General features: G+C 53.8%; 1 protein-coding gene across 2 annotated transcripts; it reads right to left on the bottom strand.

The window, feature by feature from the left end:
* Positions 1-33209: 33209 nt before the first annotated feature.
* Positions 33210-135999, bottom strand: RXRA (retinoid X receptor alpha). 2 transcript variants are annotated; one of them, XM_021543580.4, is made up of 10 exons: positions 135628-135999; positions 68540-68805; positions 63524-63674; positions 62667-62846; positions 52893-53062; positions 48601-48730; positions 45249-45381; positions 43546-43637; positions 41899-42004; positions 33210-38648 (listed from the first exon to the last, which is right to left on the bottom strand). In XM_021543580.4, exons 1-10 carry the CDS (start codon positions 135653-135655, stop codon positions 38501-38503), a joined length of 1404 nt encoding a protein of 467 aa, XP_021399255.3. In that variant the 5' UTR covers positions 135656-135999; the 3' UTR covers positions 33210-38500. The 2 variants fall into 2 exon arrangements, with proteins under 2 accessions (XP_021399255.3, XP_077644037.1); XM_077787911.2 differs by lacking the exon at positions 135628-135999 and adding an exon at positions 68928-69190.
* Between the last annotated feature and the right edge of the window lie 5702 nt (positions 136000-141701).

Here is a 141701-nt window from a genome sequence, read left to right as displayed (position 1 = left end):
CTTCTGCTCGAGAGGAAAAACAATCTGATGGCTTTTAGCAGCCCTACAAAGCCTGAACACCTTGAGACAGCCCCAGCAGATCTTCCCAGACAGTTTTTCTCTCCAAGCCAAACTCTTCAGTGTCCTTTTCTCATTAAGGATCATCTGTTGGATCACTCTGAGGGAGCAGTGGGATGTTCAGAGCTGCCACTGACATCTCACACCAGCCACTGCCAGTGATGCTGTCGTGCTCCAAGGGAAGGAAACAGAGCTGGGAATGCAGATTGATGGTTTATTTATGCAGAAAAACCTCCTATTTTAAAAATCTGGGGCAGTACTTTGGTGGTGTCCGAACAAGGAAGGGCAGAGGGCACTTCCCAGCTTTTATAACCAGCTGGAAGTTTGAACACTGGCTGGTTTTCCCATTCCCAGAGATGCAGTCAAGGTTACCATGCCTTTATGTCATTAGAACCTGGGTGAATTTTTGGGTTTGGCCAGAGAAAGACAATTTCCCAGTGGAAGTGCTGCCCCTTTTCTGAGCTCTGTGTTTGGTTCAGCTGCCTGAAACTCGGGATACTGAAATTTAAGGATCATCAGGCTCCTCCAGCTGGGCCTCATCTCCAATATCTCACCCAGAGAAAAGTCCAAGGTGTTTAAAAGCAAGATCTTATGCTAAATTTATAGAGATACAGATTTTACCGTATCTAAAACTAACCAGGGAGCAAATGTTTGATCTGGGTTCAGCCTTTCCCCCACTTTATTGGAAGACAGTCACATTTGGGGCTCTGCAGTCTGGATCTAATACACAGCACAGCATTAATAGATGTTGGAAAGGGTTGCTACAAGCTATTACTGAGGCAAAATAAAAGAAATCAGATGTTTATGTACAATTATGCTTTTGTACAGAGCCGTGGCCTGGTGACAGCAGAGACAGTAAAAAGGAGAAGTGCCTTTTTGCATTTGGGGACGTCGAGATGGATGGATAAGGACAAGGAGAGAAGGCACCAGGGGCTCAGGTTTCCCTCACATCCCTCTGGCAGAGCAGTGCAGGGAACAAACAAATCCCAAACCTGCTGACTCTGCCTCAGGGGAGGCAAAAGGGGTTTTGCTGTGGTGCCTCTGCTGAGTGTCCAGTCAGGAGTGGAAGTGCAACCCCACCCACGGTGACATCCGTGTCCCACCCATGGCACGGGCAGCAGCCCCTGCTCTGCTCCCTGTTGGCTGCAGCAGCAATAAATCCATTTTCAGACACTTTGCTGCATCAGCCTCTGGCTCTGTAGCCCACCCTGCAGCCGTGGAGATCTCCAGCAAAGCTGAGGAGCTTCATCTCCACCTTGGCCCTGGGGCTGCAACTTTTTCTGTGGCCAAATTTCCTGGAGCAGCCCCATCCAAACCCACTCACAGGGGTTCCCCAGGCAGTTGTGGTGCTGAGCCACATCCCATCAGGGTGCTGGCCATTCCCAGTGTCCCTCATGGCACCCAAATTTAGGGACAGAGCCATCTGTGGCCCTTGGGAGCAAGACTTTTGTGCCACTGGGCAGAAAGGGAGAAGTGATCAGCAGAAGGGGACATGCCACCAGCAGAAAGGGACAATCCACCAGAAGAAAGGGACATGCCACCAGCAGAAAGGGACAAGGAACCAGAAGAAAGGGACATGCCACCAGCAGAAAGGGACAAGCCACCAGCAGAAAGGGACAAGCCACCAGCAGAAGGGGACAAGACACCAACAGAAACAGACATGCCACCACCAGAAAGGGACAAGGAGCCAGCAGAAAGCGACGTTCCACCAGCAGAAGGGGACATGCCACCAGCAGAAGGGGACATGCCACCAGCAGAAAGGGATGTTTCATGGCCTGCAGTTGCCCTCCCTACAGTCCGAGCTGTAAAAAAACCCTGCCAGCATCCCCGGGACAGTTCCATCCACGCAATCTGTGGGAGGATAAAGGCAGGCAGAGGGAGAAGGGGGGAGAGATAAACAATTTCCTACACAGTTGTGGCTCAAGCCTGTCTTACAAGAAACACATGGTCCCTGACACAATATTTAGCTCTCCTGTAACATGGTCCATTTGGAGGCTGGTGGCTGTGTGGAGAGCTGTAGTAAAACATTCCTCGCTGGTAACACACACAGAAAAAACCAACCTCAGGAGGAACGGTTGGGGTTAACTCCATAAAGGCTGGAGAAGGGATGGCAGGGATGTTCCTCTGCAGCAGGCATGTGCCTCAGCATCTCCTCAGCATGAGGAAAACCCAACTCCGTTGGTTTGAAAAGCTTGTCCTGATGGGTGGTGGCTCCTTGGCTTTGCCCCATTAGACCCACAAGAAAGGAGTTTTTGGGGCTGGAATTTTTCCTTCCCTGCGCTGTTCTCTGCTCAGAAAACAGTCCCGGGGAGGATCGCTGTGTTAGGCCAAAAAATTAAAAAAAGAAGCCCTTTTTTATTATTATTTTTATTCAACTTTTGTGCTCATTAGCTCAGGAACTTACAGTTGGAGTTGTCACTGGGCTCCTCCTGCCAACATCTTGCAGGGCTTCACGGGAGTTACATCATTTGGCCTCGGAGGAGCAGCTAAGTGGAAACACATTTGGGTTCACTCGTGTTGCTCCAGCTCCTTTTCCCTCCCTGCCTGGATTCCCAGGGCAGAGCAGGAGGTCAGGCAGCTCTCAGTGCCCACAGAGCCCAGGGACCCTTTGGGATACCCATCCCATGGGCATGGTGCTCCCCAAAACCATCCCAAATCCTCCTGCAATTGGGCCAGGTCTGCTGCAGCTGGGTGAAAGCGTGCAAAGCCAGGTGTTTAACTCACCATGGCTCATCCCTTGTGCTTCCTTAGGTTTTCCCTCAGATTTCTCCTGGAGTTGTGTCCTTCCCCTCCCAGCTCGCTCCAGCGTGCCCCCATGGCCAGCACTCCCTGCCCTTCCCACCCCTCCTCTTTCTGCTCTGCAGAGCAGGCTTTGCTTTGCCCAGACATTTTTATTGAGGGATTAAAAACACTCCAACACCAGCCCACTCCTGGCATTACCAAGGGCAGATCAGATCCCGCAGCAGGAAATTCGCTGGTGATGTAGCCTGAATTTTCTCCTGATCGTGGCAGGACTGTGTGGTGACAATTGTACCTAAATGGCTTCATTTGCTCCTCAATTCATCCACTAACAAAATTCCAAGGGCGGCTGACACCCAGCCTCGCCCACCACAGCTCTGGATGTTGTGTGGTGCTGGCGCTTTTCTAACCTCAAAGCCAAGGAGGAAGGGGATGATAAAGCAAAATGAAGGTCCCAGTTGCAGGCTGGAATGGATTTTTAATTTGCTGCAGCCTGTGGGCTGGCAGCCACTCGTGCTCTACTGTGCCCAGAGAAGGGGACCTGGGGACTTGCCGGGAGCCAGAGAGGGTTTGGAACTTCCCCCCACCAGTTTTGCACATCAGTGCAATCCCAGCTGCCCCTCTCCCTCGTGCCCCAACGAGCTGCTGAGGAACAGCTCATTATTTATAAAAATAAAGCCAAGAAGCTGTCCCAGCAGAGGCCACTCCAGTGAGCTCCCTGCCACCCAGGCCATCAGCTCTTAGAAAGGAGCTGCTTTGGAGCAGATCTCACCAACACACCCAGCCCCTCTCGCTGCATCTGCTTCACACCCCGGCACCCACAGCAGCCTTTCCTCTGGGCTGGCTTGGAATTAAATTGATGGCCATGGCTCATTTTTCCTCCCGTCCGTTGATGTTTAGTCATGAGGAAGCAATTCCCTGGGAGTGCCCTGAGCGTGTCCTGCTCCTGTGTGGGTTTGTCCTGCAGGATGTGGCACAGGGCTGCCTGCGCTGACTCACGGAGCTGCAGGAGAGGCGCTGACCCTTGGCAGGAGCTGCAGAGTTCCGTGAACACCCCGAGGTCACATCCCACACCACCTCGACCCTATCCCTCCCCTGTGACAGCCTGGGGACAAGCAGAGAGATGGGAAACACCTTCCTCGTGTTGTCACGAGTGGCAACGACTCCCAAGGCTCCGGCGACACCCAGGAGCGCCCTGAGCATCCCCGGGCGCGGCTCCGGGAGCTCGGGAATAGGCAGCCGTGAGCATCATCTAGTGATGGGGTTCAGGGCCCGGGGCTGTCCCCTCCGCGGGGACCCCACCCTGACCCTGACCCTGACCCAAAAACCCGGCTGTGCTCGGTTCGGTACCCCCGAGCCGCGTTCGGGTCCCGTGGTGGGCTGGGGACCGCTCTGCCGGGTGCTGTGCGTGGTATTCCACCCCCAGGAGGGATGGGAGGAGTGCTGGTGATGCCTTGGGGAGGCTGACCTAAAGCAGAGACCAGACTGAGCTAAAGAATAAAGTAGGGATTTATCAATAGGCATCAATAACCCAAAATGGCCAAAAAATGCACAACCACTCACAGGATCTCTCACTTTAATAAGTTCTGCTCCATTTGCACATTGGAGTTCATTGTCCCATTCCAGCTTTAGCCCAGGCAGTCCCATCCTGCTTGTTTTTCTCTCTCCAGCCCACGGTGTTTGTGCTCCTGGGCTGAGATTTGGATCATTTGTCCTTGGTCCCCAGCTAGAGAAAGAATTGTTTTGTCTCCCTGCTCTGTGCAGAGAGCTCAGCATCCCCTCACATGAAGCCCAGACCCACAGACCAAAACAGCTCAGAATCTGAAAAATATAAAAGCTAAACCCTGAGGCATCACTAGCAGCAGGGAAATTAGGGAATCCTATCCCTGGGTGGTCCAAGCCCTCCAGATCAGCACTGCAGCTCTTCATCCATCCCTTCCCACTCCCTCACTTCAGCCTCTGGCACAGCCCATCCCAGGAGCTCATCCCAGGAGCTCATCCCAGGAGCTCATCCCAGGAGCTCATCCCAGGAGCTCATCCCAGGAGCTCATCCCAGGAGCTCATCCCAGGAGCTCATCCCGGGAGCTCATCCCAGGGCTTCCAGAACCCTTTTTTGCAGCAGAGGATGGGGAACTCTGCAGGGTGCTGGAAATCCCTGCCCTGGAAATACAGAGGAGGGAGATGGCAGCAAGATCCTGCCTGGGCCTGTCAGGGGACACGATGGCATTTCCTCTAGGAAGGGTCTTGGTGTCACATTTTCTTAATGATCCATTTTCCACCACCATTTAAATGTACAGAAATCTCAGGTTTTTTTGTTGGGTTTTGTTTTTTTTTAACAGTATTCATTTGAATCTTGTGAAAGTATGAGCTAAGAGAGTGGCAGGATTCAGAAACTGGAAAAGCCAAGTCTGAGTTGTGCTGCAGATACTGAATTTTAGGGATGAGAGGGAAAAGCACAATTCCACTCCATGAAAATTTTCAAGGTACTGAGGGAAAATGTGACTTGTTACACAATGAAAGTAAGATGTTTAGAAGTCAGGGGTTTACCTAAAAAATCAACCCTGCCTGGGACAGGGATTTTTGGTCCTGGGGCTTCCCGAGGCACAATTTTGTAGAACCACATTTTGAGCAATACAGAGACACCAAAACCTGCTTTTCTCCCTCTTAAGGAGCAGCATTGTCAGTTTATTTTATTTTAAACTCATGGCTTTCAAGAAAAACCTCCTGCCTTCTGCTACCACCCTGGAATCAGAAATTATGCATTTCACTAACAAAGCCTTGTTTGACAGGCTCTGAACTCCTAATACAAAATATTCACCACATTCTGGGTTTTTTTTTCCCAATTCCAGCTGAGGACATGCCACACACCTTGTCCCACATACTAAAGCACACCAGGGGACAGGCAGGCAATTTGTGGATCGTGGCTATAGCACGGATCACTGGAGTTCAAATAACAGGAAGCATTTGGGAAGGGATTTTCAGTCTCACTCTGCAGGGTTTAGGTGGATCTGTTGTTCCTGAAGACAGGGATGAGACTCAACAGGAGCAGAAACACCGAGCAGCAGAATGCAGACACCCAGATGGGCTTAAGGTCTCATTTAACCTGGATTTCCTGGGCGAGGTTTGGTTGTGTCACTCAGTCCTTCTACTGAACACTGACCCATTTTTAGGGTGCATTTGATGCCCTCAGCTTCTCCCTCTGTGAGAGGCGAGGGCTTTGCAAGGACATCTGCCAAATCCAAGGATTTCTGCTTCCCAGGTGGTTTGGGGACAGAGGGGCTGAGGAACGGCTCTGTTCAAACCTGGGAAGGTGAGGGGAATGTGCCAGGGAGGCTCCCCCAGAGCAGGGCTGCTGCCCACTCCCCAAATCCTGAGCTGTGCTCCCTGCCAGCCCAGCTCCATCTCTCCCTTTTTTCAAGGAATACACAGCCTGTTCCCAGACTGGGCTGAGGACCAGTTTTCCCTGTATCCAGAGGCCCGCTGGCCCTTTCCTAGGTGAGCTCAGCAAGCACAAATGTCCTCCCTAAACAACACCAGAGAGGAGACAGCTGGATCCGAGCGCGCCCCTTCTGCTGCACGCTCCCTTTCCAGTGAGTCATAAAAGTTCCTTGGCAGCTGCCTGTGAGTCTCTAACTGGGATCAGGTTAGGGGCAGAACGGAGAGCTGAGGGTGGAAAATATGTGTTGAATTTACTCCTCTGTCCCACTGCTGATCCCAGGGCTTGGGAACGCTCCTGCTGGAGCCTTGTGCCACACGCCAGCTCTGCTCTGAGCTCTCTGGGCTTGTTGTCCCTCCATTTCCCTGTGTTCCATCCTCTCCTTTGTGTCCTTCTGCATTCCCACCTGGAATGCGAGGCTGCAGCCTCCAGGCACCCAGCACAACTCACATTGTCCAGGCCACACAAAAAGCCTGAGGACTGAGGCTTTTCCATCTTTTTTTTTTTTTTTTTTTTTTGGTCTAAGCAGCATCAACAAGCAAAAATTCCCATTCCCTGCCTGCAGCACCTTCCTGTCTCTCTCTCTAGGAGCTCTGAGTGGCGCAAAGTGTGGTAACACCCCCCAGACCTGTGTCAGCCTGGCTGGGTGTTGGACCAGGGGATGCTCCCACTGTGTCCTGACACTCACCTGCTCCGTGGTTATGGAAATGGGAGCTGGATGTGCACATCCCAGTGGGAAACACTCAGGGGAAAACGCTCCCAGTCCTCTCCAAGATTTGTTTCTCCTCTCCAGGATTTGTTTTTCCCCTCCAGGATTTGTTTTACCTCAGCAGAAGTGGCCTGGAGGAAGCAGTGTGTGGAGGCACAGCTTGGATGAGGTTCCAGCCCAGTGCTCGCCCCAAACACCCACAGCGAAGGGAGGAAGGATCAGCACAAAGCTCTGGGAAAGAGATTCCCAGGAAATGGAGGTCCTGAAATCCTGGAGGAAATGGAGTTTTTGGCACAGGGCAGAGCCGTGCTGTTTCATAGACCCGTGTTTGGTTGGGAGGAAGAAAAGCCCCTCTAAGGAGCCTCTGCTCTCGAGGCAGAAAGCAGCACCCTGGTTTGAGCAGAGCCTGGAATAAGGAGGGAAAACCTCCCAAAAACATGAGGAGAAGCTGCCAGATCCCTCGTCAGGACATCTGAGCCCTCAGTGCCAGCAGCAGCACTGCTGTCCGTGTTTGCCTCCCATCCCACTCCCAAACACGAACCAGGATAAAAGAAAGCACCCAGAGCCACCAGGCAGATCCTCCCCAGGCCTGCAGCCAAAAAAGCTGCTGGTTCTTCTTTTCCCAGCCATTTCTCTGCCTGAAGTGGACACTGAGAAAGGAAAAAGTGAGACATGAGCAGAGAGTGCTGGGCCTGCAGATGTCTGGGGCCTTCCTGCCAAAATCCCTGCTCGCTCCTTCCCCTGCATCCCAGCTTGAGGAAATCTTCCAGGGGCTCCTCGGGGTGTGAGGTCACATTTTCTGCTTTTTTCTGCTGCAAGTGGGGAAGTGGCCAAGGCCAGGTTGGACAGAGCTTGGAGCAAGCTGGGATAATGAAGATGAACCTGCCCGTGGAGTGGGATGAGCTATAAGATCCCTCCCAGTCCAAACCAGTGTGGGATTCTGTGCTGTGTCCATATAAATCCCATTTCTGTGGCCGTGGCTACAGGAGGAGCAGGAAAAGCTGATCCCAGCAGGGAGGATCCCTGTGGATGCTCCCTCTGGGGGATGTTTGCAGAGCTGATCCCACGTCTGCAGTCTCAGCTCCTGAGTGTTATTTTTGCAAGCATCCTCCTCCTGGAGTGTGAAGAGATCACCAGAGGAACTCTGCCCTCACTCAGCTCACGCTTCTCCTGAAGAAAATAAGTTTGGCTCCCCACCAAAAAGCTGTACATTAAAAAAAAAAAAAAAAACAAACTCATATTTTAAAGTTACATTTTTCACTGATTTTTGGCATTCAGCTGAAAACTTCAAATCAAAAATATCCCTGCAGAAATCCTGCAGTCGATATTTTGATATTTTGACAGAAAAGTTGGCGCTGCTAAAATTTCTCGTGGAAATAAAAAAAAAAAAAAAAAGAAAATATTGAAGAGCCATCCCAGCAGTGATGCTGATTCTGCAGCACCACAAGAGGCTCACAGGGCTTGATCAGCTCAGGATTTCTTTGGAATGAGAGATTTTCCCCTTCCAAGAAGAAGGACTGAAACAAAAGCAGGGAGGAGCTGTGACTCCCGAATTTTAGGACACTTTCTCTAACAGATGAGAATTTCCCCTGGGAAATTCCCAGTGGGAAGTCACTGCTGGGGTGGGATGTTGAGTAATGGGGACCACTGGGTTGATTTCAGATTTTCTCAGCAATTTTGCGAGCCCTAAATTCCTAAAATTACCTTTCCTACCCCAAAACAGCCCAAAGATGAGCCAGCCCTGCCACCACTCTGTCAGGAGCCACAAGAGGGCATTAGATTTGTGGTTTTTCCCTATCCAAAGAAATCCAAGATATTTCCTCGATCCTACTCCATTTCCCAGTGTCCAGGTAGGACTGTGGGAATATTTAGCGAATCCTAAAGCCTTTAGTAAATCCTAAATCTTAATAAGGCAGCTTGGCTTCCTTTTCATTCCTGCAATTTGGCTTTTTGTTGCCTCTGTGGAATAAGAGGAAAGGCAGGGAGTGGGAAAAGCAGAGCATTTTGAAAATAACCAAAAAAACCCACAAATAAACACAAGCCAGAACATTTCCAGTGCCTGCAGGAATTGAATGGACATGAAATAAATGGAATAAATATTAAATAAACTTTTGAAGATGGTGAAGGAAGCAGGTTTAGGGGGCTTGCTGGGATTCCTCCTGAGCCTGGATTTTATGGAAGTATTTCCCACCCCGACAGCAGCCGTGCTCAGGCCTGTCTGGTGTCACTCCAAAGTGTCCCCCTGTCCTCACCTGAAGTCATTCCTCCAGTGAAATAACATTTACAGGAGCAGGACACATCCTGGGAGTACCCAGCAATGTCAAGGGACATTTTTCAACCCTGAAGTGCCCTCAGGCCTCAACCCCTTAATGAAGAAATCATTCAAAGCATCTGAAAGCCATCAGGCTGCAAAAAACTCAGCAGAGGCCCCAGAGTTGAAGTTTTTCAGTAATATCAGCCCTGAAACAGGTAAAGAAATCAATGCAGACCCAGGTGGGTGAACATGAACCTGCCAGGCTGGCTCTTAGAAGAGGAAAGTGCTGTTCAAAATGTCACAGCTGCTCTGAGCAGCCACAAAGAAGGGAGAACATTTGGTCTGCAAGGACCTAAAAAAAAAAAATAAAAAAATTCAAAACTTGAAGCAATTTAAAGAAGATTGATTGCCTTTTTGTTCTGTGCTCTCCTGGGCTGCCTGACACATTTGGGATTCCAGGGAGATATGTGAGCCAGAGAGAAACTTCTCAGTCCAGGAGGGAAATGCAGATGGAGTCAGCCCTGATTTTGCTTTCCCAGCTAAAACTGTGTCCCAGGGAAGTTGGCACCAAATCCAAGGCAGAGCTGGCCTGGATTTGGCTCGTGGTGACAGACACAGCCCTGACCTGGTGTCCCCATGTGAGCCAAATCCCTCCTGGACTGGGGAAGCTCAGGAGATGAGCATCGTTCCACTGAGCAATCCTCTTCATCCTCAGCTCCTGCAGGAGGAACATGAGCCCTGAGGGCAGGAGGAACATCAGCCCCTGGAAGGAGGAAGATTAACCCCTGGAAGGTGGAACATCAGCCCAAGGAAGGAGGAACATCAGCCCTGAGGGCAGGAGGAACATCTGTCCAAGGAAGGAGCAGCAGCAGCCCCAGGAAGGAGGAACATCAACCCCTGGAAGGTGGAATATCAACCCCAGGAAGGGAAAGAGGAACATGAGCCCCAGGAAGGTGGAACATCCGCTGAGGGAACTTACCCAGGATGGAAAATAAACCCCAGCACATCCCATCAGGGAGGGGACATCCCTGCCCAGCATCTCCCCCTGATTCTTTCCTTTCTCAAAGCTCATCCCTTAAAACACGTTAAGCACTGGCACCCCTGGTGTCTTCTGTGCTCCTCTCCTCGCTAATATGATTTATTTTGCAGGCCAGCTAATAAGGCCGTTAATTCTCTGGCTCCTGCTGTGACCAGTTTAATGGAACATGACAAGAAAACAGCGTTTCTTTCGTGGGAGTAATTATTGGCTGACTTTAAGTCTTTACCTACAGCAATAGCTGTGAGAATAGTCCCATTAAAGGCAGGTGGAGACAATAAATCCTTGGAAATTGCAAGTGTTTTTTAAGCTGAAAGACAGCAGAAATGACCAGAGCTGGGACAGTCACCTTAGTGCAGATGAAATATTTTCCTGAGGGCAGAGAGCTGCCCTGGCTGTGGCAGAGGATCCATCCTGTGCCAAAGGAGGGCATCAAGGATCATGCATTTATTCAAAATTTTCAAGGAGGAGCTTGCTTGTGGGATGCAATTGGGGAAGAAAAAGGAAAAAAAAAAAAAAAAAAAAGATCTTTAATGGAAAAATAAACAGGGGGAGAACAGGGAAGGACAGTTAGGATGGAGGAGGTGTGAGAGCCATGGGCAGACTCAGCCCTGACCTCGAGGCTGCCTCAGACAAATGATTGAGTCTGATGAATTTCCCTCTGCTTTCCCTGCAGGCCAGAGCTGGAAAATCCTCATCAGGCAGCTGAGTGGATGCAGGCTTGCTGTCGGGGCTCTGGTCCCACTGGTTTATTGTGGTGGGGTTGCTGCCATTGCTAGGAGACGCCGTGTTGCTGTTGGCACCGGGGGATGGATGCTGGCTGTGCTGGAGCCCACATGTGCAGGGGAGGAGACTCAGCAGCTCTGGATCCCGACTCTCTCAGGCTGCCTTGAAAATGCTGGAGAGGAACATTCCCTTCTGCTGACACACGGCCACGGCAGCTCCTGACAGACACCCACGGGGCTCCCAGATCCGTGGGGCAGAGCCCTGGAGGGACTGTCCCACCCCTGGAAGTGTTCAAAGCCACGTTGGATGGGATTTTGTACAACCTGGTCTAGTGGAAGGTGGCCCTGCCCATTAGAACGAGATCTTTAAGGTCCCTTCCAACCTAAATCCCCCCACACACAGCTGCAAAATCTCATCACAGCCCCTTTCCAGTGCTTAAAAAACCCGGGGATTTCCTTTTTTCCCTGGGGATCTTGCACTAAATATTGTCTGAACATCCCTGGATCAGCTACTCTGGGTGCCCAGAATGAACACAGGTTTTGCCATCATTGTTGGTTGTTTGCATAATGTCCCACTGTTGGTCGTTTCCTGCAGCTCCTGGCACCCAAAATTGTGAGGTCCAAGGCCTTGCATGGGTGAAAAAGCCCCCCCTGAGGAGCCACGTCCCCAGTGTCCCCAAGGACAGGAGCCAGGGCCAGCCCAGGGCTGGGCTGCAGCTCTGGAAGCGTGGAGGAGTTCAGGAGTTCAGCCCTGGCTGTGAAACAGCTCCAAGCTGCAAAATCAGCTTGGAAAAGCCACATCCCAACCCCTGGCTGCTCTTGAAAGTCAAAATCCCGAGAGCAGATAAAAACCTCAGATCCAACCGTTCTCCTGGAGAATTTGCACCGAATTCAGCTCTGAGCTGACCCAGCACCCCACAACTCCCACCTCCCCTGTTTTAGTGATATTTTGCTCCCAAAATCCAGGAGCTGCAGGGATATTTATTATCACACACTGACCCGAAGCCCAGGCCTTTGTATCCCACCTCCCTGCTTTGCTCCCCAGTTTTCCACAGCTCCTGGCAGCCTTTGGAGACATGGAGCAGCTACAAAGGTCACTGCAGGTGCACAACACCCTGGTCACTGCCTGTGTTGTGCCTTTCCTCTTGTCCCTGTCCTTAAAAAGCCCTGGGATGTCTCTAATCAGCCCCTCGTGTGTCAGCTGGATCCCTGGAGAGTAAGAAATCTGGCATTGCAGCTTGCACAGATGTCCTAAAAGGAGGAAGGAAAAACTGTTCCTCAAAAGTGGCCCTTTGTGGGACAGAAATCCCAGTTTGTCCTGGTTTGTGGGGGTGCTCTGGCACGGCTCGTGGGGGCACTGGATGATGCCTGGCTGCATTTTGGGATGCAGTTCCCTCTGCTCTGGGCACGTGGGACCTGCTCTGCTCCCCGGGGCTCTTTCCAGGTCGTGTTGAGCAGCTGAGAAGTGACAAAGAGCACAAGGGTTACAAACCCCCTCTCCCTAATTCCCTACATCTGCCGTGTTCAGGCCATCCCCGAATTCCTGCAAACCCAGTGCCGAGGCTGCCCCTTGCCTGCAGGGCTGCCAAACCTCCTCCCAAACCTCTGCCACCTCCTGCCAGAGCTGGCTGAGGCCCAGAGGCCGCAGGGGAAGAGTTTTGAAGGAATTCCAGGCAGAAGAAGAGCTGGAGAAAGGCGGGAGCATCCCCAGAGCATCCTGGCAGTGCCAAGAGCGCCAGCAGCGATGCCACACACGCAGCCCTGCTCCGGGGCTGGGCATGGGGATGCTCACACGTGGCCTCAAGCTGCCATCTAGTGTTTTCCACACGGATCCTGCTGCCAGAGCCAGGGAAAAGCAGCCCGGAGCTGGGTTTGGCTGCAGCTGCACCAGGACCCCGAGAGCAGCAGGGCAGGAGGGGGGTGCTGGCTCCCAGCTCCAGGGATTGCAGCCGTCGGGGTTATGGAATGGTCCAGATTGGATTTTAGCTCTGCTGGGTTAGTGGCATGTTCCGAGGGAACAGAGCATCCAGAGCTTTAAAGTGTTTATAAAAATCTGCACTTTAAAAAACAGCAAGATTAAGGCAATCCAAACAAAAAAGGCCGAGCTGGGATGGTGTCACATAAACAGGGAAGGGGTGGCCACAGGGCTTGTTGGGAGGCAGATGGAGCTGCTAAAGACAACAGCGAGGTCATTTCTTTTGTTTAGAAAAGAAAATAACTCTGAGAAAGAAATGTGCTAATTCCACATTTGAGAGTTCCTTTTTGAATTTGAGAATTTTCAAATTCAGTTGTCAAATTGAAAAACCCGAAAATTTCGAGGATTTTCAAATGCAAATTCAAAGAGAAATTTGAATTGAATTTGAAATTCGATTCAGTTTGAAATTTCAACTTTCACATTTTTTAATTCCTTTTGAGAATTCCAGGGTTTGGCCACAGAGCAGGTGCAGGTGACACCTCGGGATGCATCCCCCATGTCCTGCTGGAGCTGGGAGAAAGGGCACTGGAGGCACCGGGCAGAGGGGCCACCCCCAGCCCAGGTGGCACCAAATGTCCTGCCTGGTCTTGGGGACAAGCTGTGGCCACCTTCAGCCCCATCTGGGCTTCACCAGCAGCTCTGGGCTCAGCCTTGCCCTTCTCTGAGCTTCCTTTTGTTAAATTAAATCTCCTCTCCAAACGAAGGCAAATTTGACATCAGGTGCTGAATTGCCCCGGCCCTTTGGTGCTGAATTGCCCCTGGTGCTCAGCAGCCCCAGTGGTTTGTTTGTTTTGCACACCAGGGGCTGAAATCCAAGCCCTTCCCACCCACCAGAAGCTCCATTCGTCCCCTGCTCATTCCCTCTCAGCTCAATCCCTTCCAGAATCCAGAATTTTGAGACTCCCTGATTAGCATCACGAAGAGGGAGTTGATTGGACTGTAATATTAGTGTCTTTTTTGGTTTTTGGGGTTGTTTTTTTCCCCCAGCTCTTTGTTTGAGAGATGGAACTACTCGTGGAGCACACTCTGGGGCTGGCGTGGGCAGAGGCTGCCAGGTGAGGCTGGCACAGATCTTTTGGGGTGGGATGCTTTGCCTGTGCTGTCCACCCTGGAACGATGTGGGATCCCTCTGTGGGCTCCCTGCACTCGGTGGGGACAGAAATGTCACAGCAGCCACCTCTGTGTCACCAAATGAAGGTGGAGAGTTAAAAAATGCGGGAAGAAATGATGATAGCTTTATTAAAACTATACTATATTACACTGATATACTATTTAAAGAGAGATTATTTTATTTTAAGTACTTTTTACCTATTTAACAAATTGGTGACTTTCTGCTGAGCCCGAGCCACAGCTGGATCCCATTGGTCACTGACCCCAAAAATCCTTCACCAGAATCCAACCCAGCCATCATTGCAGGTGAACAATCCCCACACCACATTCCACATGGGGAAACAAAGGAGCAGAGAGAAAGATTGTTTTCTCTTCTCTGTGTGATTTTCCTGAGAGGCAGAATTGTGTCTGTCTGTCCAGAGGATGGGAATGTCACAAACATTCATGTCACCAGGACATGGATGGGCTTGGAGCAACCTGGTGCTGAAGAGCATCGGTGTTGCATGAAAATCAGATTATTTACTTATTATCATTATCATTTCCAGCTCTCACTTCAACCTCCCATTGCCCTCGTGAGAGTTCCCTGCAGGAGCCAGCATGTGTGATGGGAATCTCCTCCCATCCCACCAGCCCCTCCAGGCCTCGTGGCTCTCTGGGCCATGACCTCGGTGTTCAAGGCTGATCCCACGTTTTCCCAAATGAATGAAGATGCATTTTCCACATTTTCCCAGGTGTTGGGAGAGTCCAGCAGGTCCAGCCTTGTGGGGCTGCTGGAGCAGCAGCTCAGGATAACCCTTCACCAGGCAGAAAGGTTTGAATTTGGGGGATATTTCTATTTGAGGCCTCTCCACTGAATTTTTTGGTTCATCCTGCTCCCCAGCGAGGTGCAGCACCACCTTCCACTAAACCAGGTTGTTCCAAACCCCATCCCACCTGGGCTGAACAATTCCAGGGATGAGGCAGCCACTGCTGGTGGATGCACAGCATCACCCACTCAAAGCCCAAACTCTCAGGGAGGTTCTTTGCACAAATAAAAATAAAAATATAAAGAAGGGACTTGCTCAAATTAAATGGCTCATCTCACTGTGACAAACTCGACTGCAAGAACCACGTGAGTTCAGCAAAAAAAAAAAAAAAATCTGCTCCCTGCACAACACAAACACAACCAACCCCTGGAGCAGATGGCAGCAGCTGTCTGGGAAAATTGGGAAAATTGGTACTAATTGGTGCTTTGCTGGAGAATTCACAGCCTCAGCTCCAGGCAGCTCCTGGAGCAGGGAGAGCTCCCAGGAACGAGGGGATCAGCTCTGCTTTGGGCTTGGGGAAGGAAAAGAGGCTGGGGGGATGATTTGAACCCTAAATGTGGCGATGATTTGAACCCCAAGAGTGGCAATGATTTGAACCCTAAAAGTGGCGATGATTTGAACCCCAAGAGTGGCAATGATTTGAACCCTAAAAGTGGCGATGATTTGAACCCCAAGAGTGGCAATGATTTGAACCCTAAAAGTGGCGATGATTTGAACCCTAAATGTGGCAATGATTTGAACCCCAAGAGTGGCAATGATTTGAACCCTAAAAGTGGCAATGATTTGAACCCCAAGAGTGGCAATGATTTGAACCCTAAAATTGGCAATGATTTGAACCCTAAATGTGGCAATGATTTGAACCCTAAATGTGGCAATGATTTGAACCCCAAGAGTGGCAATGATTTGAACCCCAAGAATGGCAATGATTTGAGCCCCAAGAGTGGCAATGATTTGAACCCTAAAATTGGCAATGATTTGAACCCCAAGAGTGGCAATGCCAAGGCACAAGGAGGTGGCAGAGCCTGCGGTGACCCAACGGTGCCATCACCACCCAGGCGCCTCTCGGTGGCAAGATTTGAGAAATTTGACTCCAGTGACATTTGGAACCACGTTTTTTCTGGCAAATATTGGACAAAATCAAACCTTTCCTCTCCTGCTGGCCCCAGCTGGAGAATGGAGACAGCCTCTGTGAATTCCCAGGGAATGGGCACGGCACAAAGGCTGGCAGAGTCCAAGGAGCTCTGAGGCACATGGTTTCATGTGCAGATCGTCTTTAAACAGGATTAAAAGGTGTGGGAACCCCAGGCTTGCTCTGGGGTCCCAGGTGCTGGTGAAATTTTTCCTCTAACTCGTGTTTCTAAAGAAAAACTGTGCAGGCTCTTGCTGTTTGTCTCAAGGCAGTTTATTGTGAGTTATCTAAAAGATTTTCTTCTCAGGCTGTGGCTGTTTGATCAGTGGCCCGGGCAGAGGCACACACACACCCTGACATCCTCTTTGTTTGCTGTTTTTTTTTCTTTCCCCTCGCCCAGGGCTGTTGCTATTTCTTATATTATATATTAGGTATTACATGTTTATAGTTTTCCCCCAATACCTACTACCTATATTACCAAGTGCTTTTCTACTCTAAACCAATCTGTGAGTGCCAACATCACCAAGAACATGGAGGCAAGGAAGAAGAAAGAAGAAGAACAGGATCAGCCCACTTTCCTCCATCTTAAAACCTCTGACCGCCATGTACAAAGTGAAAACCCCCCTGTACAAGTGTTAAAATCCCCCTGTACAATACTAAAAAAAATAACCCCTCTGTTTTGTAACTACTTTTACCATATTATCTAACCCTTTGTGATTGCTTGTTCCACCTCCAAAGTTGGTAACTCATTCCATGGCTCAAACTCAAAATCACAGCTGTTTGCAGCTGCCTGCCAGGGTCTAAAATGCTTCTGACCAAGGCCTGGAACCTCTAACAATGTCTCAGGGACATTTGGAGTTCCCACAAAAAGGCATTTCCACAGTTCCTCTCTGTTTCACAGGGAGTATCAGTCCCACCAGGCTGGGAATGCCGCAGCAGAGCCGTGCCTGAGCTCTGCTCCTCCTGCAAAATCCCCTGGCACCCCTGGGAGCCCAAACCTGCCCTTCCCAAACCTTCACTCAGCTCCCAACAGCCAGAGATCTCTGCCCAGTTTGTGCCATTATCCCCCAGCCCAGACTGGGGTGGGAAGGGAGGTGACATTCCCAGCTCCTGCCACTCTCCAGGCTGAGCCAGGAGCTGAGAGCTGGAAAACCTGGGGAGCTCCAGCCTCTCCAGCAGCACTTCCACGCTCGAGTGGAGTCACTGGAGCTCAGGAGAGGGAGATATTACAGCCTAATGCAAACAGCACTGAGGAGACCGAACATAATTAAAGCCCTAACGACAAATGTTGGACTTGGGTTTAAGCTGCCAAAAAAAATCTCCTCCCTAACATCCCTGCAGAGGGATAAAACGCTGAGCAAACCTGGGGGAAAGAGGGAGAAGATGATGCTTTTCATTTCCTAGACTGATTTATGCTCTCCAAACAGCATCACATGCTGTCGCTGACAATTTCATGCTGAGTTACTCCTGCTGCCTCCCCGCCAGGGCGATGCCTGCAGATGGGAAGGAGATTTGGTGTGCCTGCAAAAGAAGAGAGGGAATATTTCTAGTTGACAGCTTGTTTGCTTTGGTCAATGCATGGAAGGGTTTGAGTTCATTATTTCATGTCTAGGCTCGGTGCCCAGCCACCAAAGGCAGAGCTGGAGATGGGGAGTTAGACAGAAATCCAAATGCTTCTCCTAAATTTGCCCGAGCAAGTGAGCAGGATGTGCCTGGGGACATGGAAATGAGTTAATTGCTGTAATCCGAGTCCTGGAGAACATTTTGATTCGGTTGCAAAGGGGGATTCAGTGCTTGAAAGCACTTCTGGAGCCAGAAACCTTGAGCTGGAGCACCCGTGGGGCTGAGCCCCGAGGGAGGAGGTTCAGGAGGGAGAGGATGAGGAGGAGGCAGGGGAGCAGCACTGGGCATGGGGCTGATGGGCACCTCCAGCTCCCAGCCCTGCCCGGGCTGCTCTGCGTGCTCAGGGAGCCCCACCTGCCTCCAGGTGATTTAGGATGAATTTTGGCTCCAGCCAGGGAGCTGCGAGAGCACAGGGGAAGAGCCTGCATCAAGAACAGCGCTGAAGGAATAACATTTTCTTCACGTGGTGATTCAGAAAGCAAAGCTGGGGGTTGGAGGGGGTTGGAGGGGTTGGGGACCCTGCTGGGACTCAGGTGCCTCAATAAAATTGCAGTGCTGTCTGTGTGACACAAAGGGTGCTCGGACAGGAGAATCCCTTGCAAGGAGGGGCTGGAGAACATCTGAATTCTCATTTGCACTCCTGCCTCCCCCTGGGGGCCTGCAAAGAGCCAGCAAAGCCTTGCAGGATGCTGAGAGCAGCCTGGGCAGGGCGCTTGGGGCGCATTGTCCAAAGGCCTGACCTGCATCCCCACACACACGTCAGGGGATGCTCTCTGCTGTCACCACTGAAAAGTCTCGTGGCAGGTTCAGGACATCGCTCCTGGGCAGTGTAAACAGCTTGGAAAGGGCAGGGCAGGGCAAACACACATTCCCAGGAGAGCTGGGCTGGGAGTGATGCGTGGAGTGAATGCAGAAATGGGGAGCTCACGGAGCACTGTCCCCTCAGCAGGACACAGCAGGGAAAGAGCCGCAGGATTCCAGAAGTTTGATCCCAGTGACACTTGGAACCACGTCTGCTCTGGCAAATATTGGACAAATTCAAACCTTTCCTCTCCTGCTTGCCCCAGCTGGAGAATGGAGACAGCCTCTGTGAATTCCATGGGTGCCCAGGGAATGGGCGTTGTAAATGTAATTTAACCCAATGGGAAGAAATGCTGATGTCTGATTCAATTCAGAAGGCTGAATGATTTCTTTATTATAACTATGCTAAAATACATTAATATACTATAGAAAGGGAGATACTAAAACTACAAAGCTACTTCTTCTAACTATATCTTTACCTAACTCAACTCATGACCCTCTCTCTGTCCAGCCCCAGGTGGGTTGGATTGGCCACCAGGCTCAAACAATCCTCACCAGAATCCAACCCAGCACTCACCCCAGGGAAACAATTCTCCAAACACATTCTACGTGGGAAAAACAAGGAGCAGAAATAGAAATTGTTTTCTCTTTCATTTCTCTCCGTGCACCTCTGTGAAAAATCCTGAGAGGGAGAGAAATGTGCTGCCACAAATGGGCACAGCACAAAGACTGGCAGAGTTCACGCAGCTCTGAGGCACAGGGTGGGATTTTGGGGTGTCCCTTCCAACTCAGGATATTCCCTGACTCTTTGGTTGAGCCTAGAGGAGCCCTCAGCACACGTTCATGTCCCAGATCACCTTTAAACAGGATTAAAAGGCATTTCCAAAGTTCCTCTCTGTTTCTGTGATCATGCTCCAGGGACAGCTCACGGCCTGGCCCCTGCTGAGCTGAGCTCTCCTCCTGCTTCTCCGGGCTCTGAGCTTCCACCACGATCACACCGAGCTGGGCTCATCCTCCTCCTCCTCCTCCTCCTCTGCAGGAGCTCTGATCCTTGGCTCCCCACCCAGGGGTGCTCCTCACACCCCTGTCTCCCTCCCCGAGGTTTTTGTGTCTGCCTTTGCTCAAAGGCACAGCTGTCCGCCCTGCTGCTTTGGCTTTCCAGGAACATTGGTGGCTTTGGTGTTTCCAGCAGGTATGGGAATCAGCTCTTGGCAAACCCTTCCTGGGCTGGCCCCCTCTGGATTCCCCAAATCTCCCCAGCCTGCCCGGTGTGAGGCAGACAGGTTCTCTGGAGCTTGCCTGGACACGGGAATTCTCTGGCTGCTCAGCTGGGATCGACATCTCCTGCTCATCCCATTCACCAGCTCCCAAAATTTAATGGGCCCTGCTCAGTATGAGCAAGAAGAGCCCAGCCTGGGATGTGTCTGAGCTGGGAGAAATCCATCCCGGTGCTGTCTGTGAGGGTTTTGGGACTCGTGGCAGACGCAGACAGCAGCAGGACAGAGGAGGAGATCATTTGGAGGGATCCAGGAGGCATTTCCCCTCTCCCACGGGATCAGCAGGACCTAACCAAGCCCAGGAAAGCAATAAAAAACAAATCCATCTGGACAACACCCTTCTTCTGATTCAGAAAGGGAAATAAAATGCCAGAAAAGGAGCTTTTTCTCTATCTTTTTTTTTCATTTTTGAGCAGCCAGTAGGGCCTTCATATTTTCCCACTGACATCATCCAGCATGGTTTGAATCTACAGTGACTGGTAAAGCCTCAAAGGCATAATTGCAGTTGTCTTAGGAAAGTGAAATCATCTGGTGCTCCCAAGATCCCCTCCCCCTTTGCTTTTTTCCTCTTCTTTTCTTCCCCCCTCCCCCCTTTTAATGTTTCTCGCTCAGCTTCCAGATGTTTCCTGAGGAAAAAAAGAAGGAGAACAAGAGGCAAAGCGAGGCTTGGAGCAGGATGCTGGAGTGGAAGAGGCCACGTGGCAGTGGGAGCCTCCCAGCCAGAGGAGGGGAGCGCTGGGAGGGGCAGCCCGAGGCTGCTGGGACACGGAGATCTGGCAGGACACTTGTCCCCATCCCATCCTAACTCCATCCCCATCCCACCCCACCCCATCCCATCCCATCCCCATCCCACCCCATCCCATCCCATCCCATCCCACCCCATCCCATCCCACCCCATCCCATCCCATCCCCATCCCACCCCATCCCACTCCATCCCATCCCACCCCATCCCATCCCATCCCATCCCACCCCATCCCAAGCCCAGCAGGAGCTGTCCCAGCCCCTCCATGGCCCGGGAAGGAGCAGAGCGAGGCGCTGAGCACCAGCACCGGCCCTGGGCACAGCAGCTTCCACAGCTGGGGAGATTCCAGAGCCAGGAAGGAGCTTCAGCAACCCCGCGGGATGGGGGATGGGGGATGAGGGATGGGGAAATGAGAAATGGGAGATGGGGAATGGGGGATGAGGGGTGGGGGAAATGTGGGATGAAGGATTGAGGAATGGGGGAATGAGGGATGGAGGATGTGAGATAGAGGATGCAGGATGGGGGAATGGGGGAAATGCGGGATGAAGGACTGAGGAATGGGGGAATGAGGGATGGGGGAAAGAGAGATGGGGGATGTGGGAATGTAGGATGGGGGAATGGGGAATGGGGAAAATGCGGGATGAAGGATTGAGGGATGGGGGAATGAGGGAATGAAGGACGGGGGATGGGGGATGTGGGATGGGAGATGCGGGATATGGGATGAGGATGCGGGATTTGAGCTGGGGGATGCAGGGTGCAGAATTTGGGATTTGAGCTGGGGAATGCAGATTCAAGGTGCAGATTTGAGCTGGGGATTCGGGATTTGGGATGTGAGCTGGGGATGCGGGATTTGGGATGTGAGCTGGGGATGCGGGATGCAGGATTCGAGCTGGGGATGCGGGATTTGGGATGTGAGCTGGGGATGCGGGATGCAGGATTCGAGCTGGGGATGCGGGATTTGGGATGTGAGCTGGGGATGCGGGATTTGGGATGTGAGCTGGGGATGCGGGATGCAGGACGCGGTGCCAGGGCGGTACCCAGGCCGGCCGTTGCCATGGAGACGCGGGGGATGCGCGGGGTTCGGGCGCCACCCGGTGGCGGCGCGGGGACATCGCAGCCCCCAAAATCCCGAACGCCCCGGGGATGGATCCGGGACGAGGGAACCCCAAAAAAACCCGAGAGAACCCCACAAAATCCCCAGGGAACCCCACAGAATCCCGAGGGAACCCCAGGGAGTCCCAAGGGAACCCCATAAAACCCCCAGAGAATCCCATAAAAACCCCAGGGAATCCCAAGGGAACCCCTCAAAAACCCCGAGGGAACCCCTCAAAACCCCGAGGGATCCCCAGAATGCCAGAACTGAGGGAATTCTTTCCTGTTCCTGACCTTGCTGAAGCCAGGGGGAATGTGCAGTGCCAGATTTAAAATCCTCCTCCCTGACCTGATCCTGCTGTCAGGTTAGCAAGCCACAGCCTTCCCCCCAGCCCCCCAAATCTGCTTCAATAGGGGTAAGCTGGGACTTGTTGTCTCTAGGAAGGGAATTTTGAGATACAGAACAAGATCTATCACAAGTTTTTATTTTTGAGGTATTTCTTGAAAAAAATTTACATAAAGGGTGACTTGGTGAATGATAAGACACTTGCCATGTAAAAGCAGCTATAGTAGTTTGGAATTTATAAGATACTACTCAAAATATTAATTTTAAACAGCTGAAACAATTTTTTTTTCAGGATCTCAATTCAACACATCATTTATGAGCTTTATTAATAATTTCAGCAATTAATTCAAAATGACTAGAGGTAATTTTTAGAGAAAAGGTAAAAATAACTATTCTAAAATGTGCAAAGGATCTTCCCACTGGGTGATCACTGGGAACTTCTTGAGGCTTCCTGAGAAACCTGTCCACCCCACTGCCTTCTGGTCCTGCTTTCTAACGCTGGTTTCCATCAGCTTATCCCTCTCAGATCATGCAAATCCCGTGAATGCAGCGGGCCCAGGAAGGTTCCCAAGTGGATGTGCTGGATTTTCCTTTCAGGCTGGATTTTTCCCATGGGAAAAAGGCAAATTATTCAGCACGGAACCCCTGCACACACTCCTGGCACAAGGGCACTGGAAGCAAAAACGTGGGAGAGGGGCTCTCTGCAACAGCAGCTCCAAAATGAAATCCCTCGGCAGAGCAGAGAGGATTTGGGTGTTCAGAGATTCTGCAGGCAAAAACCCACAGCTGGAATTGTAAAATCCACCAGTGGGAAAGAACCGGGTGGGTGTGTATTACCAGGAAACTTTGGAGCTCTCAAGCAGAAGCCAACCTGCAGGCACAGCAGGGGGGTTGTGTGTTTTGATAAAATAAAGTGGAATATCCTGAGTGACGCAGCTAAAAAAGAGCCAAGAGACAGAACCACGGATTAGGACGCTGCTCCTGTACCATGGATTGTCCAGAGCAGGAAAAATGGGGATTTACACACCTGGGAGGGAAAAAAATGAGAGCAGAAAAAATTCTGGAGCTGAAGAGTTGGGTTTGGAGAGGAGGAGAGGGGCTGTGGGAAAAGAGGGAAACATCCTGGGGTCGGTGAGGGGCTGGAGATGAGGGGAAGGGCAGGGGAGGAGGGGGAGGACAGGGGAGGAGCAAGAGAGCCGGGAGCAGCTCAGGTGTGGGACAAACCCAGCCCCAGCACTGCTCTGGGCTGCCCTTCGCTCCCTCCGGCCCGGGACGGGGGATGTGGCCCTGCCACCCCCAGGGGACACGGCCCTGCCACCCCCAGGGGACGTGGCCCTGCCACCCCCAGGGGACACGGCCCTGCCACCCCCAGGGGACACGGCCCTGCCACCCCCAGCACTGTCCCCTGTGCTCAGCTCCAGCCCCAAAGCCCCGGTGCTGGTTTCTGCTCACACGGGAGGTGAACTCTCCTCTCTCCGCCCTGTCCCCCCTCAGCCCTTCGGGTGTGCTGGCTGTCCCCAGGGATGGAGCTCTGCCCCGCTGGGACCCCCTGCCCTGCCCAGCCCTGGGATCTGTCCAGACACCGCCGGCAGGTCCCGGGCCGTGGGGAGTCTCAGGGCAAGAGCTCCCAGTGCTGACAGACAGCCCCAGCCAGCAGGGAGGGGAGGAGAGCACCCTGACTCCCTCTTCTGCAGGGACTTGGGGCTCAAAATTCCCTTTTCTGCAGGGACTTGGTGCTCAAAATTCCCTCTTCTGCAGGGACTTGGTGCTCAAAATTCCCTCTTCTGCAGGGATTTGGTGCTCAAAATTCCCTCTTCTGCAGGAACTTGGTGCTCAAAATTCCCTCTTCTGCAGGGATTTGGTGCTCAAAATTCCCTTTTCTGCAGGGATTTGGTGCTCAAAATTCCATTTTCTGCAGGAACTTGGTGCTCAGAATTCCCTCTTCTGCAGGGATTTGAGCCCCAGAGGGGAGCCTGAGGATGCCTCAGGACACGCTGGATTTGTTCTGCACCATGCTGCAGTTTGTCCTGGGTCCCAGCACGAAGCTCTGGGGTCTCTCAGTGCTGCCTGTGCACCAAAAAGCTCCTCGCAGGCTCGTGGCCTCACTTTTCCCCACCAAAAAGAAAACCCACCAAAAGGGAAACCTTCCCCTGCCCTTGGGGAAAAGGAAACTCACCCAAAAATGAACGATAACCCCCCCCTGGGAACAACTCACCCAGCCACCGTGCACGAAGAGAGACAAAAAATACTCAATTCAGAGCACGTGCCAAAAATCCCTATTTCCAGCAGCAGGCAGCACCCAGTGCCCATTAGCCAAGAGTTGTTGAGTTAATTAGAAATGTATATTTGATACCAGCACGCCGCTAGGGTTTAATAATTGATTTGTAATTTATTTGCCCATTAATCCTTCCTCTTTCAGAGCCAAGGCAGGAGCTGGGCTCGTCCATCATCCCAGGCAGCAGCAGAGCAGCCCCTGCTCCCCCCGAGCTGTGGGGGTGACAGGCTGCAGCCTCGTGCAGGCTGCAATTAATTCCTGACTTCAGAAGCTTTTTTAGGAGCTGCAGGTGCCTCCAGAGGAAGATTAACAAAGGGTTCCTCTCCCACGGACTGGGGCCGCGTGTCAGCACCAGCCAGGCTCCAGGAATTATTGATTCCCTTTCCATAAGGTTTGCATTTCCAAGGTAAGTGATTTGGCTCTTGCAGGCAGCGGGTCCCAGGGCTCCATCCATCAGCGGGGCAGGTTCAGCTTTAAACACAGCCTGCAACACTTTCCCTCGCTGCCACCACTTCTCGTGGCAGGGACGAGGGTTTCCAAGTGCCCATTCCCAGTTTATCACAGGGAAAACAGAATTACAATCCCCGAGACCCCCACTCCTTTCTCCCGTCACGGCATCAGGGCTTCGTTCCTCTCTGCTCATCGCTTTCCCTTGCCGTGGGTTTTCTGAAATTTCAGGGTTGGATCTGAAAATATCTGTGTATTCCAAAGCCCCCCCAGGGGAAAACAGTGTTTTCCAGGTGCCTGGAATGCCCCGAGGTCCTGGAAACCAGGGACAGCCTGGGTGGAGCAGAGGACAAGCAGGGAAAATCCCAGCAGGGCAGGAAAGGGCCCCGACAACAACAGCTGGCAAGCAGGGAAATATTTTGAATAGCCAAGAAGAACATTTCACAGAGGTGAAAATCCCATTTTTAATCAAGAAAATACAGCCCACGCTCTGGCTAGGAAGGAGAGCCCTGTGCCTGCCCAGGGCTGGCTCCCCTCTCCTCTCAGCAATCCTCATCCTCCTCCACTTTTGGAAACCTCTGGCTGTCAGAACATGCCCTGGTGGAGGAATAAGGATGGGAAAAGTGGCTTGGGATGGGGCAGGAGTGCCAGCTCCCCACAAGGCAAAAGCCTGCAGGAAGGTTGGGAGGCCCAGGGATGATTTTGGCAGGAGGGAGGCCACCGAGCAAGCCAATCTTCATGTGTGAAATCCCACACGGAGCTGCTGCTGTAAATAAGGTTGATGGATTGATTGCCATAAATCATAACCCTGCTGACAGCCCCGAGCTCTCACAAGCAGCAGGGATGCTCGTGGGGCTGGTTCAGGTCCCTTGGCAGAGGCAGGAGGGACATTACTCATTCCTTGTCTTTCCTGGAGCCACCTCCTCCCTCCCCCACAGGAAGAGAAGGATGGGTTGAATCTCTTCCTCACGGGGGTCCCCAGATTGGCAGGATCAAGTCCTGGAAGTCCCAGGGAAAGTGATGCTTTCAGCAGGGTTACAGCAAAAATAAAAAGAAAAGAAAATCCAAATCCTCTTCCTTTGAGGTTAAACCCCGTATTGACACAGAGCTCTGGGGCAGAGCAGAGGGGACACAGCTCTCGCCTCAGCCTGGTTTGCCCCAGCCTCGGGCATCCCTTCTGGTCCAGAATAGAAGCCATGGGGCAGGATCAGGGCAGGATCAGCCCAGGATAAGGATCAGCTCAGGATCAGGGCAGGATCAGGGCAGGATCAGGGCAGGATCAGCCCAGGATCAGGATCAGCTCAGGATCAGGGCAGGATCAGGGCAGGATCAGGGCAGGATCAACTCAGGATCATCCCAGGATCAGCTCAGGATCAGGGCAGGATCAGGGCAGGATCAGGATCAGGGCAGAATCAGCCTAGGATCAGCCTAGGATGAGGGCAGGATCAGCCCAGGATCAGCTCAGGATCAGGATCAGGGTAGGATCAGCTCAGGATCAGCTCAGGATCAGGATCAGCTCAGGATCAGGATCAGCCCAGGATCAGCTCAGGATCAGTTCAGGATCAGCTCAGGATGAGCCCAGGATCAGCTCAGGATCAGCTCAGGATCAGGATCAGCTCAGGATGAGTCCAGGATCAGCTCAGGATCAGGATCAGCTCAGGATCAGCTCAGGATCAGGATCAGCTCAGGATCAGGATCAGCCCAGGATCAGCTCAGGATCAGTTCAGGATCAGCTCAGGATGAGCCCAGGATCAGCTCAGGATCAGGATCAGCTCAGGATCAGCTCAGGATCGGCCCAGGATCAGCTCAGGATCAGCCCAGGATCAGGATCATCCCAGGATCAGCCCACACCTGCCTGGAATGACCCTCCTGGAGCACAGAGCCCACCCGGAGCCCTGCCCAGAACCTGCCTTAGTGTGATGACCCAGGCCAGCACAAAAGCACCTGGATCCTTTGTCTGACCTGCCTGTCCCCTCCCTGCCTCCAGCAGCATTCCTGATCCACATCCCTGGGAAAAAGGAGAGTTTTCCCTGGATAAAATCCCTCAGCAAAACCCCAGTGACAGCAGCATCCAGCACCAGAGCCTGCAGCTTGCCCCTCTCCTTCAAAACCTTTCCCACAACCACACTTCCCATAAAGTTCACAACGTTCTGGGCATAAATCCTTCCCTTCCATTGCTGCTGGAAGTTTGCTACCGGCTATATATTTTTAGATTTTAAAAATGTCACCCTCAAGTGCTCCGAGCGCACGTAAGTACCGTAAGGAACAAACCCAGACAGACTTGCTGTCAATAACCCAGCCTCAGATGGACTCCCTGCAGCCCTGGCACAGTAAATTACAGCCTTTCCCCCCTCTCCAAACGATGCCTGGCTGCTTATTATTGGCTTTCATCTTTATTGCCTCGGCAGGTGGAATGGCTGGAGTGACAACAGCAAATAGCCAGCCACAAATCCTGGCTCAGGGAGCCCCCAGAGCCCTGCAGGGGTGCTGGGGTGGGCTGGCCACACGATTCCAAACAATCCCAGGGCAATTCCTAAAGCCCAGAGTGAGGATGCCCCGGGCAGCTGGCCCTAACTCAGCCTCTCACTTACCCCAGTGCAGATTTCTCTTCTCTTGGAGCATCCTGTGTCAGAGCTGGATGCACAAATGGCTCTGGAATTGGAGAATATTTCCTGGGGCTGATCCTCTCGCTGCCACAAGCTGGTGCCCAGGTGTCTCTGATGTCCCCAGAGCAGTCTGATTTGTGCCTGGAGACGTGGGGCTGTGTCACATCAGAGTTTAAACCGGCTGCGCTGAGCTCTTGTGGCCCCAAAACTCACGGGGGGCACTTCCATGGGCTGGAAGGACCCTCCTGTCAATGATCCCCTTGCAGGGGGGTCAGCCAGGGAGCTGGGAAGGCACAGGAGAGGTGGGAACCCCCAGCAGGGGAAGGTGATTTAGGGGCAGGAAAGAAAGAAGGAAATTTCTCAGCACACGACTCAGACACCCAGAAAATGCAGCCCAAACTCTCAGCAGGAAGGAGAGCCCTGTGCCTGCCCAGGGCTGGCTCCCCTCTCCTCTCAGCAATCCTCATCCTCCTCCACTTTTGGAAACCTCTGGCTGTCAGAACATGCCCTGGTGGAGGAATAAGGATGGGAAAAGCGGCTTGGGATGGGGCAGGAGTGGCAATCCCTCTCCACCACAACCAGGATGAGCGGAAAGCAGCTCCCCGAGAGGGCAGGGAGGAGCTGGGAGCCCCAGGATGGAATTCCAGCCTGCAAAGCTCCCCAGCAGCAAAGCAGGAGCACCCCCAGAGAGTCACAGGATCCCCCAGGCTGGAAAAGAACTTTGAGATCACCGAGTCCGACCCTTCCCAGTCTGCTCCTGGCTCGGTGGGCAGGAAATTCCCCCTCCAGCCCTCGGCTCTCCAGCGAGCTCACACAAGGATGGGGCTGCTCTTCTTACAGGCAGGAGGCTTTTATGTTGTAAATTAAAAGATCCAGACAAAATGAACCCTGAGAGCTGAGTCCCCGGGAATCACAATGACTCAAACACCAGAAAATAAATTCAATGCCTTGGCTGCTTTAATCATCAGGCTTTTCTACCTTTACCATCACCCCAGCAAACACTTGTGTCTTCATTTAGTGCTCTCCAGCCTAATACCCACCACAAAAGAAATCCAGCAGAAAGCCTGGCTGATAATTTCAGCGAATTTCCATTTGACCCTCCCCTTGGGTTTTGGGGCGAGCGTGGAGCGAATGAGCTTTAAAAGCATCTTTTCATTCGGCAGAGGCTCGCCGAGCCAAGAATCATACCTCACTCTGTCAGAAGAAAAACAAGATGTGGGCTCAGAGCAATCGAGCAGCGCTGGAGCCCGGGATGGAAAATTTTACCCCCAAAGCCAAACAAGGTTCCACTGCCAGCGTTGTAAGGCAGAGAGATGCAAAATTTCCGTGGCTGATATTTCTCGCCCGTGCCTCGGGATCTGGGGCTCCTTGGAAATGAAAGAGCTTCGGTTTAGGGGATGCTTGAAATGAGAATTTGGTAACCCTGGGTCAGGCTGCGAGGGAAGAGCGGGCACGGGCATCCCGGGGAGGGGAAATGACTTAAAATGGGTTAAAAATCAATGTTTGGGCTGTTAGTTTGTGCAACTCGCCTCAGCAGGAAATTTCAGAGTCAGGGCAGGAATTTTAGGGTCAGGACAGGAATTCCAGAGCCGGGGCAAGGAGGAGGAAAGGAGCTGGAAGTGATTGAGAGCAAAGCATCTTTTAGGGGCAGAAAACTGCTCAGAAGGACCCGATTTGGGGCACGGTGGAGTGAGAGAGGCAGAGCTTCACTTCCTCATCCCCGCTGCCTCGCAGGGTCAGGTCAAAAGAGAATAAACAAACAGACAAAAAATCCTTAAAACCCCCCAAAACAAACCTCACAATTATATATATATATATATTATTTTTGCCTACAGATTGTTTCATTCCAGCCTCAGGGCTGCTCTGGGCAGGGAGCTGGGTAGGGGGAGAGGGAATTGGGAATAAGAGTGGGATCTCGGGAAGGAAAGTGGGATTTCAGGAAAAGGAGTGGGATTTCGGGAAAAGGAGGGGGATCCCAGGAAAAGGAGGGGGGTCCCGGGAAAAAGGAGTGGGATCTCAGAAAAGGAGTGGGATCCCGGGAAAAGGAGTGGGATCCCGGGAAAAGGAGGGGGGATCCCGGGAAAAGGAGTGGGATCCCGGGAAAAAGGAGTGGGATCTCAGAAAAGGAGGGGGATCCCGGGAAAAGGAGGGGGGATCCCGGGAAAAGGAGGGGGGATCCCCGGAAAAGGAGTGGGATTACAGGAAAAGGAGGGGGATCCCGGGAAAAGGAGGGGGATCCCGGGAAAAGGAGTGGGATTTCGGGAAAAAGGAGGGGGATCCCGGCCGTGAAGGGCATCCCGGGCCGGGCTGGCCGCGGTCGGGAGGTGGCAGCAGCACTTTGCTCTTTCTTTGCTCTTTCTTTGCTCTTTCTTTGCTCTTTCTTTGCTCTTTCTTTGCTCTTTGCTCTTCGCTCTTTGCTCCTTGCCCGGACGGGCCAGGCCGGCCCCCGGGGTCTCCCCAAAATCCCGGCGGGCTCCCCAAAATCCCGGCGGGCTCATCCCCTCCCCGGGAGCCTCTTGGCCCTGCTGAGCTCAGGCACTTCCCAGCCGCAATTCCCACCTGGAAGCGCAATTCCCACCCCGGCCCGGGCGGCGGGGGATGGAGAGGGAAGCGCTGGGGAATGGCAGAGCATCAGCTGAGCTGCGGGATTTGCTTTGGAGCAAATGAACCTGAAATCCAGCTCTGAGATCTCCCGGTGCTCCCAAATCCTCCATTCCCACCAGGCTGGGCTGGGCGTCCCTCTGGCTCGCTGGTGGCGTGGGGACATCCATGGAAATGTCACTCGGGGATGCCGCAGAAGGACGAGGTGGCCCCGAGAGGACCCCGAGCCCACCCCGGGGCCGGCCGGGGTGAACAGGCTGCTCGGGAGAGGTCGGGAGGAGAAAACCAACCTGCTTTTCTGCGGCAATTATCAAGTGACAAATTGCCGGTGAAAGAGCTCATCTGTCTGGGCAGGTTTGGAGTCCCCTCCTGGCCAAAAAGCCGAGGCACGGAGAGGGATCGCAGCCCTTGTTTTAAGGATTTTCCAAACACTCTGCTCCATCTCTGTCAGCACTGGGGATGCTCAGAAATTAAATCCGATTCATTTCCGAGCACCGCCAGCTCAGCATCTCCCACTCTCCCCGGAACACAGGGAATGGCTTTTCCCAGGGGAAGCTGGAGTGCCCTGCGATCCCAAGTCTCCAAGAGCTCAGGATTTAAGGAATCGCGGTGTTCCTGCTAAAGGAGAGCCCCGGAGTCTCCGGGTGCCGGCGCTGAGCTCCGATGTCTCCACGCTGCTCCCAGGGCAAGGGCGAACCCCAGCCCGGAGACTCAACAACAGCCCGGTGAGAGGTTTAATTGCATTACAATCATCTGCCGGTATCAGGGAAATCGGGAGGAGAGTCAAAACAGGCACTTGGATCTCTGTAGAAGCTGGAAAAACAACAGCGACTTGGCCGAGGTGCAAACCTCCTCCTTCTCCTCCTCGAGGGAGGGCAGAAGAGCAGAGCCCTTCCCAGGTTTGGGGCTCTGGGAGTGCTCCCCAAGCAGAGAACACGGCAGGAACCAAACACAAGATTAAAAAAAAAAAAAAAAAAAAAAAAAAAAAAAAAAAAAAAACCAACCAAACAAAAAAGAAACAAAAATTTAAAAAAAAAAACAAAAACCCAAAACAAAAACAAACAAAAAACAAAACACACCCCCACCCAAAAAACCAAACAAAAAAACCCACAAAAAAAAGCAAAACCAACCAAACAAACAAAAAAACCCCAAAAAAACCCCAAAAATCAGTGGCCAGCTTTCTTTTCTGTTTTGAGCATAGTTAAAAATAGAAGGAAAAAGAAAAGAAAAGACTTTCAGAGGGAGATGCGGTGTCCCGAGCAGAGGGCAGCAGTGACCCGGGCAGCGCACGGAGCATCCCGGCGCTGCCCCGCGCATCCCGCCCGCTCCACCCGGGAGAAGGGGCCGAGCCCTGGTCGGGAGGTCAATATTGGTCAATATTTACTCTGCAAACACCGAGGTTAACGAGGCACACAAGCCGCTGCGCAGCTGGGGTGGGAGCGTGGCCGGCCGGGCGCTGCCGCCTCCCTGGGGGCTCCCGAAGCGGGGCACGGAGTGGGAATGGGCAAAATTGGGGAAAAAACCCCTGTGCACCTTCCCCTGCCCTCCACAAACCTCCTGCCGGTGCTCCCTGAGTGACAAAACCTCGTTTTTCCCAAATGAGAAAAGACACATCGGCGCTAACGCAGCTGAAATTCTGATTTTCCATCTATTTTCCACCTCCATCCGCCGGAGGATTTATCCCGGCTGGAAACACGAGAAGAGCGAGTTCCATCTCATTTACACCTGGAAATAAATCCAGGTTAAGGCTCCTGGTGCACCACCCTCTGCTCTCCTGCTCCGGGGACTACCCCAGGAGGGATTTGGGCTACCAAACATCGCCATCATCCCGTGCTGGAAGTGCCCCCGGATTTTGGAACCCTGGATGCTGAGAATTTGAAACTTTCTGTGCTGAAGGGCACAGACCCACAGGAGAACTCTGCATTGACCTGAGGCCACAGAACAGGCTTTGAAAAATGATTAATAGCAGTGGGATTAGGGGTGTGGAGCTGGTTAGAAGTAACATCACAGAGTGGAAAACTTAAGAGTTTGGGGTTTTAGAATATAGAAATAAATATGAAGCAAGATGGAGGATTTAGGGTGGAGGCAGGTTATTCTTCACCTTTTTCTTCCTTCTTTTTCCTTCTTCTTCACCTTCTTCCTTCTTCACCTTCTTCACCTTCTTCTTCCTTCTTCACCTTCTTTTTCCTTCTTCCTTCTTCACCTTCTTCTTCTTCACTTTCTTCTTCTTCTTCACCTTCTTCCTTCTTCACCTTCTTCTTCACTTTCTTCTTCTTCTTCACCTTCTTCTTCTTCCTTCTTCACCTTCTTCTTCCTCCTTCTCCATGGGTTTGGGTGATTTGTGACTGGACAGAAAAATCCACATTGCGGCCTTGGGGGGTCGGTTATTGGGTTACAAGGGAAAATAATCCAGGTGTCCTTTCTTAATGGGATAGTTTAGTTTTAAAAGATTTTCTAACAAGAGTTAATTAGCCATTCTGTGCCCTGCTAATGAAAACGCTGCCGAGCTCATGGTTTGAGGCTGTGACACGGATAAGGAATAACCAACACCTGAGTCTGAACATGGAATTCCCTCTCAATCCCGACCTCTTGTTCTCCTGTTTTAATTTCTGTATTGAAGTTCTCACCTGTGAGTCAACAAAGACAAAAGCCTGGGTTGCTTTAGCCAGGTCTGCAGGCTGTGGTACCACCTCTAGCTGACACAAGCCCTGACAGTCCTTTTTCAACTTGGTTAATTAGAAGACCTTTTTTCCAGAAAGTTTTGATAATGTTACCTCAGTTACATTCTTCCATTACACTAAAACAGTTAAACAAGTTAAGATGTTGGCTCAGTAAAGAAATAAATGCCACCTCTATTATAATCAGTAATTCAGCTGAACAGTTGATTTGATGGTTTGAGCTTTGCACCTTGGCTGAAGGAACTCTGTGAAGTAGTTTTGTTCTCAAAGTAATGAGTGTAGTTTCAGTAGCAATACCCTGTATACCTCAGAGTGTGCAGAAAATAGTAGTTAAATCAATGTTTAGCATTTCAAATGGTTTAACAGAACGGGGGAACTGTTGGAGAGGATAGATAAATATAATTATTCATAAATAATACAGCCAGGATGAGGACACTCCTCTCTGCTGGCTGGACAACGCCCCTCGGATGGGCCCAGGGGTGAAGTGGACTGTTCACCTCACCCCGAGAAATTGGGATTCCCTCGGAGCCGGGGGTGGCCTTGGTGCCAGCCGGGGGCACAGATGCCATCGCTGGGCACCCCCGAGCCACAAAGGGAGGGGAGATCCCACGTGGGAAATACCTGGAAAAGGGAAGGAGTCCCTGGGAGAGCTGGGGCTGCTCGTCCTGCAGCCAGCCCGGCTTTCCTTGGATCTGCAGTGCCCCCCCAGTGAACAACTCGAGACACACCAATAAGAACAAACGAGGACTTGCACTGGGTTATATTTTAAAATGCTCATATATTTTCTTTTTTTTTTTTCTCCTTTTTTCTTTTTCTCTTTTTTTTTTTCTTCTCATTTTTATCCTTCTCATTTTTTTCCCCCCACGATGCTAATACAATTGTTCTCAAAATACTGGCGTTTCCAGCAGCAGTTCTTTCTTTTTTTTTTTTTTTAATTTTTTTTTTTTTTAACCTTTTTTTTTTGTCGTTTTTGAAGTGAATAATAATAATATACGGTAGTGATTTCACAGTAAAACAGACCTGCAGGAACGCCAGAGATACGTGACAAAAAGACACCCCCAGACCAGCCCTCCCCTCCCTCCCACCCCCCTCCCATCCCCAAAAAGATTTTGGAAGTGGGGGGGAAAAAAAAAATAAAAAGTTCATTCAAAAAAATTATTTCAAAAGAGATTTCATATAAAGCCTTTAAAACATGGTCAGAAGTTTCTCCCTCTTCTCCAGATCCCTGTGGCTGAACACTTACAGAGAGAAAGAGAGAAAAAATAGAGAGAGTTTATAACAATCTCTGTAGAAGAAACAAAACAATCCAGGAAAGAAAATATCCAAGGATATGGTAAGGGATAAAATTACATTTGTACAAAAATAGATTTTTAACTTTATTGATGCTTTAGATATTTTTTTTCCTTATCTCTTTTTTTTTTTTGTCATTCTAAATTTTAATGTCTTTTTTTTTTTTTTATTCTATGTATCCCATAGCCAAGGCATCCATCACTAAGTATTGGGAATTGCTAAAGCTATTCTTTACTCCAAACCACCTGCTTAAAAGAGAGAAAAACAAAAGAAAAGAAGAAAAAAGAAAAGAAGAAAAACAAAAGAAAAGAAGAAAAAGGAAACAAAAAGAAGAAAAACAAAACAAAAAGGCATCTTAAAATAGATGCAGTTCCTTTGTCTCGAGGAATAAAAATCCAGATTTGGCATCTGCCAATTCGGAAAGGGATTCAGATACAATGGGAGCAAAAATAAAAAGCGAGGAGAGGGAAAAAACAAAACCAAAACAAAACCAAAAAAAACAAAAAACCAGGAAAAATAAGCGACTTAAACCACAAAAAGCCAGGAAAAGTCTGTAATTGCTACAGTTCTCTAAGTGTATATGTGAGTGGGGTATTTATCATACAGTGTCGATATCTACAGCACACACACGGACACACAGACACCCCGAGCCAGCCCCTGTGGGGTCAGCACAGCCCCAGCCCTGGTTTTGGGGTCAGCACAGCCCCAGCCCCTGTGGGGTCAGCACAGCCCCAGCCCCTGTGGGGTCAGCACAGCCCCAGCCCTGTGGGGTCAGCACAGCCCCAGCCCTGGTTTTGGGGTCAGCACAGCCCCAGCCCTGGTTTTGGGGTCAGCACAGCCCCAGCCCTGGTTTTGGGGTCAGCCATCCTGCTTTTGGGACCTTCAACCTAGCCAGCTTTTGGGATCAGCAGCCAATCCTGTTTTTGGGATCAGCCTGCTTTTGGGGTCAGCAGCTCAATCTGCTTTTGGGACCATCAACCCAGTCTGGTTTTGGGGCTATCAACCTAGCCACCTTTTGGGATCAGCAGCCAATTCTGATTTTGAGACCAGCAGCCCATCCTGTTTTTGGGACCAGCACCCCATCCTGCTTTTGGGACCAGCAGCCCATCCTGCTTTTGGGGTCAGCCTGCTTTTGGGATCAGCAGCCCAATCTGCCTTTTGGATCACCAGCCCATCCTGTTTTTGGGATCAGCCTGCTTTTGGGACCATCAACCCATCCTGCTTTTGGGGTCAGTCTGCTTTTGGGGCCATCAACCCCCTTCTGTTTTTGGGACCAGCACCCCATCCTGCTTTTGGGACCATCAACCCATCCTGCTTTTGGGATCAGCAGCCCAATCTGTTTTTGGGGTCAGCAGCCCATCCTGCTTTTGGGGTCAGCAGCCCATCCTGCTTTTGGGGTCAGCCTGCTTTTGGGATCAGCAGCCCAATCTGCCTTTTGGATCACCAGCCCATCCTGTTTTTGGGACCATCAGCCCATCCTGTTTTTGGGGCCATCAACCCCATCCTGGTTTTGGGACCATCAACCCCATCCTGGTTTTGGGACCATCAACCCCATCCTGCTTTTGGGACCATTAGCCCATCCTGGTTTTGGGACCATCAGCCCATCCTGGTTTTGGGACCATCAGCCCACCCTGGTTTTGGGGTCAGCAGCCCAGCCCTTCCCACACCCCCTGCCCCAAAGGGCCCCAGGGGCGCTCCTGGATGGTTCCAGTGCCAAGGGAAGCTGGGCATGGCCTGGAGGGGCTTGGGGCGGGTGGGACGTGCAGCAGCTGGCTGAGAGGCTGATGTTGGTGCAATCTTTAAAAATTAAAGATTGTCCCACCAACAAGGAGGAGTTAAAATAAGCATCACAAAGCAGATTTTTGCAAGAGTACCGAGAGCTGGTGGAGTCCACATCCCAGCCTCTCTAGGGAATCCTGTGCTTTTTGTTTTCCCTCAGCCACCTCAGCTCTCCTCACTCAGCCTTATCATGATGAGGACAACAACAACAACAAATAAAAGCCCGAAGTGAAAAGAATACAAAGGAAAGACTGGAACTCATGCAAAGCTCGTTGCTTTAAGGCTGTTCCCAACACACAAAAGCTTCTCCTTCCCCCGGGAAGGGCTGGGGTGAGGATGGAGGGGCTGGGCCGGGCTTTGGGGGATCAGGGAATCCCAACTCCCTTTCACCAGCTGAGAAGTGAAATCCCCAGGACAAGGCTCAGCTTTTCCCAAAATCCTCTCCTCCACGGGCATGGATTGAGGCTGTGCTGCTCCAGCAGGGAAACTGAGGCACAGGGATGATACTGAGCTGGAACTTGGGGCCTGCAAAGCCTCCCCCTTGTCAGATGCTAATGGGAATGGGATGGGATGGGATGGGATGGGATGGGATGGGATGGGATGGGATGGGATGGGATGGGATGGGATGGGATGGGATGGGATGGGATGGGATGGGGAGGAGGTTTGGATGGAAATGGGATGAGAAGGTTTGAGATGGGATAAGGAGATTGGGATGGGATGGGATGGGGACAGATGGGAGGAAAGGGGATGGAAGATGATGGAACGTGACAGAATGGAAAGGGATGGGATGGAATAGGATGGGACAGGACAGGATGGGGCGAGATGAGAAGATTTGGGATGGGATGGGACAGGATCTCCCACCGTGCCACCCTGCAGCCACCACAGCACCCAAGAGCCTCTCCCCAGCCCTCCCCCAGGAAAAAGCAGCTCCACCCACCAGAGACCAGCAGGTTTATCCCAGTGCAACATCCACCAACTTCCCCAAAACCTTTCCTCGTGCCAAGCAAGTGCCAGGCTCCTTTCTGCCAGGGCCTGGGGGCTGCCCAGGGGCTGGGTGGGCTCGGGGCTCTGCCACCTCCCTGCACCCCGCCGGGGCTGCGCCAGCCTCCCGCTGGCAGGGAACAGCCTGCTCGTGTTTGCTGGCACCCTCGCCAGATTTCATTCCTCCTGCCTCGTTTTCTTGGCAAATTCTTGCAGGGTGAAGCTGTTTAATAATATTTTCAGTGGCTTGCAGGCTGCTGGGGAAACAGAGCCAAGGCGCTCTGCCTGCCTCTGCCGATTCGCCACGTCGGGCCAGCCCCAGGGGGAGCTGCCACCTGAAATCCTGAGTGGGTTTTGAATTTTGGAGCTGCAGGGGATGGAGCTGGGCACTGCAGCTGCCAGCTGGGACCACAACAGGCAGGGGGCAACGGTGTCCCCTCCAAAACAGAGCTGGGAGTGAGGTGGTGGGTGCTGCTCCATCCCCTCCAGGAACAAAGGAGGAGTTTTCAACCAGCTGCAAACCATGGGGAGCAACAAGAGGATCTTGGGGACCCTCATCCTCTGCTTTTTAAAGCACAGAGAATGTGGAAATGCTGGGGAAGTCCTTGGCCACAGGCACCTCCTTCTCAGGGGAAAACCCTTCCCAAAATCCCTCATCATTCCCTCTGCTTTGTTTTTTCTCCAACTCGTGGAGACACCTGATGAGGAGGAGGTGAAGGGGGGAGATCTCTCCCTCGCTGACCTCTGGCCACACACTCCCAGGGGAATCCCATCCCGTGGGGTTGGGGGGACACATTCCTGTCCCCAAAACCCTGCCCAGCTCCCCACTGTCACACCAAGACTCAAGGAAAGGGTTGTGCAAAAGCCAAGGTGCTTTCGGTGCTCTCAGAATCCCGGAGAGGACACGGAGGATGGTGCTGCCACATCCCCCACGGGGGAGATCCAGGGCAGGGGGAGCCCTGTTCTTGCTTCACCACTAATTAACAGCTGCAATTAAGCAGCATGGCCGAACACTCCCACTAAACTGTTGCCTTGCAGTGTTTTGCAGGGCTGAAAGAACAGGAGCAGCCTCCTGGGTGAGCCAAAACCCTGAAACACTGGAGTGGGGTCACAGCAGGATGCTGGGGCAGCACTGGGGTGACACTGGGATGAACTGGGGTGGCACTGGGATGAACTGGGGCAGCACTGGGATGAACTGGGATGCCTGCTGAGGGCAGCAAGCCCCCAGGAGCTGGGGAAGGGCCACGGGGAGTCCCTGGCAGCCTTAAAGCAAGCGTTGCAGCTGGCTCACTCCGCACCTCTGGGGAGAGCAGCGATGCCCTGGCACCCTCCGGGGTGGCCAAAGGGCATTCCCTGCACCAGGGCTGTGTTTTGGGATTCAGCTCAATCCCAAATCCTCAGGAAGAGGAAGGAGAAAGCTCTGTGCAGCCACGGGTGACTCATTCAGGGGGCACCGCCTCTCCCTCCGCAAAGTAACTACCGAGACTACTAAGAATAGTTAAAAACCAAAAATAGAATTTTTTTTTCTTTTTTTTTTCTTTTTTTTTTTTTTTTTGTCTTCTTCTTCTCTTTTTTCCAAAAACTCCATCCTCTGAAAATAGCCCAGCTGCAATCTGGCAGAGTCCAACCACTCCCCCTCAGGCTCGTCCAAACCCCACTGCCCCGAGGGGCTGGCACCGTCCTTGTCCCCAGGGGAGTTGGGGAGGGGGTTGGTGACACCAGCCCGTGGTGGCTCATCCCAAACCTCATGGCACGGCGAGGGGGTTGGCAAAGCTCTCTCCGCTCCCACTTCTCTACGGGCAGCACGGGGAAGCAGCGAGCAGGTCTGGAGACGCAGCAGTGACAGCGAACGGACAGGGGGGCGGGCGACGAGGGGCCGGGGGTCCCCCGGAGCAGACGAGGGACACGGGCTGGGGGGCCGAGGAAAGCAGAAAAAAGGGCCCCGAGGGAGCCCGGCCGGGCGAGGGACTGACCCAGCAGAGGTCTCTAAGTCATTTGGTGCGGCGCTTCCAGCATCTCCATCAAGAAGGTGTCGATGGGCGTGTCGCCTATTAGCTTGAAGAAGAAGAGGTGCTCCAGGCATTTGAGGCCGATGGATCGCAGGGCTGGGAGGCGGAGCAGGAGCTTGGCAAACCTGGGGGAAAGGAGACACGGCACGGTCAGGCATCCCCAAGCACAGCCTTGCTTCTGTCCCGGTCCCCTCCTCAAGTTTGGAGTCGGAGTTCTTGCTGCCAAATGATGGGGATGCACCCAGAGCTGTGCGGGGAAATGTCAGGAATTCTGGCCCAGCCTCGGGGAGATTCACAACAAACACGTGCTGGGAACGGAGCTGAGATATGAAACAAGAAAGGAAAGGACAGCTCTGAAGCAGAGGGGCACCCCAAGGTGCTCCTGGGGTCCCTGCACTGCAGCCATCCAGAGGAGGCACCCCGGGATCAGCCTTGGCACTGGCAGCGCTGCAAGCAGCATCAGCAGCTCAAGTTTTGGTCAGGGAAATGGGCTGGAGGAGATGCCCAGTGGGGTGAGCTGGCACCTGGCTGGGTGATGCCCCTTTTCCTGCAGGCTCTGGCACTCCTGAGCAGCCCCAGCAGCCCTCACTGGGCTTGGAGCATCCCCAGCTGAGCCCTGGGGCTGCTGGCCAGGCAGGGTGACACCAGGGGCCCAGCCAGGGCTGAGGATCCTTGTATGCAACCATTCAGAGGAGGCACCCCGGGATCAGCCTTGGCACTGGCAGTGCTGCAAGCAACATCAGCAGCTCGGGTTTTGGTCAGGGAAAAGGGCAAAAAGCTGGGAAGGGGCTGGAGGAGATGTCCAGGGGGGTGAGCTGGCACTTGGCTGGGTGATGCCCCTTTTCCTGCAGGCTCTGGGCACTCCTGAGCAGCCCCAGCAGGTGCTCCCCTTTTCCCAGGAGCAGAACCAGGGGTTCTCCCCTTTTCCCAGGGCTCTGAGGAGGGCAAACAAAACCAAAAAACCCTTTCCCCACACCCTGCCCTGCCTGGAGCAGATGGTTTCAGGTCACAGCAGGGCTGGGGAGAGCTGGCAGCAGTGAGCCATCCTCAGCAGGGAAAAGCTGCTGGGTGTGGGGCTCAGAGGGTGACAAGAAACTCTGGGGCCAGGAGAAAGCCACCAGCTCCTGCAAGAGAGCTTTGGAGCACCCCAGGTGCCACTGGATGTCACCTCCTTGTGTGAGTGCTCCCAGGCCAGGGAAAAAGCCCTTTAATGGCCACAGCAGAGCCATCAGCTTTTCCTGCTGCAAAATCAGGGCTTGAACAGCAGCAAAGGGCCAGGGAGAATGGGACCTTGCAGAAAACACACACGGAGACATGCACAAGCTCACAGATATTCTATATGCATGCACAGTTCCCTCTCCCTATTTTTTTTTTTTTTTTTTTTTTTTTTTTTCTGCTGAGCTGGCGAGAACGGTGGGAGCAGAGCCAGGAAAAACAAATCAGTCCTACCATCCCATTCAGGAAGTTTCACTTTAAACCAAACCAGATGATGGCTCCAGCCCTGGGATATGTTTAACTGTGAGATAACCAGCCCAGAGCACAACGTGCCAGGGCAGGGAGGGGAGAGAAGAGCCCTGATTCCTGATTCCCTGAGGCTGCTGGGTGTCACGTAGGCAACCCAGCCCCCCCTGGGGCAGGGGGAGCAGAGCTGGGTTTTTCCTGGAAATGCCTCTCTGTGCAGAAAATTTCCCTTTTGGTGTTTACAGGGTGCTCCCAAGCTGCTGCTGGGTGGGGATTTGGGGCACCTGCAAAAGTGGGGATTCCAGAAATCCCACAGCACGGAGCAGGGGAAGGTCCCAGACGTGGCTCAACCACAGAGAGAACTTGTTTGCAGCCCCAGGAAGATGCCCAGAGTTTCAGAGAACTTTGGGGAGCTCTTGTGCAAGCCCAGCCCATGGGTTCATCCTCTTGAGGCACCTCCTGGGATGGTGCCACCACTGAGGGATGCAGGGCACAGGCACAGCGCTCAGGACATCCCTGAACCCCTCAGGTCTGCACCAAGGATGGGTGTGAACACCACACAAGAAAGTTCCCAGCCCAAGGTCACTCCAAGGCAGTGAGAGATTAAATTGCAGAGCCCCTGGTGCAGCTTCTGGGCTGCACACACTCCCTGTGAGCACTGAGGCAGAGCCCTGGGGAGCTGCTGGCTCAGTGGCTGTGCTGCCAGGCGTGGTGGCTTGGTGGGGGTTTGGGGAGTGGGGCTGTCCCTGTGCCACCCCCTGTGTGTGCCAGGGCTGCAGATCCTGCACAGTGTGCAAAGCAAGAGCTCGCCCCAGCGAGGGAATCATCCAGAAGAGCTGCTGGCCATGATTCCCAAGGCAGCTCTCCTGGTGCCAGAACAGCTCTTCTGCAACACCACAACTGCCAAAGTCCAGGGTCTGGCTCTGGGTTTGCTCCAGAAATGCAATTTAATGAAGCTTTCTGGAAGAGGAGAAGTGACAGCCCTGCTCCTTGCCCTGTGCTCATCCCTCCACCCCCCAGCTCACCACAAACCAAGCACACCCCATGGCACCCTCATCCCCACTCTGCCTGCCTCAAACCAACCAGCAATCCCTTCACAACACACCTTTCTTCATCTGCCAGCACTCTGGCACCCAAAACGGGGGGAAAACCAACTCCAGCATCACTTCTGAGGGAGGGCATGCTCTGCCCACTGCTCTCACTGCTGTGAAAGCATCCTTTTCATTTAACCATCCACACGGGGCTAGGAATGCAGGTGAGATGCAAATCCCTGGGCTGTTTTTCCCCAACTTTCATGCACCAGTAGCAGCTTCCAGTGCTTTGCTTGCTTTCTCAAGAAGCTGTCAGGAACTGAACTGGCAGTTGCCAGCTCCAGGCTGTAACTGGGAAAATGCGCCCACTCAGCTCCAGAGCTGTCCAGGAACACATTCCTAATCCCCCCTCCCATTCCCAGCTGGATTGGGGGAGGCAGGGAGGGGAGAAAAAGAGCATCAATTGAGGCTTTCACTTCCCAGCAATGATGCTCATCTGCCACTGAAAATTAACTCCATGTGAGTCCTATTTTTGCTGCGGTTTCGCTGGCCGTGGTTTCCAAAAGGGAAATGATACCCCCTTCCCTTCCCTTCCCACATGTGCTCATCCCACTGCTGGGGCTGGGGGAGCTGGGGGTGGCTCCTCAGCTCTGCCCACCTTGCTGGATTTCCTGGCAAGGGAATAAAGAGCTCTGTGCACTGCACGGGGGAGGATTTTTAGGGATGCTGGCAGCTGGGGTGGGTAGAAATGAGGGGTTTGTCCATAAGGGAATCGCTGGGAACAGAGAGCCCAGAGCAGAGAGGGGACCCTGGGGGCTGCAGCACCCATTGCGGGGGGTTTGCAGGGGGGGAAGGTGCAAGAGGAGGGGCACAGGGAGCTCACCTGCCGGGCTGGTCGGGGTATTTGTGTTTGCAGTAAGCCTCTAGTGATGCATACACCTTCTCCCGCAGTGCCTCCACCTCTGCTGGGTTCGACAGCCCCTTGGAGTCTGAAAGGCAACCCAAAAACCATCAGCCAAACACAGGAAGCCCTCTGTGCACTCCCCTCCATCTCTTCCAGACCCACCAAAGCGTGGCTGCAGGCTCAGAGCTCCAGGGATTTGGGGAGCACTCAAGAGGTTTACCCCACAATTACAGATTTTTCCTCAACCTCACACCCCAGCCCCAAATGTTTTGGCTCATTCCAGTGGTCCCAGACCCTCATTTCAAAGGGTTTTATTCCCCCTCCAGCACTGTGGTGGGGCTGAAGGAGAAGCCCCTGCTCTGGCACAGCCCCCGGGACAGGACACAGCGAGGATCTGTTTTTAGCAGGGTGAAAGGGACAGTGCAGAAATCGATATCCCCAAGCACATGTGCCACGGGAACCTCTCCACATTCCCCTTCTTTGACCATATACAGCTAATCCCAAATTACAGACAATAAATTACTGCTGATTACAAGGAGGTGGGGGGGCGCGACTAAAAAAAAACCACCAAACTGGTCAAGAAGAAAAACAAACCCAAAAAAAATGTAATAAACACTGCTGGAACAGCCTGGCCTGGCTTTGGTGGGAAAATCCAGGCAAGGAGCTGTGCTTGGGCACAAACTGTGCTCTGGGAGGGCAGGGTGGTGCTGGATGGGGAGGTTTGTCCTTGGCTGCCATCTGGCTCTGCTCTGATCCGCTCTGAAATGCAGAGATCCCCCCAGAGAGCTGTGCAGGTATGTGCAGGCTTGGCTCCTGCTGCACAGGGATTTGCTCCCTGGATTGTTGGAGAAAAACCCTGGCACTGAAATTTCTTCTTCCCTTGGGCAGCTGGGGCTGAGACGGAAAAGGGAACAGCATGACCAGAGTCTGTGGAACTGTGGTCAAAAATGGAGGGTTTGGTGTATTTTATGAGCACATTTCATGTCTTTCAGCCTCTCCAGGTCTGCAAAGGGCTTTTCCTGAAATGCAGGTAATAAAAGCCCATGGATGGCGAGGTTGGGAAGCAGAGACAATTATCTCCATGCTCTGGTGTTGCTCTAATCCATATTTTTCTCTTCAACAACATCCAGATCCCACTTTGTTCCAATTCAGGGACAATTCCCTCAAGCACCTGAACTTTCTTTTCACAGTCACTCTGAAAGGGGGAGATCTGACAGGACAGGGATGGCTGGAAATTGAACAAGAGTAGGCTTAGACTGGATTTTGGGAAGAAATCCTTCCCTGTGAGGATGCTTCAACCCTGGCAGCAGGGTGCCCAGAGAAGCTGTGGCTGTCCCTGGATCCCTGGAAATGTCCAAGGCCAGGCTGGACGGGGCTTGGAGCAACCTGGGACAGTGCAAAATCCCTGCCTATGGCAGGAGCTTTGGAACAAGATGAACTTTAAGATCCTTCCCAAACCAAACCAACTTTCACCCCTGCCTCCCTTCCTGCCCTATGGCATCTGGGTGCCCTCTGCTATTTCCAATAAAAAATATAAAAAGCAGGGGCTTTTTGGGGGAAGAAAAGGAGCCAAAAAGGACGGAAGAGCAGGCAAGAGGGGCCAGGAGAGCAGAGCCAGGCACGGACCGGGGTTGAAGAGGACGATGGCTCGCAGGCAGCCCAGCTCTGTCTTGTCCATCAGCATGTCCCTCATTTTGGACACCAGTTCTGTCAGTACTCTGCAAAAGGACAGAGAAAGCACAGAGTCAGCATGAAAGGAAATAAAACAAAAGGGAATGAAAAGCCCCAGGTGTCAGAGGCAGAGAGAGAAGCTCCGGTCACGTTTAACGAACTCGGGGATGGTGCTGGCCTAGACCAGCTGAGGATGTGGCCTCATTTTCCTCCTCCATCAAAAATAGCTCATTAGGAACATCAATAGTTCCTGTGAGATACAACAGGGACCATAAAAACCGCCTTCATCCATTCACCGAGAGGCTCTGGCACCTGAGAAAGCTGCCTAAAAATAAAAAATAACAATAAAAACCCACCCCAACAGGTATCTAAAAGTAATTTCCTCTGCCGGTAATTTTTATTGCTCCCTTTGCTCTTACTGAAGGTGTCGGTCTTGAAGTATTTTCCACTGATTGCCCAGTTTTTCATGTTAGATCCTGCAGCAAAGTCATGATCTTGCACTTATGACCTCACAGGAACAAATGATGTCACCCAGGTCCGAAGAACAATTTCCTCACCGAGCAGAGCAGCAAAGGTGATTTGGTTTCAACTCAAGATGAGTCTCAGGGAGAGAAATCAACATTTCAGCAGCGTCTGGAGTCATGCTGTGGGTCAAAAACCCTGCAAGTCTGGCTTTAAAACACTTTCCCAAAGGCTGGGATTAAAGAGCCCTCAGGACACGCCTGTGGAACCTGCTGAGCATCACCAGGGCCTTCTCATTGTGCAAATTGTTGGAATCTGAGGTATTGATGATTCCCAGATTGTAAAAGTCTCTGTCTGTCAGCCCCGCTGCCAAAGCAGAAGCCATAATTGGTCTGTGCTGGTTTCCAGGTTGTTTATTCTGTTTATCTCTCACATGTTCTGCTGCCCTGCCCAGCTCTGTCCTGCAGGGCAGCGTGTGGGGTTCTGCCCTCAGTGGGATGTGACAAACATTAAATACCAGAAACTCCCTGGGCTGCATTTACAAGAACGTGCCAATATCTGTCACCTACGTTGGACAGTGTGTCCCCAGCCTGAACCAACAGAAAAATGCCAACACCACAGTGAGACATGGAGGGCATGAAGAAGGAGAAAAAGGACAAGGCACACCCAATTTCCTCCATCTTGTCCCCTTTGGACCCCTCATCTAGAATCCTAAAATTTTACTTTTGCACCTGTGCCACACTTAATTATTACTGATATCAAACACTCAGAGCTTGTAATTCATGCTGTAAGATTGAAAACTCTTTTCCATGGACAGAGATCACAGCCAGTGTCTCTGGGGGCTCTGTCCAAGGGGGTTCCTGACCCCTGCCAGGGTCCCAGGGCAGCCAGAGGGAAGCCCTGGATTCCCACAGCAAATCAAATCACGGCTTGGTCCAATTAAAGATGAAAAGGAACAAAGGAGTGGCCTCCTCGTAACGTTAGAAGGCATCTGGAGCCCATGAAAGGGGCTTTGATTTGCACTGGGCAGCCTCCTCCCTGTTTGGGGCCGTTGGTTTGTCGGTAGGTTTGAGAGGAGGGGTTTTTTCATGGGATGGACCCCCCCAGCAGGGAGGGAGGCAGTTTGGGGTGCAGCCAGGGCTGGGGGTGTCCGGGCACGGTGGTGGACAGGAGCCCAGCCCTCCATCCCTGCCCACCTGTCGAAGATGGCCCCGACGCCGGCGCTGTGGGCGCTGTTCCGGTGCACGTGCAGCCCCGTGGCCAGCAGGATCCCGTCCTTCACGGCTATGGAGCGGTGGGAGAAGGAGGCAATTAGGAGCTCGTTCCACCCTGGGGAGGAGAAAACCAGCGAGGCTGCAGGTTAGGGCCATGGGATCCTCGGGGGGTTTGGGATTCGGTGAGGTCGCCTGTCTAACAGCAGGAGGAAAGCGCCTTTGGTGCAGGAACGTGGCTGGATGTGGGAAGGGAAGGGAAGGGGGAGCCAGCTTTTTCTTGGATGTCAGGGAAGGAAAAAAACCATCAGGAACCCAGTGCACTAAAAATAAAGCTAATAAGGGGAGCAGTTTCCTCTATAAACCGTGCAGACACTGAGCAAACAGCTCTGCCTGAAGCTCCCAGTGGGTGTGGAGCCCCCTCTGCCCTCAGCCTCCCAGCAGCTCCAGCCCTATCAGCACTTGCTATCAGCTCATCAGGCTCCTCCTCAGGCCACAGAAGTTCACCAGCCCTGAGCCCTGAAAAAAGCACCACGAAATCTCTGGCTTTATTTGTGGGTTTGCTGCTCCTGCCATGAAAGCACTGGGAGGGATTGGGGCTGTTCTCTGCACAGTCCCACGTCTGTGACTGCTTCCACAGCTGCTTGGAAAACAGGTTTTAGTCTTATCAGCTGGACAGGCTGCTTTGGGATGTGGGAATGACATCCTCTGAGCCCAGACCGACAGGGAAGGAAAGGGAGATGTGACCTCCACACCTTGCAGCTCCCCTTCCCAATCCAACACCTCTTCAGTTCCTAAATCCATCACAGGCTGAGCTCCAAAATTCCTGAAACAAAGCTCCAACAAGATGAAATGCTGGCAAGCTTGAAGGGTGGAAATCTGAGTGACTTCCAGCCAGGAGCAGCATCTTCACTAAGACAAGAGGGGGTCTTCGGCAACACCCTTGGCCTGAACATGTTCTGGAGTCCTGGTCCAGAAACCTCAGGATATTTGGATTTAGGTTTTTGGTTTGTTTTTTTTTTTTTTCCAGGCTGGAAAAGCAACACAACAATATCCCTCACCTCTCCTGTCACAAGAGCACATCTCACTGCCTGGAATAAACACAAGGCCCATGTGTGCTGTATTTACCTTCTGCTGCAGCCCTGGGCTGTGCCATCAGAAATGTTGACAAGGAATAAAGTTCACTCTTTCCTAAGTGGCCACAGGATGTTTCCACCCCAGCCACGGGAACATTTCTTTGGCTATTTACTGGGTGAGGCCTGGCACTTTCACAGGGATTGCGACACTGTGAAACCTGAGGGGGATGGAGGAGAAGGAGCCTGCAGAAAAACCCTGCTCCCAGGAGGAAGAGGAACTCCCAGGAGGCAGATCCATGGGAATTTGTCACACAGCCCCACAGAAGCTCCTGGAACCAGAGCTGGCTTTCCACACCCACTCCAAACTGGGCTTATTCCAGTGCAGGAGTGCTGGATTCATCAGCATCCTTCCTCTGGATTATTCCCACGTAGAGCTGGGATGTTTCAGCTGAAAAGGGGAAAATTTTCCTACCTTGGCTTTCACCAGAGTATCCCCAAAGAGCTGCCAAGACAGAGGCAGGCAGGAAAAACTCACTATAACCACAGGCAGCAAATTGGAATTAGAGAGCAACCAAGTCTCCCCTGAGAGTTCTGCATTTCAGCCCAAGCTCTGGAGTGGCAGAGCAGAATTCTGTGACTCCTTTCTCACCTAACAGGGTGGCTGCAGCCTCCAGGGCTGCTCTGGCTCCTCTGGCATGGGGAAGGCACTCTGGCAGAGCAGTGCCCATCCTGTCAATCCACCTCCCTGCCAAGTTTCCCCACCAGCCCTACAAAGCCAGCTGCAGCTGCAGGGATGTAACGCTCAGCATCCTTTGCCAGGCTGGGAAAACATCAGGTTATTCCTGTCTCAGCTTGGAAACAAGAGAACCAGTGGAAAACACGCCTAAAAAGTCAGGTTTCCTTCCCTTCCAAACAGCTCAGAGAGGGAGTGTTTTTAAATGATTCAGGATTTAAGCAGAGCTGCTGCCAGCCCATCCAGCACTGCTCCTCCAGAGCTGTGTGCTCCACTTGTTTTGCCTCCCAGGATGCCTGACTGAGGCTCTTAGCTGGATTTTAGTGCTTCAATATTTCATGGGCAGCTGTTCTCAGCAGGCCACTCAATAATACATCCAGCTACTGGTTAGAAGACCTGGGGAAGGTTATCTGAGGCTCTGGCAGAGCTGTCTGGAGCATAAAGCTCCAGGGAGCTGCTCAGCAGTCTCAGGGGTTGAGCCACCACGAAATTTGGGATGTGATGGGGCTGGCAGCCCCTCTCCTGCTGTGTGGAGTGAGTCACAAACAGAGAACACAGGTCAGGAGTTCTCCAGCTCCACTTTTAATCAGCTGCTTGCTAAAGAGAGAGGAAAATCTGAACTGCCATGGTGGGTTTGGGTTCCAATTCCCAAGAGCTTTGTCTGAGTTCAGCTCTTTGCAGAAAGCCCTCAAAGATCCCAGGGAAGCAGAGAAGCTTCCCTGCTCATCCCCTCTCACAAGAGGCTCCAGAAATCCTCTTCAAATCCACACTTGGGATGTTCCACAGGGCCCAGAGCCAGCTCTGCCAAAATCCATGGAGCTTGGTGACACCTTCACCTACGGGCTGCAGGACCTGAACAAAAGTGAATTTGGGGGAAATAAAAGGAACTTTAAAAGTACCAAGGACTTCAAAGTCCCTGGCTTACAAAGAACTCCATGTCTCCAACACATCCTTCCCGAGCTCTGCTCCTGGTTTCTTGCCCTCCACAAGCTTTGTACAGCAGCAGGAGCTTGAATCCACTCGACAGGGTGAATTCCTACAGCCAACTGCTTCCACCTCCCAAATCCTGCTCCTGCAGCCCCCCTCCTGCACAAGGAAATTTAAAATAAGCCCTGAGAGTTCTATTTTCATCTTGGTGGGTGGGAGAAGAAGTGAGATGTACTTTTCTCTCCTTTCTGGTTTTAATTATGATCAAACATTTCAGTTTGACGAAATTTCACGGGGGCTTGAGCCTGCTTGGTCTTTCAAGGCTCAATTTGGGAGGAAGGCAGAGTTTAACTCCTTTGGTTTAAGTCACCCAGCACCCATCTCTGAGTTCCTCATGGACCAGAGATGAAGCTGGGCCATTTTGGATCCAATTCACCAACACATCCCATGGAAGGCTTTCAAAATCCTACTTAAAAACCAAATGATCAGAGCCTATCAAGAATCAATCAAAGATTTTCAAGCTGCCAGGACCTAAATCTGAGGGTCCAGCCCGTCCCAGGGGACATTCAGCACTGCCCACGTGGGGACAGATGTCACTCACCTGCTCTGAGCAAGATGACCTGGTCATCCAGGGGCAGCTCGGAGAAGTGGGGGATCCTCTTGGCCCACTCCACCAGGGTGAAGAGCTGTTTGTCTGCTGCCTGGCAGATGTTTGTCACCGGGTCATTGGGCTGCCAAAAAAAATAAAATAAAGATGGAAATGCTTGGAAAAGGCAAAGTGAGGAAAAGAGAGGCTGGAGGAGCAGCCTGCCTGCCATCCCCGAGGTGGGTGCTGTCACCCACAGGCACTGGAAGTGATTTGGCTGCTCCACCACAAGGGTTGTAATAGTTTTTAGCAAGCCCCAACATGGGGATTGGGAGTGCTGAGACTTCATATCCATCACCCTGACTGATGAATCCAAGCAGCTCCAGCCTGGGGAAGGGCAAACTCCAGCATCTCTCAGCTTCATAAACCAGCACCAGAGGGGGCATTACAGAAAGAAAAGAGAAAACCCCTTTCCTTTGAAATATTATCCAGTAACAAAAACCATCTGCTCTCAAGGAGGACAGTCAGCCTAAACACAGCAAATCCCTGTTTAAAGGAACTGCTCCCAGCTCAAGTGGATTTGTGATTAGGAACTGGAAGAGCCTGTTTAACCCTGGGGAAGGCTGAGCTCGCTGATCCACGTGTGTCTGTAGGGTTTACCTCTCTGGACAGGGATCTATGAACCCTTCCCATCTCCCACTGTAATCCCTGCTGATATCCAGCAGCTTGCATTGTACAATTAGCTTCTCTCCATGCCCTTAAATGAGCAGTTTCCAAACTGCAGAAGTGTTTTCCTCAGCCCTGGCTCGCAGGGGGAAGGGCAGACACCAGTGTCCAGGCTGGGCAGGGCAGGACCACATCACCAAGTCACCCCTCAGAGCCCTGCCCAGCACCCTGGCAGCAAACCCAACAGCTCTGTGCCTCGGTGGCCAACATCTCCCATCCTCCAGGATTAAAATAGCCAGGATTTGGCAAGCTCGGGGCACCTGCCTTGGAAGTATTTCCACCTGTCGCGTGCAGAGATGGATGGGCACAGGCTGGCACAGGGATGTGCCCCCCTCGTCCCACCCCACTCCAGCAGCTCCCCCAGGGCATTCTCACTGCCAGGGAGCTGGGGCTCTTCCCTGAGGAGGGAGAGGTGAGAAGAGCCTGGGTTTTTCCTGGGAGAAGGAGATACGATGGGATTTCCCCGGGACAAGGGGAAAAGCCAGAAGTGCCTGGGAGGAGGAGCTTTGCAGGGTTCAGGGTTTCACTGGGAATGTTGGTATTCAGAGGCAGGAAGGGAGAGAAGGGACACCAGAGGTGTCATCCCTGACTGCTCGGCCAGCTGGAGAATCCTGGCATCCAGGTGAGGTGGGATGGGGATCGTGGACTGTGCTCCAGCAGAACACAACCCTTCCAGCAACAAGTGACTGCAGAGCCCCACAGAAGGGATAATTTAGGTAAATTAGATGTTTTTGCCAAGGCTTTCATCAGGGCAGGCTCCAGGTGCCCCAGCCCTGGCTGTCCCTCCGTGGGCAGCACAAGCTGTCCCCAAACTCTGGTGCTCCAAAGCTTCATCCTCGGCTTCAGTTCCACCTCAGATGGCAATTCCTGGAACCACCACGGCTCTTCCTGGCAGAACCTGATCACTGGAGCCTGAGAAGCAGCTAAAAGTGTCCAGAGGGCCCTGCCTGGCTCCAGGAGGGGAATGGCAGTGCTGGAAAGCCTCCCTGTGCACAGAAAGCAAATCCCCTCCTGCAGCAAATAGCAAGGGCACGGTGCCGGGGTGTGACAGAGCCAAAGGGCACCTGATCCTCCTGGAAAACTGCAGCTTGGAGGCACCTTCCAGAAAATGGTGACTTGAAACCAGGCCTTCAAAGGCCAGTTAAAACCTAATGGGGAGGAGAGCTCTCAGTTACAGGCTTTGCCTTCTGGCCAGGAGCCCATCCCAGGCCGTGCTTGCAGGGCAGGAGCCCAAATTCCCAAGGCATGGGGCAGAGGCAAAGCCACCCCCTGGGACAGGGACGTGGCACAAGGGGACAGCCACAGACACGAGAGCAGGACAAGGGGGAATGGATCTGAACTAAAAGAGAGTGGGGTTAGAGCAGATATTAGGGAAAAATTCTTCCCTGGGAGGGTGGGGAGGCCCTGGCACAGCGTGTCCAGAGAAGCTGTGGCTGCTCCATCCCTGAAGGAGTTAAAGGCCAGGCTGGATGCAGCCTGGAGAAGCTGGGAGAGTGGAAGGTGCTTTTAAGATGATTTTAAGGTTTTAAGATGATTTTAAGGTCCATTCTAACCCATTCTGTGTGGGAGACAAGGGTGCTAATCCCTAAATCACCCTGCCATCCCCATCCCAGCCTGGCACAGCCAGCTGGAAATGTCCCTGCAGGTGACCAGCCTGAGGTGCAGAGGCAGAAATCAAAGCACCCAACACACGAGGCCAACAGCAAACAGCTCATGTTCTCCCTGTGTTTATCAGGGCCTCGATTTGTCTGCCTTTCCATCACCTGGGCTCTGGGGAAGGGCAGCAGCTCCTCTGTCTTCCCTCTCCTCATCCCGTGGTGGCCTCGTCACCGGGAGCTGCTGATCTCATCCATCTGCTAAACCTGCTACAAATGTCACCTCGTGCTTGACAATAATAGGGCATTGCAACAAGCCTCCTGCTTCTATTTAGATGCAGCACACATCCTTGCTCGCAGAAATGCGTGTTGAATTATGCAGGAACCGGCTTTCAATTTGAGGAGCCGCGGTGCCAGACGAAGCCATTTATTTCAGCTCCCTCTCTGGGGTTTGTTTTCAAGTCAGCACAAGGCTGGTTCCAGCTCCCCCTGAAGGATTTTAGATCCTGAGAGCAGTCAGAGCCTCTCTGAGCTCCTCACTAATAACTCCTCCAAAAAAAAAAGCTCTTTAGTGGGGATGGGATCCTCCTTGTAAATGCAGGTGAAGGTTTCCACCTGATTCTCTGCCTGATCCTGGAGAGTTTCACTGAGGGATTGGCTCTGTCCATAACATGAAGCCTTGAATATACAAAAGCCAACTAAGGAATGCTAGAAAAAGCTGTCTTGCAAAAAGAGCATCCCCAAAAAGCCAATTAGACATGTCCTGACTGCCAGATTCCTCACAGAATTCTGCTGGAAGTGACCCTAAAGATGCTCTATTTCCAACCCCCTGCCATGGGGAAGGGATTTCTCACTCAAACCCTCCAAGCCTCATATAAAGAGATAAAAGTATTGTTGGAACAGAGAATAAACACTGCAGAGTCCCTGCACTTGCTCAGAATAGCTGCATTTCATCAGCTCAGCCACCCAGCAGGAATTGCACAGGGATATTTCAGTGCATAAACCTTCTCTCTGGGCTCAGCCAGCCCAAGTGTTGGCAGAGTTCAACCTCTGAGTCCCTCGAAGGACTTTGTGGCCACCAGCAGAGGCTCCCCACTGCAGCCTCAGCTGCTGTTTCCCAGAGGAATTTCTCTGTTCCCACTGCTTTCATGGGAAAAGGGGCTATGGAGGAGTGGGGACTGCCCCCTAAACACTGCCTGGGCTGCAGAGGGTCTGTCCTGGAAATGGAATTTCAGAGGAGGGTTTGGCCCTCACATTAGGAGGCTGCTGCTTTGCAGGGAGATTTCTCCATTTCGATAAGGGATTATCATAGGAAAGGGCCCCTTTCCCTTCCCCTCACTCTCCATAGAATCCCAGACTGGTCTGGGTTGGAAGGGACCTCAAGATCATCTCATTGCAGCCCCCTGCCATGGGCAGGGACACCTTCCACCAGCCCAGGCTGCTCCTGTCCCATCTCCCTGTCCCACAACATCCTGGTCCAGCCCAGATACCCCAAGCAGGCTGGGTTATAATGCCAGTTTCTAACTGGGAAAAGAACTTGAAAGCCAACTCATAGGCAAATTTCTCTAGCTTTTCACTCCTCAGAGCCAAGCAGTGCATAATTCTGCACCTGAGAAGTCACACCTTCATTCTCCAGCTCTTATCTCTCTGCACTTCAGCCACACAGGTCTGTTTATTGCCTGGACTGGACTCTGAGCTCTTCAGAGCAGAGTGCCTTCCTGCCTTTTAGTACTGAGGGCTGTAATTTCCAATAAAACCTTCTCTGCGAGCCCTTTTAATTACTCCTTACCACCTCCCACTTCCCTGTGGCTGTGGGACAGCAGACACCCAACGTTGCTGGCTCTGCTCTCCTGCTGCTGAGCTGACTCACAGAGCCTACAGCAGAGCCAAGAATTGCATTTTTTTTTTTTTTTGTTTTCCCCACACAGGACAACCCCTGTCTGTCCTCATGGCCACTCCTGATGTCCCAAAGGCTCAGTGCCTCACCGAGCTGGGGGTCAGGCCCATGTTTGCCTCGATGTAGGTCTCTGTCTTTGGCTCCACGGCGAGCTCAGCCTCCAGGATCTTCTCCACGGGCATGTCCTCGTTGGCGCTGCTCGTGGACTCCACCTCGTTCTCGTTGCGGTCCTTCCCCCGCTGCCTCTCCTCCTGCACGGCTGCGAGGGACACACAGGGACAGTGGCAGAGTGTGACAGATGAACAGTGGGGACAGTGGCAGAGTGTGACAGATCAACAGCGTGACTGTCATAGGTAAGTGACACAGACTCTAGGTCAGAAGGCTGGAAGCCCCCAGTTTGTTGGAACCCCTTCTTTTATACACTCAGCTGGGCCTGAATGGTCATTTAATCAACACATTTCACATGACTGGCTAATTAAGGAGACACCACTCAGTAAACATGAGGAAAACAACTTATTACAAACCTCACCTGCAGATTGTTTACCATTTGTTTATCATTCTTTCTCTCTGCCTCCCTGAAACTTCCCAGAGCAATTCATAGGAAAGCTTATCTGGCTTTCTCACTCTCTGACCAGACTGTCATCTCCACAGTGTGATGGCTGACTCTCACAATTAAAAGGCAAATATGTACATATTTTAAGAGAAGTTTTATAGGTTTACAGTTATGTTTTACCCCCCTTGTGTTGTTATCAGGGGGTGGCCCGGGTTTGGGACATTTGGGAGAGCTGGCAACAGCTGACCTCCAATCAATACTGAAGGAAGTGATCTCCAGCACTGGACAGTGAAGAAGGAGCCAATGGACAGAATTTTGGAGGAGCTAAAGGGTCAAAAGGCCAAACTTCCACTGCGTGGATGAGTACATGGTGGGAAAAATCCTCTGCTCCTGGTGCCATATTTTATCTATTCAGTCTGCTGCATTTTTGATAAGGTTTTAATAAACCTTTTAAAGTTTTTGGGAGTAGTGTTTCTCACAGTGTCACCCCCAGGCCCCACCGGTGGCCACAAACCCCAAAGCATCCTGCAGGATCACCCCACTCTGATGCCTGCTCCCACTGTGGCCAGACTGGGATATCCCATGGAATGTGAGATTTGGGGAAGGCAGGGAGCAGCCTCAGCCTGGGAAATCAGCTCTGATCCCTTCTCTGCAGAGGGACAGATCCTGGAAATAAAAATAAATGATGGAAAGCAGCACAAAGGATGGACACTTCGAGTCACTGCAGGAGAGGGAACGAGGTGAAGGGACAGAATCAGGGAATCCTAAAGGAAACAGGTCAGTTTAAAGCAGAAATCCCAAGTTCAGCCACCTCTGAGGCTGGCAGTGCTGGATTTCCCTGGAGGCCACACTGTGCCCCTCTCCAGCTCCCGTGGGACAGCAGCTCCATGCAAACCTCCAAACCTCAGGGCAAGCCCCAGACAGACAGGAGAGACCTGTCCCAAATCCTGTGGGGTGGGAATGATCTAGCCAGCAGCCTGTCACATGCTGATGAATTCTCTCCCAGCAGCTCAGAGATGAGAAACACTTACTAGACGCTAACAACATTATTATTGTTATTATTAATGACCTCCCTTGGAAACCTGCACACGCTTTTCCTACACCTGGAAGGCAGCTTTGTGCAATTACAGTGGGAACTCTCTCCATCACCTTGTCACAGACCCTAAATCCCACACTTTTCTGTTTCCCACTGCACATTTTAGCCCACTCTGCTCGAGAACAGCCCAAGCATCTCTGGCCATGAGGCACAACCCTCTGAACTCACCCAGCTCTTTGCTGAGGCACTCCAGTAACGTCAGAACCCTGCTATTTATCAACAATTACCCCAGCACTGCATCTGAAGCAGGTTATGGGATGTTCAGGCAGAGCAGCAGGGGCACAGGTGTTGTTTGGGGGAAAGCAGAGCTGTCTGTGACACAACGAGGCTTTTCAGACCATCGGTGGGACCAGCTCTATGCCATGTGCAAAACGAAAACCTACAATATGAAACTCCAGGAAAATAAAATAAAATAAAGTAAAATAAAATAAAGTAAAATAAAAATAAACCCCAGGAAATTGAGACACAGGCTAAAGGAGCCCTCTCTGCCTGCTGATCCCATTAACCCAGCTCCCAGGCTCCCCCTCCCTTCCCTCAGTGTTGCTGTTTGCTACATGTCAGCAGAGCTCAGGCTCTTCCATGTGAGAGCTGTTATGCAAAAAAGCAAGAAGTTCCTTTCTGCAAACTTCTCTGGGCTGCAGAAGCTCCCCAGGCCCACCAATGTTGTCTGCTGGGCTGCCAGAGCCAGGTAAACTCAGATTTGCGTCGTGGCTTTTGTCCATCTGGTGTGGATTCTTCTTCTTATTTAAGCCATCAGAAAATCCTGCTTCAATTTCACCCCTCCAACCCCTCTCCTGCTTCTCCAAGCATCAGAAAGAGGGGAGGTTTTGCTTAATGCCAAGCCTTCCTCAGCAGCACAGATGCACCAAGATTCCTCTGGGCACATTAGAGGAGATGAAACACCTACTAAATAACACGAAAGCCTGAGAGAAAGGCAAAGCCTCCACAAATGGGATCCTATAAAAAGACTTAAATGCCAAAGGGCTGCTGGAGATTGGCAGCAGCTCTCAAGGTTGAAGGTGCAAAGTTGGGATCACTGGGGTCACTCCACCATGGTGTTAACCCCAAAAACACATCCTCGTGCTGGACTGGGAGTTGTGGCAAAGCATTGCAGAGGGCTGGGCAGACAGGGGCTACTTAAATCCTTCCATCTGCAAATCTCAACAGCATCAGTGCCACATCCCTGGCCTGAAGAGTCAGAGACACTCCAGGGGCTGTAGGACAGGATCTCACAGGGCACCTCGACAGCACCTGCCTGCGATCAGGCTGAGCCCAGCTGACACAAACAGTGCAAGAGACAGATGGGCAGGGATCAGACACGTAAGGAGTTTGTTCCATTGATCCAGAAAATCGGTGCTGCAGCTCCCTGCAGAGCTGGGCAGGGGACAGCTGACTCCTCCCAGCTCAGCCCCATGCCCAGCCCGCCCTGCAGCAGTGCCACCCCGGGCACAGCAGATGGCACAGGCCCAGCCAGCAGCCAAAGATAAAGGCAGCCCTCAGCAGGGAGTGTTACCTGCTCTGCTACACCTGCTGCCAAGCCAGGCAGCCTCCTCCAACAACAGGACAAGTGTGGGATCATTTCACCCTTGCCCTTGTCTGTTTGTCCATCCATCCATCATCCATCCATCATCCATCCATCATCCATCCATCATTCATCCATCCATCATTCATCCATCATCCATCCATCCATCCATCCATCCATCCATCACAGTCACATGTTTTTGGGAGAGTCCTCCACGTCCCCAATCTCTACAGGCACAAACCCAGTGGAAGATGTCTGGATTTTCCTGCTACCAGCATTACCCTGGAGCTGCTGAGGACCTGACAAGCTGTTGCTCCTTCTTAGGAGAGGTGCTGAGGGACACATCACCATTCCAGGAAATAAACAGGGACTGTGTTCCTTGAGATGTAGGGAAAAAACAACACACAGAAGAGAGGGAAAGAAAGAAGGAGAAGTGGGTTTTTTTACCCATGAAATCTGGGAAAATCTCCAGCAGTGAGCAGACCCCTCATCATGCAGACCATTCCTGGAGTCCACTCCCCACTCCACTGGGGATTAGTCAAATAACCACAGTGGAGATTACAAAAATACATTTTTTCATATGATCTGGTTTGGGAACTGTGTTTCTTTGTGGGTTTAGTTTTTATTTATGTTTTTTAAGAAGAGAAACACCAAGGTGGCAGCTGCATGGCACCTTGTCTGGTGACACCAAAACAGGAACAACCTTGCTCTTCTCAGCTTGCCAACAACACTGATTTTCCAGGTCCTGAGCGTGGCAGAGCTTTGGATGGACAGCATGGGTCTATCCACCTCAAATGCAGGAGCTGAGGCAGGAATTTGGCTTGCTGCATCCCAGAAAACCCTCTCGTGCAAGGCACAGCTCTCCCAAGCTGTGTCTCCAGAGCTGAGCTTCCCAGCCCTCTCCCCTTTCCTGATGGCTGTGCCAATGCTTTTATTTCTTTTTAGAGCTTTTCCAGGCTGGTTTCCTAAGCAGACGGGAAGCATTTGAACCTTGCAATCCACTTGAGGAGAAAAAAAGATGCAGTCAGAGAGCTTGGAGAGGCAGCCCCACCTCCTGCAGCTATGTCTGAGCCCAGCCAAGGACAGAAGCCTGTGTTTTCCATGGCACCTGATGAAGAGCCTCTCCTGTTATTCTGCCTGATTTGGTCTGTACTTGCCTCAGGCCAGTTGCTGTCATGTTTCATCTTGAGCTTCTCCAGCCCATCTGCACTTCCCCAGGCCATGGTACAGCAAGACACGGAGCCCCATGTGTCCAAGCCACTCCTTGGTGACCTCTGGTGTCTTTAAAATCCAAAATGTCTCGTCCTGTGGATTGCAGATGAGCCTCAGCTATCCAAGCCCGAGGGCTGATGTGCCAAAGTGCCAGATCCATCCTCTGCAGGTGTCCACATCTCACTGGACACCCTCGGCTTTGCTCATGGGACAGCATCTGATGGCTAAAAAAGCAGGTTTGAGTCCATTGCAAAGTGCCACCCAGCCCAGTTCTGGTGCCCAAACCAACCCCTGTGGGTGGCCACGTTCTGGGCACTGCACTTCTGCACCAAAGGAATGTCAGTGGAGGGAGGGAGAGGCCCAAAGGAAGATTTTCCACAGGGCAATGGTGTTTCTGAGAGGGCAGGAGCAGCACAAGTTTGTTTATTTGCTGGGAGAGACCTGGAGGCTACAGCAGCTCCAGTGACACTCACCCAGTGTCAACACAGAGCTTTTTGGGATGGAAATCCATCCCTCCAGGAGCAACAGGGTGGGGGTTGTTCTTTCCATGGGGAAAGGATATATCACTCCCCCAAAAATGGGATTTTCTCAGGGAAACTGAGAGCACAGGGGAAAAGCACCGAAGCTCAGCCCAGAGAGCCCCAAACCTGCACAGTTTTAGTTTTCCCCCATCCTGCAGGTGGGTGGCTGGTTATTTATGAGGTGCTGGGTGGGGGTTATTAGGAATTTCCATTTCTCTCACACGGGAATTTACTGGGCTCTGCTGCCTTTCATGTAGCAACATCTTTGCTGTGTAGCATCAGCATCTTGAAGCGTTTATGCCCCAGGTACCTGTTTATATCCAAAATGCCAAGACAGCTGAGAAAACAAATTCAGACAGTGTTTCTTCTGCTTTGCTTTCGTGTGTCACCTTTTTTTTTTTTCTTTTTCAGAGGTGCAGCTTTCTGCTACTGTAAACAACCTCAAAAGCTACGACACATGAAATAAAATGGTTTGTTTTTTTTTTTTCCCTCCAACATTTTCAATTGAACGCTGTAATTTTTTTAAGGGATGCAAAATACCACAGTGATAATTAAAAAGTGTAACTTCAGAGTGTTAAAAAGTGGATTGAAATCTTAGCATGCAGTTAGTTCACAGAGGAACATCTCTGGAAAACAACAGCAAAAAATCTCTAGCTCACTTCACTCTCTGGACACTGAAGTATAAACAAACAGCAACAACAGGAGAGAAAACCGTAAGCCAAAACCATTTTCTCAACCTAAGAGCATTTTTAAAAACAAAAAAAAAACCCAAACCCAGTATAATTTAACCAGCTGGTTTAAAGAGCAGCACTTTAAAAGGATATAAGAAACAAGCTCATTAAGCTGGAAGACATTTTCCATTCCAAAATTAATCCTAAAAATAACTGTGCTCTTGAACTCTGCCCCTTCACTAGGCTGTGGCCACTTGCCTGCTTTCACATTCACTTGGACAGTGGGTTGGAAGCCTGAATTCCTGCTTTCCCCCCAGATTCCTCGTGCCCCTGAGGGATGGTCCAGGAGCTGGGATGGCCCAAACTCCAGAGGAATGTACAGCCATGGCAGGGGATCAGGCACAAATCCATGTGGGAATCTTCAGTCCCTCTGGATTGAGCAGCTCCCTGGAGACGTGGGAAGGTCTTTGGGCTGTGGGGATGTTGCAAATCCAACCTTTCCCAAGCTGAGCCCCTCAGCTTGGCAAGTGAGAGGGGAAAACCAACCCACAAACATGGGAAGAGGGAGAATTAACTCAGGCTGTGAAGCTGAATGAAGCCCTGAAGTCAGAGACCAGGCGTGCAGCTGGACAGATGTCCTGGATGCTCCGAGCACGGCTCTGGAGCTCAGCACAGCAGCTGTACCTGCACCTGGATTTAGGAACAACTCTGGGATCAGGCACGCAGCCTGAGCTGCAGGTGCTGCAGGGGAGCAGCTCTCTGCTCTCCAGATGGGCTCTGAGATGCACCAAGAGCCAACTTCACCCATGTGGCACCAAAGCCCAGCTGCAGGCTGGCACGTGGGAGCCCTGCAGGTCCTGCAGAGCCAGCCTGGCTCTCCCCAGGAGCTCCCCTTGGCTGGGGGAAGGCTCTGGGAGCCTCTTCCCAACCCTGCTCCCTGTGAGTGAGGCGGCCACGGGAGCATGGGAAAGGCTCCTCGCTGGTATTTCCTGCTCCCTGTGCGATCCCGAGGCACTGCCAGCGCTCCTCACCCGGGACAGCCCCGGCTCCCCACGCCCACGCCAACCCTGTCACCTCTGCTGGCACCCCTGCCACACTGCACCCCCATCCCAAGCCCCCCACCCCTTCACAAGAGCTTTGCCTCCCTGATTCCGAGGCAGTTCCCACTTTTTCCCTTTTGAACCCAAGGCTGCTGGTGCACAGACACCTCAGACCCAACACATCGAGCAGGGAGAGTTCAGCTCCTGGATGCAAACAGCCACCCCCACAATAACAACCTCTGCATTACTCAAGATCCCTGATGGTAATCTTAATTTTGTTGACTATCCGGTATTTAGTGGGAGACAGAGTACAAAAAAACCAAAGCCTTACACAGCTGGCAGAAATTCATAGAGGGAAAAAAAAAATGCTCCCAGTTGATTATTTATTATGGCTGCAGCGTCTCAGAGAGCGTGGGGCTCACTCACTGTGCATGCTGGGATCTCTCTGACGTGTTTCTAACAGGGAACAGCCAGAAGAGATGCACACAGCAGGAGGAATCCTCTGCTCCTGCAGGCTTTCCCCTCTTTAAGCCAAGGTTTGTAGCACTGAAGGATCCCTGTCCCCCAGCAGGGCCACCCTGGGTGCGCTGCTGCTTCTGCTCTGGCTGGACACGGGGTCCAATCCTCTGGCATATTCACCTGGAGCCCCTCAGCTGCTGGGATCCAACCTCCATCAGGCTGATTTTGCTTCTCTAATCCAGCTTCTCGCCCAATAACCCCTTTCCTTTTACCCTGTTTAAATGGAGTACAGCCTTGGCTCTCACTCCTCCTCCCAGCATCACCCAGCATTGCTCCCCACCCCAGCCCTGCCTCTCACTCAGTTCCAGCACTCACTTTAGAGGCTTTCACTGTGCTTCCAGCAAATCCCAGCACCTCTGGCCTGCAGGAGAGGTACTTCCCAGCAGGAATCTGCTGTGCCTTTACACAGATATAAATTAGGCCTCCAGAGCAAGATGTTTTTTAGGGAAGTGAGGCCCATAACCCGAGCTCTGTTACTTAAAAGATACAAGGGTTTACGCTACAGGATGAAAAGCCAGCTATGATGTGAATACTTAGGCAAAAGGAATTAGAAATGTAGGATTTAGCCCAAAACTCTTCCCTAAAATAGAGATGGGAACAGGAGAGGACAGTTCCAATCAGCTGGGATGGGTGCAATGGGAAGAGACTCTTTTTTTAACAAACCAGGTGGATACCACATGTGAAACTCAAGAGCTGCTCAAAACCAGATCTCAGCAAGATCCAACTTCTGACTTTCAGCTTTAGGACAACTGAGACATTTCTGTGAGACACTGAATTTTTAGGTTTATAAGAAGAGACAGGGGAGTTATTCCAGCTTTCCCTATATGGGGATTATGCCTAAATCATCTCATGATGACTGTCACATCACCAGTTGCTGCCCTCACCAGATCCATCAGCACTGCCTGAGTGCACTCCTGGAGTTAACAGGATCCCATCTGTCACACTTTTAAATAATTGTCTGATCATTATGAATTCATTTGCTATTCATTGTGATAATGTTAATCAAGATGAATTAATAGAGTCCTCACACTGTACGTGCTCCCTGGGGACTTCCACCACCATTTAGAAATTAATTAATGGACCTGTAATTTTTAGCGGTGCTGCCCATGCAATCACCACTAAGGGCAGGCACGGAGCAGGTACCTGATGACAGGGTGGCAGAGTTCCAGCATTCCTGCTGCTCTTCCCAGCCCTACACACCTTGTTCTGAGGGGCTGAAAGGTAACTGGGTCTCCAGCTGCCAGTGGAAGGCTCTGGATGCAGTGCCAGAGGAAGGGGATGCTCTGTATTTCTCCTGCAGAACACACAGGAGAATTCTTGGCTTCTTCCTGCTCATCTGAGTCTCCCATGTGTGGCAAGCATATTTCTTTCCCTCTCAGGATTTTTCATAGAGCAGCACAGAGAGAAATGAAAGAGCAAGCAATTTCTATTTCTGCTCCTTATTTTTCCTATGTGGAATGTGTTTGGAGAATTGTTTACCTGGGGTGATCGCTTGGTTGAATTCTGGTGAGGATTGATTGAGCCCGATAGCCAGTCCAACCCACCTGGGGCTGGGCTCTCAGAGAGGGTCACGAGTTGTGTTAGAGTCAGAGAAAGTAGTATGTAGTTTTAGTATCCTCCTTTTATATAGCATATTAATGTATTTTAGCACAGTTATAATAAAGAAATAATTCAGCCTTCTGAATTGAGTCAGACACTGTAATTTCTTCCCATTGGGTTCGCCTGCATTTACAATACCCATGGCTCAGGTTTTGGATCAGATTTTCCTCATCCCACTGCACATCTTCCATGGAATCCAGTATTCCCCACTGCTCTGCAGCCACAGCAATGCCCTGAATGCTTCAATCTCTCCATTTCATGGTCTGCTGGGGCAGGAACATTTGTTTTGAGCACTGAAGGGTTAAGCTCAGCATTGCCAATGAGGTCCCCTGGGTGCCCTGGCAATTCCCCCACACCTCCAGCACAGACAGCTTGGTGACACTTGCTGACTTTGGTCCTTAGGTAACCCCATAAACCGAGCGTGGCAGGGTTTGCCCAACACTCAGAGCAGCTCCAGCACTGCCCCGTTTATCCAACGCCCCAGACAGGCCTAAGTGCTCTTCAAAGGCTCCCAGGCTGGAGCTGTGGGCCAGGGCCAGAGCAGGGCTGGCTTTATCAGCCTGTCAGGGAGGCAAGTGTGGCTCTGAAGATGTAAGGGGGGGAAGCAGCACAGAGCTGGGGTCACTCTCACGTCATGTCTGCTAAAAGCCTGCCCTGCCAGCTAGATTAGAACAGACACACTCAGCATTTAAAAAGATCATTGAAAAGAGGCACTGCCGGGGAAGTTTAGATCCTAAATTTAAATTCCACTAGGGGAAGAGCTATCTTAAAGAGACCGAATTGCTTTCTGCTTCCCAATAGGAAGAAAAACGCAGCACTGGATGAAGTGCTGAGGCCCTGGCACAGGATGCTCAGAGCAGCTCATCCCTGGAAGTGTCCAAAGCCAGGCTGGAGTGGAAAAAAACCCCTACCCATCACCTGCACACTGCTGTGACCCTCAGTGCTGCTCCACAGCGGGTGACACTGTGAACAACCACACTCTGGGGCCACAAGATGCCCCGGCTGAGGCGCAAAACTAAAGCGCAAACGCGATTTTTGTCAGCGCTGTGACGGCAGCCCTTGGCAAGGCTGGCACTGATCCTTGGTGCCCACCGAGCTCCCTGCAGCGCCCTGGCCGGGCCAGGCCTTACCTTCTCTCTTCATGCCCATGGCCAGACACTTCTGGTAGCGGCAGTACTGGCAGCGGTTGCGCTGGCGCTTGTCGATCAGGCAGTCCTTGTTGTCCCGGCACGTGTAGGTCAGGTCCTTCCGCACCGTGCGCTTGAAGAAGCCTTTGCAGCCCTCACAGCTGTAAACCCCGTAATGTTTACCTGGGGGAGGGATAAAAACTCGAGTTTAAAGGCGGCACCAGCTCATTTCTTTGCCGGCAGATCTTCCCAGGCTGAGTTTGGGGGGAGCAGAGGTTTCTCGGAGATGGAGAGCAGTGGTTTGGCTTCCACTGAATCAGGATGCCATCCATGGGTCACATCCTGCCTTCCATCCAGGGAAAGGCCATTTCTGGGCCACACAGAAGTGGAACAGGGTACCCTCTGTACCCCTGTGAGCTCTCTGAAGCACCCCCAGCAGACACACAACCGTGTTCCCACCCTCCACTTCCAGCCTGGATCACAGGAGGGGTCCCAAAGGGCTCACACACCAGGCAACCAGAGCTCTTCTAGAGCAGGGAGCTTTCCAGGAGAATAAAGGGAAATAGCAGGTCTTTATCTCCCAGGAGTGGAGAAACTCCATGTCAAGAGCATCTTTTCATATGGGAGCACCAGTGCAGACCAAAGGATGGGGAGAGGGAGGAGACCCACTGCTGAACAGGGACCTGGGGTCTCCTGGCCCTGCTCTTCATCTCCTGCAGTGAGGCACAGGCAGGTCCTGTCCCAAAGGAGAGCTCCTGCTGGCACTCCCCGTGCTGCCAGGAGCCAGGGAGCCAATGCCAATTCTGCCATACCCCCAGTCCGCTGCCCTGAGCCCCTCCCGGGGCAGGTGCCAGCCTCACCCGAAGATCTGTCCCCGCAGATGGCACATATGTGCTTGGTGAAGGAGGCCATCGTTCCTGAGGGGTGTGCTGGCACTTTGAGGACTCCATTGAGCCCCAGGGGTGGCTTGATGTCTTCTGTGCTGGTGACGGAGTTCATGGGCGAGTTGAGCTGTGGAGGGACAAGCACAGGGCTCAGCTGGGACTGGGGACACGGGGACATGGGGCTGTGTCACTCACACGCAGGACAGGGCAGGACAAGCATGGGACAAGCTCCCAGTGGGGACCAGCACTGCTAAACCAAGAGGATTTGGGCACAGGAGCCCTCAGCCCAAAGGCACAGCACCCATCTGGCCTGGCACAGGAGCTGGGGTGACACAAGGGGCAGGACAAGGCCAGCCTCCCAAGCACTGTGCAGGGCTGACCCTGCCCATGCAAGCAGGATGTTTTTCCATTATTTAATTGGAAAGCAAGTTCCTCCTGCAGTGCCCCAGCACAGCCTCCACAGGCAGGGCTCAGCAGCCAGCCCAGCTTCACACCAGCAGGGGACACAGGCAAGAAGATCTGCAGTGGTGGCTGGTGGGAGAGCTGCTGGCTGGGAGAGAGCCCTTGCATGGATGATGAAGGCCAGGACACTCTTGTTTAACTCTGTAATTTATAGATATCCCTTCAGCATTATCTCTCCAAAGGAAAGCTCCATGGCAAATAAACACATCCCAGGGCCTGGATTCCAGAGCTGGAGTGGGTGGGACATGCCCCTGCAACTCCCAGATGTCTCTCCTTCCTTCCCTTGGCCCACAACAGGCAGAGAATTGGGTGGAAGTGGCACTGGCACCATGGCACTGCTGTGGAGTGAAGGGTTCCTGGGCTGAATCCCCCACTGGGCTGTTACACACACATGTGCAAAGAGAAACTGAGGCACAGAGCTGTAGGATTGACCCATCTCGGTAAGGGGGCAAGCTCACCCCATCCAGGAGGATGTGGGGGACCTGGGCTTGGCCAGCTGGCTGGGATCACTGGGGGTGTCCCCAAGGGAATCAGCCTGCCAGGGAGTGTCCCAGAGCCACCATCCCAGCCACCCTCGAAGCCCAGCATGGATTCACAGGCCCGAGGCTCAGTTTGCTGCCTTTCTCTACTCTAAGAGAGATCCTCAGCAATTGCACTTGGCACAAATTAACTCAGGAAGTCCCAGGGCTCGTGATCTGTCAATGAGAGCGGCACAGCCACTCCTCTGCCTTTCAAGCCTCCAGGCTGGTGGGGAATATTTGGCAGGCAGATGCCTGGCAGCCACACAAGAGAGCCAGGTAAACCCACCCTGGAGAAACGGGATGGATGTGCCTCCCTCTGCCACCCTGCCCGTGCCAGCTGATGAATCAAAGGCAGCTGGGAGCTGGTGCCACCCAGGGATGCACTCCTGGCTTTAGCTGCTGTTTGACAGAGCAGAGAGGGGAGGGAGGAGCAGGCCCCAGGCAGGAGCATCTCTTTTTGAGTGCTCCATGATCCCTGTGCTCCCCTGGGAGCAGGGGTTGCCAGGTCAGGGTGACCTGCCCCAGGAATTCCTCCCAGAGCCCTTTCTGGGAAGTGGAGCCAGCTCCCAGGTGCAGCTGGTGCTGAGGGCTCCTGTCACACCATCCTGGCTGTGGGAGCGAGCCCAGAGACTGCCATGGCTGCCTGATGAAGATAAAACCCTTCAGCACCACTTCCCCCAGCCCCGGCAGCCCAGAGAGCCCACCCAAGCAGCCCCCCAAAAACACTGGGGGGATGATGGGCAGAGCAAGACCCACCCAGGAGGGTGGGGGTCCCACCAGCCTCCTCAGCCTGGAGAATCAGCTGCTCAGAGCTGAGTCAGCCCCTGGCTGGGGAGGGAAAGTTCCTCTCCCAGCACTGGCCCCAAACCTCAGCAGAGCCACCCTGGGGTTCCCACACCGCCCTGGCGCCTGCCCGGGAGCACGTGCAGGACAGAGGAGGGGACAGCAGCCCTCGGCTTTGGCACAGCATTTCTGCTCTGGGACAGCAGGGCTCCAGCTCAGCAGTGAGCCCAGACAGGGGAGGAACCAGGGCTCTGCTTCCCCAGAGACACCAGCACTTCCCAGCTCCTTCCCTTCCCTCTCAGCTCCTTCCCCTCCCGCTCCAGCTCATCGCACCCAGCACTGAATCCTGGCCCTTCTGGCAAGCAGAGCTTTATTCCTCCTCCTCCCATCCCAAAAAACACCCCAGCCCTTCCCCTGTCCCCCAGGCACCCTTACAAAGAGCATTGTGCAAAGGCAGACGCTCTGGAAAAGCCTAATCCCATGTCTGATCTCTCCCTGCTGGCCCCCGGGCATCCCGAGCTGCTGCCAGCGATGCCTGGGGCGGCTGCTCCACACAGCCCCGCACATGGCATGGAAAGTCCTTCCCTCGCAGCTCCTGCTGAAAATCCTGACTCTTTTCCCTGTTTTCCCGTCATTTTTAGGTAAGAGGTTTTAAGCAAAGTGTTAAATCCCAGAGCTGAGGGGTCTAACCTCCACCAGTCTGGCCACTGCAAGCTGGCCTCGTTCCTGGGCCAGCTCAGAACCAGCATTTCCCTCCCATGGATGCTGGCATCCTGTGGCAGGATCCCTGATTTTGGGGCTGTGCTGGCAAACCCTGCCAGATCCTGGGATACTCCCAGTGCTGGAGGGAGGGCGCTGGGAGCATCACCCAGCACTGTCACCAAGGGCTGCAGACTCCCTCTCCCCTCTGCAGAACCAGGTGGGGTGGGGTGAGCCCCCCGTTTTTTGGGAGCCTGGCAGCTCCTTCCCACCGGGACCCACCCTGGGGACCTGGTGCAGCGCGTGCCCTTCTGCTCTGCTGCCTCTCCGAGGTGACGAGGCGTGGCCTGATGGCAAGTGGCATCTGCCATCTGATGCAAAGCACCTTCCATCAGTGCCAGCCCTGCCCGGCGACGGGGGCACACGCCTCATTACCCTGCGCTCCGCCGGCCGGGCCAGGGGGGCTGCGCTCCCCACCCGGCATCGGCCTCGCTGCCCCCTCCTCCTCCTCCTCTTCCTCCTGCACTCTGCTGGCCCAGGTAGGCGTCTCTGCCCACTGCAGGGACACAGACAGAGACCTAATGTGGCCAGACAGGGAACAGATGGCAGGAGCCATTAGGCTGAGGACCTCCCGAGTGTCACCTTGAGGAAAAACACTTCAGACAAGTCCCTGAACAAAGGATGGGTGCTCCAGGGCTGGAGCCAAGGGCTGGAGCCACCAGAGCTGGAGACACCTGGGCTGGAGCCACCAAGAGCTGGAGACACCTGGGGGCTGGAGCCACCAGGGTTGGAGCTACCAGGGTTGGAGTCACCAAGAGCTGGAGCCACAAGGACTGGAGCCATCAGGCTAGAGCCACCTAGGCTGGGAGCCACCAGGGCTGGAGCCATTAGATTTGGAGTCAACAGGGGCTGGAGCCATCAAGGTTGGAACCACCAGGGCTGGAGCCACCAAGAGCTGGAGCCACCAGGGTTGGAGCCACCAGGGTTGGAGCCACCAAGAGCTGGAGCCACAAGGACTGGAACCACCAGGCTAGAGCCACCTGGGCTGAAGCCACCAGAGTTGGAGTCAACAAGGGCTGGTGCCATCAAGGCTGTAGCCACCAGGGCTGGAGACACCAGAGCTGGAGCCATCAAGGTTGGAGCCACCAGGGTTGGAGCCACCAGGGCTGGAGCCAGCTCGCTCCCAGCACCATCCCAGCACACTCTCACTTCCCCTTCTGCCCTGCAGCTCTGCTTCGTTTCGGTTCCCCCGCTGGCCGCTCCCAAACTGCACCTTACAGTCGCCCCCTCCCCACCATCTCCCCGGCTTGTGGCTCTCCCCAGGGTTGCCTCACATCCCCCTTCTCACTCCTTCCCCACCATTCTGGCGCTGGGGCTGCTGATTTCGCTCTGGCTGCCCGTTCCCAGGCATGGTTTCAGTTCCTCTTCCCCTCCCCTGGGGTGGGAGGGAGGGACGTGTCCACTCTGCTGCTGGCCCTCAGTGGGAAGCAGGTCCCTGCACATCTGAGGGGGTCACAGGCTGAACCCTGCATGGGAGAAGCTCATCCAGAGGCAAATCTCATTCCTCTCTGAGCAGCACAGGGATGCTGGATCCTGTGGAAGCTGTCTGCAGTCAGCACAGCCCCACATAGTAAAAAAGCCCTGGGAATAAATCAGGCCAATATTTAAAAATAAAGGTGCTGGCAGGTGCTTGAGTCCCAGAGAGGGCCTGGAATAAATAAACCTGCAGCGAGTGGCAGGTGGTGGCCAATTCCTTAATCTGCCCTTTTACTAAACATATCCCGTGCGAGCAGCCAGCAACAGGTGGCAGGGGCTGGCCAGCACCCCGATCTGGCTATTTTTAAAAAGAGCTTATCTCACCCTGCTTGGAGGGGTTTTTACATAATCTTCAGCCACTGAAGGCCAGTTCTTGCCCTGTGAGGAGAAAGGGGCAGAGGGCAGAGGAGTCCTGGGTTTGTACAAGTGACAGGATAAGGGGAAACAGCCTTGAGTTGTGCCAGCAGAGGTTGAGATTGGTTGTGTGGGGTAATTTCTTCTTGGAAAGGTTTGTCAGGGAAGTGGTGCAATCACCACCCCTGGAAGCGTTTAAGGTGTGTGGGTGTGGCACTTGGGAACACGGGTTTGTGGCAGATTTGGATGATCTTAGAGGGTTTTTCCAACCAGAATAACTCCATGGTTCTGTGGGGTACATGGGCTGGCCCTGGAGGGGATGTGCTGCTTCCCAGGAAGGACAAGAATCCCAGACAGTCCTAGGGTGGCTCTGGCTCTTGCCACAGCTACCCCAGCCCCCAGGTGACCAAGGTCACTACTCCCCTTCCACCCCAATCCTGCGGACAAGAGGTAATGGACAGCTGTGCTCCAGCTGTGCTGGTCTCTCACAGCCCACCCAGAGCAGCCCCAAAAAGGAGCAGGATGCCTCCAGCTTAGTGCTTCTCCTTTTTGCCTCCCCTTGGCGCCTGTCTGGATGAGGAACCCCCAGCGGTGGCTGCTCCTTGCCCACAGAGGCAGCACTGACCCGTCCCCTTACCTGTGGGCTGCTGGTGCCGAATCCCAGGCTGGGCGTGGAGGGGACAGACATCGAGTGTGGGCCCATGGGGGAGCTGATGACGGAGAACGGGGGGCCCATGCCATTGATGGGCGAGCTCAGGGTGCTGATGGGCGAGTGCAGCTGGCCCGGCGAGCCCAGCGAGGAGCCGATGCCCGGCCCGATGGACGGGTGCAAGGACGGGGTGGCCATGGGCCCCCGGCTCGTGGGGGAGTTCAGGGATGTGGAATTCACTTGGTTGGAGAAATCTGCAAGAGAAGGAAGACAGGAAAGGGGTTGAGTCACCCATGTGGGATGGGACACAGCTCTGAGCTGCAGCCCCCTGCTCCTCCCCCAAAATTCCCAGTGCAGCTCCATCTTCCCAAACCACCTTCTTCTGGAGTTTCCACTGAGGCATTTCCACCTCAAGCCAGGTATCAGTGCCCTCCTCCACCTCGCTGGCACAGCTCTAAGCTCTGCCAGGAGCTCGGCATCACTGCTCCAGCTGATTCCCTCCTGCTACAGGATAATTTGGATTTGTCACCGGGCCAGGCCGTGCGTGGGGAACAGTGAGAGCAGCACCCAGCCCCTGTGGAGGTGGCTCGGTCTGTGCACCACACACGCCAGGTGTGTGTCCATCCACAGGGAATGCTGCGTGTTCAGAGGTTGGATTTGAGGATTTTGGAGCTCTTTTCCAACCCGAATGACTCGGTGATTGTGGAACACTCTGGGGCTGGCTGTGCTCTGCAGGCAGCAGGACAGGCTGTGTCTGCCTGTCCCAGGGGAGCAGAGCAGGGGGGGCGGGAAGGGGGGCTTATAAATAGACTCCAGCTCTCCCAAGAGGAGACATGGAGCCATTCCTGGCACGTTTCCTCCTCATCCTGTCACGCTGCTTGCAAAACAATCCCCAGCGAGGAAGGGGCTGGCTCCAGCCCCCAGGGAGGGGCAGGAGGAAGGCGGCGGGGAAGGAGGGGTGCAGCTCGGGCAGGGCTCCCCCCAAAACCCACCCGGACCCCCCAGCTCACAGCAGGGCTATCCAGAGGCACACCAGCACGGCCACCTGGGTGTTCATGGTGGCTCTGCCTTTGGCTGCAGACCCCAAAGTGAAGTAAAGTCTGGAAAATTCTGTTTTCAGTCGCCTGCATCCCTCAGGATCAGCTGTGTCCCCAGGATTTTGGCGCAATTGGCACAGGAATGTCACCCAGTGGGACACACAGCAGCCCAGCCTCAGCAACCTTCCCTGGAGATCCCTGAGCCTGGTGGGGAAACCCCAGCAGGAGGAGGAGAAGGTTCAGCAAGGCAGTGATGCTGCTCTCACAAAGATGTGGAACCAGCATCCCACTGCTACATCCAGAGTCCCATTACTGTCTCCAGAATCCCACTGTTGCCCCCAAATCCCACTGCTGCCCTCAGAATCCCACTGCTGCCCCCCAAATCCCACTGCTGCCCACAGAATTCCATCACTGCCTCCAGAATCCAACTGCCCCCCTCAGAATCCCATTGATGCCCTCAGAATCCCATTGTTGCCCTCAGAATCTCACTGCCCCCCTCAGAATCTCACTGCCCCCCTCAGAATCCCATTGATGCCCTCAGAATCCCACTGCCCCCCTCAGAATCCCATTGATACCCTCAGAATCCCATTGCTGCCCTCAGAATCCCATTGTTGCCCTCAGAATTCCACTGCTACCCCCCGAATCCCATTGATGCCCTCAGAATCCCAGCGCCCCCCTCAGAATCCCATTGATGCCCTCAGAATCCCATTGCTGCCCTCAGAATCCCATTGTTGCCCTCAGAATTCCACTGCTACCCCCTGAATCCCATTCATGCCCTCAGAATCCCACTGCTGCCCCCAGAATGCCATCACTGCCTGCAGAGTCCTTCTGCTGCCCACTGCTGCCCTCAATCTCCCCAGTCTCCCCAGTCTCCCCAGTATCCCCAGTCTCCCCAGTATCCCCAGTCTCCCCAGTCTCCTGTCTCCCCAGTCTCCCCAGTCTCCCCAGTCTCCCCAGTATCCCCAGTCTCCCCAGTCTCCCCAGTATCCCCAGTCTCCCGTCTCCCCAGTCTCCCCAGTCTCCCCAATCTCCCCAGTCTCCCACCTGTGACCCCACAGCCCGGGCAGAGCAGCAGCCCCATCCCGGGGCCGGGCTCTCACGGGATGCTGGCACACACCAAGCGTGGCCACTGCGTCCCCCGAGCCTGAGAGAGGCACACCAGGAGCCCCAGGAAATTCCCAGAGGGTGCCGGAGCTGGGTTTGGGGTTTGGAAAGGGCTGGGAGAGCAGCAGGGCCCTGCAGAGCCCCCAGGACCCCACAAACCCCATGGCGGAGGGACACCTCCCAAGGAGGCAGCAATAGAAACAGGCCCTTGGCCTGTGCAAAGGGAAGGCAGCAGAGCAAAATCCTTCCTTAGGAAAGATCCGGAATGTTTCAGGCAGGAGAGGTCACAGGAGGGTCACTGGCAACCGGCCCAAGCAAAGCACGTGCGGGGCTGGTGCCTCTCCCAAAATCCCAATTCCTGGGCACCTCATGAGTTCCAAGCAATGTGAGGCCAGCATCTCTCCCAAAATCCCAATTCCTGAGCACCTCAGGAGCTCCAAGCACTGTGGGGCCAGCTCCTCTCCCAAAATCCCAATTCCTGGGAGCTCAGGAGTTCCAAGGACGTGCGGGGCTGGTGCTTCTCCCCAAATCCCAATTCCTGGGCACCTCACAAGTTCCAAGCAATGTGGGGCCAGCATCTCTCCCAAAATCCCAATTCCTGGGCAGCTCAGGAGCTCCAAGCAGTGTGGGGCTGATGCCTCTCCCAAAATCCCAATTCCTGGGCACCTCAGAAGCTCGAAGCAGTGCATGGCTGATGCCTCTCCCAAAATCCCAATTCCTGGGTACCTCAGAAGCTCCAAGCACGTGTGGAGCCAGCGCCTCTCCCAAAATCCCAATTCCTGGCAGCTCAGGAGCTCCCTGCACATCCCATGTCACCACATCAGCTCTCACATTAATGTGATCCCCAGCACCCCGCAAGGAACTGTGAGGGAAAACCAGAAAAGGGAGGAGAGGGGTAATGGTGTGGGAATGGAGATGTGGGTAGACACGGCCACATTTGGGGTGTTTACACCCAAACCCCTCAACCACACACTGGGAAAGCTGAACCACACCAGAACTTCTGCAGAACATCAGGACTCAAAAGTTCCAAGCAATTTCTTGGACACTGGGAGGTTTCCACTCCTCATCCAAACACTCCCAGCTCCAAAACCCCGCCAGGAGAGCAGCAGCAATGGGAAACATTTATATCCAGCAAGCAAATATGGTTTTTTAAACTCAGCAAAATCAACAGTCCACTTGAGGCAACTCAGCCCAGATGCTGCCAGTCCCTGGCTGGAGGGAATTGGAGTTTGGGGAAAATATAAATTGAGGTGGAGAGATGGGCATCAGGAGTGGGATATGAGGAGTCTGCCCTCTTCCCCATCACAAGTATCCTAAAGGACCTTGACTGCAAAAAGAATGCTACAAAAAAGATAAAAAAGCCTAGACTGAGGAAATATCCTTAATAGACACAAATAAATTTCCAAATTGATGAGAACCACTTGGACTGCAGCAAACAGAAGAGGCATTTCCCCAAAGGCATTTTCAGCTCAAACATTGTGAGACTGCTCCTTCTCCTTGTGGAGCTCTGCCATTTAAAGCTGCTCTGTGTGACTATCTCTTGACCAAAATAAACTCTGTGCCTGCTTCTAAATTAAAAGAAAAAATAGAAAAAAAAAAAAGTTCTGAAAGCATTTCCCCTCTGTCACACCCCTCAAGTGCAGCTATTTTCTGTGTGTGTCCTTTGTTTCAGCACAACAACCTCTGTCTCTCCCCAAAGATGCCCCATGGCAGTTGGGAGATCAGAAACCAGAGCTCGTCAGCAGCTGGAGAATTTGCAGTGGAGCTCTTTTTCTTCTTCCAAACTACGAGCCTGCCAGCCACGGAGTTTGGAGGGGAGTTTTTTTCCCAAGGAATATGACATTTAGGGCAGGGCCACATGATCCATGTGCGAGGGATGGCTGCAAGGAGCCCTGGGAGTGTTCCCACACCAGGCATCATCCCCTGGACACCAGACCCAGCACAGGAGTTTTGTGTTTCTGCTGCTCATCCCTTTCCCTCAGCAGATCCCTGACTTTGCAAGATCTCTTAGGGATGAATTCCCACCTCACAGGGGTTTGCAGCAGCCCCAAAACCAGACAAAAGCTGATGCCAAAGCTGGGAACAGATCCTGGCAGTTCCAAAATCCAGGGTAGCATCTCAACTGCTGGATCACCCCTCAGACAGAACTCTTCTGGCATTATCATAATCATAATAATAATTAGAACAAGAATATTATTGATCATTTTCAATAAGGGAAAAAAAAACTCCATGAAACATGGGGGCAGCTCCACTGCTGTTTTCCATCCCTTTGGCATTCAGCACAAAGCTCCAGCTTGGACCAGCCAACGTCCACAGCTGGATGCACCCCAGATGGGCAGGTCAGACCCTCCAGGAACACCCAGAATGCCACCAGCCCTTGCCACCCTTGCCTGTGGCATTTTGTCACCCAGTGTCACTCCAAGTGCTGCTGCCTAGCCAGGGCACGTCTGCAGCAGCTGAAGCAGCTTCTGCTGATCCAGCACTATCACCAGGGCTGTGATTTTAAAATTTCTAGACCACAAAATGTTCCAGAGCAGAACAATTCCAATGTGCAGAGGCACTTTTATTCCCAGGATAGGTCATTTGTACTGGAATAAAGTGTACCAGCATAAGCTTTCACCAGAATAATCTTCATTTATGCCTAAGAGGCTTTGCCAGTAAAACTACAGTGACCTAGCTCTGCTGGAAAACCTTTTCTGGCATATCCTGGGAGTTTACTCAGCAGCTTGGTGGCTCAGAGAAAGGGGAAGTTAAAAAAAAACAAACAAACATATTTCAAGGCACAAACAGACTCCCTGAGCTGTGGTTTTCTGCAGCTGAGGAGAGGATACAACCACAGGCAGTTCACTGGCATCAGAGGGGTTTGCAGCACCCCAGGGCTCGAGGAGCTGGCACTGCAGGACCAACCCCAGAGCTGTCCCTGGCACCAGCTGAGATTTGGAAAGCCACTCACAACCCCCTGCTTCCGCTTCTGCTTCTCTTTTTTTTTTTTTCCCCTCAGCACCTCTTCCTCCTTAATCAGAAAGCGAATCAACTCTGCGTATTAAACAGGAGGAAATTCTAAATTTGGGTTGCCACTCCCTTCCTTTAGTCAGCCCTTGGTGTTAGAGCTATATGGGGCCATACTAGGAAGGGAGCAGGACCAGCATCCTCCTCCTCTGCCCTCCAGCATCACTTTGGGGGTGCCCAGGTTCCAAATCCTCACCCCCAAATGCACGGGGACAAGGTAAAGGCAGTGCCCCATGCTCCTTCCTTGGTGACTCTACACAAAATGAACTCAGCACTGCAGATCCACATCCTTTTGCTCTCATTCCTCAAAAGCAGCTTGGGAATCTCCAGACAAGGAACCTCAAATGATGGAGGTTTCCCTTTCCTTTTCTCTCACCTTCCCCAGAGCAAACCAGGGGATGAGTGGAAAATATCAGGAGAACAAGAGGATCAGGGCAGGACAGTGGTTTTCATGTGAAAATTGCCATGGTAATGCTGTGACCACAAGAGGTCAGGTCCTCACTTTTGTCCTGATCACAAACTCGGGGATGAATTTAAATAACCCCTGGCCTACAATCTTGAGTAAGTTTGCTCTCAGTTTATAGCAGCAGAGCTGAGAACTGAAGGAGGATGGAGCAAGAGCTGCCTCTTCCCCTTCCAGAGGTGGCTGCTGCCATGGAGCCAGCAGTGCCTGCCTTGGGCACGCTCAGGGGGCTGACCTGAGCATGCAGTGTGCTTCTTATCCCAAAAACTCATCCCTGGGTCCAAGAAACAAGCAGCACCCTGTGGCAAATCCAAGCAAATTAAGCTGCATTGAAAGTACTTTGCCCAGTAAGGACAGGCAGCTGATCCTCTCAAACCACTGAGTTCTGAGCACACAGGGAATCCCTGGGAATGGATCCCGAGCTGTCCGAAGATGCAGCTGTGTTCTATCCATAAATCCCGTCTGAGTATCCTTTCCACAGCTACAGGCAAAGGGATGGAGGGCCATGGGAATGCAGCATTGTTGCTGAGTAGCTCTGATTTCAGCAAAAAGCAACTGGAATTGCTTTTTCTTTTTGTATTTCTGGACTTGAGTACAAAGACAAACCTGAGAACATCCCTCTGAAACCGCCCCCAAGCCCTGCACATGGGGCAGCACACAGAAATCTGTCTTGCTGCAGGCATTTCAAAACCACCACGTGCAGCTTCTCCTCAGGAATCTGCTCTGAGATTTGGGAGGCTTTCTCCAGCCACACTCAGAATCTTCCCCAGGTGATGCCGTGGTGGCTCAAGCTGCTCGAGGACAATGTGAAACTCAGTTTCAGCAGCAATCTGCACAGGGTGGGTTCCTCCCCCCAGCAGGTTTCACTCTGACCAAACTAAAACCACAAAGCCACAGAGCTTCTCACCTCTGGCTCCGTGCTCTCCCCAAAACCTTCCCGCAGCACCTCTGCTGAACCCAGCCAGCAGCAGAGGTGCTTTTTGGGGTTTCAGTGCAGCAGCAGGGCTCTTACTCAGCTGGAGGGATTCCACAGCATCCCTCTGCGTGCTGCCAGGCATTGGTGCTGCCTCCTGCCAGCATCTCACCTGCAGCTCAACCCTGGCGTGAGCTCACAGCACCCACGAGCAGCTTTTCCACTGCACTCTGCATGCCAGCCTCTCCCTCCCCAGCCAGAATTCCAGCTTACCACCCAGGAAACCTCTGCTCTCTTCCCACAAGGAGAAGGGGAAGTGCAAAAGCATCCCACTGCTGAGCCACAGGGGCTCCCCAAAGTGGGACCCACCCCAAACCTTGCAGTAGCATCCCTGTCCCACAGCTGGGTCACCTCTGTCTCTGCAGCTCCAACACCTGCTCTTCCTCTCCATCCTGTTTTATTTTCTCCACTTTTTGGCAATCCGGCTCAAAGCACCACTTTTGGGAGGCACTCACCCCTAACTCACCCCATCACCTGCTGCACCCTGGGTGCCCAGGGGTCTGGAGACCCCCCCCCACCACAGGATCCACACCAGAAATGGGATAGCCGCTCCCAAGTGTGCTCAGCATCAGCACAGGGGCTTATTTTGGAGATTTTTTTCCCCTTAAAAACCCCATCCCACCCTCTCAGGAGCCTGCTAAAATCACACCCTGCTCCTGAAGCAGTGGCAGAGCTGGGAGCCTGCAGGGGCTACGCCGTCTCCAAGGGGGAAGGATTGAAAAGGGGAATTTTCCAGAAGCTGCCGTCCCTGTGAGCTGCCTGGCAGTGGAGCAAACACCACACGGACCCATCCCAAACCATCTCCCCACCGCATGGAGCACCCCCAGCCATGTCCCAAGCAGGCAGGGCAGGCAGAGAAGGGAAAAGCAGGAAGGGCAAGGAGCAGGACATATGGGAAGTGTGAGGAGAGCAGGGAAGCCAAGGGGGAGGGGAGCGGGCAGCTCTCCCCCACCCTGGCAGCGCTGGGTGGAGGGGGGGAGGGTGCACCCAGGCAAACAAGGATTCTGCTGATAAAGCAAATGTGACTCAATCACACGCTTGTGCAAAGATGTCACAACAGTGCTGAGAAATTACAGGCTCCTATTTCATCCCTCAAGGGCCGGCCTGGCCCCGCTCTCACAATGCTCTCTGTTCTGCAGTCAGAGTGCCCCTAATTTACTGGCTGGGAACCCGCTGCAGGGCCAGCCCATAATAGGGGCAGTGTAGTGCTGCTGCCAGGGCTCCTGGGCTGCCAGGGGGTGGCTGATGAAGGGCTCGACGTGGCAGCTTTTCAGAGCCCTTTGTAGAGGTAGCTCAGAGCAGGGTTGTTCCCTCCTGGTGCTTTTTGGGGTGTGGGATAGGGGGCTGATGCTCCCAACCCAGCTGTCTGCCCCAAATCTGGCAGAGCTGGGATTTCCCAAGCAAACCTTGCTTGGGGTTACATCTCTCCAACTTCTTGGGTGTCCTCGTGCACCCTAAAAGGTTTGGGGGACCTCACTGCTGCAACTGTCCCCTGTCCCCCTTCCCCAAGCCTGGAGCAGGCCATGGGGAGGTGACTGGACCTGCTGGCCGCTTTCCAGCTCCCAAACTGCATCAGTGAAGCCAAACTAGCAGGAAATGATCCCAGCAGAGCTCCCTCTGCTCCACAAAAACCGAGGGCTGCTCCCAGGGATTCTTTCCTGATGGGCATCACCATCGTGGGGACGTGGTGATGGTGGCACCCAGGCACTTCCCAAATCTGCCCATCCTGCCCAGGGAGCTCCTCGTCCTCCCTGCAGCCTCTGACCTTGGCAGCCTCGCTGGCTCCATCCCAGTCCCCGAAAAAAACACGGTGAGAGATCAAGCACCGTGGTCCCACAGGTTGCTGGAGCTCATTATGGCCTTTTAATTACATTCAATTGCAGTTTTATGGGCTTATGGGCAAATTGGAAGTGATCTGATTGCCCTTGAGGGGGTGCTGGGCTCTGAGCTATGAAAATCCAAGCAGGATCCAGTGAGATGAGCAGGGAGCTCAGAAGCTTTAGGCTCATTCCAGCAAAAAGAGGGAAGCTTGCACTCACCCTGGAGATCCCCCAGGACATCCCAGTAATGAGCCACACACGTGGCATGTGCTGGGCCCACCAGAACCCAAATCAGGCACTGCCCCAGTACATCCCAACCACTGTCCCCAGCACCTGGGGACATCCCCATGCTGGGCTCCAGGGAGGAGGGATGTGGAGAGTGGATGGGGCTCAGACCTGGAGCCAAGCTCTCCACTCCTGTGGAACCTGCTCCCTCAAGCCCTAGAATATCCCCCTGCAAAGCAGCAGGGCAAGAAGTGGCCAAAAGGATGCTGAGTGCTCTGGGAAACAGGAGCTCCCAACCCTCAGCTTCCCAGCAGATCTGGGATGAGCCAAATCCTAAAGAGCAGAGCAGCCCAGCAGCTCTCCCAGGCACTGCCTTTGAGATCCATGGGCTAAAATGTGTTGCTGGTTTGTTAATGAGCCCTGGAGGTGCAGGATGTGCTGCATCCACCCCTGCTCTGCTGATCTGGGGGATTGGCAGGAGGGACAGCACCTCTCCATCATCTTCTGCACCTCCCCATCGCCTTCTGCTCCCACCTGAGCTCAGCACCACCAGCCCACATGGCTTTTAGAGATCCTGCAGGATGGGCCAAGCTTTGTGCTCGGGTCTGAGCCAGCAGCAGGAGGTGAGAGGAGGAGGAGGAGAAGACAGCCATGAATTGCAGCTCCCTGCCTTTGCCTGGCTCCCAGGAACAACAGCCCACAAAGCACCAGGCAGGCAGATTATATTACGGTGCTGTGCGTGCACATTAATCCAGATTTGTGATAATTACAGTCATTCACTTGGCATAATGGGCTTTAATTGATCCAGCAGGGCCTGGCTTGGTGCTCACCACCAGGGTGCAGCTGGCAGCCCAAGACACCAAAGCTGTGCCACCACCGACCAGCAAAACCAACGCTGCTTACTGGTTTTCCAAAAAAACAGTTGTGGTGGTTTTCCTTAGGAGGTGCTGGAGGATGGCAAGGCCACAGGGACTTCTCCATCTCTCAGCTGAGAGCCAGCAAGCCTGGCATGGGCACGGAGGTGTCACCTGGTCAGGAGACATCTCATGGGCAACCGAGTGGGATGAGCGACCCCTCCAGAGGGTGTGACTGCTGGGAACTGGGCACGGGCAGCCCATGGGGACGCTGTTTTCCAGGTCTCCTTGGAGAAATGCTCACCTCTCACAACCATGCCTGGTGGGAAGTTGGTCAACAGACCCCTGAAGGTCCCTTCCCAGCAGCATTAATGGTGACAGAGATGGAAACACAGGTAGGGAAAGGAACCCAAGGTCCCAAAACAGCCATCCCTTCCCACCTCAGCTCCTCCTCCACATCTCCATGACTGGAGAACCCTCTGGAGTGAACCAGTTCCCTCAGGGACAATGCACCCACATTGTGACCCTCAGCTGCAGGTCCAGGAGGCAGAAGGAGCCTGAGAACCGGGTGCTACACAGGAAGGTGTGTGACGAGACAGTGAAAGCAGAGTCAGATCCCCTTCCAAAAAATCAAGCTCCCTCTAGAAACTAGATGCCATGCACTTTTTTTTCCAAGTGAAAGAATCTTTCTCTGGTTTTATGAGACCTGCTGGGGATCAGTGACATGTTTTGGGCAGGAGGGGAAGTTCAAACCCCCTCAGCTCCAGCTGTGTGGCAGGAGGGATGGGCAGGCAGGCTGGGTGGGTTGTTCTCCCTCTCAGGCCAGAGAAGAGGCTTGGGAAAACTTTTCCCTCCTTCAGGCAGGCAGCAGCAAGGGATGGGCTGCCTGCAAGCTGCCTTTGGGTTTAAGTTTCTGGTTGGAGTCCAAAGCTAATTAGGCTGCTCCAAGTCCAATCAGATAGCCTCAGCTAATTGAGCTGGCCACGGACGGGTCAATGTCCAGCGGGGCTCGGCGTTCCAGGAGTTCTGGCAGCCCACTGATAACTGCCAGGGCCTGGGAAGGGGAAGGACCCCTCACAAAAATGTTCCCTTCATGTACAGGCAGAGCTCCCCTGCCAGAGCTGAGCACAGCTCCGGGTTAACCCCTCAGGCACCACAAGCATTGTCACCCAACCCCAATGCATGGAGAGGCCCCAAAGGCAGTGCTGGGCACGGATAAAAGGGGCTGAGTGCGGCATGAAACGGGGTGATTCACCAGGCTTTGGTGTCACCTCTCCCGGTGTCACCCCAACAACAGGCACTTGGTGATCCGTATGGCACAGAGCAGAACCCCCACACCACACAGCAAGGGCAAAGCATGGGAATTCCAGCACACAGCTCCTGGAAATGTGACACTGAGGACCCCAGAGCTGGGTGCTCCATGCTCTCCACATGGCTCCTCCAAAGCTGGGTCAGATGTGTCTGCACCAGATGCAGCCTCCGGGCCAGGACAGAGGGGCTGTCCAAGCCCTGGGAGCCAGCAGGGCGGTGGGATGGGGTCAGCAGCACTTCCCAGATGTGCCTGGGCACTGCAGCAGCCAGGGGAGGGGAACTGAGGGGCAGCCAAGCACTGGGGTCAGGGAGAGCATGAGGAAGATGAGGGACTTTGAAGAAGGTCCAGCAAGCCCTTCCTCGGGTGGTTCTCAGCCCCGCCGAGCAGCTCCCCCAGCTCCGGAGTCCTAGGGCAGATTCCAGCCAGGAAAACAATAACATCCAGCTCCCCAGAAACCACAGACTTCCTTTTTTCCTCTAATCCTGCCTGGATTTCCAGGCGGGCAGGAAGATGGCAGCCTCGATCTCTGCACTGGGAGCACCGAGAGAATCCCCACAGCCTCCCCCTCCACCTCCAGCTGCTGGGAAAGGCTGTTCCTCTTCAGCTGACAAATGGATGAGACATTTCATTAATAAACCCCAGCTTCTCCTCACACTTCTGATTACAATCTCTCTGTTTGGATCCCTGCTCATGTTACACGTTCGTCTCAATTATATATTCCCTTCTCCTTAAATCCCCACTTATCTCCTTTACCACGTAAATCACAGAGTGGGCTCTGGTTTGGTTTGGTTCTTTGGTTGTTTCGGGTTTTTTTTTGCCTGCCTAACTTTCCCTGCTCCAACAGCACTTAGAAAATAAACAGGAATTTAAACTGCAGCATGCCCTGGTAGAATTTGAGTTCATCTTCCAGCAAACCCATCCAAGGAGGGTGACACTGGTCCTGCTCACCACCACTTGCTTCCAGCCCCACCAAGTTCACAAAACACTTTTATTTCTTTTTGGCACAGCCAAAAATCCTTACTGGGGCATCCCTGAGAATATTTTCCCCCCACAAATCCCTTGTTCCAGCTGGAGCAGAACATGAGACACCGACCAAAGCAGCAGCACAGGGCCAGCCCAGCCTGGCTCTCCCTGCACAGCCCCATATCCCCCTGGCAATTAAGGCAATTGCTTGCATGGAAACCTAATTATATTAGGGCAGTATTTAGTAATTTTTAACTGTTGGGCTGGTGGCTCAGCTCCCTCCCCCTCCTGCATTCCAGCAGCGCTGGGCAGGAGTTGCAGCACTGGAGTCTGCCCTGATTCCACCACAGCTTTAAAGACAGAGGAAGAGGAGCATGGAGGTGTGATGGGCTTGGGTGGTAGCCCTGGAGATACTGGATGAGCTGGAGAGTCCCCAGCCTGGCATGGGAATGCCCAGCCCTGGCATGTGGTGGCCTCTTGGTGCCACCAAGATAAAGATGCTCCAAGGACCCCTGCCACAGCACCCTGCTGCCCCCAGGCAAGGGCTCAGCCATCTCTGATGCAAATTCAACACTCCAGCCACAAGGTTTTGGATGCCCTGGATTGGAGCAGGCACATTCTTCTCTCAGGATTTTTTCATAGAGGAGCACAGAGGGAAGAAAGAGAAAACAATTTCTATTTCTGCTCCTTGTTTTTCCCATGTGGAATGTGTTTGGAGAATTGTTTACCTGGGGTGAGTGCTGGGTTGGATTCTGGTGAGGATTGTTTGAGCCTGGTGGCCAATCCAACCCACCTGTGTAGACTCCTGAGAGAGGGTCACGAGTTGTAAGTAAATTAGATATAATAGTTAAAAAAAGTAAGTATGTAGTTTTAGTATCTCCTTTAAACAGTATATTAATGTATTATAGTACAGTTATAATAAAGAAATCATTCAACCTTCTGAACTAGAGTCAAACATCATCATTTCTTCCCATCGGGTTCACCTGCATTTACAATACTGGATCACCTACATTTACTACACTCCATCCTCCACCCTGGTACACAAAACCTGAGTAGGCACCTCCACAGCAAGTCCCACCAGGTACCCAAAAATAACAGCCCCAGGAGCACCTTGGCCCTGTTGGCCCACAGGCAGCAGAGCAGGAGCTCACCATGGACTGAGCTCCACCATGGACTGAGCTCCACCACGGACTGAGCTCCACCAGGGACTGAGCTCCACCACGGACCGAGCTCCACCACGGACCGAGCTCCACCATGGACTGAGCTCCACCACGGACCGAGCTCCACCACGGACTGAGCTCCACCAGGGACTGAGCTCCACCACAGACCGAGCTCCACCAGGGACTGAGCTCCACCACGGACTGAGCTCCACCAGGGACTGAGCTCCACCACAGACCGAGGTCCACCACGGACTGAGCTCCACCATGGACTGAGCTCCACCACGGACCGAGCTCCACTATCGATCGAGCACACCATGGATTGAGCTCCACCACAGACCGAGCTCCACTATGGATTGAGCTCCACTATGGATTGAGCTCCACCACAGACTGAGCTCCACCACGGACCGAGCTCCACCACGGACCGAGCTCCACCATGGATTGAGCTCCACCATGGATTGAGCTCCACCACAGACTGAGCTCCACCACGGACCGAGCTCCACCATGGATTGAGCTCCACCATGGATTGAGCTCCACCATGGACCGAGCTCCACCATGGACCGAGCTCCACCATGGACCGAGCACCACCACGGACTGAGCACACCATGGAGAGCACCACAGGGTCCTCACACCGATCATCTCCATGGCACACCCAGCTCACTCAGGGGCCAGCAGGACCTCGAGGCTCCCCCAGCCCATCCCTGACCCCCCAGTTCCCCATTCCCAGCCCCGGAGAGGCTGGCGGTGCCTTTAAGAGGCCGGAGGGGAATGTGGTGGCCGCTTTTCCAAAGGCCCATTAATTTGCCAGCGTCACATGCTCCGCAGCTGCAGCCTGGCAGTGATTTATACTCCTCTGAAGTTCATCAGAGGGAAAAGTACTTCCCAGGCACATCCATTCCCCCTTCCCTCCTCTTCTCCTCTCCGGTGCGAGCTGTCGGTGTCCAGAGCCCGGTGAAAATCCCGCGGCTCCATCCATCACCCCGAGTGTCACCCCCTGCCCTCGCCACCCAGCCCAGGCACTCCCCTTCTCCCCGGCATCTGCCAGCAAAAGAAAACTTCCTCTGCCTTCCTCTCCTCCGTGACCCACCGATGAGAAAGTCATTAATTAATAAGGGGCAGCGCTGCTCCGGCTCCTCTGCGGCCTGCAGAGCCCCCTCCTCCCCATCGCCAGGCCCTGTAGCCAAAATAAACGTCAGGGAGGAGGCGGGCGTCCCCTCCTCCTGCCGTCCTCCGGGGAGGTTCAAAAGTTCAAGATTTTCACATTTCCCTAACGTTATTTCAGGAAATTGCTGGAGAAAGGAAAGCCGGCGCTGCCGAAAACGCGATCCGCAGGCGGATCCAATAACACACGGAATCCAGGCAGGGCTGGGAGTGTGCCAGGCGTGGTTCACAGGGAGCACCATCCCCACCCCGACGCTTGTTTTTGGAGCATCTTTGCTGCCTTTCACTGCGTTGTTCCTAAGGCAAACCCAAAAGCAGCCCCAGAGGTGGCAGACACCAGAACAAGCTGCCACAAGGTCTTTAGGTCACTCCTCAGAGCCAGGATGCTCAGAGCATCAGCACTTAGCAAATTCTAGCAGCTGGTTTGGGGGTGATGCTGGTTCACAGCATCCCCAAGAACATCCCACAGTGTAGAGAATATGAGTGCCACAGTCCTGGTCCCCAAGGAATGAGAGCTTGGCCCCAGATGTGTGCAGGGCTCTCTGCAAGCACTGCCCTGACACATGTTTGGGTTCCCTCCTTCCTTCCTCTCAAAACCCTTCGGATTTCACATTTGCACAGACCTCAAACGTGACCCGAGCCGCACCTGGGTTTGCATCAAAACCGGGCTCAACGACAGCTCTCACTGCAGGTTCGTGGGAAAGGTTCGTAAACCTACTGAAACTCCTGGCAAACCTGAATTTGGGGTTACAATGAAATATGAAACTCGGCTGCTTTCATGTGGTTTGGGGTTTTCTGTTGCAAAACATTTGGCGCAGCAGCTCGGGGCGAGAGCGCGACAGCCGAGCGCACTGCGGCGTGTCCACGGCAGAGAGGAATTCAGATACACCCCGGCAGCGCTCCCTGGCAAATGATTAACCAGGATTTGGGAGCCACCTCATTAGCCTGGGGGCTGGAGCAGTGCCACCAGCACGGGGCAGAGCTCCTGGCACTGGCAGGGACCCAAGGCGGGGAGGTTGCCTCGCACCGGCGCGGCTCCGATGGATCCGTGCTTGTGGAAGAGCCTGGATGTGCCGTAGCACGTGGAATTGTGCCTCAGGAAGGTGCTGGCAAGCTCCCTGCGGGACCAAGAGATCCCAGCATGGAGTTCCTGAGGGCCATCTCATCCCAGCAGGACACTGAGCACCTTTTCCCTGCCCAGCTGATGGCAAAGAGGGGGTGGGAATCCTTCACCGCCCAGTGTTGCCTCACTCCATCCAGGCAGTGAGGGGGTGGGATTGGTTTGCTCTGGGATTTTCTAAGTTTGAGGAGTTCTTGGGGTGCTTGGAGTCAGAGTTTCTGCTTTGAGCCCACGTTGTCCAAACGGCTCCACTAATTCCAACTGGGAGGTGGTGATGGAGACAACGCCTTGAAAATGAGCAGTGAGTATCCCAGACCCCTGATTTCCCTGGAGGAACAGGAGTTCTTCCCAGGTATCCATCCCTCTAAGCCTCCATTAACCCCTTGCTCTCCAACAGCTCCTCAAGGTCTGGGTGTCACCCAGGCCACCACAGGCAAGGAAGAACCACAAAGGATCAAGATCTTCATTTTACCACCCATCCCTGAGGCTCTCCATGGCTGTGACAGAGCTCCAAGCACCGGGCATTGCCTCCAAGAAAAACCACATCCCAAAGGAGGGGGCGGACACCCAGCCAGGTCAACCAGAATCCCAGGCTTGTTAAGGAAGTTTGTATTAATTAGAGAAACGCGTTAATACCCTGGGAAAGCCACCAACCCCGGAATGCTGTGCAGACACCTCCTGCTCCCCTGGAACAGCTCAGTCCCTCCTCGCCCCAGCCTTCCCCACTCCCTCCCTGCCCTGACCTCTGCCAGCTATCACCCCCCTCACTCCCATCTCTTATTTACACCCCTGGGCCACTTTTTCTCCCCCTCTCTTACACATTTGAAAGCTGCCCACCTTAAAGCACTGCTGCAAATTCCCAAAACATCCCAAATTAGATTTATGGTTGCACAGAACCCAGGCGACACCAGGGCCAAGAAGCAGCACTGGGATGTTGGGGCACTTTCTGAACCCAGCCCAGGCCAGGACGGGATTAAGTTCATTCATATCTACACTATAAATAATAATAATCACAATAATGTCATTTTTGCAGCGCGGTTCTTTCAATAGGGGATGATGAATGTATTTGTAACGAGCCGTGGTAAAGATTTTCAAGCCATCTAATTAGGCAGCCGTTTCCTTTCCAGACATGCCCACGTCCCTTTGGAAAAGGAAACGTGGCCTCCAATGCTCCCTTTCTGCTGTGGGAACGCTACCCTGTGTCCTGAAACTCAACTTCCCCAGGGGCACCCTTTGGAATCCCAAATTTCCCATATTCCAGAGCTGCCTCGTTTAATGAGCACCCAGAGGGAGCTGGGATCACACAGGATCTGCTCCAAGAGGAACCAGAAATCCCAGGGAGGTGCTGGTGTGCAGAACCATCCCACTGTGCATGGTGCCAGGGAGACTCAAAACGATGGGGAGGAGAAAGGGACAATTCAAGGGACGGGGCAGTCCATCCCAGCGCTGATGTATTTTTCCTTTTGTGCTTGGCATTCCCACAAAACACTAACTTCATTATTGATTTCTGCTCGTTTGTCATTTTTATAACCTGCCCAGCACTTCTCCTGAGGGCTGTGACTAATTCCACTTCCCCAGGCTGGAAGGAGAGAGAGGCTTTAACTCTTTTGGGATGGGCTCTGGCAGGGCACCCACAGAAATCCCAAATGTTCAGCACTTTATCCGTGGCAATGGGGACATCTGCCTTCCCCAGCTGAGCCCCCAGGGCTGGGAAGGCTGATGGAACCAGCAATCCTTCCCTCCTTCCCAGCAAAGCCCTGGGATGGAACTCCCAGAGGAGAAGGTCCATTGAGTTAAAGGCAGCAGATGCTGCTTCCGAGGGGTGGGATACAGGGAGCACCGACCACGGCATCTGCAATTATGGAAAGCCAGATAAAGAAAATCAAATCTCATGCTTCAGGGCATGGGCTGATGAGCCCAAGGGTCAGGAAGGAATTTCTCTCCCCTTACACAGCAGTGCACAATTGGGTCAGTGCATTACCAGGTGCCACAAGCCTGGGATTGTTTTTCCCTTTCCTTTTGGAAGCCCTTGGCACAAGAGCTGTGTCTGAGGGAGACGATGCCTCTCCCACCACCCACATTCCTAAAGCTCAGAATTCCTATTCCCAGGTGAAAGATGGCACAAGGACCTATGCCACCACTCTGTGGTGCTCCCTGCCCCTCTCAGCCTTAATTATTTCTACCACAATCACCTAAATTAGCACAATCCCCCCTGTGAGAAGGGTACTTTTCTTCCCCAGTGTTTGAAAAACACTTTGTACACCTCCGGTGCTATTAAAACAATGAGCAGGAATAATAAAAACAGCAATGCTGGCTTAGGAAATAATGAACTGGAAAAGGGGATGAATGGAGAGGATGGAGCAAAAAAACCCCGATGGTTTTGTTCCCAGAGGTTGGGAAGTGATGGTTTTGTTCCCAGAGGTTGGGAAGTGTTTGTGGTGACAGTGGTTGCTCTCACTTCACGCCTCATCCAGCATCCCTTCCCTTCCTTGAGCAACTTCCCTGTGCTAAAACTTGTTTAGCTGGAAGGATCTAACCACAGGGAAGAGGGTTCAGCTTCAAATTAAAACAAAGCCAGCAAACAAACACAAATTTGGTCTGGAACACGTGTCTATCTGCATCGGCCCTTGCTAAACCAGGCTGTGCCAAGCCACGCACTTCCTAATCCTGACAAAGAGTTGCTGGCCTTTCCCACTGCCAAGCAGCAATTCCGTGTCACCCAGGGTGGCACTTCCCAGGTGATCTGCACTGGTCACACTCGACACCTGCCAGAGCCAGCAGCTCTCCCCACACCCTGTGAAACCACACTTCACAAAGCCTGTCAGAGGGGGGGACGGGGATTTTATCAAACAAGACCTGTGATTAGTGCAGTCTGAAGTTAATGCAGCCAGCCAGGAGGGGATTTGGGGGGGTGCAGCTCCAGGCTGGGGCTCGGCATCGCTGCCCGGCTGAGCCCCCCGGCCAGCACCACCTGCTGACCTCCTGTCCAGCTCATTTTGGAATTCAGGGCAAGATGAGCTGTCCCAGAAAGGTGTAAATCAGCCAGAGGGTGGGTGCTGAGCTCCAAACCCACCCCACTCCCAGCACCACGTGGGCACATCTCAGAATATGAGGTATTGATGATCCCAAAATTGCAAAAAGTCTCTGTCTGTCAGCCCCGCTGCCAAAGCAGAAGCCATAATTGGTCTGTGCTGGTTTCCAGGTTGTTTATTCTGTTTATCTCTCACATGTTCGGCTGCCCTGCCCAGCTCTGTCCTGCAGGGCAGCGTGTGGGGCTCTGCCCTCAGTGGGATGTGACAAACATTCAATACCAGAAACTCCCTGGGCTGGATTTACAAGAACGTGCCAATATCTGTCACCTACGTTGGACAGTGTGTCCCCAGCCTGAACCAACAGAAAAATGCCAACACCACAGTGAGACATGGAGGGCATGAAGAAGGAGAAAAAGGACAAGGCACACCCAATTTCCTCCATCTTGTCCCCTTTGGACCCCTCATCTAGAATCCTAAAATTTTACTTTTGCACCCGTGCCACACTTAATTATTACTGATATCAAACACTCAGAGCTGGTAATTCATGCTGTAAGATTGAAAACTCTTTTCCATGGCCAGAGATCACAGCCAGTGTCTCTGGGGGCTCTGTCCAGGGGGGTTCCTGACCCTGCCAGGGTCCCAGACCTGCCAGGGCAGCCAGAGGGAAGCCATGGGTTCCCACACACATCCAAGGGCAGGGAGTCACGTCCCTGCAAAGCTGGAATCAAAGGTATGAAATGGGGCTGGATGGGATCTGGCGTGCCCAGGCTTGGTCCCTACAACCCAGACACCCAGCCAAGAGCAGAAAGCAGGAGCAGAAAAGGGATGGGGCAATGGCAGTGGGACAATAGTTTGCAGGGGAATGTCTGAAGGAGCCTGTGGTGGCTTGCTTCGGGAAAGGGGAAAAAAAAATGAAAGAGGAATGAAACAAAAGAAAAAAAGGACAATAAAGCAGCTGTGGAAGAGGCTGAGGGTGTGTGGGAGCATCTCCAGCAGCACAGAAAGCGTTCCCTCCCCACTGGGCAAGGCTGGACACGTGGCCAAGGCTTGGAAAACCAAACCAAAGGAAGAAATGGATGGTGCCATGAGCCAGCAGAGGGGAAGGATGGTGCAGAATGCCAGCACAGAGCTGGGGACAGTCCTGCATGCACTGGGAGCTGGTCTCTGCCCTCAGGTCTGGTATTGCAGTGCCCAGGGGGCTCCTCGAGGTGATGGAGACACGAAGCCTCACCTGCCTGCATCCACCTCCCCATCCCGTGACTCAGCAGAGCTCCAGAAATACCCAAAACCCCCAACTCATACCCAGACAGGAAATTCTGGCCACCGTGGAGACATCCTCCCCCAAAACCATCGTGTCCCAGAGCTCGTGTGAGAGCAGAGAGGAGGAAACATCCCTTCCCCTCCAGCCCCACCCAGCAGAACAGCTTGGAGCAAGCTGGGAACATCACCCATGCTGGGAACAAAGCAGTGGTTGTATCCTGGGCACTGGGAGAGCTGGGAGGGGAGTTGCTTTTTTTAAGTAGAAAGGCTTCAGGGGGTTATTTTTTTCCTTTTTTTCCCCTTTTTGTGGGTTTGGTTTTTTTCCATGTTAACTGAAAATGTCAATGAAACCAGGACTGTTCCCAGAAAAAGGACTTACACAGATGAATTAATTTCGTGTTTGGGGGAAGTAACAATGGAAATTCTCAAAAGATCCCATGTCAACAGCTGTTTTTGTAAAAAAAAAAAACAAACAAACAAACAAACAAAAAAAAACCAAAAAAAAAAAAAAAACAACAAAAAAAAAACACCCAAGTTTTATATTGAAACAATTTCTTGTTTCTGCTCCTTTGCAGTGATGTGAAATTCCGTAAAGGCTGAAATCAAACCAAACAGCAAGATTTGGAACAAATCTTAAGAAAACTTCATGAAACCCATCCAAGACCCTCCTAAACACCCTCAGGCCTGGCTTCCCGAGAAGGGTTTGGTTCAATAGGACAGGGATTGGATAGGGATGAGGTGACACATCCCCATGCCCCACCTCAGGGGCAGGACCTGGCTCTGGGACCCCAAATCTGAGTGAGCCCAAAACATATCCTCACCCTGCAGGACACCAGAAGGTGACACTGCATTGCTGAGCTCCAGAACATTAAAAAAATCCCCAAAATGAGAAGGAAGAAGCAGAAGTGAGTCATGAGTCAGGGCTGCACCACTGTGAGGAGGTGTCAGGGTCAGGATTTGGCTCCAGGGCTCCACCCAGCATCACAGGAATGGTGTTTTCCTTCATTCCCCCACCTCTCCTCCTCCATCCCGGCTCCTGCAAGAACCCTCAGATCTGCCATTTGCCTCAATCTGCTTCGAATTACCCACAACAATGCCGGGCCCCGGGTGGACACGGAAAGTGTCTCCAGTTTATTGTGGTTTTAAGCCGTCCCTAACACTGCACAGACATCGCTGGAATATTTCCTCCTCCTTTAAGACCCGGGGATGACTCTGCAAGGCAGAGAGGGACCCGAGGACAGGCAGCAGGAGATGAGTGGAGCCAGCTGCCTCTCTGCTGTGCTGGGGGCATGGGAAGGGAGCACTGGGGGTCCCCGAGGTGATGCTGGGCTCGGGGCAATGTCCCCTGGGCTGGGCAGTGACCGGCGGGGCCGAGCGGCCGCTGAACCCGCGCTCGGCTCCTGCTCCAGAGAGCAGCCAGCCCAGGCCAAGGGGCTTTGGCTGGGGCAGGACCACCCTGAAAGCTGAAAGCCACCCTTGCTGTCCCTCAGATCCCTGCACGGAGCTGGCTTCTCCCAGGGCAGGCACTGGGATGTGCCAGGGTGGCTGTGCTGGAAGGGTGACATCCCTGCCACCAGTATCTGCTGTCCTCTACATCACAACCATCAACATCTGCTGTCCTCCACATCACAACCATCCCCATCACCAGCATCTGTTGTCCTCCACATCACAGGATGTGGTTTGGGTTAGGAGGGAACTTAAAAGTTCATCCAGTCCCACCTCCTCCATGGGCAGAGAACACCTTCCACTACCCCAGGTTGCTCCAAGCCCTGTCCATCCTGGCCTTGGACACTTCTGGGGCAGTCACAGTTTCTCTGGGCGCCCCGTGCCCATCCTCTGAGTAAAGAATTCCTTCCTAACATCTCCTCTAAATCTCTCCTCCTTCAGCCAGCCATCCCAGCCAGCATCCCTGCTGCTCCCTGCATCCCTGCTGGCATTCCCACAGCCAGGCAGGCACTGAGCCTCTGCCTGCAGTCAGCCTCGTGTTGTCACACAAATTGCACCTGGGAAACTGTTACAAGAATTAATTGATCATATAAGTACAGTAATTGGAACTTGCAAAGCATAGATAATTACCTTTTATTAGTTCCTGTAGATAATCCATTATACTCTGATTAGGCCTCAGTAAGGATCTTACAGCCCTGGTTTGATTAATGGCAGATTATGGATATTAAACTCAAGCAGGAATAGATAAGTTACTATTTTCTTTCTTGCCTTAGGAGTGCATCACCCTGTGAGTTATGGCCAAGAGTTTCCCGAGGTGCTGGGGAAGTCAGGCATGTCTGAAACTCCCACCTGACCTGACCATGCTCTATCTCCTATGGTGGGTACCAAACTTTTCCCAGTGGCTCAAGATCCCCCAAAACACATTTATCAACCTGCTTCCCACTGACAGCCACTTGTTCTGCAAGGCCTGACCAGCTCCAACCTGGAGAAATAACTGCCACCACTTTTTAACCCAAACCTCACCCCCCATCTCAGATGCTCTCATTTCCACAAATGCTTTGACCATGTACTTATTTTCCACGATGCTCTGCCCAGGATGGAATATTGATCTGCATTTCCTGCCTACAACTGCTTGGCTGCTGCCTGAGGTCCTTCCTGCCCCACTGTCACATTCAGTGGGGCTGACCCCACACCCAAACCACCGTTTTCCCTGGGAAAGGCATCCTCAGTGGGATCAGCTGTAGGATCGGGGCTCTGCTCCAAGAACCACCACTCCCTGTTTGCAGAATAAGGAGCACAGGATGGGGGCAACTGGACAAAATCTGCCTGCAGGCTACAGGAGGCTTTATTTAAGGGGAATAAATAAAAAATAAGGCTGTGATTATCTCGGGCCACTCTCCAGCTGCCACCCAGGGACAGAACGGGGAGGGGGGGAGCGTTTTTCAAATGAATAAACAAACGCCAGCGGATGTGACATGCCGAGGCACAGCCACAGATTCCTCCTCTCTTCCTGGCCAGATAACCCCCTTATTGGCACGGGGTTGGGGATTGGGAGAGAAGAGGAAAGCAGGGAAACAGCAAATATGGGAAAACGGGGGGAAAACACCCTTTGGAGAAGCCACGGGAGCGAGGAGACTGCGTCCAGTGCCAACCTATTCATCCTGCACGCTCTGCACTGCCAGGGCTGGGGATGAATGGGATTTACTGCCCATTAAAATAAAGCCCTTTCTGTAGTTTATAAACAATGTGGCTGCTCGGTGGGAGGCTAGACATTTTAGTTCATTAAGCAGCAAATTATCTCTGCTCCTTTTTTATTTTTAAGTTTATTTACACCTAGAGTTGGGCTTTTTTATCCTTTTCTCCTCCTCCTCCTCTTCCTCCCCCCCTCAGCCAGAAGCTGAATTCTTCTCCAGGCCCCGAGCTTGCTCCTCCTGTGGCCGCTGGCCAAGCCACAAAAATAATCCTGCTTATGTATCAAAAATGTTCCTTACAGGAAAAAGAAACTTCTATCTGCCTAAACGCCAGGCGTGGCTGAGGGAAGTGCCGGGGCAGCACTGCTGGGCACAGAAGGAGGCTCAGCAGCCATCCTGGGAATAGAACTGGGCCCTGGGGGAGAGCCAGAGACATCAGCAGAGGCTGCCAGGTCCCAGCGTGGCCTGGGACAGGGACAGGGACAGGGACAGCATGAGCAGAGCCCATTGTGCCAGGCAGGAACGTGAACAGAGCCTTCCCTTGGCATTACAGAAACCTGGCGTGCCTGCCTGGAAATGCCAGCCTGGCTGGGAGCCTTCCCTTGTGCAAGGGACCCCTTGTAGGGAGGGGAGGGTGACAGGGTGACACAGCTCCAGCGAATCCCTCCTGACACCTCCAGCTGGCATCTGCCTGGCCCTTTTGCCAGAGGCTGGCAGAACTGGCCAAAACTCCCCAGCCTGGCTCCACACCAAGGCTCTGCCAGCAAACTCCTCCGGCAGCAAAGGGCAACCTGCAGGATGCTGAGGATGCTGACACCAACTGCTCCTCGAGCCTGAGGATGTCCTGCCCTTAAACCAGCCCTGGGATGGCACCGTGGAGCAGCCAGCAGCTGGCTGAGGGTCCATGGTGCCCTCTCCACCTCCAGCACAAGGCACAGCAGTGAGGGAACAAGGACATGTGGAGGGGCAGCACCTGGTTTAGCCTCCAGCAGCTGTAAGGATGCTCTGACAGACTTTCACAAGGGGATGGACTTTCACAAGGGGATGGACTTTCACAAGGGGATGGACTTTTCCATCCCTTCCCAGCCGGGGTCAGGGATGCCCTCCTGAACCGTGCTCCCACCTCGGTGCTAAGTGGCTCCCGCATCCTTCCCTGCTTCCTCTGTCACCCCCGCAGCGACTCAGCCCTGCTCCCTGATGGGCAGAGGGATCCCTGCTCGTGTTATCTCGCCCCTGAAGCACTCGAGCAGACGGCGGCCGTGCGAGCCATTATATCATTCACGCACTATCAAAAGCTCACACAGTGGCACTTAATTACAGCCCCGGAAGCGCAGGCTTCCTTAATAAATCAAAGAAATAAAGTCAGAGATGATGCACTGAACAGAGGGGGTGGGGTGGGGGGGAATAAAGAGCTTACAGTTTCCCTCTGTGTGTCCCCTTTAGATAACAGATGCTCTCTTCTTAACCTCTCACTTCATCAGATCAGCTCCAGCTGTGTTTGGATCAAGCGCGCAGCCTGGCCCGCGTCCAGCCTGCCTGCTTCCCTGCTCCGTGCCAGCTCCATCCCTCCGGCTCCGGGGCTGGTTGAGCCAGGGTGGCACAAGGAGGTGAACCCAGCTGAGCCAGGCCCTGTTTCACTGAACACATTTCACTCCGTTCCTGCTTTCAGCCAACCAACTCCTTCACCAGAGCATCCTTGCGACTCTCAGCCTCTCGCCAGCTCCATCAGCATCCTGAGGCTGTCCCTCACCCTGGGATCGCTGGTGTCACCGCGGTGACACACGGGGCGTGGCTGTCCTTGCAGCCCCCAGGGCAGTGTGACAGCAAGCAGCTTCCAGAGAGAGCAGAGGTCCCTGCCTTGTCCCAGCAAATCCTTGGAGAAGCCCCCCGGAATGCCCTGGGCTCCTGCCCCGGCGCTCACCATCCGCCTCTCCCTGTTTATTTGGAAGTGTCACCTCCCTGCTCTGCTGGCCTGATGGATGGGGCTGCCCTGGCAGTGGCAGGACATCCCTCCTGGCACAGCCTCTGCACCAGCAGCCCCCCGTGCCAGGCTCTGTCCCACCAGGAATGGGGGTGCCAGGAATGCCCAGGTGCTCTTACCCGCCTGCAAACGTGAGGGAGCCGAGACAAAGCCGCTGAGAAATCCCCGCTGCTCCTAATCCCCCAACAGCACAAAAATAATGGAGCATTATCTCATCAGGCTTTAACCCACTAATTACCCCAGGGATGGCTTAATAAGGAAGGGACACCCACCTGCTAGAAGCATAAGCCTGTCTGCTGGCCAGTTACACAACAGCACCTTGGGCATCCTTCAGCCCTCCCAGACCAACCCACGCTGGGGCAGGGAAGCAGGAACAGCCCTGGTCCCAGCCTGGGGGGTGTCTGAGACAGACCAAATACCCAAATACCCACAACTGCTTCCCCAGAGCACATGTCACTGCCCCAAACATCCCCATGGACTCAGCCAAGAGGAGGCAAGCGGGAATCTGCTCCCAAACTCCCAAAAACAGCCCCAAAATCTCAGGGGCTCGGTGGAGGAAAGCACCCACTCGCAGGGTCTCCACACCAACCTCCCCTCTCCAGCTCAGCTGCTCAGAGATCATCCCACACCCATCCTGATGCCCCAAGGTACAGTGTGGGGAGCAGGCTCTGAGATGGGTTTAAACCCTGTCCTGGCAGCTTGACCTGCAGGTGCCAGGGGCTGCTCCTAAGCCCCCTGGCAAGGCCAACATCTCCTCACCACAAGAGCCCAAATCACGAGCAGCTTCAGCAAATCTTAGCCAGGGCTCCCCACGAGCCCACGTGTCCCAGGAGCTGGAGCGTGAAAAGTGAGCTGGGCAGAGGGGAGGGCTTGGGTTACAGCTGGGAACAGCCACAGCGGGGCTGGAGAGGGCTCTGACAGCTCCTGGCTGCTCCCTGGGCAGCGATATCTGCAGATCTCTTACAAATAAATATCATTGCTCATTATCTCGGCATTAAAGTTACATGCTGGGCGAGATGGGCACTGAGCTTTCTCTCGCTAATCTAAAACGGATGCCAGCACTTCCATTATTAATCTCCCAGGTCCCTGCTGCTCCGTGCCTGCCAGCTCTGCCACCGCCACCCCACGTCCCCACAGGACAGTGGAGCAGCTCAGCAGCCTCCCTGTTCACACGTGGCCTGGCAGCTTCACACCCCAGCTCCTGCCAGGGGCAAAGCCTCCTCCAGCGCCAGGCCTTGGAGTTTCCTGAGGTTTGGCTCTGCTGAACCCATTTCCACAGCGTGAGATGAGCAAGGGGCAGTGGGGACAGTGGAGGTTCCCTGCTCCACGCCAGCACAGGGTGCAAGGATGCACAAGAGCATCAAACCTTCAGCTCAACAAGCTGCTGCCCACAGACCTGCTAAACGTGGAGCCACAGGGAAGATCCCTGCAAGAAAATCTCCTGGCATGAACAAAACCAAGACCAAAACCCCTTGGTGGTTGTGTTCACCCCATGAGCAGCATCCCACTGTGCCACACACCAGACCCCAGGCTGGGAGCACGCGCCTTGCAAGGCACCGATGGGGTCTGACACCCACATCCTGCTGCATCCCGGGCTCCTGCTCCAGCCTGGCATGGAGCTGAGCTGCTGCAGGATGTGGCAGGGCACTGCCCTGCTGCCCACGCGTGGCACCAGCCGCTTCCTGCGACGCCAGAGGACGGTGAGTCACAGGCACGGGCTGCACAGCTCCTCCTGGCACTGCACAGCTCCTCCTGGCCCTGCACGCTTCCTCCTGGCACTGCACAGCTCCTCTTAGCCCTGCACAGCTCCTTCTGGCCCTGCACAGCTCCTCCTGGCCCTGCACAGCTCCTCCTGGCCCTGCACGCTTCCTCCTGGCACTGCACAGCTCCTCCTGGCACTGCACAGCTCCTCCTGGCACTGCACAGTTCCTCTTAGCCCTGCACAGCTCCTCCTGGCCCTGCACAGCTCCTCCTGGCACTGCACGACTCCTCCTGGCACTGCACAGTTCCTCTTAGCCCTGCACAGCTCCTCCTGGCACTGCACAGCTCCTCCTGGCCATGCACAGCTCCTCCTGGCCCTGCACAGCTCCTCCTGGCCATGCACAGCTCCTCCTGGCACTGCACAGCTCCTCCTGGCCATGCACAGCTCCTCCTGGCCCTGCACAGCTCCTCCTGGCCATGTACAGCTCCTCCTGGCCCTGCCTGCAGCTGCAGGGGCATGGCTGCCATCCAGGGCCCAGCAGCAGCTTCAGGGCAGGGATGGATGGCACAGCCACGGGAGATGGGCTCATCCCTGCTGCTGACAGCACAGGCAGCCCCGATGCCCAGAGAGATCCAACCAGACTGCTAAACATCAGTCTGGCATAGAGAGAACAGCCCAAAGCCTCAACACAGGAAGGTTCCCTTCCCCTGACCACACACAGATGGACCAGGAGAGAAACAGAAGCAGCTTTTCCCATTTCCCCAAGTTAGTGCCCAAGGCATCCACCCACTGCCAGCACCATGAAATCACCCACCAGAGCCCCAGGTCACAGCGAGGTGACAGCACCATCACCCAGGCTGCTCCCTTCCCTTCATTTCTCCTTTTTAAGAGGACAATTCAACTTCAGCCCTTTCATTATTTACACCAGCCCCTGACCTGGCATCCTCCTGGCTCCTGATCCTCCCCGTCACTTCTTACCAGCCCCCAGCCACGTTCCCACCGTCCCCAGGGGATGAGGGCTCCTTGTGCCAAGCCCTGTCTTGCCAAGGGGGACGTTTCCTGCCCTGCCCTGACGTCAGGCGGCCGCGTCAGGGAAACGAATGTGGATTTCAACATCCTTTGGTTTGTCAGCTGCTCCTTTCGACATCCCCATGGTAAACCCCCCCCCAAAAAAAAGCACACCCTGCAATCCTCCTTCTGCTCACTTGGCTCCATCCAGGAGAGTGTTTGTCACCTCCAAATAAATATTTATTAACCGAGCTGCAGGTGTCTGGGGCTTCCCACCTCCTCTGCTCTCAGCTGCGCTGACACCGGAGCTGTGCCGAGCTCCCAGATGTCAGCTGGGAGCAGCTCCTGGAGCGTTCCTGCTGCCTGCTTGGAGCCCAGCATCCGCAGAGCTGCTCCAAACTTCCCAGGAAGCCCAGCAGGAATGCCTTGGATAAGAGAGTGGCAGCAGGAGTGGATCAAGGGGATGGTAGAAAAGAGCCTTCCTTGGGCTTTTCCTCCTGGCAAAATCCTGGGCACAGTGAAGGAGCACAAAGTCCAAAGGCAAGGGTCACCCCTGCAGGACTGACCCTCGCCAGCTCTGCTGCTGCAAGTGTGGGATAAAGACTCCCTGAGCAACAGAACAACGGGAGAAAAATGAAGAGAAAAGAGGAGAAAGTCCCAACAAACTGCCTGCAGCACAGGGCAGCTCGCTGTGGGCATGGAAACCTTCCCAAGCCACATCCCCGGGCATCCCTGATCCCCAGCCAAGGGACAGCAGGAGCCACGAGAGAAGGGAAAGCAGGAACCCGAGATTTAGCGGTCCACCACAATGGGGGAGATGCTCATGCCAAGGACAGCGTGTAGAAGGGACACAGGGGTCCCTGTCCTCCCTGGGGACAGTCCAAGGCCACCACGCCGCCCTTGACGCACAGAGCAGAGGGATTTGGGCACCTCTGATGCCCTTGGGGACACCACTGGGCTCCTGTCCAGCACAGGCTGGTGATAAACCTGGGCTCATACACTGCCACAGGCACGGGGAGCGTTTGCAGAGCCTGGCCTCTCCCCCTGCACGCCCTGTCACCGCTGTCACCGCGTCCCCCTGCTCCCTCCCACCCCTCTCGAATTAGCAGCCATCGACCCCGTCCCCCTGCGGAGCTGACATTAATCCGGCCATGTTTGTTTAACAACAGCTCCCATTGATCTGTAGCCTGATCCTCCCAATCAATACAGCCTTTTGCCAGGGTCTGGAGTGCAGGATCTGGCTCTGGAGTGGCCCTTCAAGAGAAAGGCTGTGCAGGCTGATAGGATCAGATGCTGTCAGTGCTGCTCTGGGACCCATTAGCTTTAATTAGCTGATGATGCTGTAGAGGCCACATAAAACAATGAAGGGGATTGATCCCTCGTGTAACACTATTGACAGTGGAGCTGCATCTGGAATCAGTTTGGTGCCGGATGCATCTGTAGGTCTATAAAACCAAGGCCTGTTTTCTTTTTCTGGGTTTGGCTTTTTTTTTTTTTTGGTTTTTTTTGGTTATTTTTTTTTAGCTTTAATTTTAAAATCCCATCATGTTAGGGCTGCCAGGTTAAATTAAGGGAGAAAAAAAGAAGGGAAAAAAGCCAGGGAGCAGGGGAGCCCTCTCTGGTTAGGGCACATCTAAGCACTTCCACATCCCTCCCTGCCAAAGACCCTCCTGTGGGTTGCACACGCCGGGCATTAGGTCATTAAGGCACTGCTTCCAGGTCACTGTCATTATCCCATTTGGAAAACAAGCCATCAGCTCTCCGTGTCCTTTGCTCTGAAGGGACACCAATCCCTGAAACACCTGCATTCTGCACAGCCATTTCCCTCTGCAGTGTCACCCACACCTGCACAGCCCTTTCCAGTGTCACCCATCACACCTGCAAAGCCCTCTGCAGTGTCACCCATCACACCTGCACAGCCCTCTCCCTCTGTGCAGTGTCACCCATCACACCTGCACAGCCCTTTTCCTCTTTGCAGTGTCACCCACACCTGCAGCAAGGACACCACCATGCCCCAAGGACCACAGAGGGAACCCTAAAACACCAGGATGTCACTGGGAGCTCTTCCATTTTCAACTACCCTGCTGCGATCAGAGACACTGAGGTGGGAAAAGACCTGAAGATCACCCAACTGGACATCTCCATGTGCCCACACCATGTGGGAATTTCTCCTGGGGGCCTGAGATGCTGGCAGGCATTTATGGCCCAGGTACTCCCTAATGAACGAAGAAATCCCAGTGGGATGAGCCCACAGGCATTACAAGCAGGGAGAGCGCAGCGAGAACCTCCCCAGACACCTCCCAGAGCACTGGGGAATCACAGAGGTTTCACCTCCCACAAACTCCACCCTCGATCCTCCAGCAGATGCAGCACCACGTCCCTGCTGAGCTACAGCTCAGGGATGTCATCCAGAACCAGACCCAGGAGGTGAAAACTCCCCTGAGCAGGCAGCGAGCTTCCCAAAAGGGTGCCAAGAGGAGGATCTGCACAGGGAGCACAGGAGGACCCCAGCAGAGCTGGGGACCACAGGAAAGCATCCTTGATGACAGGAAAAGATCCCTGATCACAGCAGAGCACCCCTGACCACAGGGGAGCATTCCTGATGACAGAAAAGTACCCCTGATCACAGGAAAGGATCTCTGATCACGGGAAAGCATCCCTGATCTCAGAAAAGGATCCCTGATCTCAGGAAAGGATCTCTGATCACAGCAGAGCATCCCTGATCTCAGAAAAGGATCCCTGATCTCAGGAAAGGATCTCTGATCACAGCAGAGCATCCCTGATCTCAGAAAAGGATCCCTGATCTCAGGAAAGGATCTCTGATCACAGCAGAGCACCCCTGACCACAGGAAAGGATCCCTGACCACAGGAAAGGATCTCTGATCACAGCAGAGCATCCCTGATCACAGCAGAGTATCCCTGATCTCAGGAAAGGATCCCTGATCACAGCAGAGCATCCCTGATCACAGCAGAGCATCCCTGATCTCAGAAAAGGATCCCTGATCTCAGGAAAGGGTCCCTGATCACAGCAGAGCACCCCTGATCTCAGGAAAGGATCCCTGATCTCAGGAAAGGATCCCTGATCACAGCAGAGCATCCCTGCAGGGGTCAACCCTTGGGAGGTCTCCGGAGCCCTCCCTCCCTACAAGGGCTACAAGAACTCCCTCAAAACTCTCCAAAACGGGGAGGCAGAGGACGCCCATCCCCTGAGCCCTCCGGGGCAGGCAGTTTGAAGCCCGAGTGCAGCGCCAGGGCACGGCAGAGCCGGGCACGGAGCGGGCACGGAGCGGGCAGGGTGTCGGAGCCAGCGCCGGGGGGAGCACAGGGCAGCCCTGCCGGCTGACACCCCGGCCTAACGCTTTCCAGATGTGGCTGCAGGAAGACAGAAGCAGAGCTGTTCCCTGCTGAGGAAGCTGGAAACGCTCAGAGATAATGTGGAATTCCTGAACGGGAGCCAGCGGCGGGCCGGGGCTGGGGCGCAGGGACAGCCAGGGAGAGGCAGCGCGCCGGGGCCGGCACAAAACTCCTCTCTTTTGTGTGTGTGTGTGTGTGTGTGTGTGTGTGTGTGTGTGTGTGTGTTTTATTTCGGGAACTCTGCATGTAAAAGCCCTTAATTTATACGCTGTGTGGGTTGCCGGCTGTACCCAACAAATGGAACATTTTCTCCATCCCCCTGTGAGTGTGATAAACAGCCGCTGCGCAGAGAGGGAACAGAGCCTTTTTCTTCCCTGTGATAAATACACTCCCAGCAGCTCTCAGCTCCCTGGCTTGCAGATTATTATTTTTATTTCTTCTCCAAGAGGGAGGCCTCGGTCCCCTGGCCAGGTAGGCAGCCCAGCTTCAGGCAGGAGAGCAGTGGGTGCTGCTGGGCTCTGCCTGGCTCAGCCTGTGATCTCTGCCTGCCCAGCAGGGATGGAGGTGACACAATCCTGTGAGCAAAGCCCAGCACCAGACACCTACAGGGAGCGGCCCCTGTCACACAGCGGGCAGAGATGGGCACCCACCTGCTCCAGGGTGCTACAGAGGCATTCCACACCAATGGCACCCACAGCCACGCCAAGCAGCTCCTTCAGGAGCACCCACGTCACACCCAAACTCTGCCCAGATCCTGGCTGACAGAAACTGCAGAGAGCTGAAGCCCAGGAGAAGCAAACCTTCATCCAAAATCAGGGGGTTTTGCCATTTCTGACCGAGGAAGGTATCTTGGACAAACAGCATCTCCTGTGGTATTTCAACACTTTTTTCAAACCAATCTTTTCTCAGAGAGAGCAATCTCAGAATGGCTTCCAGGAACATGGATGGGCTTTGGAGCAGGCCCAGGAGGAGAACAACCTCAGGAATCAGGAGGGTGTCTTGGAGCATCACTCTGGTTCAGCTGGCATGAGGGGCCACAACGGGGCTGGCACAGGTGACACAGGGCAGGGACAGGGACCACAGCAGAAAAACACTGATGAATTCAACCCGGAGCCCTACACATCTCCACATTGGCCCATGGAAATTGGGGTACCCCAAGAGGGGTGATGGTTCCTCTCATTTGTAATCCAGCTGATGGGGAGCTCAGTCCGTTGTTCCTGCAGCTTGGTTTATTTAATTTTTCCCAAAAAAAGGGGGATGTTGCTTGAGATAACTCTGGGTGTGGCACTGGGGAGACCTCGGCGTTGTGGTTTTGTCACCAATTTCCTGACAGCATTCCCTGGGCATCACTGGGAATGGGATGGCTCAAGGTCAGCTCTGGGATCTTCCACACAGGCAGCAGGTAAAGCTCTGGTCCAAAACTCCTCCAGTGAGCCTGGGTGACAGCTGAGGTGTCTCCTGTGACTCCAAGAAGACATTTCTGAGTGCTCCCCCCAGCCTGTCCCCCAGTGTGGCAGAAAGTCACGACAGAATAGGTTAAAGAAGGCAATTCCCCCCCAAAACAGTCCCTTGGTGACCAGGAAGGGGCTTCAGTCAGTAACACCAAAACATCCCCAGGAGCCCTCTGAGCCAGAGGGGAGACCTGAGGAGCAGTCTGGGAACAGGGACCATCCCCTGGCCTTCCCACCTGTGCCTCCAGGGATCTTTACACTGACACCCACACGGATCCTGACCCCGCCACCCCAAGGCTGAGCAGCACCCAGTGCCCACACCTCCCCAGCTTCTCCAGGGATGTCAATCCCATAGGGATTTTCCACACCAGTTACATCTTTATTTCCTCTGGGGACAGTCCCTGGGGAATGGCTGCTCCCCAGCTGCTGGCAATGTGGCTGGGCAGGGCTGAGGGCAGGCCAACGAGCAGCACCACACGGAGCTTCCCATCCATGACATTCCACAAAGACCCCATGGCTCCCCTTTTAACCTCTGATAGCGAGCCAGAGTCCTTGAATTATCCACCCCAGCACATCCCCACCTCCCTGCAGCTCTGCTGAGCCCCCAGAGCCCCCCTGGCTAAGGCTGGCCAGCCCTGCCAGCATCCCTGGACGTGGACAGGCAGCGGAGCTGATGCTGATGGGCATGAAGGTCAGTGGAGAGGGAAGGTCACTTCTGGCAGCCCTGGGGGCAGCAGCACCCGCTCCCTGCCCTGCCCACGCTGCCCTGGCCCTTCCCAGACCCATCCCGGGGGGCTGGTAGGGCACAGCTCAAATAAAAACCTTGGAAGCGCATCGCTGGGAACGGGAGAGGAAAGCAAAGTGTTGGCTCTGAGCAGCCCTGCTGGTGCCACCGCTCCCTGCCCTGCTGTCACTGTCACTGCGAGAGCCAAGCGGGCTGAGCTGGCAGCTGCTCTCCCACCGCTCTCCAGGGAATGTCGGAGTCCCTGGCAAGCTCTTGGAGCAATGGGATGACCCAGGATGCTGTTTGCCACAGCAGGGTGTGATTCATAACGATTTGATGCACCCACCACCCAGACAGCCACATCCCCCACTCACTGTATTTCCCCCCCACTCACTGCTGGGGGAAACTGAGGCACAGAGGGACCCTACCAGGGACAACGATCCACACTGCCCATTCCCCCCACGGCAATCCCACCCCTGTGTGGCTGCAGCCTCCCTCAGCAGAATAAGGCCAGCAAGAAGAACCACGTCCCCAGTGCTGTCCCCAACCACTGTGCACCCCCAGAGCTGTGCCCAAGTGTCCTCTGTGCTCTCCCCAACTCTCCTGTCAGTGCAGAGAGGGTGCCAGGCTCAGGAGTGCCACACAGCCCCCATCCCTGCCCGCCTGGCTGCACGTGTGCACACGTGTGCAAAAAAGCCATCTGTAATCCCCCTTACATCTGCTCTTCCCTGCACATCCACCAAACACGGAAACTCCCCAGCTCCTCACACGGCAAAACGCGGGGTGCACACACTTCCACAGGGCATCACTCCTTCCCAGCCCAGCTCCAGGGTTCCCAGCACCCGTGGAGTTTACAAAGAAGAAAACACAGCTGGACATGGCTGGGTGGAGGAAAGCCACATATCCACGGACACAGAAGTGGGAAGGAGCCTGCATCCAAGCAGGATGAAAATCCCAAACTTACTGCTCCACCCTTCCATCTCCCCACTTTTGAAGGTGGCTTCAGCTGCTCCCCTCTCTCTGGAAGCAAAACACAGCCCCGAGGAGAAGGACAAAGCCACCACGTGTCCCATCCCTGCTCCGACACCTCCTCCCGGTCCCAGCCCAGGCTGTCACTCGTGATTTGTGGTGTTAATATTCCAGGGGAGGGATAGCAAGGGGTGAAACAGCAGAGGAGAGCCAGCTCTTGGAGAGTCATAGCTGAAGGCAAAGCAGCAGCACTGATGGGTCCCAGGATCCGGGGTGGCAGGGGGTGGAGGAGGAGAGGAGAGAAGAAAGCAGGCGAGGAAGGCTGGCTAAGACCAAAACACAAAACTGCCTTTACACGAGCTTGTCACGGTTCAGGGATGGAGCAGCAACACCTCAGAGAAGCACCAGGATGGCAGGAGAGCCAGGCAGCAGCGGGATGAGGCTGCCCAAAGGATTGCTCCCTAAGAGCAGCAGCATCTCCCTGGCAGCAGCCGCCAAAGCCTCGCTGATCCAGCCCCGAGGCATCACCTGCTGAGCCTGTCCTGGCTGCCCCACTGCTCCCACCCCGCTAATGCCCCGGCCTGAGCCCGCCAGACTCGACAGCCGGAGCCTTTTTTAAGACCTGCAACCCTTGAGAGGCTTAAGGACAAGAATATCTCCCATTATCCGACCCGCAGCCCTCCAGCAGCCCCAGCTTAAAGGCTGGGAATTATCACGGGGACCCCTCCTGGGTGGCATCCCCTACTGCCAGCAGTGCCTCTGCTTCCAGGGGGATGAGAAATCTCCCCAAACCCCCCCAGTATTCGGCACTGCATCCCCTCCCCGGCGCTTTTCACACCTCCCATCAGCAGCCAGGCATGTGCGCCTGGCAGCCAGCCACAGCCCGGCCCGCCGCGGAGCTGAGCCGGGAACATTTTGCTGGGAAAAGGGCAATTTAATTATCCTGCTCTTCTGCTTCATGACAACACGGGAACACGCTGCTCAGACACGGAAAGTGCCGTGCAGGCAAACAGCAATCCCTCCTGGAGCTTCCCAGGGATGGCTCCTGCCTTCCCTCTGGAGGAGGAGAGCACGGCAATGATGGGGTTAAAACAAAGCACCCCCCCCAAACTCCCAGGTTTTTCAAGAGTCCAAAGAAGCAGGGAAAAATGGTTTTGTTGTCCAGCTGCAACGCTTCTCGAGTGTCATCTGGGGGCTGTTAGGCCACGCCGGTCTATTTTTACAGGGGAAAATGGTATTTTGAAGGGAAAGGTTGAGTAGGAGAGGTATTAAAAATACTGCAGCCCTCTGCGGGGAGATCAAACTTCCCTGAACTCAGCCAGACTTCACAAACCATGTCTGACCTTCCAAAGCACCACTTAGCAGAAAATGTACCACTAAAATGTATTAAATAATAGAAAATATACTCAAAAGCACCTCTTGAAGTCATGGGACACAGGGACAGAGAATGCTCCATGGCGTGGGCAGGAGAATCCCGGGATGCTGGCTGGGCCGGCTGAGGAGCAGCACGTGTGCCTGGTGTTTGTTGTGACAGCAGCTCCATTAGCACCCAGGAGCCAAGCTGCCTTCCCAAGGACACGCCACAGACACTCTAATTAGTGCTTTAACCCTAATTAGTACGTTAATGAAACTCGTTGGCTGGGAGAGAGCAGGTGTGAGAGGATGGAGGGGGAGCTGCAGAGTCCCCTGGACTGAGCCAGGTCTGTCCCAGACCCCCAGGTGCCCCTGCCACAAGAGCTGCAGGGACAGAAAATCAGTGGGAGGAGGAATGAAGGGACTTCTCAGGTAGGAAAGTCACAAAAGGACAAACAAGGTGGTGTGGGGCACACCAGTGTGCCAGCTCAACCCCAACAGCCACCCTGAGCCTGGCATTAAGAAGTTCCCACACCCCAGTGAAACTCTGGTGACAATCCCAGTGAGGAGCTGGCACGTCCTGGGCACAGGAGAGATTACCTGGCTCACAAACAGGTGACAAATAGCGAGCTCTCTGCCCACCCAGGAGGGCAGGCAGTGGCATTTTGGGGACAGCAGATGACGGGCAGAGCCACAACAAAGTGGGGCAGCATCGGGAGCTTCCCTGCAGGGTTCCCTTAAAAATCAATTTGCACTCTCAGGGGCCCTCTGGTTCACCCTTCCTTCCCTTTCCCCCCTCAAGGAGCAGAAGGCTCAGAGGCTGCCATCCCTGCAGTGTCAGACAGAGGAGCCACTTGGGCAGTACTGATGTGACAGAGGACGCCCCTGGCCAACGCCTGACACCAGGCTGGGTGACAAAAGGCATCTCTGTGCTCGCAGAAATCTGTCCCCCTGCGCCTGCTGGGCAGCAGCCAGAGCTCTGCTGCTTGCAGAGCCAACCAGCTGTGCATCAGCAGCTCCATCCACCTTCCTCTCCTCTCCTCTCCTCTCCTCTCCTCTCCTCTCCTCTCCTCTCCTCTCCTCTCCTCTCCTCTCCTCTCCTCTCCTCTCCTCTCCTCTCCTCTCCTCTCCTCTCCTCTCCTCTCCTCTCCTCTCCTCTCCTCTCCTCTCCTCTCCTCTCCTCTCCTCTCCTCTCCTCTCCTCTCCTCTCCTCTCCTCTCCTCTCCTCTCCTCTCCTCTCCTCTCCTCTCCTCTCCTCTCTCCTCTCTCCTCTCTCCTCTCTCCTCTCTCGGGATGCTCAGAACAGCTCTGAGGATGCTGGAACAGCTCTGAGGATGCTCAGGACAGCCACAGCAGGGAATGCCCTGCCTGGGCACTCCTGCCCACCGTGCCAGTGCAGTACCCCGGGGGGACAGGCCCTGTGACCGCCAGCTGAGCCCCCTGAGCTGGCTCAGGGTCAGGGTGACCCCACAGCTGAGCTGGTGGCCAGGGGCGCTGGCAGTGCAGCTGCACCTGCTCCCTGCCCTGCAGCACAGGAGCCTCTCCTGGCCTCCCCATGGCACCATCGGGGCCATCCCCACGGCCAGGCTGAAGCCAAACCACTCCAAAGTGCACCTCCCACCCCTCCACCTCCTTCCCTCAGCATCTGCAGATGGGCTTTACTCATCCCCCAGCCCGGAGCGGGCTCCAGCCCTGCTCTACAACCACGGGAGTGTCTGAATGGGAAATGAGCAACAGGAGTCCAGACTTCAAGGCTGGCGGCTTTAGATGTCATTTGGGTTGTTTTTCCTTCATCAGATCCATTGTCAACCCACAAAAATGTGCCTGTGACACCCTGGGGATGCGTATTCCTGAGGCTGTCTCGGGAGCAGCAGAAATGCAGATGATTCAGCTCCAAAATTATCGGCAGTGGGATGAGATGCAAGGCTGCAAGCAGATCCCTGGCTATTCCTGGGCAAAGGCTCCGAGCCACCCTTGCATCTCTCTCTCTCCTCCTCTTGAAATCAGAGCAGAGGATGGATATAATTCCATATTCCCTTATTTTTCGCTGTGAATACGTTCAGGTCTCTGCCAGCCCTGCAGGAAGGGAATGGAGCTGGAGCTCCCGGGCCGTGGCTTTGCTGGCTGGCATCCCTGCGTGCCAGCAGTGCCAGGAAGGACAAACACGACCCCAGGCACGACCCCGTTGGCCTCTCCCATCTGCCAGGAGGGTTTGTCCCGACTCCTGCTGGGCTCGGGCGACGGCGCTGCCGCTGCTATTTTCTCCTTGTTTTCCTAGACATTGACACTTCCTCCCTGCACCCACAGGATGGTTTCCAGGCTTCAATTCTCTTCCCTATGGCAACAAAAACCCAGCCAGGAAACCTCAACCCACTCGCTCGACTCTCTGGCAGGGGAGGAGGGAGGTGAGGGGAAGCTCCAGCCCCTCTGGGCTGGTCACTCCAGCTCGACACAGAACTATTTGAAAGCAAAACTTTGGTGATAATTGCAAAACAAACTCGTTACAGGTGTGGCTCACCCGGGTCCAAGGCGCCCAGGAGTGTCACCAAACCCCAGGCAAGCAGGGGGACACCAGGAGAAGGATGGGATTTGCAGAAATCCCTGTTGCACGTCCATCGCAGCCCAGATTCTCTCAGATGCTGGGATTGAGAACTGGATTGATCCAGCCTCCTCCATCAGCATCCCAGGGATGCTGCTCCATGCACACACTGCTCCTAAAATACCCAAATTGTCAGGGAAAGGCCAGAGCAAGAAGAGGAAACGGGAGGAAGGATGAGAGAGCAAACAAATCATATCAACTCAAATCAAAGCAGGCCACGGAAATGATTACGCTTAAGCTTTTCACGCCTGGTTAATTTTTTTATTATTCAAACAAATTCCTGGTTTTGTTTTGCCTCCTTGAAGGAAGAAGCAGAGGGGAGAGAGCCCCTCCAGCAACCCCAGATAATAACCACGGTGAAAAAAGGCTTCCTGATCCAACAACAGGAGACAATTAGCATGAGCTGAGGTGCAGGAGCATCTTTAAACCTGCCCTGCCTTGTCAAAACAAAAATAGAAACACTTTGTAGGGAGAAGGGATGAAATCTGGGATTTATTTGGGCTGGGAAGGCCACGCACTCCAGCACTGCATCATGCACTTTGCTGCCACAGCAAAAGACATTTTGGGATCTCTAGGGGAAACTGGGCCAGGGATGGGACCCAAGGATGCCCAGGAGTCTGAGCAGTGAGGACACGGATGTGACCCTGAGGTGGCTGCTGGGCTCACAACCCCACTCCCATCTCTATTTCCAGTTGTGTCTCTCCACTCGGGACTTTGCTGTCTTTGCTTTTTCCCAGTGCTCCTGGGCAGGTCCCACAGAACCACCCACTGGCCTTAGAAGGATTTTCTCGCTCCAGGACAATTCTTCAAGGCCAACAGAGGGATGAAGGCCTTCCAAAGCCACCAAGCAGCAGCTGAGATGCTTCTCCAGCTGCTCAGCCCGAGGAGGAGCAGCCTCTCCCCCTCTCCAGCCGCTGCTCCTTTAACTGCTCCGTCAGAGAAAACACCCGCGCTGCAAATCCAACTGTGCGTCATTCAGCTCTCATTTTGATTGTTAAAAATTCATTAATGAGAGCAGATTGGTATTATATCGCTGCCTTAATTAAAGAGGGCTACGGAACAGCATTTTAAATAGCAATGTCATTTTCTAATTGACACAGCTACATTATAAAGAAAAATACTTAAACAGAACTTGAAACCGAGCCGGTTTCTTCTGATGGCAGAGCTCATTTTGGCTTCAATTTTTAATCTGCTCGTAAAATATTTACGGGCAAGGGAAGGGATAATGTTTCTCCAGGTGTACAGTTCCCCTCCTCCTGCCCAGGCCCCCGGGAGGCTGGCGAGGGAGGAAGGCTCCAGCATCCAGAGAAGCTGCTCCTCCATCCTCCTCATGCAGAATCCCCTGGCTGCATGCCTCCCTAAGCCCCAGGAGACTGGGAGACCCCAAGTCCAGCTCCACCTGCATCCTTGCAGTTAAATCCCACCGGAGTTGAGTGGAAAATGTGCTTTTTTTTTTTGCTGTTTTTCCTGGGCTCACCAAGGGCAGAGGGATGACAGGGAAAAGCACATCTGTGCCTGATGGGGGTTCCAGAACTGGCTGGGCTTGCTGGGGAGGCACAGGGATGTGGGATGGGGATGCAGGACAGCTCAGGCCACGTTCAGACACCAAATCTCCCCTCTCACACGCAGACACTCAACACTTTCCTCCCCTTTTTAACATGTTTCATCCGCCAACTCCCTCCATCCAGCAGCTCACTCCACACGCATTTAAGAGCACAGATTCCTCCTGTTTTCCATTTAGGAAAAAAATCTGGTCAGCACCTCAAGCAAATCAGGGAAGCAAACAGCTCCGCATGCCTGGCCGCGAATTCCTTCGCGAGGTGGCGCGTCCCCCTCTCCCCAGCCCGCACGCAGCAGCCTGGGAAAGCAGCCCCTGCTCACGCCAGCAGGAGATTTTTCCACCAGCATTAGTGGAAATCAGTGGCATTAGTCCACGCCTGCGTTTTGCCAGCCAGCCGGGGTGAAGTCATGGCCAAGCCCATTGAAAGCGGCAGCACCGCGCTTTGGCCACCGCGCTCGCAGCGAGCACGAGGGCAGGGTGAGCCAGAGGACAGGTTGCTCACAGGCTTAAACTCTGGATCTAACTCTCACTAGCATTCCAAATGACCTTCCAGATCCTAGAGGCACCCTCCGCCCTGCCTCAGTTTCCCTTCTTGCCCGCTCCCTTTTTCCAGGCGCTTCTACGGCATTCCCAGCCAGAGGGGCGCAGGGACTGGGGGGATGCTCCACCCAACCCTGGGGGTTTGGAGCATCTCTCACCCTCTTCCCATTCACAACAACTTCCAGAAGCAAAACATCAGCAGCCCACAGGGTGGCTTGGCACGGCTGTGCTGTTTTTCCAAGATTTGGAAAACCAACAAGAAGGGAAACAGCAACTTCCCGGCGCCTCCTCCTCCTCCCAGGCTCTCCGAGGGAGGGCTGCTCACCTCCATACCCCATGGATGCCCATGGGAAGCAAGGAGCAGGAGCTGGCAGCACACAGGATGAGCCCAGGGAGGTGGCAACACACCCACGCAGCTGCTGGAGGGTCCAGTCCAATCCCTTGCCCATCCAAGCCTCCCTCTGCCACCATCCTTCCCCTGTCCCCTTCCCCTCCTGTCACGAGAGGGTGAGGCTGTCCAGCTGGCTCGTGGAGGATCTGGCCAGGCTGTTTAATCAGGGAGAGTGATTGGGCCATAATTTCTTCTGATAAAGTATTACAGATGCTACATTTCGAGCCATCTGGCAGCAGCCCACGTTTCCTGCCTCTGCTTCTCGCGCTCTTGGGTGGAGAGGGGAGAGAGGCAGCAAAAATTAAAGGCAGCACGGTAGGGAGGGCTCCACCAGGATGGGAAGGGGAGCAGGGGAGGATTTCCCAACTCCCACTCCTCCCAAAAACACACTGCCCATCCCGCAGGCGCTGTTCAGCAAAGGATGGGACAGCTGAAGAGCACATCAATGTCCCCAGGAAAAGCAGAGCAAGAGGGGCTGGAGCTGCTAAAAACCAGAGCAGGGACAGAGCCCTCAGACCATCCTCCTCAGCTGGAAAACCCTCCTGGAAGGGTGAAACCCCCTTCTCCCTGCTTGCCCCACACTTCAGCCCCAACACAGGCATTGATGAGGGTCCCCAAACCCTTGACTGATCACAAGATGAGGAAAATCACCTGGACCCGTGCTCATCAGAGCCCAAAACCAAACAGCTCCGAGTCCCCCCAGCCTCACAGCAGTGAGTGATTCACCCTGAGCCGAGCAATGCGGCGGCGCAGGGGGAGGCTCTGCAAACAGGAGGCAGCTCCTTCGGATTTAGCCCAGCCTGAGCAGAGCCACATTAAAAATAACTGAAGGGAAGGGCTCGCACTTCATTACTCTCGACAGAACTGGGTCTTGGTCACGCCAAGGAGCTGCTGGGGAATCCTCACAGCCCCGCCTTGCTCCGTTCAGGTGTGAGGCCAAAGTGATGGGGATGCAGGGGGCTTTATTTCCCACTTTTTCCTCACTTGCTGGTGCAAAAATGTACAAATCCCTTGTGCCCAGCATCCCTGCGGTGCCTCTCTGCACCCTCATCCCGGGGAAATGGGGATGGAGATGCTCCAGCAGCACACAGAGGCAGCAGAGATGCTCCTGGATGGCAAAAACACAGGAGATGGCGTGGCACAGAGCTCCTGGGATGTGTGGGATCAAAGCCCTGAAGTTTCTTTGCGAACCACAGAGAGTTAAAGGCTGGCCAAGGCCCCACAGCACGAGCTTTATGCATATGTAGCCAATGTAATACAATTATACATTAATCTATAACTAACAGCCACGGTAATACAACATTACAGTAGGTAGATTATCCCATCTCCTGTCATTTATTGTTGTTATTTGTAATCCATTAGTGTCCAGAGCTGGACTGGGGTCAGAGTGCAGTCCTGGCACGCTTTCACCCACCCTGAAGGAGCAGGAGGATGGAAGACCCTCCTGCTCTGGGGCCAAATCCTGCCCCACAATGAGTCCTGGGCAGATCTGCCTCTCTGTTGGCACCAGGACAGTTTTCAGGGCTTGGGTTTCCAATGGGATACATCCACCAACACTGGATAAATCCACCACAGCATTGCCCACCATTCCCTGCCCCAAAATGCTGGGACCAAAGAGGATGAGAGGCTCAGCAGGAACCTGGGAGCCCAGGGGCCAGACCACCACCACACCATCACCACGGAACCATTCCAGCTGCCTTTGAGTAGAGGGAACAAAGCCCAACTGGTTCCACACAGCCACCAATTAATCTTGATCGACACCACCCTCCGGAGTGAGTCATCCACCCAAAGTCAATTTACATTTTTATTAAATCACACAGGAAAATTAGGAGCGTTATTACTTCGATCCAACACGAGCTCTGTGTTCCCCCAGCATTCGCCGTGTGGGAAAACATCCCTGCATCTCCAGTTTAACCATTTCTTCCTGGCACTCCCCATCCCAAAGCAGCCCTTTTTTGCATAGCCTGGAACTAAATCAGGCTGGTTTTTAGGGGAGGGAAACTAGATCCCTCCAGGGAAACTGTGACAGCTGGAGATGCTGCTGCCCAGGGAAGGAGGGCTGGGTGCATTCCTGGACACCCACAGGCAGCAGCAGTAATCCAGAGCCTGGAGGGACCCCCAGGGCTCAGCCAGCTCTGTTGGTGTCACCATGTCACCAACACAGCCCCTGCACGGAGCTGGATCTACCTCAGGAAAAGGCAGATCCATGGGAAATCAATGTTTCTATCCATCCTTACACCCATCCCGTCCTGCTGTGTCTGCTGCACGCAGGATTATATCATCCTCACTGCTAAATTCAACAGCCTTTTATTTATGGTTCCCACATGATGCAAGTGGATCTGAGGGAGAGCAGGGAAGGGATGTCTTTGGAGAAGGGATAAAACTCAGTGTGTGCACAAGCCAGACCAGAGGGCTTCCCCTGGAGCAGCACGTCAATCCTGTGGCTGTTCAATGGGCTAAAACAAGAGGAAAGGTCTCCTGACACTGCCTGAATTAATATTTGCTTGAAGAGAAAGCCCAAAAGCTCCTACTGGGATCATGATTCCATCCTGCTGGGGACTGGGATGGAGAGTGCTTGCTCAGAAGAGCACTTAATGTGACTGGGTCAGAAAATTACTTCCCAAGGATGAATGCTCCAATGATGGAATATTTCCCCAAGAATGAATGCTGATTGTTTGCAAAGTCTGATCAGTTTGAGCCATATTTCCCGTGAAAGCAGCAAGAGGAAGGAGGGGAATTTCCATCTTGCAATTAAATTCCAAAAATTCTGTCTTTTTCTCCCAAAGCAGCACAAAAGCACGGTTTGAAATCTCTGCGCTTCCTGCCAGCGGGGAAGACTCCAAGTTTCAACCACACTCTTTGCAATTCAATTAGCTGCGTCCTAGGCAAGGGCTGAAATCCCAAAATCTGAGAGGTGTGCTCAAGGATACTGGTGGCACAGGGATCTCATGGCACAGGGATGTTATGGCACAAGGATCTCATGGCACAGGGATTTTGTGGCACAGGGATGTTGTGGCACAGGGATGGTCCAAGCCAGCACAGCCCTTTGGGATCACACTGCTCCCAAACCCCAGCACAGCCCTTTGGGATCACACTGCTCCCAAACCCCAATCCCAGGGTTTGGGATTTATTATTTGGGATTTATTTAGAGGCCTTTCTGCCTCTCCAGGCGCCTCCATCACCTCGGCAGGATCTGCTGGCTCAGCACAGCTCCCCCCAGCCCAGGCTGAGGGAGCAGCCAGGAGAGGGAATCCCCTCTCCAGCATCCCCCTCCCATTCCCGGCAGGAATGTCCTCCTCGGGGGGCGGCTACGATGCAACTCCGGATTTCCCAGGCTGCCTGCAAAGGGCCTTTCTCGCATTCCTGCCGTGCCTGCAGCTTCTGAAGTCCTGTTTTTCCACTCCAGCAGCCCCCCCTTCCTTGTTTTCCTTCTCCGGCTGCTGACCCAGATTTCATAATGAATGAATCCATGCAGCGCTCTTCAGACTTTAATTATTTTCTCACTTTTTCTCATCATACATTATGCATCAATAATAAAAAAAAAAAAAAAACAAAAAGGAAAAAAATCCCACCAAAAAAACCAACTCACCCGGCACAATTAATGTAAGGCTGAATGGTTCACTCCTGCCTATCGCTAATGCAAACGGGCCTGGAAATTGCAGCGCTTATTTTAGACCTTGTGTTAATGTCAGAATGAAAACAAACAGGTTTTAAGAGGCTGCTGTGCCTCACACAGCAATGCCAACTCATGGATTTCTTCAGAAAAGAACCAAGCCTAAAAAACCAACCACACAAGTTGGGGGTTTAGGGTATTTACAGTGAGAACTCGCCATGGAGCTGCCTCTTCTTCCCCTTGCTCCTGACCAGGAGAGAGAACTGCACAGATGGGGCAGGAGGGCAGTGGGATGCAGGAGAGATATGGGAACCAGGAGGGAAATGGGAACAAGGAGAAAAATAGGAAAAAGGAGGGAAATAGGAACGAGGAGGGCAATGGGAACCAGGAGGGAAATAGAAACCAGGAGGGAAATAGGAACCAGGAGAGCAGTGGATATCTGGAGGGAAATAGGAACAGGAGGGCAATGGGAACCAGGAGGGAAATAGGAACCAGAAGGGCACTGGGGATCAGGAGGACAGTGGGATGAAGGAGAGGAATGAGATGTAGAATGGCAACGAGATGAAGTATGGCAGTGGGATACAGGAGGGATATGGGATGCAGGAGAAATATGGGATGCAGGAGGGATATGGGATGCATGAGGAATATGGGATGCACAAGGGAAATGTGAGCCAGGATGGCAGTGAGCTGCAGGAGGGGAAAGGGATGCAGGGATGGCAGTGGGATGAGCAATGACAGTGGGATTCAGGATGACAATGGGATGCAGGAGGGGAAAGGGATGCAGGAGAGCAGCGAGGGCCAGGATGGCAAGGGATTCATCCATCCCCCAGCACTGCAGGGGTTTTGATGGAAACCTCCCAGCTCACAGCCAGCACTGACTTTGCTTTTCCTGAGGGATAACATTTTAATCCCTTCACCTCCCAGACCTCAGGGAAGTCCCTGAGCCAGCCCTCCCTCGGGGTGGGCTTGGGGAAACACCACAGGCACAGGGGCTCTGCCAGCTGTGCCCACACCTCTCCCCTGCAGGCAGGGCCACAAACACATCCCTGGCTGAAAACCAACTCTGGACCAATTGTGACCTTTCCAGCTGGAATTCCAGCCCTGCCACAGGCACAGGCAACGCTGTCCTGATTTACAGATGGTCAGAAATCTGCCCATCTATGTGCCAAGCCCTTCCTGCAGCCCTGCCTACGCAAGTCCCTTCAGAAAAGAGAAAAACAAACCAAAGCAACACAGGCAAGCACAAAAGGCCCTAATTTGATCATATTCCTCTGAACTAAAGGCACCTTTGACCTAAATTTCCACCACGGGGTTGGAATTCACCCTCAGCTGGCAGTGGATTAGGGGAGAGCAGAGCCCTGTGAGCACGGAGAGATCCAGGATCCTGCTGCCAGCCAGCCCGGGGCTCTGCCTCCCTTCCCAGCAGAGGGGAAGGAGGGCAGCACACCCTACCCAGGCCTAGAAGCACCTGGGTGTCTCGATTTATGTAAAGTGGAGCTAATTTCACATTATCATATGATATTAGAGCAGCCTACCTCTCTCTTGCAGCCCATGTGCAAAATCCGCGAGCGGAGCTATGAGGAGCATATGGAAAAACATCTCCAAGCACAAACATCCACCTACGGCGGGAGCTGTCGAAAGTCCCAGAGCCATCCAAGAGAGGGGGATCACAAAAGAGGTTTCAAGCAAAAGCAAACAGTCTTGTGTATATGTTTTTTTTTCCTCCCAAAAACACCCAGAGACTGAAGCTTCCCCTAAACACATGCCTTGCATTTTTGCTCCTGCTGGCAGTTGAAAGGCAGCTCGCTGCACTCGCTGGTTTTGTTATCAAGGTAGCAGCAAGAATTATTCCTGCTCTGTCATTAGGAGCAGGTTTCCATCCCCTCCAAGCCAGCCAGGCTGCCAGAGGTGAGGAGAGGCTCTGACAGAGGCAGGAAGGTTTGGTGGGTGCTCGGGGAGACAGAGCTGACCACGAGCTGCCCCTGCATCCTCTGACTTTGTCAACACCTTTGCAAGAAATTTCCTGGAGAGGAGGGAGAAAGGAGATTACACAGTGCTGACAAGCTCATGGGATGTTTCTGAGGTGCCCTGCAAGCTGTCAGGCTCTGATGAGCCTCCTCCAGGGGTTGCATGGAGAGCAGGGATCTCATGGCACAGTCCCTGCTGGGCTGCGGGGATGAGACCATCAGGTCACGCCGGACTGAGTCACCTGAACCTTCCTGTTCTCATCAATCAATCTGGCACGAGGAACAAGTAATCCTCAGGGAAAGCTGGTTTTGGAGGCTGCTGAATTGTTCTTGGCACTGCTTACGGGAGCTTTGATTCGCTGGAAAACCCCAAGCATTTTAATATCACCAGAATATTTGCTCGCGGGATGACGAGTCCCAACACAAAATGGGTCCTGGCCTATGTGTCCCCCCATCACAGGGACACTCCACTCTGCCTTTGTCACATCGATGAGGAAGGATGCTGAGACTAGCCAGGGTCACCTCCTGCACAGGGTGACATGGCCACGGGGGCTGTGGGCACAAGAGCCACCTTGCCTGGCCAGGAACTCCATCAGGAGCTGGACCAGCCCTGAGCCATCGGGGTGGGATGAGCAACCATGCCCACCATGCACGCCCACCAGCCTGGCCGAGCTCCAAAACACCCGTGTGTCATCAGACCAGGGGGCTGATCCTCACCTTGTGCCCACACCTCTCTGCTGTGCCTTTTCCAGGTGCCATCAGACCAGGGGGTCAATCCTCACCATGCCCCCACACCACAGTGCTGTGCCCTTTCCCAGTGCCAGCCAGGAGCAGCTCCAGCCACCTCCCAGAGTGTTGACTTTGGCTGTGGGCAGCCACATCTCTTCCTTGAGGCCACCTCACAGCCTGTTTTCCCTTGGCCCAGGGAAAAAACGCCTAATTATTGCTTTTCTTTGCCTCTCCTTTCTTCTATTTTAAGATCGCACGCCTAAAATTAGATCTGCTCACACAATGGGGCTCTGAGATTTAATCCCTTCCCCAAAAGTTGACGTGAGTCATTTCTACAAACTCCTCAGCCGCTAAAAGAAGTAAATAAACAAACAAACAGAAAGTGCACGGTGGCCAAACCACTCTGTCCAGAGGGATTTAAAAATAGCTGCACCTGCACCAAACCATCTGCTGCACCCAGCGAGGAGCCTGAACTCCTGGAGAGCTCCTCTCCCTCTCTGCAAACCCTCCACTGTGCTGGGGATGCTCAGATGCTGCAGCAGCTTCTGGGGAGCACAGCGAAGAGCCAGCAGACACAAGACTGCCTGTGTGGGTGGTGGGTACCAGGAACATCGTGGCTTCAGCTGCCTCCCCCTAAAACGCTCACGGGGACGGAGCAGGCAGAGAGATGCTCAGGTTGCAAAGTCTGCGGGTGCAGAGAGCTTGGCAGAGAAAAACAGAGAGGGATTTGTGGTGGGATCTGATCCTGCCGTGCCTGCAGCCCCTGGTGATTGTTCACCACACCAGCAGGAGCAGAATTAGCCCTGGCTGGAGTCACAGCCCTGGTGTTAACACACCTCGGGGTGCGCTCCACACCTCAGTCTGTCAGCTGGGGTAATCGCAGCAAAACAATTAGTTAATATCTGCAAAGTGCCCCGCAGTTAATTAATTGCCATTAACTCATTAGCCAGATTTTGACCTCCTAAGCCCAGCTTTAAAAAGCCCTGCCCCGCTAGGCTGATGCACGCAGCCAGCTCGGTGTGTGCAGAGCCTGTGCCCAGCTGGCTGCCCCAGTGCCAGGCAGCACCACCAGTGTCCCTCGGGGTGTCCCTGCAGGGATGCTCGAGGCCACCCACCCCTGCACACCCTCCCAGAGGTGGCTTTGGGGCTGTCTCTTCGGGGATGTGGCCACCAGGCTGAGCGCTGCCTGGCCGTACGTGCAGGAGCAAATTCCCACCTGGCACTGGATCGGTGGCCATGTGCTGCCCACGGGATTGTCTGCCAGCAGCTCAGCACCAGAGGGATGCTCCTGTGCACCCCAGCCCTCCCTGCCCATCCTCGCTGTGCTGGTACCCACCCAAAAGCAGCAGGGTGAAAATTTAGCAAGTTTATAATCCATGTCCCGTCCCTGTGTGCACAGAGCTCTGGGCATTTCTCTCTCCCCAGGATGTCCCTTCCAGCATCACCTGAGGCTGCAGCAACACTGCTGGGTGGATGCAACACCCGAGGGCTGCAGCTGCATCCTTGCCACGTCCCCTTCTCCACCCTCAGGACAACACAGGCTCACAGCCCCGGGTGGGAGCCCAGAGCCCACAAGCCCTGTCCATCCTGCCAGGTGCTGTGGCACTGCCAGGGCTCACACCCTGCAGCTCCCTCAGAGATGCTGCAGCCAAAACAACCAGCACGTGATGCTGGTCCCTGCTGGAAAATCACCTGCCACCCCTCTGCAGGAAACCCCAAAGATTTCACCCCAAAAAAACTCCTTGCTGTGCCAGCAACAAGTCCCACAAGCAGCAAAAACCCTCCACAAGAGCACCACGCTCACTGCCGTGCACAGCTGCCCTTCCCAGCTGGCTTTCCAGGGATAATCCCAGATGGGCCATGGAGCAAGATCCACACCAACAAGGTGGGCAGAACGCAGGCCTCACTACCCACCACCAGCTCCCTGAGATGCCCATGATGGGCAGAGCCCAGCACTGGCCACTCCAAACCAGCTCCCAGGGATGTCCAAAATGGACAGAGCCCAGCCTTGGCCACCCCACACCAAATCCTAGGGATGCCCATGATGGGCAGAGTCCAAACTTGGCCACTCCAAACCAGCTCCCAGGGATGCCCACGATGGACAGAGCCCAGCCCTGACCACTCCAAACCAGCTCCCAGGGATGCCCACGATGGACAGAGCCCAGCCCTGACCACTCCAAAGCAGCTCCCAGGGATGCCCATGATGGACAGAGCCCAGCCCTGGCCACCCCACACCAAATCCTAGGGATGCCCATGATGGGCAGAGTCCAAACTTGGCCACTCCAAACCAGCTCCCAGGGATGCCCACGATGGACAGAGCCCAGCCCTGGCCACCCCACGCCAGCTCCCCGGGCCACCCGCTGTGGGCCAGCAGCAGCCCCGGCACGCGAGACCGCGGCCTCGGGAGCAGCCAACAACAACAAACTCGTGTGTGAGCCACAAAGGGAAAAACTCTGCAAGGAAACAATATTCAGCTCGACTCTTCCCAAGCCCGGATTGTAAATAACGCCCCGCGTACGGGTTTGTTTTATTTGTTTTAATTATGAAAACACAGCCCGGATTGTCCTGCTGGCTTGGGCAGGGGAAGTGAGTGACACCCCACAGAGCCACTGTGGCCGGCAACCCTTCAATAAACAACGGGCCCACGGTGCCCCAGCCCTCAGCAGAAGCTCAGCACCCTGCCAGGATGAGCCCAGCCCGTGGCCAAGGGCCAGCCCGGGTGGCACGCAGAGGTGCCAGCGTCCTGTGACAGCTCCACAGCTGGGAGGGAGGCAGGGAAAGGAGCCCCCAGAGACAGGAATATTGCACACTTCAATGGCTGTTTCCAAGGCACTGGTGTCTGGGCCATCAGCCCTGCCTGCTGGGGTTACAGACCTTCCCAAGGTACTCAGCCTTGTTTTCCACAATGATCTCAAGGCCAGGCTGGCTCGCCCATCTCTGCTGCCATCGTCCTGACACACCATTCCCATTGCTCCACACTTGTGTTGGGCGGCTGGGCCAAGCAGGAGGAACCTCCTGAAATGGTTTTCTTGGCGTCAGAACAAACCTTTCCTCCTCCCGCTTCCTCCTCCTGGTCCAGCTGGGATGGAGGGTCCAGCCCCCACCTCCCACCACATCCACCTCAGTGCATGGCCAGCCCAGGAGAAAGCCAAGCAGCCCGAAGCTGAGACAAGCTTCAGACATCACCAAGTTACAAATACATCTTTTTCAGACTAAAGTTCAGTGCCCAAATGGCAAGAGAATCCAGGAAAAATGCGGCAGGCCCGGCTGGTGGCCGGCTTCCAGCACGAGCACCTCCCTTCGGAGGAATCCAGCAAGGAGTCTCAACTAATCCACCCAGGACACACCAACATTTCTTCCTCATATTATTGGGTAGGGTGTTGTTTTTTTGGGTTTGTTTTTTTTTCCTCTCTTTTTTGTTTTTCCATCTGCTCAGCAGATCTGGCATTTGCTGGGAAGGCACGGGGATGGAGCTGGGGAGGATGGAGGGACCCCTGGAATGCTGCAAGCTCCTGGCAGCAGCCCAGGGACTGCTGGAAAGGAAGGGACCGGTGCAAGAGCAGGAGCACGGCGCACATGCTGGCACTCACACCGAGCAAACACGCACCAACAGCCCTGTGCCTCAGTTTCCCTGCCCTCACAGCCGTGCTGGGGGGCAACACAGGCACTAAAGGGGAACGAGGCCATCGAGGTGGCACAGGCAGCACAGCCAGCACACAGCAGGATGGGTCCCCAAGGGTTTCCTCCAACCCCACGGAGGATTCGGATGTCCCCCCAGACCATCCCACCCCACTGCTGCCTCCACCACCTGCTTCTGCCCCTGCTCCCTCACAATTCCCAAAGTGCACCCCAAACCCACCTCACCCTCTCCCCAGCTCTGCCCCTGGTGAGGTGCCACATGTTTCCCAGGAGGATTTTTGCCCAGGGAAGATCCAGCACCCCGCTGAGCACCAGGCACACATCACAGCTCCACGCCGGTGGTTCCTTCGTGCTGGCTGGAGACAGGACACACACAGCCTTGCCATCCACATCAGTTCCTTACTGCTGGGAAGGAGAGGAGCTGGGGGCTCACATTTGATCCTTGGGGGCTCAGCAGCAGCCTCTCCCCAGCCCCTGGCCCGGGAGGAGCTGGTGAGATGCCCCCTGAGGAATTTGCACCTCATTCCTTGACACCAGCTTTAATTACAGGTATCAAGTCAGCTTCTGTCTTTCACAAGAGCTGTGAGCTAACTTCCTGCTCCCCTTTCTCTGTGAGGGGTTCCCGACTCACTGCATCCCTCCCTACACAAGCAGAGGGGGGTGGGCTCTGCCAAAGCCCCCCCAAAGGCTGGAGCAAAAACTCCGGGCACTGAAGCTGTCAGATGTGACATCCCAAGGTGATCTTCAGAATTCCAGCCCTGGTTTCCTGCTGCCACCAAGAAGAGTCGACAGGCAGCAGTGACACTGAGATGTGGTGGGTGCTGTCCCTAAAGCCAAGTGGCTCAAGGATGCTGCATGCTCACGCACCGGCCAGCACCAGCTCCTCCACCAGCAAAATGCTGATGGGTGTCTCCAGAATCCTTCCCCAACAGCACATCCCGATGCTGCAGCATCCCTGTGACTGTGCCACTGCCCACCAGGCTCTGAAATGCCAGCTTGGTTTTCCTGCCCAGCTGTTCCCTGGCACCACTGCCCCATCCACCCATCCCTTCCGGATGGAGTTCCTTTTGCAGGGTTGTGGGTTCGAGTGTTGTTGTATTTTGAAACATAAACTCATTAATTTCAGCCTAATGAGGACTTTATTGGCTGGGGATTACCATTATTCAGCTCGAGGAGATACAAATAAACATTCACAAGCTTTACAGTCCGTGAAAGGATCCCGATCCTACTGATGGCTCCCACCCCAGCGCCCACCTCTCCATCCCCTCCTGGCCAGACAGCTCATTCCACTGCCATCCACCTTTTCCCTCCCATTCCTGATTCCCTGTCCCAGTCCACGGGCTGAGAACCCCAGAGGGCTCGGGGAAAGGACCCCGGGCTCACAGCAGCCACGCCACACCACTCTGTTTGCTTTAATTTTTAATCAAGTCACAAGACGGGGCGGCTGCTGCTGGAAATAAATCATCAACCACAACAGCAATAAAAGCACCCTGGTGGCCTCGGCTCAGACGTGGCGAGCACAGGGCCAAGCCACCACTGTCCCATCACTGACAGGGTGACAGAGCAGCTCCTGCAGCAAGCCTGGACACTGCAGCTGTCGCTGAAGAAATGGTGACAGGGTTGGGCCAGGAAAGGAAAGGCAGAAGGTGCTACAGCCAGCAGGAAAAAGGGATCCAGGAGTGCAGCAGTCTCTGGGATGCCAGCCCTGGAGACACACATCCCTCCTGGCTCGGGGCTGCAGCTCCCCTTTCCAGCCTCCTCCAGTCCCAGGGCCAAGGGGAAAAGGGGAAAGAAAATCTCTGCAAGTCTCTCCCACGCAGGGTGCCAGCAGAGCTCCTCTGCAGGGATTGAGCAAGGTGGGGATGAGCCAGCAGCATCTCCCCAGCCCTCACAGCACTGCCCTCACCCTGCACCACAGCAGGCACCTCCCAGGGGCGTCCCTAAACCCTCCCAAATGCATCCCAGGGAATGAAATTGCTCCCTGCTCCTGCCCAGAGGATTCCCCTGCCCCAGGCAGCAGCACCAGGCTGCTGCCTCCACACCAGGGTCCCTCCAGCCCCCGCCCAGCTCACAGCAGAGGGATGTTCTCCCTTTCTTCTCTGTGAGGATTAGACACACTTCTTTTCTCTCACTGCTTTTCAAAAGAGAGCCTTTTTATCACTGCTGATCCCTGGGGGAAATCTTTCTGTCTCTATTTCTCTCTCTCATGCTTTCTCAGCTGGGACAGTGGGAAAGGAAGTTTTCCTTCATCTCCATCTCCGTGCTGACAGCACGGGCACAGCGCAGCCCCCCGGGACCCTGCGTGCCCCCAGCTCTGCCCCGACCCCACCGGGGCTCCCTGGCACCTCCTGGGCCTGGAGCACACCCAGCAAAAACCCTCTCGGAGCCATTTCGAAAGCCACACTTGCGAAATCCTCATAAAAACCCGGGGCAGAACCCGCCAGCAAACCCAGCTACAGGTGCTCTGCCCTCGCCTACCTGCTCCCTGCTCTCTGCAGGCTCCCATGACATTTCCCAGCATTTCTTAAATGCGTTTTTTTTTTCTCTGTCCCTCCTCCTTCTTCCTGACTGCTGTGGAACAGATCGAGCCCAGAGGAAACCAAAGCTGGGAGCTGGCAGGGGTTTGGACACGCAGAACATGCCCCAGTGTGCCTGGGATCACGGCTCCACAGCAAAACCAGCAGAGCCAGCCATCCCTGAAGTGCTGTCAAAAGCACCCAAAAAGTGAACTCATGGCTTTTTCTACACTCTGAGCTCTCTCTGTTACCAAAATCAGGGCCCAGCTGGTCACAGACAGGGCTTTTTTTAATTATCGACCATGTTGCAATGTTTTCTCTTTTTATTTTTAGGAGGCCCTCTAAAACTATAGAGGAAATTATCCAAAAGAAGTTTGTTCAAACGGCCTGTCAGTTTAAGGAAGTGAAATTAAACCAGAAAAAAAAAAAAAAAAAAAAGAAACCCCAGCCCTGAATCCTAATAAATCACACATCCACACACACACAAAATTGGAGAACTCCGGGCATGCCTCCAAAGCCAAGTAAATGGATGATAAACAAAACAAACCTAGTTCTGCCCAGTAATAAAGGTTTCCACAGTGGGAATTTCTCACCCTGGCATCACTTCCACTGAGGAGGGCACAGCTGGTGGCACACGGGGAGCTTCCCTCGCTGGGCTGTGCCTGCAGGGACAGCCAGCGATGCCATCCCATGCTGAGCTGCTCTCCATGGACAAAAATCCTACACCACGGGAATTTCCCTCCATAAATCCCTTTGGAGCACGCCCTGGCCCTGTCCCCATTGAGAATGGGTCGACCACTCCATGACACAGAGAGGTGGCTGCTTGCTTGTGCTGCTGTCACCAGCTGGGCTGGCAGTGGGGACCTGCTCAGGGCTCACAGACCCACCCAGAGCAAACAAGACTCACACCTTGGAGGGGGGGGGGGGGAAAGCTGCAAAACAAAAGCAAGGGAAATGGCAAATGTGAGAAGCATGGAGATGCTGCAATAAATCCCACCAGGCACTCTAAAGCAGGAGGCAAAATCAGAGTGTGGGACAGCAAAAACGGCAGTGCCAAGGCTCCTTTCAACCTCCAGATGCAGCTTCCCATAGGTGAGGATGGTGCAGAGTGATGCCCATCAGTGTTCATCCTTTGAGGGCACACAGCAGCAGGGACAGCAGGGCAGGGAGCACTGCCTGTGTCCTGAGGAGCACAGTCCCACGACCCCAGTGCAGCCCCTACACACCCAAAGCAGCATTTTGGGCAACCACAGCTGAGCCAAGAGCTCAGACTGTGACAGTTCAACCAGTGGAGGGGTGGGGACATGCAGTGGTGACCCCAGGACCAGCTGGCACCATCCCCACGACCACCCTGGCACGGCCCTTGCTGCAGGGAGCTGAGCCCAGGTGGGCAGCCCATCCTCTGCTCCATTCCCTGTCTACCTCCCAGCAGAGATTGCCAGGAAACAGTTAAAGCTCTGGAAGCTGGGCTCTGCACAGGACTCCAGTTAAAAGTCCACCAGGCATTTTCCCATGGTGGACTTTACCCCGGCGCGCGGCCGCGATAACGCACCCGGAGCTGCCAGCCTGAGAGGGACCAGCCACCAGCCCTGGCACAGCGGGGAGAGCTGGCACCAGGCTGGGAGACCCCTGAAAAACCTGCACAGGACAGAAATCTGCAAACCAGCCCCAACAGCAGCATTTGGGGGTTTGGCTGTGCAGAGCGCTCCGGGAGCAGCGCTGCGCTGTCCCACCTCATGTGGGAATGATGTCCCTGCCCCCAAGGAGCCCATTCCAGCATATCCAGCATCAAATTCCCACCCAGCAGAACCCAGAGATGTCTCTCCCCATTCCTGAGGGACAAGTGGCACTGCTGTCCCTGCTGGGACAGCCACCTGGCTCTCCTCTCCAAGGTTGTCTGCAAATCCTCTCTCACCAGAACAACACACACCATTTTTTAAAAGCTGGGTGATGTAACCAACTCGTATTTATCATGCTGAAAACATCCCAAAGCTCCATCTCTTCCAGCTCCCAAGCACACAGTGTTCTCTTAATAAAATAATTGCAATGATGAATAGCTCCTTATAATGTTCTTCTTCTGCAGCTACTGACAGGGCCAAGAGCTGGGATGGAAAGTCCTTCTCCTCAATGAACCCTCAAGGTACATTCAGGATTTTACCTCCTCAAAGTAAAAAGGGCTGAAAATTTGAAGAAGTGCTGCCAGTGCTGTTCCAAGTCATCCCACCAGGCAGAGAACACCAAAATCCCTCTCCTCCAGCTCAGCCCCATTATTGTCTTAATAATAAAGTCAGCAAATCACTGCAGGTCAATCCCAGTCCTTGGTTCAGCTGATGCAATCTTGAAGCCACCTGATGAAATCAATGCTGAGCTCCAGATCCTGCCACAGGGTCCCCAGAAATCCACCTTGACAAAAGCTCTTCTGCCCAAAGGTCCGTGGGACCCCCAAAAGCTGCGCCAGGAGCTCGTTTCCTGCACTTTGGAAATCAGGCTGTGGATTTAATCCTTCACTGCAAGTCCTCATGTGCCTGTGATTTCCACACTGACAATTACAGGACAGCTCAATGCACTGGGGCTGGCTTTCTTTGGTTTTTTTTTTTTTGGTAGAGTCACTTCTACCTTCTTCATTTGTAAAGGTGCTTTGAATTAGGAATGCACTGGCTCTGCTTTCCCTTCCCACGCAAAGCTGGCTTTTACTCCCAGCCAGGGCCAGGCTCTCCGGGTGTTTTCCCAGAGCCTGTGCTCTTAAAGACATAAAACTGAGCAGCCAAGGAAGAGCCCTGGGTGGCAGAGAGGGATCTGGGACCTCATCCTGGCCTTGACTGCAGCTGGAGGGACTTCCCAGAGCCTGGGAGAACTGGCAGGACCGGTGCTCCCACCCTGCAGGCACATCCCTACACCCAGCTCCAGGCTCACCCCTTCCTTCCCAGCACTCCTCCACCCCAGCGTGTCCTGGCCTCCCCACAAAGGGCTGCTCTGGGGTCCCCAAATTTTGGGAAGGACTGGAGCATCTCTCTGCTCTCAGGGATGAGCTTCACCCTCCACGGCACTGCTTTCTCAGGTTGTACCCCAAGGTTTGCCTGCCTGGGAAAGACCAGAGAAGAGCTTTGGGGCTCCCCCAGCCATTCCTGGGGTGCTGCTGAGCTCCACCAAGCTGTGCCCCCAGGGTGTGATGCTGCACCTCCCAGCATCTGAAGGCAACTGCTCCAAGAAAGAGACCTGGAGGATTCCTGGAGCAACCCCACATCCCCTGTGCTGCCCCAGGGTTTTGGGAAGGTGCTTGGAGAGGAGAAGCCTCCCCTTGTGTGCGTGGGTGGGGGCTCCAGCTGGGCACCTTGCTGCTTGTTACCAGCCAGCCAGGGCCTGCTGCAAGAAATCCCTGCCCTGCAACATTTCCTGCACACACCTGGAGGCCGTGAAACCTGGCCAGACGTGGTTTTCCTCACCTGCCCAGCCTCAGCTCCCATGGCTCAACACCGGGACAACCGGAGGAGCACCCGCAGGGAGCGGCGCCCGGCACCCCTCAGCCATCCCAGACGGAAAAATGCAGTGGGAAAAGCCCAACAGAGCCCGACGGCCTCTGATTTCCACAGAGCAAACCTGCCCCACAGGTGAGCACGAAGAGGGAGCAACCTGCCAGAAGGGAATTGCTGGTTTTCCCTCTCGGAGAGGAGGGTGACACTCCAAGGTAAAGCACCGGGGAACAGCAGCACCGCTACCAAAACACAGCTCCAAACACTGCCAAAAACCCCTCAGCCAAGGAAATCTGTGTCTCCCAACCTTACAAAGCAGGGTGTAATTCAAGGTGCCAGCATCAGCCACCCCAAGTTGCCCTCTCTGGGGGTCCTGCTCCCAGCAAGTCCCACTGTTTAAAAGCTCCCACACTGGCACACAACAGCAACCTGCTGGCCTGGGGCCAGGCTATCTGCAGCTGGGATCAGCTAAGCCTTCCTAAGTGCTTCCATAGGGGCCTGCAGGTAATTGTCCCGAGCCCCGGCTCTTCCTGGAGCCCCTCCGAGGAGCACCCGGAGCTGCCAGCCTGAGAGGGACCAGCCACCAGCCCTGGCACGGCGGGGAGAGCTGGCACCAGGCTGGGAGACCCCTGAAAAACCTGCACAGGACAGAAATCTGCAAACCAGCCCCAAGAGCAGCATTTGGGGGTTTGGCTGTGCAGAGCGCTCCGGGAGCAGCGCTGCGCTGTCCCACCTCATGTCCCACCTCATGCCCCCAAGGAGCCCATTCCAGCATATCCAGCATCAAATTCCCACCCAGCAGAACCCAGAGATGTCTTTCCCCTTCCTGAGGGCGAGGCAGAGACAAGTGGCACTGCTGTCCCTGCTGGGACAGCCACCTGGCTCTCCTCTCCAAGGCTGTCTGCGAGGCTGGCAGTGCAGAGGACGTGGATTTAGGGCAGCACAGGTCCCTGCATCCTGCCCTTCGTGCCCTATTCCCGACTGCAGCGCTTCCCAGGATCTGCCTGGGCATCCTATGAATCAATCCCACGGCAGGGGCTGGGGAGGGCAGCCTGTAAAGCACAAGGCATTAACACCCAGGCTGGCACGGCTGGATCGCAGCGTGCCCGAGCAGCCAACCACAATTTGCTTAGGGGTGCAAAAAGTTTTGGTTTGCCCCGGCAGGAAGGGAGCCTGGGTGGCCTCTGTAGGTACAGGAAACCCCTTTCTATCACACACATCGCTCTGCTTCCTCTGGATTTCTTTAACCTTTCACTCTTGGCCTGATTTATGCTTTCACACTGATTTTTGCACGCGTGCATTTCCCTCCTCCTCCTCACTCCTGCTCCGGTGTTGCGGAACCACACCAGCAAAAAAAAAGCTGGCAGGGCTTTGGCATCCAGCTGCCCAGAGCCAGAATAATCGCTGCAGGGAAACCTCCTGCTCTGCTTCACTCCAGAGGAGCTGGCTTTTGGCAGGAGGAGGGGAAAACGCCGTGTCCTGGCGTTGTTGTGCTCCGGGGCTGAGCAGCCAGCACGCAGCTCCAGCCCACCCATGGGACCCACGCTGGGCTGCGTGTGATGGGCAGGCACTGGAGCAGCTAATGTGGGACCCCAGGGACACAGCCCAGCAAAGCCAAGGCAGAGATGGAGATTCTGCTGCAGAGGCGCTGCGTGCTGAGCCCCAGGCACCAGTACAGCCCAGGGCTGATTCTTCCTCGCAGACAAGGAAAGGAATCCATGAGCAGCTCAGTCCTGAACCCTCCAAAGCATCCAGGCACTACACCCTGTCCACAAAGGGCATCCCTGGCACCACAAGCACGTGGAGCAGTGCCCAGAGATGTCATCAGAGGCAGGAGGGCGTGAGGACAGTGGGGACACAACCTTAAAGTTACCTAAAGGGCCTCTTGGGTGGGAAGAGGAGCTGCTTGTTCCCAGTCTCCACGGGGATCCTGGCACAAAACAAAACATTGGACTGTGTTGGAAGCATCAGCTTCCTGGGAGTGGATGGGGAAGCTGAGGCCAACAACTCCAAGGCACTGTCGGAGCAGGGACAGCAGCTCAGAGCCCAGGGGAAAGGCTGGGGAGGAATCACAGCTGAAGTAAATTCTCCAGGCCCAAACTGGGAGCATTTTAACCCATCCAGCTGGATAAATAGTGTGGGAGCAGGTGGCCCTGGTGTCACCAGCCATCACCAGGGAGAAGGGATGACACTGCACCAGCCTGGTGTTGCAGCCCTGCTGTGGTGCCCTAAGCCCCACACAACAAACAGCCTGCTCACCCTCAGCCTTACAGGAAAAAAGAGAAAACTCCCAACTGAGAGCAAAGCAGGAAAGCATCTCTGCATTCCACTTGCATGGGACACGGGAGGCCACCCTGAGAGCCACCAGCTCACAGGGCTCCCTCAGCCTGGCACGGCCACCAAAAAGGAAATGAAGTCGCCAAGGTTATCGCTTTGGTGTCTGACCAAGCATAAAAATCCCGCTCTGAAAACAAAAACAAGGAAGAGGGAGACAGGGAGGGGAGGGGCAGGGGTGTGCAGCCCCAAGAAACGGGAGAGGGGGTGCAGGGGCTCACCCCACACCGACACACATCTCCATGGCAGAGAGAGTTGCCCGGGAAAATAAATGCAAAGTCTGTTATAAAAGTTTATCAGCGAGGAAGAGCGAGCGCGCCTGACTACAGGATAGAGATGTCATTATTTTCATGCATCTGCCTTACCCAATTTTATTTAGTTGCTTTCTGCACCATTTCATGCTCATTCTGCTGCTGAGCTAGACAATTGCTTTATAACTCTAGGGTGCAATTTCACTGTCTGTGAGCCACACGCACGCACGCGGGGCTGCACCTCCCTCCCTTCTCCCCACACCCCGAGGTTTGGGAGCTCGCCTGGAGAGGAGTTTTCTTCGTGCATCCAAGGGGAAAAAAAAAAAATGAAATTAAAATGCTATGCCACTGTCTTTAATGTATTCCAGGAGTTTGTGGGGGGAGCAGCCCCAGTGAGCAGCGGCTCCCCATTAAGGCTGAGCAGGATGAACTGGAGGGCAATCTGCTCTCTCACGCTACGTGAATGCAGAGAGACAGAGCCCGGCAGGCTGCAGGGCAGGAACGCTGTGAATCACGCTGGATTTTTATGATCAATTGAAAGTCACACTTGAACAAGTGCAGGTCAGCAGGGAGGGTTGGTCACGCAGGTGCACAGCTCCAAGACAGCGGCTTTCAACTTGCTCAAGTCACCTGGTCCCTCTCACAGGCCACGGGCACCCTCCTTGGTACCCCTATTTTCTGCTCAACCACCAAACATCCCCCCCCAGGGCTGCTGTGGGGTGTGAGGGGTCTCCAGAAGCAGCCCCAACACTGATGGGATGCAGTGTGGGATCATGGATTTCCCCGGCACAGTGTGCTCGAGCATCCCCAGCGCTTGCTCCACCCTGCCAGAGACCAGAGCTCCTCCACACCAGGCAGAGCCACAGCTCCCCAGGCCTGATAAAATCACTCAAATGGGGCAGAAAAAGAAGGGGTGGGGGCAGAAAGAGAGCCCAGTTTAGTCTAAGGATGACCAGTACAGAAAGGGCGTTTCTCTTTCTTTGATATCCCTTTTCCAAGAGCCCCCACACCTGCACACAGATCTTTGGGAGCAGGGCAGGGAAGCTGCAGCACTGGCAAACCACTCTCACCCATCCTTCACACCCCCAAGAGCAGCCAAACAGCTCCCCCAGCTCAGTGTGGTACCCCTGGCTCTGCTCCTGCCTCTCTGATCCAATTCTTCTGTGCCACCACTCACCATCCCTCACTCAGCTCCTCCATCCCCTCCCATCCCAGCCCGTGCCATCTCTGTGTCTCAGGATGGATTTTGGGTGGAAGCTCACCCCCTCTCCTGCCATCTCCGTGTCTCAAGGTGGATTTTGCCTGGAAGCTGTCCCCTCCTGCACTTCTGCTCTTGCCTTACCACTGCCATTGCCTCACTGTGGCTCCGGAACGGGCACATAGGAGACGCGCTGCCCACAGGAAAATTGTCTCACAGCAGCCCACAGAGTTCACAGCAAAGGGGGAAAAAAAGAGAGAAAGAGGAGAGAGAAAGAGAGAAAGAGAGAAAGAGAGAAAGAGAGAAAGAGAGAAAGAGAGAAAGAGAGAGAGAAAGAAAGAAAGAGAGAAAGAGAGAGAAAGAGAGAGAAAGAGAGAGAAAGAGAGAGAAAGAGAGAGAAAGAGAGAGAAAGAGAGAGAAAGAGAGAGAAAGAGAGAGAAAGAGAGAGAAAGAGACAAAACAACTCTCCTCCAGCACTCACTTGTCAGCCAGAAATGGAAAAACAATAATCAAATGTTTCTGCCTTCCCACCCAGCTGAAACGAGATGGGGCATCCCTCCCTAGTCTGCTCCTGGCAGCACAAAGGATCTGCTCCAGGAGCTGAGGGGGCTGTAAATCTCAGGAGCCCCCGCCAGCTCCCTCTCTCTGCATTTTTTCCTTTTTTTTTTCCCCCAAGTCTGTAAAGCTGAAGAAAGCCAAAACTCCACAAAAGACGAGCCCATGAAAAGTAACAGCCAGCTGGGAATCCCATTACCATTTTATTGGTCCCCAATACCACTGCTGCCCTTTTATCTCCTGCCTCTGCAGCGATCCTGCAGCTGATGGGATCCAGGGAACGGCTCCGACAAGACCCAAAGCCAAACACACCACCAACCTCCACTCATGGCCCAAAAAACCACGTTTTTGACCAAAAAACCAAGTTTTTGACCAAAAAAATCAAATCCCTAAGGTTTTGGAAGAAGGAGCAATGAACACAGTGTGAGGGATTATCTCGTGCTGGAGCAGGAGGGGATGCCAGCCCTCACCCTACTGGGTGAATCTTCAGGATCTTTAGGGTGTTTCTTCCTTGCCCTGCACTTTGCACACCCCCAAACCCCACGTGGGCGCTTTCCTTTGCTCCTGGGCCAAAAAGCAGCTTTGGGGGTGCGGGGGTTTGGAGGGTTTGGACCCTGCAGAGCCCAGGGGAGCTCTGGGGAGCTGCCATCCCAGACGGATCAGCTCTGCAGGGCTGGCAGCTTTCACAACCACCCCACGCCCTCGCTCCGGGCCCCGTTCCCAGCTCCGACGCTCCCGCGTGCCTCAGTTTCCCACCCTGTATCTGCCTCATCTGGGCAGACGAGGAGTTTTGGAGGCAACATCCATCCCCTCCTGATGTGCAGAGGCAGGAGCTGGCACGGGCACAGCTGCGACCAGAATTACAGCCCCAAGGTGCAACCTTGGAACTTTTATTGTGGATCACAGTCAGGGAAAAGGGAAAGAAAGCGGGGGGAGGAAGAAAAAAGCCCAAGCATCTCATGCTTACGAATGGTCTGTTTGAACAGGATTATTTTTTAACTCCACGTTAAACAAAATTTCAAAGGAGAGGAGCTGCATTTGGGTTTAATTTGAGCCCTTTCTTCCCTTTCTCACAAGGGAATTGTTCCCTGTTTATCTCAGAAAACACCCTCCATTTTGAAAAGCTCCCTCCCCTCTAAATAAAAACTCAGGTTGATTTCCTTGACTTTGCTTTGCTTTTTCTACGCTAAACCTTGTCAGAAAGGCAAGTTCTCACAGCCAGTTTCCATCTCAACAATAGAGCATTTTCCCAGGCTAAATTGCTTCTGTCTGAAAATCTTCTGGCAGTTTGAGCCGGCTGGCATGTGTGGGGATCCTTCTGTAGGGTTTTTTAAATCCTTATTTGCAGTATTATTTCATCTGCTTCGCGCTGCCTTGATGTTCGAGCAGCCTTTGGAGAGACACAACCGCTCCTCCCTCCTCCTCCTCTGTCCTCCCTCCAGGCACACGCTTCCCTTTGAGGAGGAGGAGAGGGGAGAAATAAAATAAAAGACAAGCAAAGAGGAAAATGTCAGAAAGCTGCTTTTTGTGTGCGTGTCAAACGTTCAAAGTTATTCCAGAGTCTAGTCTTTAAATGTAATAAAATACAGCAACTCCTGACAAAATCAATTAAAATAAAACCACCCAGGCTGCCTCCCCTATTGCTTTGTAGCTTGACTGACTTGGAGGGCCCACCTGGGCCTTTTAGGAAGCAATTAGGGAAGTGCTGGGATGGATCCCGTGCAAACTGAGCATCCCTCAAGTGCTGAGCATCCTTGACACTTCTGAGCATCCCTGAAACACTTCTGAGCATCCCTGATACTTCTGAGCATCCCTGAAACACTTCTGGGCATCCCTCCTGAGTCCCCAGATTCCTCAGCACCCCTCTGAAATGCCCTCCACACCACAGGTCAGAGCGAGGAGAGCCTCACTTCCTTCCCTCCTGTCATGGTTTGACATTGGCACAGCAGATCCCTCCCCAACTTGGGGATCAAAGCCAGAGAAGGATTAATTAGAGCCCAATTAGGTTGCCCAGCTCGCAAGGAAGGTCCCTGCAGCACTTGGCCAGCAGGGATTTGAGGGATCCCAGGCTTTGGCTCAGTGGAAGAGCCCAGCTGGGGCACAGGGACCCCTCATTGTCCCCACACCATCACCACACCCCTGTTAAATCCCTTGCCAAAGGCTACCAACTCTTGCTGTCTCACTGCTGGGTTATTTATAGCAGGAATGATTTGGGGATTTCAGGCAGCTGGGAGCTTCAGGGAATACTCTGAGCACACACAATCCCCAGGAAAAGGCACCAGGATGCTCACATGAACACACAGCCCATAGTCAAGGCATGACCAATGCACACCCCAAAGCCCTGCAGCACCCACAGCCATCCTACAAAAAAACCCTAAAAAATCCAAAATTCAGCCCAGTGGCAGGGCTCTAGCATATGGCAACCCTCCCCTGCTCCCAGAAAACAATACTCAACAAAAAGGTTTTTAACCCATTTCTTAATAAATATGTATTTTTGCCTTGAAGATGTGGGTGGGACAAAGCCAGGGTGTATTTTCCAGTGAAATGTTTTGATTCCCCCCTCGTTGGTTTTTTTTTTCCCCCTCAACAGGAGCAAAACGCCAATAATAATATTTGCAATGAATAACTCAAATTCTGTGGCTTTCTCCCCCGCTCTCTTTTAAATAAATAAAATACCCTAAATTTGAGAAACACAAATGCTCCCTCCAACACAGCAGGACGACGTGGAATAAACTCAGGGATGCTCTGAGGATTTATTTCACTGTCACAGCCCAGATTCTGGAAAAGGCAAAAATTCCTTCCCGGCTTGTTTTGCATATGTCAACGAGGAGAGGTCGAGCCTGTCACAGGGATATTTCTCTCTGTGCACCTCTATGAAAAATCCTGAGAGAGAGAGAAATGTCCCTGTGAGATGAGGCTCCAGTCTGGGCACAACCAGACTTCATCTCCTGCTCCCACCAAGGAGCCCCACGGGGCCAACCAGATGTGGGGCAGAGGATTCCTCCTTCCTCACTGGGATGCTCAGACACTTCCCACATCTCTCAGTTCTCCTCCCTGAAGGTTGTCACATCAGCTGCCCATTCCTGAGGGCACCAAGAGCTGCACTGAGCATCGTGGTGAGGTCTCAGCCCAAAGAGAGGTTCCCACCGAGGGGCTCCCTGCAGCATCCAGGCTCATCCTGGCCACAGGGATGAAGGTGCCTGATGGATGCTCTTGGTTGTTTTTGCTGTTTTCCTCGGAAGTGTTGCAGCTCCAGCCCCGAGCACGGCACGGACAGTCCTCACCCCACATCCTGAGCAGCTGCAGCCGGCCCTGGCACGGCTGCGGGGTGGGAAGAGGGACACACAGAGGTTACAACCCAGTTACAACGCAGTTACAACCCGCTGGAGTGACCTCCAGAGGGAAGCGCCAGTCTCGGACACCCATTAACTGTTTCTTCCCCTACAAGGCTGAGCCTTGAGGGAGAGCTCCCTGAACCCACCAGCCCTCTTTTCCTCCCCAGAGATACCCAGGCAATGGGCAAAGTGAAAATAAAGCACTAAGGGAACAAGCAGCCACCTGAAGAAACGAGTCCTTGGTTTGCACATCAGTGCCCCGTGAAAGCCAGACCTTGTGCACCCCACCAGAGGCGATCCCCACAGCCCCAAAAGCACTTGCACCACGGATTTTTCCTACATTTTCCTCCTCCTGGAGACCTGGCACAACAGAGAGGAACAAAAGCTGGACAGCCCTGAGCGAGCTAAGCCTAGTAAAAGCAGGACTAACCCCAGATGGCTCCAAGGCAGCATCTGCTGGACCCCAAGGTGTTTTAATCCCCACCAAGGCTGTGGAGGTACCTGTGCCCACAGCCCCCGTGCCAGGCTGCAGGTTGTCCTGGCACTGGGATGGCAGAGGGTGACAGCAGCCAGCCTGGGAGATGCCCGGGGACATGCTGTCCTCATGGGGAGCCTCTGGCTGGCATCTGCCAGCAGCTCTCCAGAGAAGCAGGAAAATGAGATACTACTATTAAAAGTGCCCAGTGCTGGCCACACTTCCAGCCATGACATCAGCAGCCTTATCTAAGTCTAACCACGGGCAGGACTTGGCCAGGAACCACCAGGTTGGCCTTGTTGGGCCAAACTGAGCTTAGATTTTGATGGGGACACAGTAATGGGGTAGAATTTTGGCCGTGTTGCTGCTGTTTCCCAGCTCAGGCCTGTACTGGTATGCAGGGAAACAAATCCCACAAGCTGGGCTGGTTTTCTCCCCTGGGTATTTCCAGCACCAGCTCCCAAAAATGGCATGAGATTGGGTTAGTGAAACACACCCTGGGACCCTGCAAAGTTGGGACCTGGTGGGGTTTGGACCATCCTGCCTCTAAAGAGGCCCCATGGCTCATCCAGCTCTCGTTTCACTGGGACAGTCTCAGCTCACATTCCCCTCAATCCCACAAACTGCTCCCGAGCTTTTAGACACAACCTGCCTGCACTGCCCAGAGCAGGACCAAGATCTCCCTCTCCAACATCTGCAGCAACCACTCCCCTTGCAGCCAAAGGGATTTTTCCCAATAATCAATAACCAAAGACCAGCACATAAAGTTTGGGAGTCTCTCCTCCAGCAGCACAATCCCAGACCACACACCCCAAACAGCCCCCACAGACAGACAGAATTTTCTCCTCAGACAAGGACGAGATGTTTTAGCCTCCCCCAGCAGGTCCTGGGGGGCTGCCCTGTTTTTCCTGGGGATGCTCCTGGTGTGCTGCACAGTGTGTGGCGCAGCCCCACCACGCACACATTTCTAAATGAGCAGATAAATCAGTTGTTTTCCACTTGCAGCAGCGTGAAAACCCTTCCCGGAGCCAGCAGTCACAGACTCTCCCCCTCCTACCCCCTCAAACCAACCTGACTAATAACACAATGTATTTTTTAGCCTTTACAGCACAACAGGAGAGTTCAGGACCGATAGAAAACACAGCTAACATACACAGAGGCCTGAGCCCGCCCGGATCAACCCAGATTTGGATTGTCTTCCACAACAACATCCAAGGAAACGTGAATCCCCCAAACAGCCACCCCGAAGGTTAAAGCACTCCAGTGAATAAGAGAGGCTCCTTCTGCTGGGATGAGCCCCAACAACCGCACTGGACACAACCAAGAGGAGCTGGTTTGATTTGGAACCAGGGACACACTGCAGGTGAGATGCTTTTGGCCCCAGCAGCATCTCCCAGCCCAGACAACAAGGGGCACTCTGAAACTGAGATTTTTGGGGGCACGGAGATGCCACCTAGAGCTCTGCCAGCCCACATGGCCAGGGTCTCTCCTGCCAAAGCCCCCAGACCACCACAGCCCTGGAAAAAGCCTCTCAGCGGGCTGGGATTGCAGGAAACATTGTGATGTTTGTATTTATTCTGCTCTTTTTAAGGAACGACTGAAATTGCGATTTGTCAACAACACAAGCAAAAAAAAAAAAAAAAAAAAAAAAAAAAAACACTGAATGAAAAAAACAAAAAACCAAGAGGAAGAAAGAATCAAAACAGAGCAGCGGCAGAGATTTGAAGCCCGGAGAAGGCAGAGGGGACGGTCTCGCTGGCCGTGCTCGCTCGGCCGGAGGCTGGGAGCCAGCGGGCTGAGCGGGGACAGGGATGGCAGCGCTCGCCCCTCTTCCTCCTCGCCCGGACTTGGCGCCAGGCGACTTCGCTCAAACTTTTCTTCCCCCCACCCCGAGCACTGAGCTCTGCAATATCACTTCTCCTGGAAGCGAGACGCAGGAGGCATTCGCCCTTACAAGCCAGGACTTGACTCAGTCACCGAAACGATGGCAAACTCCGGCTGGAAATAGGGTTTTAAACGCAGCTAAAAGGAGGAGAGGGAGGGGAGGGGGGGAAAGAAATTTAAACAAAAAGGCAGGAGGGTCCCAACCGCGGCGGGTCAGGGAGCCGGAGATGCGAGCGGAGGGGCCGGGCGCTGCCTCCCCCTGCCCGGCTGCGCGCCCCGGATGCGGCGGGGAGAGGAAAAAAATAAAAAAAAAACGGAGAAAAGTCAAAAATTAGAGCATAAAAATAAACCGAGAGGAAAGGCAAGAGGGGGAAGCGCTGCCGAGCCCTGAGCAGAGCCGGCCCCGGGCGGGGAGGGGGCTCTGCCGGCTGCCGCTGCCCCGTTCAAAGCGCCGCTGCTGGGGCCGCTGCCCGACCGGCCCGGCCCGGCCCGGCTCGGCCCGGCTCGGCTTCCCGGCCGGGGCCCGCCATCCCCGGGGCTGCGCTACGGCAAAAAAAAAAAACAAAAAAAAAAACAACAACAGCAGAAAAAACAACAGCAAACCAAAACAAAAATACCAACTCCAAGGCAGGGGCCGGGGGCCGGGGCCGGCCCGCGCTCGCCGCGGCGCTCCCCGGGGAAGGGGCGAGCGCATCCCCCGCCCGCCGGCCCCCGGTGCGCGCCGCTGGAAGGGGCAGCGGAGCCGGGGGTGGGTGCGGGGGAAGCGGCAGGACAGGCGGTGATTTTATCGTCCCGAAGCACCCGCCACCCCCCGCGGTAGGAAGGGAGAATCTCTCGGAACAGAACTCACCCAGCGGCAGGAAGTGTTTGGTGTCCATGGCTGGTGCTTAACTCATGCCAAGGGGCTCGGCGAGCGCGGCGGCGAAAACACACAGGCAGGGCGGGCGGAGGGGAGGGAAATCAGCGCGGGGGGAGAGGGGAGGAGGGGAGAGAGGAAAAAAAAAAAAACACCCACGGGGAGGAGGAGGAGGAGGAGGAGGAGGAGTGAGGAAGGGAGGAGGAGGAGGAGGAGGAGGAGGCAGCGGGGAAGCTGCAGCTCCGCAGCCGAGGCCGCGGAGTTGTGGCAAACTCCCGAGAACGCAACTCCGCCGCTCGGCTCCGCCGGGCGCGCCCGGCTCCGCGCCGGGGCCCGCGCAGGGGGAGCGGCGGCGCCGCGCCCGCCCCGAGCCGAGCCGAGCCGAGCCGAGCCCGGCCGAGCCGAGCCGAGCCCGGCCGAGCCGAGCAGCGCCGCCCCGCGCCCGCCCCGCCGGCCCGCCGCGCTGCTGGCTTGATGGGTTTTTCTTTTTTTAGGATTTTTTTGGTGGGTTTTTTTGGTTTTTTTTTTTCTTAAAGTGATGGGGGAAAATGGGGGGAAATAGAGGGGGGGAAGGAAAAAGAAAAGGGAGGAGGGGAAAAAAATAAGAGGGGAAAAAGGTGGCGAGAAGGGGTAAATAGAGATGGGGAAAAGGGGGGAGATGAGAATGGGGAGAGGGGGAAGGAGAGGAAAACGGGAGAAGGAAAGGAGAGGGGGGAAAGAGAAGGAAAGATAAAAGGAAAAGAGAGGGGAAAGAAGGAAAAGGAGAGGAGAAAAGAGGGAAAAGAAGGGGGAAAGAGAAAAAAATAATAAGATGTGCGTAGCGCTGCAGTGGCAGCCTCGGGAGGGGAGCAGAGGGGGTTCTGGAGTGATGCTGAGCAATGCCAGCTGTGCCCAGCCCCGAGCATCCAGCGAGCCCCCGAGCCCGCTGCCCTTCCCCGGGGTGTGTCACAGGGCGGGCAGCGCTCAGAGCGCGATTTATTCCATTTCCCATCCGTGAGGCACAACAAATAACTCGTGTGTGTGTGTGTGTGTGTGTGTGTGTGTGTGTGTGCGGCTCCTGTGCAAACTCTCACCTCCTGGGCACCGCCGGTGCCACCCCAGCAGCACCGCTGGCTGCTTCCCAGAGCCCCGGCCCCCCTTCCCAGGCAGGCCTCCAGGTTTAATAAATGATACTCAGCCCTGTAAGAATGTGTATTAGTGGCTTGATGGACCAGAGCGACTCCGCTATGCATGAAGCATATTAAACATCCTATCGACCCTCGCTTTCCACGGCCGTAACATGCATAACAAACAGGCTGGGGCCACGCTGCAGCTGCTCACACACGCTGGGGAGCAAGGCTGGGCACTCGGCGAGGCTGGGGTGACACCAGGCAGGCTGGGGTGACACCAGGGACAGCTGCTGGGGGGGTTCTGCTGGCACAGATAGCTCCCAGCTCTCCTGCAGTGGGGTAGCTGGGACAATCAGGGATGTCCCAGAAGCTCTGCCATCACCTCCCTGTGTGGCAGGTCCGTGGAACGCTGCTCCCCAGCCTTATCTGCCCTGATTTATTCTTTAATTGGCCAAGTGTCTCGTGCCAGAAATATTAGCAAGCGAGCAGCTCCTCCTGGAAAAGTGAGGCCTCTTATCTGCCACCCGCCGTATCCCTGCGGGCCCTCATCGCTCCATCTCCTGCCTGTCCCTGTGGGGTCTCCAGCCACGCAGGAGAGGCTCTGGAAAGGCCCCCAACACCTGGATTTCTCCTACAACTCTTCTGTTGTAGGAGAACACAAAACCCTGCCCTTCCTGCAGGGCAGAGCCACGTGGGGATGGTTGGATGAGGGGTACACAGCTGGCAGCATCCCAGGATCCCAATCTGGGACCTCTTCACCAGTCCATCTGCTTTAGAATAAAAATTCCAAACCCACTGCAATCCACCTGAAGAGCAAAAACACCAAAAAGGATCCGTCTTGTGTCAGGCAAGCGGCTGCAAACTGACATTCAGGTGGAGCTGCAGAAGTTAAAACTAAATAAAGCGTCTCGGATCCTTTTAATCCTCTGCTCCTGTAATTCCAGCATGTCCAAACAGATTTTGGTGTGTGTTTATAACTGGTAACTTCATTTGCTCCCGGGCCGGGACCTTAAATGCCAAGTTTCATCTCCAAGTCAGTTTTTTAAGAGTGAGTTACATCCACTCCTGGGAAAAAAAAAGAGGAAAAAAGGAAATACGTAAGGAAATAAAAGAAAGTTGGGTTCAAAGTCTCTAAGAGTACAAAAATCATGGATTTCGTGGATATCTGTGTACAGACTGACAGCTCAAAGGTAGAAATCAGTTTCCTAATAGACAAACTAAAGCTCATCTCTCCGATAAGGGCAAGCACAGCTCGGGGCAGAGCTGGGCTCTCACCTGCCTGTCCCCACCCCGCTGGGTGCCCAAGGCCTTTGGGGCTTTGAGTGTGTCCATCACCAACACAGGGGTGGGGATCTCACCCCAAAGCCCCATCCCAAAGCAGACTCATCTCCCTGGCTGCAGCAGATCCCAGGGTTACGAGAGCCAGGGCTGCAAATCCACCTTTGCAGACTCCCAACACATGAAATTACCATAACCAGGACATTTCATGCTCCTCTCCCATCAAGCTGTTTAGAGCAAATTAAATTTCTCCCTAACCAGGCTGTAACAGTTCATGTTAGATGTGGATCTAAATGTTAATTGCAGTGACAATAACAGGTCTGATCCTGCAATCCTTATTTGAGTAAAACCTCCCACAGAAGCCGAAGGAATTTTGCCCCAGAGAAGGCAGCTGGATTCAGTCCCACATTTCCAGTCTCTTGAAGATGCCAGAAGGTAAGCCAGGATATTTCTGTGATGTTACAAACCTTCTCTTTCCCTTTCCCCTCCCTTCCACCTCCCATGAGTTCTTTAATGCACTATTAATTTAATAAGCTGCCTAATACTGTGCTCACCTTCAGCCTCACACTTCCCAGGAAGGACTTCAATCATCATGGGGGAGCACATTCGGATAATTTTGGCAGCTCGTTGCCTTGTACATCTGGTTGGTGCAGGGATGCTGGAAGGTCCTGTGCTGGCTGGGAGAGCTGGCTTGGCAAACTGCTGCTCCTGTCCTCGGCACCCATGGGTGATGCCAACGCCCTTCAGCCTGGGCTCCTGAGGAAGGCAGGCTGATCCAAGGGGATCATTTAGGGGTGCCTGGCCTCAGCTCTCAGTCCTGGCTGAATTTGGCAGGGAGGGATGCTGTGTTCGTCAGATAAATCAATTAGCAGCTTCTCCTTCCATCCACACTCCCACCCCATTACCATCCCTTTGGGGCAAAGGGAACCAGGTGCACGTGGACCTCAGCACTGAGAGGTTTTGGGAGCTGGGGCCACACTCAGAACTGGGCACTTGGGCCCAGTGAGTGAATTTGGAAATCACAGCCTCTAGGATTTTTTTTCTAAGTGGTTCCAGTTTTTCTTGTCCATAACCCTGAATTATCTGATGGGAGACAAAAGCAAAACCTGCTGTGCTTCCCCTACTGTTTTATGCCCTCCTGCACAGTTAGGAAAAAAAATTAAATCTATTTTCCTGCCTGGCTGCATTTTGTTACAAATTAAAGAAAGAATAAATGCAAAATCTGACTGAGAAATAATAGAAGCTCATGGGTTGTGTCTGGGTTCCATCTCTAGATGCACATGTGTGGCAAGCACATTTCTGTCCCTCTCAGGATTTTTCATAGAGGTGCACAGAGAGAAATGAAAGAGAAAACAATTTCTATTTCTGCTCCTTGCTTTTCCATGTGGAATGTGTTTGGAGAATTGTTTACCTGGGGTGAGTGCTGGGATGGATTCTGGTGAGGATAGTTTGAGGCTGGTGGTCAATCCAACCCACCTGGGGCTGGGCTCTCAGAGAGGGTCATGAGTTAAGTATAAGTTAGAGATAGAATCAGAGAAAGTAGTATGTAGTTTTAGTATCCTCCTTTTATATAATATATTGATGTATTTTAGCATAATTATAATAAAGAAATCATTCAGCCTTCTGAATTGAGTCAGACATCAGCATTTCTTCCCATTGGGTTTGCCTGCATTTACAATACCCATGGAGGCTGTGGCAGGTGGCCAGAGGTGCTGTGATGTGGGAGGAAGGGTGGCTGTGGCTACTGGCCTGGGGCTTGTGGCCACCGGGTCCCTCCCTGAGCAGGCAGCGTGGGACTCCAGAGATCTGAGAGCCAAACCCAGCCAAGGAAAGACACCCTCCACTGATGCAGGCTTTGGGGGACCTTCCCAGGCTTGTCTTCACCCCCAGTCACCTGCTCTGCCAAAGTCACTGCAGGTTCCAGCACCAGGATCTGTGTTCCCTGTGTCTCCCAGCAGAACTGCAGGAGAAAAGTCTCTCCACTGTGCAAATTCCTGCCTCGGTCTGTGGGTCTTCAGGACAGCACCCACCTCGTGCTCTCGGGGGGAAAGAGGAGCTCACAACCTGCTTTTCTTCCCTCTAGGAAGGAGAGAAAGACACAAGAAGACTTTGGGGGGCAGGTCAGAGACTCTGGAGCCTGAAAGTGGAGATGGTGCCTGACCAGAGCCTTGCAGGACTCTCAGCATCCCTCAGGCACACCCAAACCCCTGCAGCTGCTCGGGGGGTTCCTGCTCCTCGGGGACACACAGAGCAGCAGAGCTCCAGGACAGGCCACTTGTGTCACTGCTGCAGACTCAAACTGCCTGGTTTTGTTTCCCAGCAGCATTTGCCAGGCTGCTGGTGTTTGTTTATCAAGTGAGTTTATCAAGTGGTTTATTTGAACTGCTGGAGAAGCTCATTCCCACACCGGGCCAGGCAGGGACACTGCATTCTCCCCTCCTTTGGGGTCAAATCCTCTCTTGCACAGGCAGAGCTGCACTCTCAGCTGCTTCAGAACTGGGCATTAAACGCTTGTTAGAGACCTCCAAACTCCAAGCCACGAGGCTGCACTTGTTCTTGTCTGTCTCTGCATACAGAGCAAGTGTTAATAGAGTGTTCAGGCTCTTAGAACAGGTTTGGGGAAAAGGTCTCAGGGCACCTGGGCTCTGGTCTGGATCCAGCTTGAATAATCCTAAGGGAGGTTTCATCCTCTCCTCGTGCTTTTCTGGTGGATTGAGTTTGGCATGTCTCACCTGGCTTGCAGGGACAGTGGTTTAATGAACTGCTTTGCAAAATGACTTTACAAATGGAGAGTCTACTCCTGCCTCTTTTAACACCTGGAATAAAGATCTCTTTATTCCAGCTCATCACCCATCAGACGGGGGCCTGGCTGCCAAAGAAGCCAGCAAAGAAAGCATTAAGGGATGGAAGATGAAACGCAGCACATGAGCTGTGAGATTTACAGCTCTGGGTGGAAAGCACACAGAGCATCATCACCCACCCTGCCAGTGGGACAGGAGCCAAACCTCACCTGATGGGAGCCAGCAGCAGCACAGGAACCTGGGCAGTGCCCGGGCAGCTCACCCCAGCCTGCTCAGCGTGGCACAGACACCACCTGATTTACCCCAGGGCCTGAGGATGGGTCCCAGTCACTCAGAGACAGCTCCTGTGCTGGCCTTCCCCTGGTCCCTGCATACAAAACACTTTGCAAATGAAGTGTGAAGATAATATGCTTTATCATGGGCATTTATTACCCGTGATTGTGGGATAAATCTCCCTCCATTCACATACATATACATAAGGTGTATATAAATATGCAGTATCCGGCAGTACCCAGAGCCTTTTTGATGATGTCAATGTAGCCCCCATAAAGATAGTGGGAAATGATTCATAATATTTATATGACAGACATGATATGAACTGTAATAGCCTGTTGGGATCGAGAATATCCATAGGTCTCTGTCAGCCACAAATGTGATTTAAATATTATATATGTGGCAACTGTAGCATTAGTAATATGATAGCTGTTATTGATAGTGGTCATAAAATGCAGTAGTTTTGCACTGAAGAATGTGAAAAATAATCTAGTGGTTTTCCTAATGGTCTTCCCAGCAATGCACTGAAAGGAAGTGTACTTTCAATGCCTCCTTTTTTCAGTGCCTCCTCCTCTCCTCCCCCCACCCCAAATTACCATCCCATTCT

Source organism: Lonchura striata, chromosome 17, assembly GCF_050655825.1.
Source record: "Lonchura striata isolate lonStrDom1 chromosome 17, ASM5065582v1, whole genome shotgun sequence".
NCBI classification, from domain to species: domain Eukaryota; kingdom Metazoa; phylum Chordata; class Aves; order Passeriformes; family Estrildidae; genus Lonchura; species Lonchura striata.
Note: the sequence above shows the minus strand (reverse complement) of the source record. Positions and strands in the feature narration are given on the sequence as shown.

Excerpts from the sequence above, each read along its gene's own strand:
- RXRA (XM_021543580.4), bottom strand. The coding sequence starts at position 135,655 with ATGGACACCAAACACTTCCTGCCGCTGG. Across the intron at positions 48,731-52,892 it reads TGGGCCTGACCCCCAGCTCG|CCCAATGACCCGGTGACAAA; the intron begins GTGAGGCACTGA and ends TTTTTTTGGCAG. Across the intron at positions 45,382-48,600 it reads GGTCATCTTGCTCAGAGCAG|GGTGGAACGAGCTCCTAATT; the intron begins GTGAGTGACATC and ends TCTCCTCCCCAG.